Here is a 144179-nt window from a genome sequence, read left to right as displayed (position 1 = left end):
GCTAAAATGCCTATACTATTCAAAGCAATCTACACATTGAATGCAATCCCTATAATAAACGATCCTAAAATTTGTGTGGAACCACTAAAGACCCCAAATAACCAAAGCAACCTTGAAAAAGAAAAGCAATGCTGGAGCCATCGCAATTCCAGACTTCAAGTTATATTACAAAGCTGTAGTGATCCAAACATTATGCTGCTGGCACAAAAACAGATACATTGTTCAATAGAACAGAACAGAAAACCGAGAAATAAACCCACGACTATACAGTCAATTAATCTTTGACAAAGCAGGAAATAATATCTAAAGGGAACAGGACAATCTCTTCAACAAATGGTGTTGGGAAAACTGGACAGCAACATGCAGAAGAATTAAACTGGACCACTTCCTTACACCATACCCCAAAATAACTCAAAATATATTAAGACCTAAATGTGAGACCTGAAGCCATAAAAATTTTAGAGAACATAGGTAATGACCTCTTTGACATCAGCCATAGCAACTTCTTGCTAGATATATCTCCTGAGGCAAGGGAAACAAAAGCAAAAATAAACTATTGGGACTTCACCAAAATAAAAACTTCTGCACAGCAAAGGAAATAACCAAAAAACTAAAAGGCAATCTACAGAATTGCAGAAGATATTTGCAAATGACATATCCAGTAAGGGACTAGTATCTAATATATATAAAGAACTCATAAAACTCAACACCCCAAAAAAAACCAAATAATACAATTTAAAAATCGGCAAAATACATGAAAAGACATTTTTCCAAAGACATATAGATGGCCAACAGACACACGAAAAGATGCTGAAAATCACTGATCAGGGAAATACAAATCAAAACTACAATGAGGTATCCCCTCACACCTGTCAGACTTGCTCAACACCAACAGCACAAGAAACTACAGGTGTTGGCGATGATGTAGAGAAAGGAAACCCTCTTTCAGTGTTGGTGGGAATGCAAACTGGTGCCCCCACTGTAGAAAACAGTATGGAGATTCCTCAGAAAATTAAAAATAGAACTTTCCTAATATCCAGCAATTGTACTAGTAGGTATTTATTCAAAGAATAAAAAAATACTAATTCAAAGGGATACATGTACCCTGCATGTTCTATGGTAAGTGAAATAAGTTAGAGGAAGACAAATACCATATGATTTCACTCACATGTGGGATTTAAGAAACAAAATGAGCAAAGGGAAAAAAACAGAGAGAGGCAAACCAAGAGATAGACTCTTAATTATAGTGAACAAACTTATGGTTACCAGAAGGGAGGTGGGTGAGGTATGTGTTAAATAGGTGATGGGGATTAGGGAGTACACTTGTGATGAACACTGGGTACTGGATGAAGTTTTCAATCGCTATATTGGACACATGAATGTATTACACTCTACACTAACTGGAATTTTTAATGTTTATTTATTTATTTATTTATTTATTTATTTATTTAGAGAGCACAGGCAGGGGAGGGGCAGGGAGAAAGAGAGACAGAATTCCAAGCAGGCTCTGCACCATTAGTGCAGAGACTGATGCAGGGCTGGTACTCACAAACCGTGAGATCATGACCTAAGCCGATCAAGAGTTGTATGCTTAACCAACTGCGCCACTAAGGAGCCCCAACTAACTGGAATTTAAGTAAAAACTTAAAAAAAAATTCTTCTCTGGTATCCATTATGAAGTACCTTTGAAGAAATTTCACTGTTATCATTTTCCTCAATGTCATATAAAATCACAAATGTGATTCTGACATTTCACTTAGGTACTCATGAGCCTGAATATTACACTGGGTGACCTTGTGCAAGTCACTTTCAACTCTTGCACCGGTCATCTGCACCATTAAAGTATGATGATTCTATGGCACAGGGCAGAATCCACTTCTGACTCAGCGAGCCCAGTGCCCGCTGACTCCTCAGCAGACCCACAGTCACCTCACACCTTGCCTGTCTGCTCTTCATGCCAAACTGCATTGCAGTCCTCCGCCCATCCACAGGCTTCCAGCTACCACAATCCCCATGCAGTTGTGGCTTCGCTTTCACAGGCATGAACTGCTGGCACTACACATGCATTTCTGGGCTGCCTCAGCCCACACATGGTGACAGAGATTCTAGAGCCCTCATTCCCAGTCCATGAAGTCTCGTGGTTCTGCAAATTTTGAGTACAGCATAAAGATCATGGATATTGATGTCAGGCCTAGGTTCTAGTCCACGTTTTACCTTTTAGTTAATTGACCTGGACAAGTCATTTAACCTCCCTGAGTCTCATTTTACTCATCTGTAATACTGGGGTAAGGATAAGCGCCCATTGTACTAGGTAGTTGTGACAGTTAAATGAGATCATTTTGTTAATTAAGATGCTTTATAACAGTGCCTGGCACCCAATAAATTTAGTTTCTTTTTAAAAATTTTTAAAAAATGTTTATTTATTTTTGAGAGAGAGAGAGTGGGGAAGGGGCAGAGAGAGAGGGAAACACAGAATCTGAAGCAGGTCCCAGGCTCTGAGCTGTCAGCACAGAGCCTGACACAGGGCCCGAACCCATGAACCGTGCGATCATGACCTGAGCCAAGTTGGATGCTTAACCGACTGAGCCACCCAGGTGTCCCTTAATTTAGTTTCTATTGCCATTTTTGTGTCATCCCAAGCAGCGGAAGGGAAACAGAAGTAAAACATAGTTCTTGTCTTCAAGGAGCTTGTCAAAACTTAAGAAGGATAAAGTGGATACACAAATAGCTACTCTAAGAGCTATAATATGATAAATGCCATAGGGGTACAGTTACCAAAATGCTCTGAGTTTAAAGACTTGAAATGTGGTAGCTGATGTCAGAATTTTGTATCTAATTGTTACATGTGTGATTTTGTTACGCTGATGTCTGGAAATACAGCGTTAAACCAAAGAGGGCAAGTATGCTACCACCCCCTTTCCCATATCCATTGGCAGACACTACTACTTTAAGATAGAGCCTTAAAATTTTTGACATACTGATTCAGACATCATTACTAATCAATTGAAGTTGTCCTTGAAATAAAGTATGGTACCTAAAGTATGATGCTCCTGGGAGGACAGCAAGAAGCGGACATAGGCTAATTGTACCAAATAGTAGAGATAAAAGAGATAGAAAAGTATCAATTTTGAAGAAAATGATCACTGGTGAATGAGACAAATTATATTAAATTGTAATATATGATTCATATTAAAAGTCATAGAGTTGGAGCTTAAAGTGGATAGAATTTTAGCTGTTGCAATTGTAGGCATCAGGGAGGTTTGAAGCTAAATATGAAGGGACAATCTAAAGAAATCTTGAAGTCACCCATGGTGATGGTAAAAATTGCATGGAAACCAATTTGACAGTAAATTTCATATATTAAAAAATAAAAAAAATAAAATAAAAAAAAATTGCATGGAAAACAAGAACTGACTGCATGCCAAAGAGCAATGACAGAATACAATAGATTATAACAAGGAAGATTTGTTAACATGTTCACTCCCTCTACGTGATGTATCTAAAAGCCAAGGAATTATATATATTTTTTTTAAATCTCAGATCTAAATACAGAGTACAAAACATTGAATGAGTGGATGAATGAATGAGGGAATGTTTGGTGATCATCAAGCAAGTAGATGTAGACAATTTATTTAAGAACAAGTTGAAAATACTACCCTAAAAGAGATTAGATTGGGACTAAAGAGAAGTAATGAAAACTGAGTCCACTGAGCAAATCATATCCTCTTTTTCCCGAGTTTTCAACAGGTAAGTTACCCTAGTGAGTATTCATTCTTATCTCAATGTATCCAGAGGTTCTTATTTTTGTCTGCAAGTTACCTTAAACTTGTAAAGTTGTAAAGTTGAACTTACAACCCTGAGATAGAGTGGCACACTCTACTAACTGAGCCAGCCAGGTACCCCTCGTCTTCTGTATTTTTTAAAAATCTCCCCAGGTAATTTGTGCTACTGAGATTGAGAACTACTCAGTTGAGATTAGCTAAAACAAGATGCAGGTGTATTCAATTATCTAATTACACAAAAATTCAACATTAAAGGCAGAATTAATTTCTAGTAATTTTCTGTAAGAAATGGAGTATCTCAGTTGTCAACTTCTACTTACAATGTTTATCCTACAATTACGTAGTGCCTGGAAGCCTACAGATGGTTTGTGTTTGGCCCTCATAATGCTGAAAATTTTTGAATTGACTTCCAAAATTTTAGAAAAACATATTTCACAAAAAAATGAGAACTTGCAACTTCTCTTGATAATCAGAAGCACTGGTAACATGATGTTTGCATTGCCTAGTGGAACAAGTCAAAACTCAGTAGTTGCTGCCCCATTTAGATAGAATGTTCTTTTTTTTTCACTCTGATTAGAGATTTGTCAATTTTACTGATCTCATTGAACCAGGTTTTGGGTTCATTTATTTACTCTGTTGTTTTAATTTTTTTCTCTTTTATCAGTTCCCACTTTGATCTTTATTATTCCCTTTCTTCTGCTTACTTTGGGATTAATTTTTCTCTTCTTTTTCTAGTTTCCTAAAAAGGATATTGATTTGAAACCTTTCTTATTGTATAATATAGACAGATATTCATGAATTTAGGATAAATTTCATCCTAAGTACTTCTTTTTTTAGATATAATTGAAATATATAACATTATATTATTTTCAGGTGTACAACATAATGATTTGGTATTTAAGTACTTTAGGAGGATCCCACAAATTTTCACATATTTTGTTTTCATTTTCATTCAATTAAAATATTTTTAATTTCCTTTTTGATTCATCCTATAATCCATGAGTTATTTATAAGTTTGTTATTTAGTTTCCAAATATTTACATATTTTCTGGAGTCTTTCCATTATTGATTTCTAAATTAATACCATTGTCATCTGAGACTATGCTTTGTATGGCTTGATTCCTTTAAAATTTATTGGGACTTGTTTTTATTCCACAGAATATGATCCATGTTGGTAAATGTTCCATGTGTACTTGAGAAGAACATATATTCTACTTTTGTTGAATAAAGTGTCCTACAAATGTCAAGCAAGTCTTCTGGTTGATTGTGTTGTTCAAGTCTGCTTCATATCCTTGATGATTTTCTGCTTACATTTTCTATCAGATATGAGAGGAGAGTATTGAAATCCCTGACTATACTTGTAGATTTGAATATTTCACTTTGCAGTTGTGAGATATTAGAAAATATATATACTGGTTTCAGCCCCCAGTTTCTGGCACAGAGCTCCTGAAACCATTGTGAACTCCCAAGTGATAAAAGAACTAGGAGCATCTTTTGTTCCAATGAGGCGACTTTAGGTGGGATCCTGGATGGGGATTTGTCACCAGAAAGTCCAAGCCAATATTAGAAGCTTAGAGTTTTCAGCACTATCCACCTCCCCCTCCCCCCACTCTCCAGAAAAGGGATAGGGCTGGAAATGGAATTAATAATTGACCATACCTATGTGAGAAAATCTCCATAAAATCCCAATAATCTGGCATTCAAAGAGCTTCCAGGTTGTACACATCCATGTACAAAGAGGGTGATTCACCCCAACTCCATGGAGATAGAAGTTCTCATGCTCAGGACCATCCCAGACTTCCTCCTATGTATCTCTTCACCTGACTGTTCCTCTGTATCTTCAATCATATCCTTAATAAACTGGTAAACATAAGTGTTTCCCTGAGTTCTGTGAGATACTGTAGCAAATTAATCAAATCCAAAGAGGAGGTTGTGGGACCCTCAGATTTATAAACCATCAGTCAAAGCACAGGGTGCCTGGGTGGCTCAGTTGATTGAGTATCCAATTATTGATTTTGGCTCAGGTCATGATCCCAGGGTCGTGGGATTGAGTCCCACGTTGGGATATGTGCTGATACTTGAGCCTGTTTAAGATTCTCACCCTCTTCTTCTGCACCTCTCCTCCACCCACTCTTAAATAATGATAAAAATAAGAAGCCCAGGTGACAACCTGGACTTGTGATTGACATCTGAAGTATGATGGGGAAGTCTTGTGGGCCCTGTGGACATGATGCTATCTCTAGGTAGATAGTGTCAGAACTGAATTGAACTGAGTTAAATTGTAGGATACACAGTTGATGTAGCAGAATTGCTTGGTGTGGGAACATCCCCACACATCTGATGTCAGAAGGGTTGTGAGTGTGGTAGTACCATGAGAATAAAGGAGGAACACAGGACGAGAATTGGGTTTTGTCCTAACACAGAAGTTCTATCAAGTTTTCCTCCATATATTTTGATGCTCTGTTATTGGGTACATTGACATAATTGTTATGTCCTCTTATCCAATTGAAAAATTTATCACTTATTAAATATCCTTATTTTAATGTGGTAATATTCTTTGCCCTAAAATCTACCTTGTCTCTTCTTTACACTAGAGTTAACATGGTATCTCTTTATCAAACCTTTTATTTTTATTCCATTTGTTTGTATCTTTAAAAGTAAAGTGTACTTCTTATAGTCTATAGACAGTTTCACTTTTATCCAGTCTGCCAATCTATGACATTAAACCAGAATGTTCAAACTGGTTATATTTTGTCATTATTGATATAGTTTGGTTTGAGTCTGGTATTTTTCAATCTTTTATTTGTCCTACTTATTCTCTTTTCTTTTTTCTGTCTTCTTTTTCATTAGCCAAGTATTTTTCTGAATTCATTTTGTCCCTGGTGCCAACTTATTACCTATAATTTTGGGGGGAATTTTAAGTGGTCAGTCTTGGATTTATGCCATACATGTTTAACTTACTGTCGTCTACCTTCACGTGATATTTTACCAGTTTGGATACCATTTAAGATCTTTAAAATAGCCTGCCCATTTTGCCTCCTGACCTTTATTCTATTGTATATACATTTTACTTTTACATATGTTATAAAACTTACAATACATATTATTATTATTTTTGTTTAACGTCAATTTTATTTTAAAAGGTTTTAAATAAGAAAAGCATTTTCTTATACTTATCCATTTTGTTATGATTTTTAGAGGAAAAACACACTTTTGTGTGTCTCCTCCACTCTCAATACTCTACTACAATACTACCTCACTTCTGACACCAGATGTGTGTATGTGTGTGGGGGGGTGCTGTGTGTGTGTGTGTGTGTGTGTGTGTGTATAGGCGTGCATTCTGCCATACCAAACAATTTTGCATCAGCTGGGTCTCCTACAATTTAATTTCAGAGGTTAAAGGCTCAGTCCCACAAAACCACCCACAACTTCAGATGCCAATAGAAAGTCCAAGTGGTTACCTGTGCTTCTGACCTACTGACTATAAATCAGAGGTTCACATGATCCCCTCCTCAGGTTTGATTAATTTGCTAAAGCAACTCACATAACTTAGGAAAATATTTAATTACTAGATTACTGGTTTATTATAAAAGAATAACTCCGAGATTGGTTCCGGAAGATGGCGGCGTAGGAGGACGCGCGTCCTGCCGATCACTTAGATTCCACCTACACCTGCCTAAAGAACCCAGAAAACCGCCAGAGGATTAGCAGAAGGGAGTCTCTGGAGTCAAGCGCAGACTAGAGGCCCACGGAAGAGGGTAGGAAGGGCGGCGAGGCGGTGCGCGCTCCACGGACTGGCGGGAGGGAGCCGGGGCGGAGGGGCGGCTCGCCAGCCAAGCAGAGCCCCCGAGTCTGGCTGGCAAAAGCGGAGGGGCCGGACAGACTGTGTTCCGACAGCAAGCGCGACTTAGCGTCTGGGAGGTCATAAGTTAACAGCTCTGCTCGGAAAGCGGGAAGGCTGGAGGACAAAGGGAGGGAGAGCTGCTGAGCCCTCGGACGGCAGAGCTCAGCTTGGCGGGGAACAAAGGCGCCAGCGCCATGTCCCCCGCCCATCCCCCAGCCAAAATCCCAAAGGGAACCAGTTCCTGCCAGAGAACTTGCTCGCTCCGCGCAAACACCCAACTCTGTGCTTCTGCGGAGCCAAACCTCCAGCAGCGGATCTGACTCCCTCCCGCTGCCACAGGGCTCCTCCTGAAGTGGATCACCTAAGGAGAAGCGAGCTAAGCCTGCCCCTCCAGCCCCCGTGCACCTTGCCTACCCACCCCAGCTAATACGCCAGATCCCCAGCAACACAAGCCTGGCAGTGTGCAAGTAGCCCAGACGGGACACGCCACCCCACAGTGAATCCCGCCCCTAGGAGAGGGGAAGAGAAGGCACACATCAGTCTGACTGTGGCCCCAGCAGTGGGCTGGGGGCAGACATCGGGTCGGACTGCGGCCCCGCCCACTAACTCCAGTTATACACCACAGCACAGGGGAAGTGCACTGCAGGTCCTCACCACGCCAGGGACTCTCCAAAATGACCAAACGGAAGAATTCCCCTCAGAAGAATCTCCAGGAAATAACAACAGCTAATGAACTGATCAAAAAGGATTTAAATAATATAACAGAAAGTGAATTTAGAATAATAGTCATAAAATTAATCGCTGGGCTTGAAAACAGTATACAGGACAGCAGAGAATCTCTTGCCACAAAGATCGAGGGACTAAGGAACAGTCACCAGGAGTTGAAAAACGCTTTAAACGAATTGCAAAACAAAATGGAATCCACGATGGCTCGGCTTGAAGAGGCAGAGGAGAGAATAGGTGAACTAGAAGATAAAGTTATGGAGAAAGAGGAAGTTGAGAGAAACAGAAATAAAAAAATCCAGGAGTATGAGGGGAAAATTAGAGAACTAAGTGATACACTAAAAAAAATAATATACGCATAATTGGTATCCCAGAGGAGGAAGAGAGAGGGAAGGGTGCTGAAGGGGTACTTGAACAAATTATAGCTGAGAACTTCCCTGAACTGGGGAAGGAAAAAGGCATTGAAATCCAAGAGGCACAGAGAACTCCCTTCAGACGTAACTTGAATCGATCTTCTGCACGACATATCATAGTGAAACTGGCAAAATACAAGGATAAAGAGAAAATTCTGAAAGCAGCAAGGGATAAACGTGCCCTCACATATAAAGGGAGACCTATAAGACTCGTGACTGATCTCTCCTTTGAAACTTGGCAGGCCAGAAAGGCTTGGCACGATATCTACAGTGTGCTAAACAGAAAAAATATGCAGCCGAGAATCCTTTATCCAGCAAGTCTGTCATTTAGAATAGAAGGAGAGATAAAGGTCTTCCCAAACAAACAAAAACTGAAGGAATTTGTCACCACGAAACCAGCCCTACAAGAGATCCTAAGGGGGATCCTGTGAGACAAAGTACCAGAGACATCACTACAAGCATAAAACATACAGACATCACAATGACTCTAAACCCATATCTTTCTATAATAACACTGAATGTAAATGGATTAAATGCGCCAACTAAAAGACATAGGGTATCAGAATGGATAAAAAAACAAGACCCATCTATTTGCTGTCTACAACAGACTCATTTTAGATCTGAGGACACCTTTAGATTGAGAGTGAGGGGATGGAGAACTATTTATCATGCTCCTGGAAGCCAAAAGAAAGCTGGAGTAGCCATACTTCTATCAGACAAACTAGACTTTAAATTAAAGGCTGTAACAAGAGATGAAGAAGGGCATTATATAATAATCACAGGGTCTATCCACCAGGAAGAGCTAACTATTATAAATGTCTATGTGCCAAATACCCGAGCCCCCAGATATATAAAACAATTACTCATAAACATAAGCAACCTTATTGATAAGAATGTGGTCATTGCAGGGGACTTTAACACCCCACTTACAGAAATGGATAGATCATCTAGACACACAGTCAATAAAGAAACAAGGGCCCTGAATGATACATTGGATCAGATGGACTTGACAGATCTATTTAGAACTCTGCATCCCAAAGCAACAGAATATACTTTCTTCTCGAGTGCACATGGAACATTCTCCAAGATAGATCATATACTGGGTCACAAAACAGCCCTTCATAAGTTTACAAGAATTGAAATTATACCATGCATACTTTCAGACCACAATGCTATGAAGCTTGAAATCAACCACAGGAAAAAGTCTGGAAAACCTCCAAAAGCATGGAGGTTAAAGAACACCCTACTAACGAATGAGTGGGTCAACCAGGCAATTAGAGAAGAAATTAAAACATATATGGAAACAAACGAAAATGAAAATACAACAATCCAAACGCTTTGGGATGCAGCGAAGGCAGTCCTGAGAGGAAAATACATTGCAATCCAGGCCTATCTCAAGAAACAAGAAAAATCCCAAATACAAAATCTAACAGCACACCTAAAGGAGATAGAAGCAGAACAGCAAAGGCAGCCTAAACCCAGCAGAAGAAGAGAAATAATAAAGATCAGAGCAGAAATAAACAATATAGAATCTAAAAAAACTGTAGAGCAGATCAACGAAACCAAGAGTTGGTTTTTTGAAAAAATAAACAAAATTGACAAACCTCTAGCCAGGCTTCTCAAAAAGAAAAGGGAGATGACCCAAATAGATAAAATCATGAATGAAAATGGAATGATGACAACCAATCCCTCAGAGATACAAACAATTATCAGGGAATACTATGAAAAATTATATGCCAGCAAATTGGACAACCTGGAAGAAATGGACAAATTTCTAAACACCCACACTCTTCCAAAACTCAATCAGGAGGAAATAGAAAGCTTGAACAGACCCATAACCAGCGAAGAAATTGAATCGGTTATCAAAAATCTCCCAACAAATAAGAGTCCAGGGCCAGATGGCTTCCCAGGGGAGTTCTACCAGACATTTAAAGCAGAGATAATACCTATCCTTCTCAAGCTATTCCAAGAAATAGAAAGGGAAGGAAAACTTCCAGACTCATTCTATGAAGCCAGTATTACTTTGATTCCTAAACCAGACAGAGACCCAGTAAAAAAAGAGAACTACAGGCCAATATCCCTGATGAATATGGATGCAAAAATTCTTAATAAGATACTAGCAAATCGAATTCAACAGCATATAAAAAGAATTATTCACCATGATCAAGTGGGATTCATTCCTGGGATGCAGGGCTGGTTCAACATTCGCAAATCGATCAACGTGATACATCACATTAACAAAAAAAAAGAGAAGAACCATATGATCCTGTCAATCGATGCAGAAAAGGCCTTTGACAAAATCCAGCACCCTTTCTTAATAAAAACCCTTGAGAAAGTCGGGATAGAAGGAACATACTTAAAGATCATAAAGGCCATTTATGAAAAGCCCACAGCTAACATCATCCTCAACGGGGAAAAACTGAGAGCTTTTTCCCTGAGATCAGGAACACGACAGGGATGCCCACTGTCACCGCTGCTGTTTAATATAGTGCTGGAAGTTCTAGCATCAGCAATCAGACAACAAAAGGAAATCAAAGGCATCCAAATTGGCAAAGATGAAGTCAAGCTTTCGCTTTTTGCAGATGACATGATATTATACATGGAAAATCCGATAGACTCCACCAAAAGTCTGCTAGAACTGATACATGAATTCAGCAAAGTTGCAGGATACAAAATCAATGTGCAGAAATCAGTTGCATTCTTATACACTAACAATGAAGCAACAGAAAGACAAATGAAGAAACTGATCCCATTCACAATTGCACCAAGAAGCATAAAATACCTAGGAATAAATCTAACCAAAGATGTAAAAGACCTGTATGCTGAAAACTATAGAAAGCTTAGGCAGGTAATTGAAGAAGATATAAAGAAATGGAAAGACATTCCGTGCTCATGGATTGGAAGAATAAATATTGTCAAAATGTCAATACTACCCAAAGCTATCTACACATTCAATGCAATCCCAATCAAAATTGCACCAGCATTCTTCTCGAAACTAGAACAAGCAATCCTAAAATTCATATGGAACCACAAAAGGCCCCGAATAGCCAAAGTAATTTTGAAGAAGAAGACCAAAGCAGGAGGCATCACAATCCCAGACTTTAGCCTCTACTACAAAGCTGTCATCATCAAGACAGCATGGTATTGGCATAAAAACAGACACATAGACCAATGGAATAGAATAGAAACCCCAGAACTAGACCCACAAACGTATGGCCAACTCATCTTTGACAAAGCAGGAAAGAACATCCAATGGAAAAAAGACAGTCTCTTTAACAAATGGTGCTGGGAGAACTGGACAGCAACAAGCAGAAGGTTGAAACTAGACCACTTTCTCACACCATTCACAAAAATAAACTCAAAATGGATAAAGGACCTGAATGTGAGACAGGAAACCATCAAAACCTTAGAGGAGAAAGCAGGAAAAGACCTCTCTGACCTCAGCCGTAGCAATCTCTTACTCGGCACATCCCCAAAGGCAAGGGAATTAAAAGCAAAAGTGAATTCCTGGGACCTTATGAAGATAAAAAGCTTCTGCACAGCAAAGGAAACAACCAACAAAACTAAAAGGCAACCAACGGAATGGGAAAAGATATTTGCAAATGACACATCGGACAAAGGGCTAGTATCCAAAATCTATAAAGAGCTCATCAAACTCCACACCCGAAAAACAAATAACCCAGTGAAGAAATGGGCAGAAAACATGAATAGACACTTCTCTAAAGAAGACATCCGGATGGCCAACAGGCACATGAAAAGATGGCCAAAATGAAGAGATCAGGAGACTATAGATGCTGGAGAGGATGTGGAGAAACAGGAACCCTCTTGCACTGTTGGTGGGAATGCAAATTGGTGCAGCCGCTCTGGAAAGCAGTGTGGAGGTTCCTCAGAAAATTAAAAATAGACCTACCCTATGACCCAGCAATAGCACTGCTAGGAATTTATCCAAGGGATACAGGAGTACTGATGCATAGGGGCACCTGTACCCCAATGTTTATAGCAGCACTCTCAACAATAGCCAAATTATGGAAAGAGCCTAAATGTCCATCAACTGATGAATGGATAAAGAAATTGTGGTTTATATACACAATGGAATACTACGTGGCAATGAGAAAAAATGAAATATGGCCTTTTGTAGCAACATGGATGGAACTGGAGAGTGTGATGCTAAGTGAAAGAAGCCATACAGAGAAAGACAGATACCATATGGTTTCACTCTTATGTGGATCCTGAGAAACATAACAGAAACCCATGGGGGAGGGGAAGGAAAAAAAAAAAAAAAGAGGTTAGAGTGGGAGAGAGCCAAAGCATTAGAGACTGTTAAAAACTGAGAACAAACTGAGGGTTGATGGGGGGTGGGAGGGAGGGCAGGGTGGGAGGGAGGGCAGGGTGGGTGATGGGTATTGAGGAGGGCACCTTTTGGGATGAGCACTGGGTGTTGTATGGAAACCAATTTGACAGTAAATTTCATATATTAAAAAATAAAAAAAAAAGAAAAAAGAAAAATAAAAAAAAAATAAAATAAATAAAAGAATAACTCCAGAATAGCCAGATGAAAGAGAAACAGAGGGCACAGAGTTTCCATGCTCTCTCTGGGGACACAATTATCCTCACATCTCCAAATGTACACCAGTCTGGAAGCTCTCTGAACCCATCCATTTGGGTTTTCCTGGAGGCTTTATTACATAGGCATGATGGATTAAATCTTTGGTTATTAGTAATTGAACACAATCTCCAGCCCCTCTCCCTATCTTGCAGGTTGGGAAGGATAAATAGAAATGAAAGTTCCAAACCTGTTATCAGGTTTGGTTCTTCTGGCAACCAGCCCCCATCCTTAAAGGCTTTCCAAAAGTCACTTCATTAACATAACCTCAAGTGTGGTTGAAAGGGGTTTGTTTTGAGTAACAAAAAATACCTATTTCACCTTTGTGCTCTGAATCTATTTCAGGAACTGAGGATAAAAGATCAAATATTATAACAAAAGATGCCTCTATAGCTGTTACACAAGAAATTACAAGGATTTTAGGAAATACTTCCCAGGAATAGTGGACAAAGACCAAATATGTTTTTATTATAAATAACATTTTTATAAATAATATCACACCACTTCAGGCCCTCTCCATTCCTTTATATAGGTAAATATTTTTATCTATCATTTTCCTTCCACATGAAGCACTTTCCTTAACATTTCTTATATTACAGGTCTGCCAGTAATAAATTATTTCAGCTTTTGTAAGTCTGAAAAATGTCTTTATTTTACCTTCACTTTTGAAAGATATTCTTGTCAGATATAGAATTTTACCTTGACTTTTTCTTCTTTCAATATGTTTAAAATGTTTCTTCATTGTCTTGCTTGCATTGTTTCCAAGGAGAAATCAGATGTCATCATTATTTTTGTCCCTTCAGACATAATATGCCTTTTACCTCTGTTTTTTTTTTAAAGATTTTCTCTTTTTTCACTGGTTTTAAGCAATTTGATTATAATATGCATAGGTGTGGTTTTCTTCATTTTTCTTGTGCTTGGAATTTATCTTCCTGATTCTGTATGTTTATAGTTTTCATCAAATTTAGAAATTTTCAGCTATTATTTCTTCAATTTTTTTTTCTCTTTCCTTCCCTCTCCTCTTTCAGACACTCCAGTTATCCACCTTTTAGTCACTTGGAAAGTTGTCCCACAGCTCACTGATACTTTTGATCTTTTACAATTCATTTTTTTCTTTGTTTATTTTGGATAGTTTATGCCATCAACTACATTAATCTTTTTTTTTTTCTGCAGTGTCTAATCTGCCCTTAATTCTATTCATCATGATTTACATCAAATAAATTTTAGTTTTCCTCTCCAGAATGTCTATTTGGGGTCTTTTTAGATATATTCCATGTCTCTACTTAACTTTCTGGACAGATGGAATATAGTTATAATGTCTATTTAAATGTCTATGTCTCCTAATTCTAACATCTCTATCAGGCTTGGGTCAGTTCCAATTGTTTTAATTTTCTCCTCAATATAGTTTATATTTTTATGCATTCTTTTCATTCTTTGTAACATTTAATTGGATATTAGGCAGACATTGTAGATTGTACCTTGTTCAGTGTTGATTATGTCTTTACTCTTTTAAATATTAATGACATATTTCTGGGACATGTTAAGGTACCTGGAAATATTTTGATCCTTTTGAATCATGCTTTTAAGTTTTTTACAAGACTGGAATAGTGTTCAGTCTAGGCTTGATTATTCCCCATCCAAAGCCACCCTTCTATGTACTGTGTGCAATGCTCCATGAATTTTGAGGTTCTCTACTGCGGTTGGTGGGAATAGGCATTATTTCTAGCCCTGCATTCACCCCAGACACTGTTAGCTCTAATCTTTTTGGGTGATTCTCTACCTGGACTTGAGGATACGTTCCTCAAATGCGTGTTCTGATTAGTCCTTAGGTGAATGTTGAAGGGTAATCTTTGTAGATATCTGGGGATTTACCTCTGTGCACTTTCTCCTCTTTAGTACTCTCCCGAAAATTCTAACCATCTAGCTCTCTCTGGACACTCAGCTCCATCTTCTGAATGCAGGGAGTCCATCAGTCTTTTCTTCAATTTTCCCTCCCTGCATCATAGCCCAGAAAATCTCTCAAAGCAATAAACTGGGGAAATCTTTGAGCTCACCTCATTTGTTTCCATATTTGAATCTTTGGATCTCCAGTGTCTTGAAACTGATGTTTCATATGGTTTGAAACATTTTTTGGCTGTCACAACTATGAGGGTAAATCTGATTTTTTTATTCCATATTGTCCACCAGCAAAATTATCTGTTCTTTTTTCTTAATGTCTTTTAAACTGAGGTATTGTACAAGCAATAATACACACTAACATGTGTGTACAGCTCAATTATTTATATATCTGTGCAATCACTCTCAAGATCAAGATACTAAAATTTTCAAGCACTTCTACAAGGCTCACTCATCCCCCTTCATTGTTCTGTTTTATTGAGCGCTATCTACCTTGTCTCTTCATTTTGACCTTGAGGAAACTTTTGCTACATGTAAGCCATGTAATTTTATTGCTGCCACACTTCAACTATCAATCTCTGTCTTTTAGAAGTAGTCTCATTTAAGATATTCTCTATTTTTTTTAAATAAATGATCATTACAGAATAGAGTGGCTTTTTTGCTTTGTTTTTATTGAGGTATAATTAACATATAGCATTATATTAGTTTCAGGTGTACAACATAGTGATTCAGTATACATATAAATGGTGAAATGATCAAAAGTTTATTTAATATCCATCATTATACAGAGTTACAATTTTTTTTTCTTGTGATGAGGACTTTTAAGATTTACTCTTAGCAACTTTCAAATATGAAATGCAGTATTATTAACTATAATCATCATGCTTACATTATATCCTCATAAATTATTTATTTTATAACTGGTAGTTTGTACCTTTTGGCCCCCTTCACCCATTTTGCCCACCCCTTACCCCCTGCCTCTGGCAACCAGTTTGTTCTCTGTGTCTGTGAGCTTGGTTTTGTTTTGTTTTGTTTTAAATTCCACTGTAAGTGGGATAATATGGTATTTGTCTTTCTCTGTCTGACTTATTTCACTTAGCACAATGCCCTCAAGGTCCATCCATGTTGTTGCAAATGGCAAGGTTTCCTTCTCTTTTATGGCTGAATAATATTCCTGTGTGTGTGTGTGTGTGTGTGTGTGTGTGTGTGTGTGTACCACATCTTCTTTATCCATTCTTCCATTGATAGACACTTAAATTGCTTGTATATCTTGGCTATTATAAATTGTGCTGCAATGAACACAGGGATGCATAGATCTTTTCAAATTAGTGATTGTCTTTTCTTTGTATAAATACCCAGCAGTGGGATTGCTGCATCTTATGGTAGTTCTATTTCTAATATTCAAGGAACCTTCATACTATTTTCCATAGTTGTGGCACCAATTTACATTACCACCAACAGCATAAGAGGGTTCTCTTCTCTCCGCGTTCTCGCCAACACTTAGTTTCCCCAAATACTGGGCCTAAGTATTCAGATTTTCCCAGTTTGATAATGAAATTCACACCAATCTCACTGTTACCAGGTGTTATCAGTCACATAGTAGAATATCAATAGATGGTAACAAAAGTGAGTGGTGCTAATGGAATTATAATTATGAATTTGATCAGGAAAAGCAACATGATGCTGTGGAAAAAATAATTACTTACTTCCTCTTCTTCATCTTTTTTTGTCTACATGGTAAGTCAAAAACTTTATTTTTAAATAAGTGATATTCTTTTCTGATTTTATTATTTTTGTCTGCCATTACCAATATTTCATGTTTCCCATACCTCAACAATTGAGAAATAAAATAATAATTAAAAATGAATATTTCTTTAATTCTGCTCTCATTTAGCCTTCATAAACTTGAGCCCTTGACAAATTCTACCTAAATGGCTTTGAATGAACCTAGGGAGGATTCTTATGCCCCCAAGTTTTCTTGTCTTGCCCATTATAAAGATTATCTCAGAACTATCTGAGATCCTGTCCTCAGAGAACTGATGTGGTTCCTTTTGTTTTGCATTCTGTTTTATTACGATAACCTCTCCCTAAAACTCAATCTTTGGGTCCCTGGGGCATGGCTGGTGGACAGTCTGAATGACTGGCTGGGTCTTATTTATAATTCCTCTCTTCATGTCTTTGATACACATTTTCCTGATGGCTAATGATGTTGAGCATCTTTTCATGTACTTACTGGCGATTTGAGGAATGTCCATTTAGATCCATTGCCCATTTTTTGAGTTGTTTGTCTTTTCATTTTTCCATTGTACAAGTTCTTTATCTATTACATATACAAGTCCTTTATCAGATATCTGATTTGCAAACATTTTCTCCCATTTTGAGTATTTTATTTTCACTTTCTTGATGTATCCATTGAAGCATGAAAGGTTTTAATTTTGGTGACTCCAATTTTACCTATTAGTTTTTTATTTTGTTGTTTGGACATTTGTATCATATCTAAGAGGGCTTTGCCTAACTTATAGTCACAAAGATTTACTCTTATGCTTTCTTCTAACATTTGTACAGCTTCAGCACTTATATTTAGGCCTATGATCCACTTTTTGCTAATTTTTGTGTATAATATGAGGTAGGGTTCAGGAGGTTTCATTCTATTCTTAGTTTGAATTTTTTTATTATGAAAAGGTTTTGGATTTTGTCAAATGCTTTTTCTGTGTCTTTCCAGATGATTATGTGGTTTTTGTCTTTTATTTTATTGATATGGTGTCTTACTTTAATAGATTTTCAGGTGTTATTACCAATTTTGCATTTCTAACATACATTCCACTTAGTCATGGAGTATAATTCATATATATCAGTGGATTTGGTTTCATAGTATTTTATTGAGGATTTGGCATAAAGGTTTGTGGTTTTCTTTTCTTGTCATGCTTTTGTATGCTTTTATTAGTAGGAAAATACCAGACCTATAGAATTTGAAAAGTATTTCACTTCTATTTTCTATAACAATATGTAAAGAAATGGTATTGGTTGCAATAAGTTACTTAAAAGTTTGGTAGAATTTATCAGTGAATTTGGACATGGATTTTTTCTTGTGGTAAATTTTTTTAAATTACAAATTCAATCTCTATAGATGTAATAGGTCAACTTCAATTTTCAACTTCTTGAATTTGTTTCAGTAGTTTGTTTCTTTCTAGTAATATGTTCATTTCACCTAAGTTATCTGATTTATTGGCAAACAGTTGTTCATAGTATTCTCTTATATTCTTTGTTTCTTTAATGTCAGTAGTAATGCCCACTCTCTCATTACTCATTTTAGTAATTTGAATATTCTTCTTTTTTTTTTTTTGGTCAGTTTAGTTAAAGACTTATGAATTTTGTTGGTCTTTTCAGACAAGCAGTTTTTTTTTGTTTTGTTGATTTTCAATTTATTGGGGCTTATTTTAAGGCATAACATATTGTTTATTCTGGAGAATGTTCTATGTGCACTTGAGAAGAATATGTATTCTGCCTTGTTGGAGGGGAGTATACTATAGATGCTATTATGCCTAGTTTCTTTATATTGTTGTTCAAATCTTCTATTTCCTTGTTAATCTACTTTCATGTTCTATACATTCCTAAAAGTGGAGTATTAAAGTTTCCAACTATTGCTGAATTCCTTATAACTCTTCTCAATCCTGTGACTCTGTTTCTTTAATTTGGGGCTCAGTTTTTTAAGTGCATATGCACCTATGTGTATAATTTTACTTTCTTACAGATGGATAGACTCTTTATCATTATAAAATGTTTTTCTTTATTTGTAATAAACTTTCATGTTTTAAAGTTTATTTTTTCCATTATTACAGCCACTCCAGATCTACTTAATAGTGAAAAACTGAATTCTTTCCTTTTATTTTCTGGAACAAAGCAAAGATACTCTACTCACCATTCCTATTCAGCATTGTAGTAGAAGTCCTAAATAGTGCAATTACTCATGAAATACAAACAGCATTAATACTAAATGGAAGGGGGAAAAATCTTTCCCTACTTGCAGACAACATAATTGTCTACAAAAAAATTCCCAAGAAATCTAAAAAACAAAAACCTTTAGGAATATCAAGTGAGTTTAACAAAAATTTGGAATATAAGTCAACACATAACATCTATCATATATCTATAAACCACTAATGAATTTAAAAAAATCTACAATAGTTCCAAAATTAAAATTGAAGAAAACAATATAATTTATGATAACTCAAAATAGGAAAACAATTATGTGTGAATTTAACAAAAAATAAACAAGATCTGTATGTTGAAAACTATAAAGCACTGATTCAAGAAATCTAAGGAGATCTAAAGAAAGGAAAGACATCTAGCATTCGTGGATTTGTAGAATCTACATAGTAACATGACAAATATCCCGAAATTAATCTAGATTTAACACAATTTCCACCAAAACCGAATTTTTTTTCTAGTTTTTGGAAAACTGATTCCATAACTTATAGGAAAAATCAAAGGAATTAGAAAAACCAAACAGATTTTGAAAAAGAGTAATATACTTGCAGGAATCATACTACTTGAGATTAAGATTCAATTTATTTTAAAAAATCTTTTTATTTTATTGATTTATTTTGAGAGGGGGTAAGGGAGAGGTGGAGAGAAATGACGACAGAAAATTCCAAACAGGCTCTGCAGTGTCAGCACAAAGCGCAATGCGAAGCTCAATCCCACGAACTGTGATCATGACCTGAGCCGAAATCAAGAGTCAGAGATTAACTGACTAAGCCACCCTGGCTCCCAAGATTAAGAAGCACTTTAAAACGACAGTGTCATTGACAGAGACAAGATGGTGGTGTAGGAGGACGCTAGGCTCAACGCGTCCTGCTGATCACTTTGATTCCACCCACACCTGACTAACCCAGAAAACAGCCAGAAGACTAGCAGAACAGACTCTCTGGAGCCAAGCATAGACAAGAAGCCCAAAGAAGAGGGTAGGAAGGGTGGAGGGATGGTGCGCTCTACTCGGACTGGCGGGAGGGAGCTGAGGCTGTGAAGGGCAGCCCGCCCTGCAGGGAAGAGCCTCCGAAGTCTAGCTTGCAAAAGTGGAGGGGCCGGACTGCATGAGTTCTGACAGCCAGTGGGACTTAACATCTGGAATGTCATAAGTCAACAGCTCTGCTCAGAGAGCAGGAGGGCAAGAGGACAACGGGAGGGAGAGTTGTTGAGCTCCGGAAGACGGAGTTCAGCTCGGCGGGGAACAAAGGTGCTGGCCAGCGCCATCTATCTCGCCCATCCCCCAGCAAAAATCCCAAAGGGAACCAGTTTCTGTCACCGAACTTCCTAGCACTGTGCAAACACCAGTGCTGTGCTTCTGTGGATCCATCCCTCTGACAGGTAGGCCTGCCTCCCTCCCAGTGCTGCAGGACCCTCCCCCAGCAGACTTCTAATGGCAAAGAGAGCTAAGCCTGCCCCTCCCACCCCTGTGCACCTTGCGGATCCACCCTGGCTAATATGCCAGATCCCATCGAAGCAGCACCACAAGCCTGACAGTGTGCAAGTAGCCCAGACAGGGGCCACACCACTCCACAGTGAGTCCTGCCCCTGGGAGAGGGGAAGATAAGCTACACACCAGTCTGAATGTGGCCCCAGCGGTGGGCTGGGGACAGACATCATGTCTGACTGTGGCTCCGCACACCAGCATCGGTTACACCAGACAGCACAGGGGAAGTGCCCTGCAGTTCCCCAATACTCCAGGGACTATCCAAAATGATGAAAAGGAAGAATTGTCCCCCAAAGAAACTCCAGGAAGTAGCGACAGCTAACGAACTGATCAAAAACGATTTAAGCAATGTAACAGAAAATTAATTTAAAATAATACTCATAAAATTAATTGCTGGGCTTGAAAAAAGCATAGAGGACAGAAGAGAATCTATTACTACAGAGATCAAGGGACTAAGAAACAGTCAGGAAGACTTAAAAAAATGCTACAAATGAGGTGCAAAATAAAATGGAGGCGACCACCGCTCAGATTGAAGAGGCAGAGGACAGAATAGGTGAATTAGAAGATAAAATTATGGAAAAAGAGGAAGCTCAGAAAAAGATTACAAAATCCAGGAGTATGAGGGGAGAATTAGAGAACTAAGTGATGCAATGAAACGTAATAATATCTGTATAACAGGAATTCCATAAGAGGAAGAGAGAGAGAAAGGGGCTGAAGGTGTACTTGAACAAATCATAGCTGAGAACTTCCCTGATCTGGGGAAGGAAAAAGGCATTGAAATCCAAGAGGCACAGAGAACTCCCTTCAGATGTCACTTGAATCGATCTTCTGCAAGACATATCATAGTGAAACTGGCAAAAAACAGGGATAAAGAGGAAATCCTGAAAGCAGCTAGGGATAAACATGCTCTAACATATAAAGGGAGACTGATTAGACTAGTCATGGATCTATCTACTGAAACTTGACAGGCCAGAAAGGAATGGCAGGCAATCTTCAATGTGATGAACAGAAAAAATGTGTAGCCGAGAATCCTCTATCCAGCAAATCTGTCATTTATAATAGAAGGAGAGATAAAGGTCTGTCCAAACAAACAAAAACTGAAGGAATTCATCACCACTAAACCAGCCCTACAAGAGATCCTAAGGGGGATTCTGTGAGTGAAATGTTACAAGGACCACAAAGTACCAGAGACATCACTACCAGCATGAAACCTACAGACATCACAATGACTCTAAACCCATATCTTTCTATACTAACAATGAATGTAAATGGACTAAATGCGCCAACCAAAAGACATAGGGTATCAGAATGGATAAAAAACAAGACCCATCTATTTTCTGTCTACAAGAGACTCATTTTAGACCTGAGGACACCTTCAGATTGAAAGTGAGGGGATGGAGAACTATCTATCATGCTAATAGAATTCAAAAGAAAGCTGGAATAGCCATACTTCTATCAGACAAACTAGACTTTAAATTGAAGCCTGTAACAAGAGATGAAGAAGGGCATTATATAATAATTACAGGGTCTATCCATCAGAAAGAACTAACAATTATAAATGTCTATGCACCGAATATGGGAGCCCCCAAATATTTAAAACAATTAACCACAAACATAAGCAACCTTATTGATAAGAATGTGGTAATTGCAAGGGACTTTAATACCCCACTTACAACAATGCATACATCGTCTAGACACAGGATCAATAAAGAAACAAGGGCCCTGAATGGTACATTGGATCATATGGACTTGACAGATATATTCAGAACTCTGCATCCCAAAGCAACAGAATATACTTTCTTCTAGAGTGCACATGGAACATTCTCCAAGATAGATCACACTCTGGGTCAAAAAGCAGCCCTTAATAAGTATAAAAGAATTAAGATCATACCATGCACACTTTCAGACCGCAATGCTATGAAACTTGAAATCAACCACAGGAAAACGTCTGGGAAACCTCCAAAAGCATGGAGGTTAAAGAACACCCTACTAAAGAATGAGTGGGTCAACCAGGCAATTAGAGAAGAAATTAAAAAATATATGGAAACAAATGAAGATGAGAAGACAGCAATGCAAAAACTTTGGGATGCAGAGAAGGCAGTCCTGAGAGGAAAATACATTGCAATCCAGGCCTATCTCAAGAAACAATAAAAATCCCACATACAAAATCTAAGATCACTCCTAAAGGAAACAGAAGCAGAACAGCAAAGACAGCCCAAACCCAGCAGAAGAAGAGAAATAATAAAGATCAGAGCAGAAATAAACAATATAGAATCTAAAAACCTGTAGAGCAGATCAATGAAACCAAGAGTTGGTTTTTTGAAAAAAAATCAACAAAATTGATAAACCTCTAGCCAGGCTTCTCAAGAAGAAAAGGGAGATTACCCAAATAGATAAAATCATGAATGAAAATGGAATTATTACAACCAATCCCTCAGAAATACAAGCAATTATCAGGGAATACTATGAAAAATTACATGGCAACAAACTGGACAACCTGGAAGAAATGGACAAATTCCTAAACACCCACACACTTCCAAAACTCAATCAGGAGGAAATAGAAAGCTTGAACAGATCCATAACCAGTGAAGAAATTTAATCAGTTATCAAAAAACTCCCAACAAGTAAGAGTCCAGGACCAGATGGCTTCCCAGGAGTACTCTACCAGACATTTAAAGCAGAGATAAAACCTATCCTTCTCAGGCTATTCCAAAAAATAGAAAGGGAAGGAAAACTTCCAGAATCATTCCATGAAGCCAGCATTACTTCGATTCCTAAACCAAAGAGACCCAGCAAAAAAAAGAGAACTACCAGCCAAATCCCAGATGAATATGGATGCAAAGTTCTCAGTAAGATGCTAGCAAATCAAATTCAACATCATATAAAAAGAATTATTCACCGCGACCAAGTTGGATTCATTCCTGGGCCGCAGGGCTGGTACAACATTTACAAATCAATCAATGTGATACATCACATAAATAAAAAAAAAAAAAACCTGATAAGAACCATATGATCCTGTCAATCGATTCAGAAAAAGCATTTGACAAAATTCAGCATCCTTTCTTAATAAAAATCCTCGAGAAAGTTGGGATAGAAGGAACATAGTTAAACAGCATAAAAGCCATTTATGAAAAGCCCACAGCTAATATCATCCTCAATGGGGAAAAACTGAGAGCTTTCCGCCTGAGATCAGGAACACGACAGGGATGTCCACTCTCACCGCTGTTGTTTCACATAGTGTTGGAAGTGCTAACACCAGCAATCAGACAACAAAAGGAAATCCAAGGCATCAAAATTGGCAAAGATGAAGTCAAGCTTTCACTTTTTGTAGATGACATGATATTATACATGGAAAATCCGATAGACTCCACCAAAAGTCTTCTAGAACTGATACATGAATTCAGCAAAGTCACAGCATACAAAAACAATATACAGAAATCAGCTGCATTCTTATACACTAATAATGAAGCAACAGAAAGACAAATAAAGAAACTGATCCCATTCACAATTGCACCAAGAAGCATAAAACACCTAGGAATAAACCTAACCAATGATGTAAAAGATCTGTGTGCTGAAAACTATAGAAAGCTTATGAAGGAAATTGAAGAAGATACAAAGAAATGGAAAAATATCCCGTGCTCATGGATTGGAAGAATAAATATTGTCAAAATGTCAATACTACCCAAAGCTATCTACACATTCAATGCAATCCCAATCAGAATTGAACCAGCATTCTTCTCAAAGCTAGAACAAGCAATACTAAAATTCATATGGAATCACAAAAGACCCCGAATGGCCAAAGTAACTTTGAAGAAGAGGACCAAAGCAGGAGGCATCACAATCCCAGACTTTAGCCTCTCCTACAAAGCTGTAATCTTCAAAACAGCATGGTATTGGCACAAAAACAGACACATAGACCAATGGAATAGAATAGAAACCCCAGAATTAGACCCAAAAAGTATGGCCAAGTAATCTTTGACAAAGCAGGAAAGAATATCCAATGGAAAAAAAGACAGTCTCTTTAACAAATGGTGCTGGGAGAACTGGACAGCAACATGCAGATGGATGAAACTAGACCACTTCTTACAACATTCACAAAAATTATCAAATAGATACAGGACCTAAATGTGAGACAGGAAACCATCAAAACCCTAGAGGAGAAAGCAGGAAAAAACCTGTCTGACCTCAGCCACAGCAATTTCTTATTTGACACATCCCCAACGGCAAGGGAATTAAAAGCAAAACTGAACTATTGGGACATCATCAAGATAAAAAGCTTCTGCACTGTAAAGGAAACAATCAACAAAACTAAAAGGCAACCAACGGAATGGGAAAAGATATTTGCAAATGACATATCGGACAAAGGGTTAGTATCCAAAATCTATAAAGAGCTCACCAAACTTCACACCCAAAAAGGAAATAATCCAGAGAAGAAATGGGCAGAAAACATGAATAGACACTTATCTAAAGAAGACATCCAGATGGCCAGCAAGCACATGAGAAGATGCTCACATCGCTCCTCATTAGGGAAATACAAAACAAAACCACACTCAGATACCACCTCACGCCAGTCAGAGTGGCCAAAATGAACAAATCAGGAGACTATAGATGCTGGCAATTATGTGGAGAAACGGGAACTCTCTTGCACTTTTGGTGGGAATGCAAATTGGTGCAGCCACTCTGGAAAACAGTGTGGAGGTTCCTCAAAAAATTAAAAATAGACCTACCCTATGACCCAGCAATAGCACTGCTAGGAATTTACCCGAGGGATACAGGAGCGCTGATGCATAGGGGCACTTGTACCCCAATGTTTATAGCAGCACTGTCAACAATAGCCAAATTATGGAAAAAGCCTAAATGTCCATCAACTGACGAATTGATAAAGAAACTGTGGTTTATATACACAATGCAATACTACGTGGCAATGAGAAAGAATGAAATATGGCCTTTTGGAGCAACGTGGGTGGAACTGGAGAGTGTTATGCTAAGTGAAATAAGTCATACAGAGAAAGACAGATACCATATATTTTCACTCTTATGTGGATCCTGAGAAACTTAACAGAAGACCATGCAGGAGAGGAGGGAAAAAAAAAAAGAGGTTAGAGAGGGAGAGAACCAAAACATAAGAGACTCTGAAAAACTGAGAACAAACTGAGGGTTGATGGGGGGTGGGAGGGTGGGGAGGGTGGGTGATGGGTATTGAGGAGGGCACCTTTTGGGATGAGCACTGGGTGTTGTATAGAAACCAATTTGACAATAAATTCCATGTTTAAGGAAAATAAAATAAACAGAAATAAATTACTTATAAAACTTAAAAAAAAACTACAGCGTCATATTGGTGAAAGGATGACATATAGATCAGTGGAAAAGAGTAGTGTTTAGAAATAGATCAGTACAAATATGATGAAGTGATTTTTTTTTACAAAGGTGCAGTTTCAATGGAGAAATAATGGTCCTTTTAACAAATAGTGTGCACACTACAGCCACAGATTCTGCTACATACCTATTCGAATAACTAGCATTAAGAAAAGTGTGAAGGGGCACCTGGCTGGCTCAGCTGGAAGAGCATGTGACTCTTAATCTTGAGATTGTGAGTTCAATCCCCAAATTGGATGTAGAGATTACTTAAATAAATAAAAATTTAAAAAAAGTATGAAGAATGCCAAGTGCTGGCAAGAATGTGGAGCAATTATAAATCACATATTTCTGATGGGAATGCAAAATGGTTCATCCACTTTGGAAAACATTTTGGTAGTTTCTTATAAACACCCATATGCGATAACCATTTATGAGCAATCCTACTCCTAGGCATTTCTTTTGAGATATTAAAACTTATGTTCACACAAAAACCTGTACGTTAATGTTATAGCCTCTTAATTCATCCTCTATGAAAGTGGAAACTACCCAAATGTTTCAATTGGTGAATTGATAAACAGTCTGTGATACATCTATACAATTAAATACTATTCGGAAATAAAAATTAATGAACAATTGAAACATGTAGCAACTTGGATGAATCTGAAAAGTGTTGTCCTAAGTAAAAGAAGCCTGTCTCAAAAGGTTACTTATTCTATGCTCCCATTTATATGACATTTTAGAAAGCAGAAACTAGATTGAAAGAGAAGAGTCTTTGTCAGAGTTTGTGAGTGAGGAAGATTTTGTGATGAAAACAGGATATCATAAAGACTTTTGGGAGTTATGGGATTGTTTTGTATCCTGACTGTGCTGTGGTTACATGAATCTATGCATGTGTTAATACTAAAAGTACTTGTTTATACCAAAAAATTAATTTAATATATTTAATTTTAAGAAATAACAAATATCCTTATGTAATAAGGTGAAACACATGCCTACATATATAGTTAAGTAAAAAAAAATCCTGGTGCAAAATAGTTTGTGTTATATGTTGCTGTCTGGTAAAAATGTAAAATATATATATATATATATGTGTGTGTGTGTGTGTGTGTGTGTGTGTGTGTGTGTTTGATTGCATATGTATAAAATATCTTTGAAAGAAAAAGTAAGATGGCTCTTTCTAGCCCCTAGGTGGCTGGGGGCCAGGTACAAAATGAAAAGTTTTTATATACACAAACTTTTATTTACACAACATATAAATTTTTGTAAGTTTTGGGTAACTGTTTAAAATTACTTTTTATTTCTTTATTATAATATATGATATATCCAAAATAATGCATGTGGTTCTAATGGGCACCTAGAATGGAGAACTACTGCTTTATAAGTTCCATATTTATTGTTATTTGTTTATTGCTTGTCTTCCTCTCTAAAATGTGAGTTTCAAAAATGTGAGGATTTTTTCTACTCCTTTGTTTATGCATGTATTTCTACTGTCTTGAACAGTACCAACCGCACAGTAGTTGACCAACAAATGTTTGTTGGGTGAATAAAATAAAGTGATAAGAACAGGGTACACGGTAGAAGCCGAGAAGAGGAGCAGCTGTCTGATTTTGGTTAAGGAGAGGAAGGAAGGGTCAGCAAGGTTTAATGAAAGAGATAAAATAAGAGCTGATCTATGCAAGGTGAATATTAGATAGTAGGGTTTGAAAGTACATGGATTTGAGATCTCAGTGTACTTTCCAAATTGTAAGCACTTTTGTGATACTTGAACTTAGGGTGGGAAAAGCAGAGTGGTGAGAGATGGGACTAGAGAGAGAGAGACCAAGTTAGACTACCGAGGTTTTTGTATACCATGGTAAGGAGTTGGGATTTGGTTAGAAACATGGAGGGTCTGAACTAAGTGATCCTGGTGATTGAGAGGAGTAGATGAAGTCTATAAATATTCATACATCACCTTTTCAGTGAGCTTTTCCATAATGGCATTCTTCTCCCCCTCCCCCATGTACATTGCTATCCTACTTACTTGCTTTATTTCTTCATAGTACTTGTCATTTTCTGGCACGCATTTTCTTAAATATTTTATTATCTGACACAAGAATTTAGTTCCTTTGAAGGCAGAAATTTTTGTCCATTTTGTTCATAGTTCTATCCTCAGAGCCTTATGTGTATTAACAGCTCAATAAATATTTGTTGTGTGAATTTGTCAAAATTTTGAATGTGGATGAAGTCAAGGAAAAATTATCAGGTTTCAATGCCTCTGGATTTATGATAATATACTGGCTATTTTTTCCAGTTCAATTCCTAATTCATTATTATTATTCCAGTTCATTATTCCTAATGATCCAGTCCTAATTCATTATTATATTTTCCAGTTCAATTCCAATTCATTATTAATAGCATAAGCCTCTAATTTTCTGTATTTATTCATCGGTTAATACAATACACTCTAAATCAACCTCTCTGCCTCCAGATTGCAACAATACAACCTATTCTATATATTCTGGTTTTAAACATTAATATATACTTTATTCCTTAAAATTCTTCGACTTTCTGTTTTCCATGACATGGCTTGCAAGTTCCTTCCTTCTTTGGTCTCTTATGTTCAGCTTCATCTCTGATTAGTGTTGTTTTCACAGTATACTTCAATACTATTACCATTCTTCCCTTTCATTCATCCATTCAATAATGTATTCAATATCAAACAAGTCTTTATTGAGCACCCTCTAGGAGATAAGGTATATTTCAGGTTTTTAGTATCCACCAATCAATGGGATAGCCATAGTTCCTACACTGTCTCTTCTACATATTATTTTGTAACAGTATAGTGCTAGTAGTTGTTTGTGTTTATTTCCCCAACAGTTTCGAAGGCCTTGAAATCCAGGATTGTGTCTTATTCTTCCTAAGATGGGCACTATCAGGAACAGAAGCTTACACTCAATGGTTGTTCAGAATCTGCTGGTTGAATGAGAAATTTGAGTTAAAATGTTGAAATGAACTATAAAAAATACCAACAAAAGTAAGGACCTGTTTGCCCCTGATCACATTTTGGTTATTTATTCATTCAACAAACATTGATAATCACCTATTTTATGGTAGGTTCTTTCTTATGCTTAAAATGTCACCTTTAGCCCTTACACTGTGGGTTCCTACTGTAATGTCAGTGGGTGTAGCATAGTATTTGGGACATGGTGGATGCTCACTATATAATTGTGGATTGACTGAAAATAACCACAAAAGAGGAGAACTGGGGTACAGGTTTGGGGCCCAGAAGAGATTTCTGGAGGTAGTGGCAATAGGTGATTCAACATTGAACTTAAAAAAAAATTATGTTTATTTTTGAGAGACAGAGAGAGCATGAGCAGGGGAGGAGCAGAGGGGGGGTGGTGTACGCAGAATCTGAAGCAGGCTCCAGGCTCTGAGCTGTCAGCACAGAGCCCGACTTGGGGCTTGAACTCAGGAACTGTGAGATCATGACCTGAGCCGAAGTCAGATGCTCAACTGACTGAGCCACCCAGGCGCTCTGAGAACTTTTAACCAGAGTGAGGATTATTTTATTACTGAAACTTTTTGTCAGTTGTCATTTTCTTCGTTTTCTTGGGGTGGTGGTATATAAGCATACAAGAATTCTTTCTAAATGAGTTTACCTTTATTTGTTTTGAAATTTGAGTACAGCATGTAACTCTTTGGATACAATTCCGAGACAAAAATGATTCATATTTAAGATTTTTTTTAATCTTGAAATCAAAGTATGCCACTAATAAAAATAAACTTTGTTTTCAACATGGTATGCCAGAAAACAGTAAACCAGTATAGCAAATATGTAACTGTTGACATCCAAGAGTTAAGGGACTAAGGGTTAGGAATGCGAGATGACAAATTGGATAAGTGGGGTTTGACTGAAATACTGCAGTTCCTGGGATGACTAGAACTAGGATTTGTAAAAAGTTACCGAGTCCCCCTCCCAGCCGGTTTACAATACTACCCAGTTTCTGATCTGACAAGAGAGCCATAGCGATAAAGTATTCCAAGAGCTTGCTAGAGAGGCACGGGAAGTTGCTTGAGTAAAGGGGGCGTGGTGGCGGAAGTTAAATCTTCAGCTCAAAGAAAGAAAATAACACTTCCGGTCACGCTGTCGTTGCGTCGCGGTTTTCTTCACCAAGGTGAGTGTAAAGGAAGACTGATAATTTTCGCAAGTGAATCCCTAAACACCTCGGGGAAGCTTTCCTCCTTCCTATAACGTGGGATGGAACGAAGAATTCATCCCGAGTACATTCTGTGAAAGATGTTTCTGACGAGTATGGCTCTGCTCGCCAATCTTTTCTCCCTTACTCCGAAGATGGCCGGCTGTCATCCCCTCCCCTTTCTGACTCTTGTAGTCCTTTTTTCCCTGGTCATTCTTCACCTCTCTTCATTATTCCAGATCGTCTTCCTGATTTTTCTGAGCCTGAGCCATTCCCTCTACCACAGATTCTTTTCCTACCTCTTACTCCCACCTTCTTCCCCGCCCCCCTTTAGCCTCAAAACTTTTGCAATCCAGTTCTGCCACTCTTAATCTACATTCTTCCTTTTCCTTCATCCCTGGTACTCTACCCACCTCCTTGCTGCACAAAGTTTCTGATCCATTCTGTCTCCCTCCTGCAGAGGCCATTAAACTATATACTTTCCAAAACCAGGTGTGGCTTCAGTTTCAAGGTCAACGCTGTTTTTGTTCTTAAAAATAAACAGTGGCAGAAATTTTAGAGTCTTAAGAGACATAGGGTCTTGTTCAAATTATTATTATTGTGTTTATTTTTACTCTAAACAAAATTACACATCAGATACTGCACTGATTTTTAACCGTCTATTCGTGACATTAAAAAAAAATTTGGGGGGCGCCTGGGTGGCTCAGTCGGTTAAGTGGCGGACTTCAGCTCAGGTCATGATCTCGCGGTCCGTGAGTTTGAGCCCCGCGTCGGGCTCTGTGCTGACTGCTCAGAGCCTGGAGCCTGTTTCTGATTCTGTGTCTCCCTCTCTCTCTGACCCTCCCCCGTTCATGATCTGTCTCTCTCTGTCTCAAAAATAAATAAACGTTAAAAAAAAATTGGCATAGAACTGAATCCCCACATTTTTATGGGGGCAAACTTAGTGGATTTTCCTGTAATCTGGTGTCATCTCTTGAGGGTGGAAGCTTTTCCATCTCCTTTAGAACTTGTCATAGATCAGAAATCATTGAAATATATGACATCCAATCACAAATTTATTTTTTCATTTGAGTTATGCTTATTATGCAAATCCTTTTCTGGTCTCTGGTAGCAACATTGAACAGCGAACTGGCAGATTTTTCAGTTTTCCTGGGAACTTTGCAAGTATTATCTATTTGGTGCAAGGTCAAATGTATTTTTCTGTTACATTTATCGTGTTTGTCTTGGGAGAACATTAGTTAATCACAATCTATTATTTCCATTTTTTTTTTTTATTTTTTTTTTTAAATTTTTTTTTTCAACGTTTTTTATTTATTTTGGGGACAGAGAGAGACAGAGCATGAACGGGGGAGGGGCAGAGAGAGAGGGAGACACAGAATCGGAAACAGGCTCCAGGCTCCGAGCCATCAGCCCAGAGCCTGACGCGGGGCTCGAACTCACAGACCGCAAGATCGTGACCTGGCTGAAGTCGGACGCTTAACCGACTGCGCCACCCAGGCGCCCCTATTATTTCCATTTTTTTACCCAAGAGAGGGGGAATGATCATTAAACTTATAATGAGGGTCAAGATTTTTCAGGCTCTAAAGAGGAATTTAACCAAAGATCTCCTTGAACAAGTAATTTATTCCTCCCTTCTCCTGTAGCTACTGTGTTACACTTGCCAAAATAAGTGTAAGAATAAGTAATTCTTTTTTCTAGGCCAGGAATAGTTTTCAGTTCTTTTATAAAAAGATGAGGCAGAGATGTTGTGATACCAAAACACTTAGGAACTTTTGGGAAGGGTATTGCTGATGTCTCTGTATTCTCTATTCAAATCATAATTACACACCATTTAAATGTCACATGGCTTCAACCCACTGTGCAACCATTATTTATTCATGCAAGAATTTTTTATTGAATAACTTTTATGTGTCAGACAGTGTTAAACACTGAGAATACAATTGGAAAATAAAAAGTTTTAAAAACTATAATTGAGAGACAATAAATGATTAAAATAAATATGAATAAGTTGTGATAGGGAGGGGATGTACTATTTTAAATTGGATGGTTAGGAAGACCTCCGTGGTAAGGCAGCATTTTGACTACAAACCTAAAGGAGGTGCGAGCACAAACTATATAGATGTTAGTGGGAAAAACAGGATGTATCTATGTCAGTGTCTGCATTTGTTGTTCATTTGGCTCCCCCCACACACACTTTGTCTGTGGTCACTTTTCTGCACAGCTTTAATGCAGCAATCTGCATACTCAAATGACCTAATCCAATCACATAAATTTCTCATTCCTTTTCTCCTGGCTAGCTTCTTGCTATCCAGTTAGGTATATTGTCAGTTACCAGCCCCTCTAGGAAGATATCTCTATATCTATCCTCACATCTTCCTCAGTCTGTTTGTTTGTGGTGCACTGTGTGCTATCCTACAGCATATTTGCTTGCCTTTCTCAGTGCTCTTACTGCTGTGTGTTCATGATATTTTACCCACAAATGTTTGATATGTTAAATTGGAATGAATTTAATACTTGTCTGTCTGTACAGGCAACCTTTTAAATATAGTTGGCCCCCAAATTTCAGAACCACCCTATAAGGTCAGTACTATCATTGTCATTTTACTGTTGATAAAACCAAGACTCAGAGGTGGATAGTAACCTGATATTGGTGGTGGAATTCATGGAGGTAAGGTCTGTGAGACACTCAGTCCTGGCCTGGTTTTCTTTGTCTTTTGTCTGTGTCTCTTTAGCTGTTTATTAATGAGAAGTACAAAATATATGGACTATTTTATTATTTTATAAGACATAATCTGGGTATAGAAATTTCATTTTTAAAAATTTCCTTTAATAAATCAGATTATATCAGGAGCTTGAATTACTTCCTAACTATAAATATTAAGAGCTGAGAGGTGTAGTGACTCTTTTTACTTGAACATTTTTTAATTAATTTAAACAAGCATAAATTGAAAGAAGAGTACAATGAATACTTTTATACTCTAAACCTAGATTCAGTAGTTGTTAACTTTTGCCATATTAGCTCACTTGTTCACTCACTTGCTCACTCTTAACCATCCATTCATCCATTTATTTAAAAAAAAAATTTTTTTGCGTTTATTTATTTTTGAGAGACAGAGACAGCATGAGCAGGGGAGGAGCAGAGAGAGAGGGAGACACAGAATCAGAAGCAGGCTCCAGGCTCTAAGCTGTCAGCACAGAGCCCGACGTGTGGCTCCAACCCACGAACCGTGAGATCATGACCTGAGCTGAAGTTGGCTACTTAACCGACTGAGCCACCCAGGCGCCCCTCCATCCATTCATTTTTAAAATTAAGGCATAATTGTTTATCTATTTTCTGATCTATATATTTTGGTTGAACCATTTGAGATTTGCAGTCTTTATTATTTTTTTTTATTTATTATTTTTTAATTTTACATCCAAGTTAGTTAGCATATAGTGCAACAATGATTTCAGGAGTAGATTTCTTAATGCCCCTTACCCATTTAGCCCATCCCCCCTCCCACAACCCCTCCAGCAACCCTCTGTTCTCTGTATTTAAGACTCTTATGTTTTGTCTCCCTCCCTGTTTTTATATTATTTTTGCTTCCCTTCCCTTATGTTCATCTGTTTTGTATCTTAAATTCTTCATAGGAGTGCAGACTTTATTTTTAAATAAACTTAAATATACACAAAAAGGTACACGTATCAAAAGTGTATGGCTCAAGGCATTTTTAATGTAAATACACATGTGTAACCAGCATCCAAATTAAGAAATAGAACATGATTAGCATCTGAAGGCCCTTGAATGTATTCCCTTCCAGTCACATATAAACTCCCAATTAGCCACAATCCTTGCTTCTATCACTGTATAATAATTTTGCCTGTTTTTGAACTTTATAAAAATATGGTAGTAAATCATTATTTTTTTTGGTGCCTGACCTCTTTGGCTTAAGATTTTGTTTTTGAGATTCATCCATATTATTGGGTGCAGTAGTATGTTTTTGAGATGCATTCATATTATTGGGAATGGTGGTAATTCCTCCATTCTCATTGGTATGTATTCCATTGTTTGAACATATCATAATAGATGGACATTTTGTTTGTTTATATTTTTGGCTTGTAAACATTTGTGAACATTATAGTATATGACTTTTGGTGATATATGTACATATTTCTGTTGAGCATATACCTAAGAGAAGAATTGCTGAATTAAGTTATGTATATGATTAGCTTTAGTAGAGACTGTCAACTAGTTTTCCACAATGGTTGTACAGGCATACCTTGTTTTATTGCATTTTGCTTTATTGCACTTTGCAGATACTGTTTTTTACAAATTGAAAGTTTGTGGCAATCCTGAGTCAAACAAGTCTTTCGGCATCATTTTTCTAACAACATTTGCTCACTTCATGTCTCTGTGTTACATTTTGGTAATTCTTGAAATATTTCAAACTTTTTCAAAGTGATTATGACTTTCTGAAAGTCAGATGATGGTTAGCATTTTTTAGCAATAAAGTATTTTTTCATTACAGTATATACGTTTTTAGACATAATGTTATTACATACTTAATAGACTAAAGTGTAGTGTAATCATAACTTTTATATGCACTGGCAAACCAAAAAATTCATTTTACTTGCTTTATTGTGATACTCACTTTATTGTGGTGGTCTAGAACCGAATCTACAAGTTCTCTGAGGTATGCCTGTACTATAAAACTCTCAGTACAAATCTTGAAGAGTTCTACTTTCTCTAGAATATTGTCAACACTTGTCATTGTCTTTACTTTTTAAGGAAAAAAAGTAGCCATTCTAGTGGTTATGAATGGTATCTTATTATTTTAATTTGCAGATCTGATGATAAATTTACATCTGTCCATGTTTGTTGGCCTGGATATCTTTTTATGAGATACCTTTTCAATCTTTGACCACTTTTTCTCCTGGACTATCTTACTGATTTGTTGAGATCTTTTTAATTAAGGATGTTAATATTTTGTTATATTTATTGCAGATCTCAGTTGCTTGCATTTTCAGTTTCTTAATGGTGTCTTTTGATGAACTATCCCAATTTTAGTATTGTTGTTCAATTTCATAATGTTCCCCTTTATGGCTAGTGCTTGTTTTGTTAAAAAATCTTTGCCTTTTTCAAGGCCATGAAGACATTTTTCTGTGTTGTGTTATTGTTTAATCTCTCATTTGTATTCACAATTTATTTGTAATTGATTTTTGTGTATGTTTTCAGTATGAGTTATGGGTATGAGTAAAGGTCCCCTCCCTTTTTTGTATGTCAAAATGGACATCCAATCAACCCAGTATCACTTACTGAAAAGATCATTCTTTCCCTTCTATAGCATCATATTTTTGATAAATCAAACGGTTAGGTTATATATGTGGGTTTGTTTCTGAATTCTGTTCAGTTTGGGTTACTTCTCTATCCTTGTATAAGTACCACTGTCATAATTAATGTCATTTTATAATATACCTTACATACAGTCATTTAGTTCTACAGTTTTGTTCTTTTTCTTCAATAATGCCAAATTGGTTTTTTGAATTTCCATTTGCATTTTAGAATCAGCTTGTCAGTTTCCACAAAAATTCTTCTTGGCATTTTGATTGAGATAGCACTTAATATCATGGCATTTTACACCTAAATATCTCAGCGTTCATCTCCTAATATAAGGGACACAATAATTTCCTAATATCCCCTAACACTTAATCCATTTTCAAATTTCTTTTTTTCCTCAATGACCCTTTTATAGCTGGTATTTCTTTAAAAAAAATACACAAGCAGCGTTTACTGAGGTTCTGTTTTTTATCAGGCAATATATATATATATATATATATATATATAATTTAATTTAATCAAAACAAAAAAAAGAGTAATGATGTACATATTCTTCCATTTTACAGGAAAGGAAAGGAATCATACTTGGTTAAGAAACTTGTTCAATCATAAAGCTTCAAAGACCATTCACATTCAAATGCATAGTTCTATAATATGAAATCCCTTGCTCTTATCACTGTATCATATCAAATACAAAAGAATGAAAGTAAAACTCAAATCATAAAGAGATAGGGAGAGGAAGAAATTCTGCTGAGGGATCTATTAATTATAAAATGCAGAATATCGTTCTTATGGCTGGTATTCAAAAGCATCACCCAACCTAGATTAATGTATATTTATAGTTTTTGAGATTTTTTGTTGTCATTTTCCCTGTTTTGTTGAACTTGTGGATATTTATATATTTGGTACTTTTCAATCCATTGCAGTCATTATTTCTTCTGTTGCTCAAACTGTCCAGTTTAGAATGAACCAGTTGGAGCCTCTGATATTGGCTTCTTTTTTTCTTTTATTACTGAAATTTTCAAATATATTTAAAGTAGGATATAGCATGTATCCATTCTCAGCTTCAACAATTAATACCATTTTGCTGATTTTGTTTGATTTTTTCTCCTCACCCACTTTTTCACTGGGGTGTTTAAAAATTTTTTTAAGTTTATTTTGAGAGAGAGACAGCATGAGTGGGGGAGGGGGAGAGAAATAGGGAGAGAGGAAGAGAGAGAGAGAATCCCAAGCAGCCTCCACACTGTCAGGGAGCCCGACGCGGGACTCGAACTCACAAAACTGTGGGATCATGACCTTAGCTGAAACCAAGCGTGGGACACTTAACTGACTGAGCCACCCACGTGCCCCTTCACTGGAGTATTTTAAAGCAATCTCAGACATTATGTCATTACACAGGTAAATAACTCACTATACATCTCTAACTCTTAAGTGCATTATATTAAGTAACCAATAAGCCATTACACTTAATAAGATTAACAGTAATTCTCATACTATGTAATACCCAGTTCATATTCAAATTTCTGTGATTTTCTTAAAGATGTCTTTGTATAGTTTCTTTGTTAAATCTATATCTAAACAAGGGCCACAAGATATTTTTGTCTTCAGTCTGTTTTCCTGTTAAAACCTTGTATAGCCAACCCCTCCTCCACATTTTAAAGACCATTGGTTTGTTAGAGAAACTAAGTCATTTATTGTGTCGACAAATGGATTTAGATGATTGCTTCCTTCAGGTGGTATTCATTTTGTTTTCCCATCTACATGTTTCTGTTCACTGGCATTTAGAACTAGAAGATTTATTAGGTTCACTTTCAATTATTATTATTATATTTTGTATTTTGTTTTGCTTTTTAAAATTTTTTTTTAGTTTTTTATTCTCATGTTAGTTAACATACAGTGTAGTCTTGGCTTCAGGAATAGAACCCAGTGATTCATCTCTTACATATGACACCCAGTGCTCATCCTGAAAAGTACCCTCCTTAATGCCTATCACCCATTTAACCCATCCCCCCACCCCTATCAACCCTCAGTTTGTTCTGTGTGTTTAAGAGTCTCTTATGGTTTGCCTCCCTCTCTGTTTTTATCTTATTTTTCCTTCTCTTACCCTATGTTTATCTGTTGTTTCTCAAATTCCACATAAGAGTGAAATCATATGATATCCATCTTTCTCTGACTGACTTATTTTTTAAGGGAAAAAATCATTTCAAGTAGTGATATGCACTTTCTATTGCATTTCATCATATCTGGTTTAAATTTTTAACTGATTCTGGGGTTCATTTGTGTTTTCAGGTGTTGTCAGCCTGATCTCCATTTTTTTTTTAATTTTTAAAAATGTTTATTTATTTTTGAGAGAGAGCGCACGTGTGCACACGCACGCACTCATGAGCCAGGCAAGGGCAGAGAGAGAGAGAGAGAGGTACATAATTCGAAGCAGGCTCCAGGCTCCAAGCTGTCAGCATGGAGCCCAAAGCAGGGCTCAAACTCACAAACTGAGGTCATGACCTGAGCCAAAGTCAGATGCTTAATCTGATGCAGCCACCCAGGCATCCCAACTCCATTGTAGCATCTCCTACCAACCTTTCTCCTGTTTAGCAGCCATTGAAGATAATTGTCTAAATTCATTATTCTACTAATAGTTTAAAAAGAGTGGTCTAATTTTATCAATCCTTCTGCATTTATTAGCTGGAATTATTTCAGAAAAAAGACCTCTTTATCAGCTTTTTTTGGGGGGGGGGTCCCCAAATGTATTCTATAAAAAGAAAGTCAGGATAAATGCATTTTTTTTTCATTTATCGGAGTAATGGGTTCGTTCCCTAGAGAATTTCATTGTTTTCTTTAATATTATTAGGAATTCATGGATTTTTATGTATTTTATGTACCCATTGTGGTTTATTTTTGATGCCCAAACTGTGTCATTTTAGAAATTAGGAGACTTTTCCTATATCCTTTACATGATCTCATTAGATCTTGGCTTCCTTGCTTTCTGACATAAGATATTTTAGGCTTATTCCCTGCCCCAGTCCTGACATCAGCCATTTTGCAAGGAGCCATGTATTCCTTCAATAAGGATTGGTACTTAGAAACCAAGATATGAGTGCTCAGGGGATTATTACTATTTTTTTAGTAATGCTATGTGGCCTTTTGTTGTGACCCTTTTCCTTACTATTTTGAATATAAGTGAATGATTCCACCAGCATTACATTGATAATTAGCTAAGCATGGCTTTCGTTTGTTTATGTAGGCATTCATTCAGTAAAAATTTATAGACCACACTACCATGTATTTGATCTTATGCTGGGTACAGGGGATGTAAAGGTAAACCTGACATGTTTCCTGTCCTTGATGAAGATTCATTATAGTGAGGGTACGAGTAAATGAACAGACAGTGTCTAAAGAGTATGATAAGTACTGTAGTGGGCATAGTACACAGTGGGGGCAAGTGGTAAGCTGTGGGGTAGCACAGAAGGGGCGTCTGAAAATGCTTTGGAAAGGAAAATAATGCTTGATACTGGGTGAATAGAGGAAGTATGAAGGTAGAAGAGCTATGAAGGGTGTTCCAGTCAAAGGAAACTGGAAAGAGGTGGGGGAGATCTTGATATATTCAGAGAAAAACATATGTGTGGTTGGTTATAACTGGAATGTAAGTTTTATGTAGAAGAGGAGAAATGAAACTAGAGACATAGATAAGGGCCAGGATGTTGAGCACCCCAAAAGTCAAGTCAGAGAACAAGGATTTCACTCTGAAGCCTATGAGGAAGAAGCAATGGAATTGTCTTAAGCAGATGAGATACACAGTTCTCTTTGTAATGTACTGATGATGCACTGGGTGAATGGGTGAGAATGAGACAGTAGGAGACTGATTGGGGGGGGGGGAGAGGTATAGTGGTCCAGGAGAGAGATAATGTCATGTTACACTGCATTCTGCACCCTATGTGTGTGTGTAGTGTATGGGAAAGTTATGTGTGTATGTATTACATATACTATAATCTATTATAATCCATAATATACATATACACACATTTGTAGGGTGCAGTGTAACATGAAATTTTTTGTATATGATAATATAATATAGACGACATATATGTATATAAAATAGATCTCTGCATACACATGTACATAGCTATATGTGCATATATATCCAGGGGCTGTCCCATTACAGCAGGTCTAAACCAGACTATATTTCAGTGAAGAAGTATTGCCCAAGGACAACTGAAAAGTGGAAAAGGGCTAATAAGCACTCCCTCCTTGACCAAATGTGAGTCATGCCCCTCGGAGCCCTCTTTTCAACTAGATCTCATCCTTGGGCATTGTCTTTGGCCTGTCTGGTCTAGTTTTAGAAAGTATCCTGCTGAATAAATTTAATGAGACCCCCCCCCCCACATTTGATATATGATCATCCTGGTTTGCCTTCAGCAAGAATTCTAAGTCTGTTTAGCAAGAATTCCCCTATCCTTATGTCTCCTCTTAATTTTCTGTCTACTGACCTCCTACCCCCTCCAAATCTACTCCTTGGCTATAGATTTCCAGCTGTTCTTACTTAATTCAAAGTAGAGTCTATTTTCTCTTCCCTTTTACAATAGTCTTGACACTTCTCAAAATAGTTCTTATAATCTTACCATTTTAACAAGTGTCAGGATAATTTTTTTTTCTTTTAACAGGCCACGTGAGAATTTCGTTTATTGTAGTCTTCCTCTTCAAAGCTCCACTAGTTGGCACTGCGTCCCAGTTGTGTATCCTTGAGTAATCTGAGAATTCTTCTTCTTCCTCTTCTTCCTGGGATTTAAGGGTATGAGGAGGAGATGATTACTCAGCTTCTCCCAGAGGTTGGAAGGTAGCCCTAACAGTTATCTCTGGTGGAGTGGAATGGTAATGAAGATACACATCTCCTTTTATGTGTTTCTGAGTGCCAAGCACTGTTGTATACTAATGAACATGTATTGCGTTTGTCTTTTAAGACTACTATCTTAAACCTTTTTTAATATAAAACATGAAATTTCTTTACATGGTTATATAAGGTGTAGATTCAGAGTTTTCTGTTAGATTAGGGATTTAGGGGAAATGAGGGCAGTGAGTATGTATGGATTAGAGTTAGTGAAGGCTAATGTGCAGAGGACTAATAATGTAAATGGTGAAAGTGTTGATCAAATGAGTGTAGACTTTGGTGTCAAAGATCCTGTCTATGAAAAATAGAATAAATAAGAGGTGGTACATGTATATTTTTAGGATGAGAGATTTGAACAGGTTTATATGTTCTACAGGGGAGGAGCTGATAAAACCAGAGGTTAGAAATAATATGAGAGGGGATAACTGGAGAAGCAAAATGTGGAAAAGATGTGTTGAGAACATGTGAAGTACCAGCCATGAACATGAGAAGGGACATCACTTCTGACTTTGGAGTTACAGAGAATCAGAAGGGGATGTTTTTGAAGTTTTGGAAAGGCAAGAAACAGGAGGAGTTTCTTTCTTGGTGCCCCTATATTCTCTGTGAATAAGGTAGCGAGGGCATTCTGGAGTGTGAGAGGGGATGGCCAGGGCCAGAGGAAAGAGGAGAAGGTTACAACCTTCTTTACTGAATGAAAAAAGATTGATGGGCAATAATGAGTACCTATCTAGGTTGGAAATTAAGTGTGTTTAGTTTTGTCTTTTTTTTTCCAGATATATTCAGCTGCCAAGAAGTAGGAGCAAGGAAGGCAAACATTGGGCTTGATTTTAGACTTGTAAATGTGCTGGTGATGACTGAGGGGCTAAATAAGTAAGTTGTTGAGGTTACTGATGAGATTTGTTCAGGTTATAGACCATGGGATCTAATCTAATCAGGGAAGAGTATATTCTCAGGAAGATTCATTCTGTGGATCCAGAGAAAGAGAAGCTGTGTGAATATATGGTTGGGTGTGGGAGAAGTTGTATAGAAATTTCAAAGCTCAAAGAGTAGAAGTTAACAAGGTGATATGGCAGACAAGAAATCGTGGTCAAAGTAGGTTATTGGAGCTTAAGATTTCAGAGGAAAGGTAGTTCTGGATGATGACAAGGTTTAGTGGGTGGGTGAGTTGGAATAGAAGAGGTCAAAGAACTGTGAAGCTGGGGTGATGGACAGGTTAGCCATAAGATCATCAAAGATACTGGGGAAGAAAAAGAGTTTAAGGGTTGAGAGGAAGACAAGGAAGATGCTATATTTTGTGGATGGGGTGAGTATAGATGAGAGACAGATGTCATGGTAATCAAAGGAACAGAGATTTTCACAGCAGGGAGGAAGATTTAGGGAATGGGAGCAGCAATGGCTAGCATGAGTTGTTGCCCTTAACCAGTTTAGCAGTAGATCCCTTGGATGGCCCTGGCTTTATTTGTTACATTTTTGTCTTTGTCTCTGCCTTTTTGTGGGGGGGGCAATTACCAGGGTTAGGTGCCAGGAAAGGACTGGTAGTAAAATCTTGAATGTAAGGGGAGCTAAGATATCCCTCCATATTGATTTCTATTCTTGGAGGGACTTGAACAACTGCCCTTAGCAACTTTAAGGGAAATAATACTGCTGGTAGGACCCTGGCTTGCCCAGATGTGTGTTTCCAAAAATCCCATTGCAAATGAATATGGATAGCCAATCCCATAGCTTTTACAGAAAGAGGTGGATGCTTTTTATATAATATTCCTCATGTCAGAAAGGTTGAGAACATATGCTTTAAGGGAGTTCCATAGGAAGGCCCTGGAGTCTTCCTTTTAAAAAAATATTTCTTGGGGTACCTGGGTGGCTCAGTTGGTTGAGCGTCTGACTTCAGCTCAGGTCGTGATCTCACAGTCTGTGAGTTCGAGCTCTGTGTCGGGCTCTGTGCTGACAGCTCAGAGCCTGGAGCCTGCTTCAGATTCTCTCTCTCTCTCTCTCTCTCTCTCTCTCTTTCTCTCTCTCTTTTTCTCTCTCTCTCTCTGCCCCTCCCCCACTCGTGTTCTATCTCTGTCTCTCAAAAATAAATAAACGTTAAAAAATATTTCTTAAATTGTGCAGTATAACAAAAATACTGAAAGTTGCATAAAATGTAAATGTACACTAAAGTGAATAATTATAGGGGCACCTGGGTGACTCAGTCAGTTGAGCATCCAACTCCAGCATAGTTCATGGTCTCACGGTTTGTGGGTTTGAGCCCCACACTGGGCTCGCTGCTGTCAGCCTGTCAATGCAGACCCCACTTTGGTTCTTCTGTCCCTCTCTCTCTGCCCCTCTCTTACTTGTGCTCTCTCAAAAATAAATAAACATTTAAAAAATAACAAAGTGAATAAATATAAACACCTATAAAAGAACCTTCCAAAACCAAAATAGAACATTGCAGGTTATCCAGAAGCCTCCATTCTTAATTCTGTCTCTCTCCCAAAGGTAACCATTTATCCTGACTTGACTTTTATGGTAATCACTTCTTTGCTTGCTTTGCCTGTGTGTATAGACATGTGTGCACATAAATACCTATTTATACATTTTACTGTTTATGAACATTTGGATTGCCTTCTTTTTTTGGTTGTTGTGAATAGTGTTGCTAAGAACATTTTTGTACACATCTGTTGCACATGTACATGTGTTTCTCTAAGATATATATCTGGGAGACAGATTACTTGGTAATAGTTTGTGCATCCCTTCAACTTCATTAGATAATGGAAAACTGATTTCCAAAAGGATTGCACCAGTTTTGACTTTGAGATATATGTCAATTTATACTTTGGTATTTTCTCCCCCCACAGTTTTGAGGCCAGAAAACTGTGGCTTGGAGTTGATCGGGGTAGCCAGGACCTATGATTTACTGTGGATATGGGGGACTTGGTTACTGTTTCACATTTCTCCTGGAACAGTTACACTTAGCTGCATCAGAGGGCTTCCATAGGAAAACCTTGGTTTGGTCATATCTTTCCCAGGATCTTAAGGTCCAAGAATTGGGCCCCAGAATTGAGTGTGTTTGCCCAGCCTCTGAGGCCATTTGAGAATGAAGGAGGCTTGATTATTATCCTGCAATGCTCCTCCTTCTTGGGAGGTCCAAACAATTGATCTTAGCAATTAGCCAAGGGTTGTGTAGGGGGACTCTGAGTCAGTTGCCTCTTCTTCAGACTCTGGAGTCAAGAATCAAAACCAGGAAGTTATTATCAGAGATAACCAGCATCTGTGGATGGCAGAATATAAAGACTGGTTTAGTGGCTTAGATGACCCTGTGTCTTTGGAGGGTCCTTGAACAACTATCTTTAGCCATTTAACCAACTCCCTCCTTGTTCTTTTTGTCTCAGAGTCTATCTGTTAAGGAGCCTTTCCTTAGGGAGGGCCCTGGCTTGTTTATTTCCTTCTCAGAGTTTCACGGTTTGGTAGAAGTGCTTGTAGTGATTAAAAATTATGAGTTTATCAACTTTCAGAAAACTGACAAAATGTTCTATGTGAAGATGTGAAATATTATACGTATGTATTATTGATTTTTTTATTTTGAAATAAATAATGGAATAACAAATAATTCTAAACTTTAATTACAATTAGTATTTAATGTACTTCTTGGGCCTGACTGTATTTTTTAGTTATTTCACAAAAAATAACGTATTAGCATATTTACCATTATGAGATGCTTATTTTATATTTTATTTCACTGTTTCTTTACTTTTAACTACTGTTACTATTTTTGCTTTCTTTCTTCATGTTGAGAATTTGAATTTTCAAGATAATGTCATTGAAAACAGTGGCATGTTTGTTGTAGCTCTTCACTTGATATCCTTTCATCCTTTGGCTGCTATTTGTGTCAGGTGGTTTAATGCCTTGACTACAGTCCCTCACATATTCGCAAAGGAAAGATATTCTAGAAAACATGTCATCTTTTTTTATTATTATCATCAGTTGGGCACTATACGAGCCTTGTTACCTTTTACATGTTGTGCTCTGCTCTGTATCACATGGCAGCCTACCTGAGGATGTCCATCTCACAGATACTGCTTGAATAGTGTGTTACTAACAAGTTTGGAATACTAGTGTGCTGTGGTTTGCCAGTTGGGAATGTTGACACCAGGGGTGTGGGAGAATCAGCAGGCTTATGAGAGCACTATTTTATCTATGGCTAGGTGAAGGGGGTGTTCTAAAAATCACTGAAGGATATAGGTAAGCTTCTTTTTCAAGGAGAGAGATTCTACAGGTCACAAAGGAAAGATTCCAGGTGGGAAGGAGAACAGGAAGCAATCACTTCCAGGGGAAATGAGCATAGCTCACTACTTTTCATGCCTTCTGTTTGCCTTCTTGGCTATCAGGAAAATATTTTTCCAGGGCCTTGGTAGATAAGAAGTGTGCATGAATAAAGGGGGATGTCATAGAAAGTAAGAGGGGAAAGGTACACAGTCTGAGAGTGTCAGAAGTGCTAGGACACTAGTGGGAAATATAGAGTAGCCCTAAAAAAATTAGATACACCATTAATTAATTAATCAATTAAGTAAGCAAAAATGTAGTGATCTAGACTCTGCTGGATACTGAGGACATAGTTAAATTAGATGTATTTTCTACTGAATCTAGTGGATGAGATAGGCACAGACATTGCAACAGGAAGTGCTATGATGGAGGGGAGACCCGGATGTGGTACTTTCAGTAGAAACATGAAGGAAGAGGTTCCTCCAATGCATTCTAGAGGCTGGGAGAAGGTCTCCTGGAAGGCACCAGGTTAAGAAATTAATTTTGCATGGAAGTAGCCATTAATCTGGCAGTGGATGAGAATCGTCTGAGTGTGGGGACCAGAGAGCAAGTGGTCATTAGACTGTGTATAGTAGCTGCCTGGGTATGCCATCTAGCCTTGAGCTTGGGAAGTACCTGAAGAAATGGGCTGTTGAGAGGCCACTCTGATATAATAGAGCTAAGGAAAAGAGTTCAAGTAGGAATGAATATTTTCACAAATGGTTAAATTTAGATGTAATATTGATAACCTTAACCCTCATGAAAGAGCAGTCTCTTCCACTTTCCTCAGTATGCCATGAAATTATCATTTTCTACATATGCCATGTTTTCACCTTGTTTAAGGAATTCTTTCTTACCTTGATTTCCTAAAGGTATTCTACTATATTCCCCTGTAAAACTTTTATAATTTGGTTTTCACAATTTTATGATCCACTTGGAATTTTATTTTTGTATATTGTATAATAAGGAGAACATACTTAATTTTTTTTTCTGAATGATTTATCAGTGGTTTCAGGATTATTTACTTAAATCTATTCTTTCTCCACAGATTTACAATGTTGTATCTGACATATACCAAATTGTAATAGATGTATAGGTCTGCTTTTAGCCTTTCCATTCTGTTTCATTGGTCTATTTGTCTATATTTATACTAGTTCTACACTGTTAATTACTATAGCTTTGCAATGCATGTTAATATGTGGTAGGGAAAGACCCTTTTCCTTATTCCTCTTCCTCAAAACTATACTTTTTGCTCTTTACTTTTCCATATGACTTTTAAGGTAAGCTTAACATGGTCTTTAAGAAACATGGAAATTTTTATAAGAACTTCTTTCTATATATCGATATGTAGATTTGGTTGCATCTTTACAACAATGAAGGTGGTTCATCTTTTATCTAGGTATTTTTAATGTCTTTGAAAGAAAGTTTTATAGTTTTCTCCATAAGAGTCTCATGCATATTTTGTTTAGACATATTTCTGTGTCCCTGATAAGCTTTTGTTCCTCTCACTGATATTTTTAAATTACATTTTGTAATTGATTGTGACTGGTGTATGGGAGTGCTTGATTCTGGTGTATCGTTCTTAGATCCATTGTGCTTACCTCTTTCTCAGGTCCAATTGTTGTTTATAGGTTTTGTTGAGTTTTTATATAAATTTTATATAAAATATACTTAAAAGTATGTAAATCATAACTCTACAGCTCAATGAATTATTACAAAGTGGTTTTGGCTCGTTAATGTGATTTGTGAATAATTGTAATTTTTCCCCCTTTCAATCCTTGTACCTCCAAAGATTGATATCATTCTGTATAAAATAAAATAGAATTTCTTTTCTGAAACAGTTTTTACTGAAACATCTCTGAAGATTCATACTCTAAATAGTGGTGTTTTATGTATAAATACTGTTGAGTTATCAAAGAAAGGAAATTACCTTTATTTGGAAATTCCAACAGAACTTAATAGAAGAGCCTTTAGGGTGGTGATATTTCAGTTAATTAACTGCAGTCCAGGATTTGGTGAAATGCTGAAATGAAACTTGGTGATAGACAAATATATACAAATTAATGTGCTGAGACTAAAATAGATATAGAAAGAAAAATACACCCATTCTACACTAATACATACTTTCTAGTGACCAGAACACTCAGGTCCTCTCTCCAGGGCATGTCAGTTCCAATATTAGGATACTTGGGAAGTCAAACTAAGAAAACAGCTTGTTGCTTACTACGAACATTGAATTAAAGCAAAGAAGGTAGAGAATCTCACAAACATGGGGTCTTTGTGTCGCTGTGGATCATTTGAGGAATACATTTGAATGCGTTGCCCTCTCTATCACACTCCAAGGAGTTTGAGGGACGGCAAGATGTAGTGGAAAAGTATTGGATTTTGTTGACATTGAGAGGGACTTGAATTCTAGATCTTTGCACATTATTCTTAGGAAGCAAGATGGTTTCCACCCCTCCACACCTCCAAGAAAGAGAGTACAGAGCCTTCATCTCTCTTTGAGTTTCCTTTTGGTGATTGCAAAGATTTGTATTTGTAAAGTTAGGCTCTGGAATTCCATTAACTAATTTTAAGTCAAAAGCAGATCTGGAACCCAATTTTGCTTGTGAAAGTAGAGAAAGGGCTGAAAAAAATTTATTTGTTATCAATGAAATTGTATGCTTTGTGCCTTATAAAGTAATTAAGATTCAGTGTGATCACTTTCACAAGGCCCTGACACCTATTTAGTGAATGAGAGCAGTTTGAGTCTTTAATACTCTTTTCTGTACCTTTTTCTCATTTTGTACTGTAATAATTTTCACAAATTATTTTCTTAATCTGTTGATTAAAGCTATTCCTTGGGTTTTTCATTTGACGCACTGTGTTTTTCTTCAAAAAATTTGATTAGTTTTAATTGTGATATACCACTTGTTATAGTTTCCTGATGCTTGGAAATATTTTCAAGTTTGTTATTTACTTCTTTGTCTGTAGGAAAATAGGTATCTTATAGTTTGTGTTTGCTAACCCCAGTGTTTAAGTTTTTTCTATCATCAGCTCATCCTGCTATTTGGCTTCTTTATCGAATTCAAGGCTCAAGGATCCCCAGGGCAAGTCATGTAATTTAGTCTAAGCTTCAAAATGGCCTGCTTCCATTCATCCACCCCTTGGGAACGTAGGCCTTTTGAGGATCCCGCTTGTTGTAGGAAGAGTCTCCTGTTAGTTTTCTTCTCTGTGTAGTTCTGGACTTTAATCTGTCTCCTTTGAATTTGAAACAACTAAAATGAAAGTTAAAATTTTTTTGGAATGGAAAAATGCCTTAAGGACAGAAATTGCCTCCTTGCATATCTATTTCTCTAGATTCCCCTTTCCCCCTGCTGTTGTCCTGATGTTTCCATATTTTTATTGCCCTGTATTTTTATTGTTTTTAAGTAGATGTTGGTTTTTCATTAAGATTTTGTTTTGTTTGTTTTCAGCTTGAGGGTTTGTCCAAACTACCTCATGGGCAATTACCAGAATTAGGAAAATTTCCTACAACTTTTTCCTACATTTTCTTTGAGATTAGGTTTAGGCTCAGAACTTCTCGTTAGCTTGTGAGTTTTCTTTTCTTTATTTTATAGAGGAAACATCCAGTACTCAGAAAAGTAAAGATACTTGCCTAAGGTCACATAGCAAGTAAGTAGTAATATTGGAATATGAGCCCAGCTCTGTTCAACCCTGGAGCCTGTGTGCTTGACCCATTCAATGTACTGCATCCTTTGGATTCCATTGTTTTGTTCCTGGAATATGGGACATTTTTCTTCTAGGAGGAGAGTAAATGTCTCAGTGTGTTTTTCTTACTCGTTTTTTAATCCCTCAAGGTCAGCACTCTCTCTCTTGCTCCTGGGGAACACTGCATTTCTATGTCTTTTTCAGAGATCCATGCCTATTTCTGAGACATCCTAATATATAAGAGACCCTCTTCTACCACCTACCCTGTGCCTTTCAGAACTGAATTTAGGGACATTCAGTACCCCAGCTTTAACCACAAAGTTTTATTTCCTTTTCGACTGTGGGATTTTCCACAGTTGATCAACATGCATTCCCAGCTGAATTTGGAAAGAGCTAAGGACAAAGGGATCCAGGAAGAAATTCTCTTGGGTGAGCAAAGAAGGGAGAATGAGACAGGTACGAGCTTGAGAACTTATAGTTTTGTTAGATAGTGTTAGGGTAGTTTTGGAATTTTGGTTGGTTGAATGCCCACAAGACACCTTGACATGGCAGAAAACACAGGAGCTTTGGAGTCAGACACACTTGAATTGACACTCAGTTCCCCTACTTAGTAACTCTAAAATATTGGGTAAGTCAGTTCTCCTCTTTGACATCAGTTTCTTCATGTATACAATTTGAATAATAATACTTACCTCTGTCTCAAGGTTTCCATGTGAAATATAGGTAATATATTTTGGTGAAGTGTATGTAGTTGGTATGTACTTGGTAGATAGTTACAGTAATTATTATCATTATTGTTGTAACTGTAGGGGCAGAAAAGTGTCCCTTTTTTTCTAGGTGGGCTATTTCATGTATTTATTATCTTTTTGCATTTTTTTGTGAATGGTTTACTCATGTTCTTTGCTTATTTCTGTATATGAGCCTATCATTTAGTTGATGAGATTTTGATGAAGAATAGTATCTAGTTCAAAGAGGGAAATTTCAGAAAAAGTTGAAATTCTTGGATGGAACTGGAAGATATTATGCTGAGTGAAATGTCAGGGGACAGATATTACATGTTTTCACTCATATGTGGATCTTGAGAAACTTAACAGAAGACCACGGGGGAAGGGAAGGGGAAAAAACAGTTACAGAGAGGGAGGGAGGCAAACCACAAGAGACTCTTAAATACAGAGAACAAACTGAGGGGGGATGGTGGGTGGGGGAGGGGGAAAATGGGTAATGGGCATTGAGGAGGGTACTTGTTGGGATGAAGACTGGGTGTTGTATGTAAGCCAATTTGACAATAAATTATATTCATAAAAATTTTAAATCAAACAGCAAAAGAAAGAAAGAAAGAAAGAAAGAAAGAAAGAAAGAAAGAAAGAAAGAAAAGAAAGAAATTCTAAAGAATGTTATAGATCCAGAATCCAAGGCCAGTTCGTCAGTCTCTTCTGTGGAGATTTGGCATGTGATGACATAGGCTACAAGAAAGTTTGTCAGGCAAGAACCGAACATATTCATTTTTTTTCTGGGGAAATATGTTGCGGGTACAGTACTGCCACTTATAAAAAGTAATCCTACCAAAGAGAAAGACTTTGAGTGCATTGACTGAGGAAAGACTGAGCTAGGTGTTTCTATATGAGGAAAACCCCTGGGAGAAAGATCATAGAGGTGTGGTTTATAGGACCACAACTGCAAAGGTTTTAGAATTTGTGAGACACTGGAAAATCTCCAATGGGGAGAAGCCCTATGTGTATGATTAATGTCTAAAACCCTTTTTGTCAGTGTTCAAGGTCAATGCCTCAGAGTGCCCATAGTAGAGAGAAACCCTGTGAAGGTAATGAGTATAGAAATTTTTTATCATGATGTCAGGCTTATTTGACATCTGAGGATTCACACCTGAGAACTTATTCCTATGGCTATGAAAACATGGGGAGACGACCTTCAGGCATGATTTAATTCTCTTTCAACACCAGAGATTTCGTAGGGTAGGAAGACTTTCCCAATGTGAGAGAAATGGCAGTGGGTAATAAGGTGTTTTCAGTCATATGAAAGTGCATAGTGGAGAGAAACCCTGTGAATGTAATGACTATAGGAAAGACTTCAGGACAAGCTCAGACTTTTTTAAACCTAGGAGAGTTCATAGGGGAGAAGAACTTTATGCTTGCAATGCCTGTGGGAAGGCTTGGAGATCAAGGTCAGACCTTACAAAGCATAAAAGAATGGACAGTGCAAAGAAACCTTATGGTATGTAATGAATGTAGGAAAGGGATTTTGGTGATATCAGTGCTTATTGAACATCAGAAAATTTGTAATGGAGGTGGAAGGAGATCTTTGTTTATCACTGTAAATTCATAGTGAAGAGAAACTATATCGTAATGAATAAGTCTTCAATTAGAGGGTAAGTCTTAGCTATTGTCAAATGATTGATAAAGGCAAGATCTTCTGTGTACATTAAAAATGTGAGTATGCTTTCAGTATGATTTAATCTTATTTGACATCAGTGGGTCCATAGTGAATAAGAATCTTTCAGGTGCAGTGAATGTAGAAAGGCCTTCAATTTGAAGTGTAATCTTACTCAGCGTTAGACAGTACAGGCTTCTTAGTAATGTAATGATGTGGGAAGGTCTTTGTGAGAAAATCAGATCATGCTAAAAATAAAGAAAAGATTCATAATAAAAGTTGACTAAAAAAATACTTTACGTTTATTCCATATAATTATACACCTACCATGTGCCAAGCAGTGTAAGAACTTTATGTAGTTTGGTTCATCATTTAACTCTTGAAACTGTCATGTCACGTAGGGACTCTCATCCTTGTTTTACATGTGAAGAAACTGAAGAAATGAGATGGAAGAATTTTCCCAAGGTCACATAGCTATCACTGGAAGAACCAATTTGAATCCTAGATAATTTAATTGTTCTAGGTTTCTAATGATAATGGCAATGTGTAAATCTTCAGAGATGTGTTAGCCTTTATTCATCATTAAGGAATTCATTCCAGAAATTGGAATTAACTCTTCAGTGCAATGAGTTTTGGAAGCCTCTAGTCAGTTTTGGAATCTGATAGATACTCCCAGAAACTCCACATTGGGCTCCATAAAATGGAGTAAAGATTATAAAGAGTTTATTCTGTAACTCCCTTTGAATAGGGATTACCGCTAATCTTGGAAGATTTTATTAATAACAAAATTATGCTCTCAGATGCACATCCTAACCATTTCTTATGGCTTAGGCAATTTGGTGTAGTATAGAGAACACAGAGTCTGGGGTTGGCTAGGACAGTTCATCATCAGGAAATAAGGAAGAGCGGTCTAATTCTAAAAATGACTGAGTAGGAATGGAAGACAGACAGATGTGCTGAGAGCCTTAGAAACAGAGCCAGATCATTTTAGTTATTGTAACTAGACAAGCCAAAATAAACAGACTCTAGTCCATAAGAAGTAGAGACTAGGGTATATGCTATGATTTCTCCTTGGATGGGTATAGATACAGGTTGCTTGTCTATCACCCAGTATTCAGAAGAACTGCTACTTGAAATTGCCACAGGAATATTCATTGTCCTAGCATTCAAAGATTGGTGTGACTTCCAGAAACTCAAGGTATAAAAAATGATAGCAAATTGATTTTTATATCCTCTCACTCTGAGGAGGCAGCATGGTACAGCAGAAAGTATCCAGGTTCTAGATCCACATATACCTAGGTTTAATTCCCAACTTAACCACTTTCAGCTGTGTGGCCCAGGTTACATTAATAATCTCTCTGAGTCTCAGGTTGTTTGTTTTTTAGGTCAGGATATTAATACCACATGAAGTTGTAAAGATTCAAAGGATTATAAGGGATATAAAGTGTCTAGTACATTGTATGCCACATAGCACACACTTAGTGAATGTTTGCTATTATTTTTGTTAGTTCTGCCAGGGCTTCAATCCTCTACAATACAGACCTCCCTCACCCCAGTGCTTTACAGCTGTGTTGAAATATTAATCACTTTGGACCATGGGGCTTCTGCTAACTCATGTGGTACCTTTGTGTAAATTGGAAGATGGTACCACTTTTTAAAAACACTTTATTACCACCTGTTAGAAAAAAACGTCATAATCAATACAAGTATTTATTGATGTGTGTAATGTGAATGATATTCTGCAGAATCATATGTAATGCACCATTAGCACAATCTGCATTTGGTATGCTAAATAATGGACCTCCAGAAATGTCTGCCTCTTAATCCCCAGAGCCTGAATATGAACCTGATGTATCTGATGTGTACCTGAAATAGTAAAAGGGACTTTGCAGATAGATTAAGTGAAGGATTTTGTGATGCAGAGATTATTCTGGATTGTTAGGGTGGCCCAATGCAATCACAAGGATCCTTATAAGAAAGAGGCAAGAGGGTCAGTGTTCTAGAGAGAAGATGTGATGAGGACAGAAGCAGAGGTCAGAGAGGAAGGAAGATGTTAAGTTGCTGGCTTTGATGATGAAGAAAGGGGCCATGAACCAAGAAATGTAGACACTTGCTAGAAATTAGGAAAAGCAAGGAAATGGATTCTTCTTTAGAGCTACCAGAAGGAATCTAGCTTTGTGAACCCATTTTAGACTTCTGACTTCAAGAACTGTAATAAAATAAGTTCATACTGCTTTAACCCACTAAGTTTGTGGTAATTTGTTGTGGGAATAAGAAACAAATTCACTGCGCAGGCAGCCCAGTTTACCTGGAACTTCCAGGCAAGTTATTTCTGGTCATGAACAGTCTTATGCAGTATACCCCATGTGCTCTATACAAATAATCATTGTATTTATATATTATGGATTTTGGTATTTGGAAAAGTGCCCCTGATAGATTGTTTTTCATTTGAGAAAGAGGTTTTTAGTTTCTTCTGTACTTTCCTGGAGGGTCTGGATGCAGAAGGAATGAAGATGATAAGTTGATCCATTGTTTCTCCCAAGTGTGATAGGCCTGTTACCTGGTTTCGCAGATGTAGCACTTTGCTTACTGGGTTTCTGATCCATAGAGATGAATATTTTCTGAATGAGTTGATAAAACTGAAGTATTAATCAGAATACCAATATATGGGGTTTTTGTCTCCTCTTATGACACAATGTCTCTTCAGTGGACATTGCTGGATGCACATGGACAGAATTTACCTCCCAATACCAATTTTTGCTACAACATTCCTTTGTTATTTGTGCCATTGCTATAGTTATACTGTTGCGAAGATTGTTTAGAAGATACTGTACCTAATCCCATGTTAATGCTCTTAGATCAAGTCTGATTATTATTGAGGCATGCCATTGTGGCAGCTTACATTCCAGGAAGAGAAATAAATTTTATATCTGTGCCAATTCCAGCAGATTGAAGTAGGTTTTCATAGTATGCTGTCTTGAGAATGATTCTGAGGTGCAGGGGGACGATACTGTGGTTAATTACTAATGTCTGCCATAGATGTGAGAATGACGTCAGACTAGCCTCATACATTACATCCTCATGATGACTCTTAGTTATCAGAAACATTTATTTGTTAAGCATCTTCTCTATAGGAGGCACTGTAATAGATATTTTGAATAGAGATATGAATAAGACATGCTTCTGGTCCCAAAGGAGCTGATATTAGTAGAAGAGACATGTAAACAAATATACACAGCAGGATATTACACGTTTGATAAAAAAAATCCATATAGAATGTATTAGAGACACAAAGGAGGAAATAGTTAATTCCAGTGAGGGAGAATGCTCCAGAAAGAAATTAATGCTTAAGTTAAATATTGAAAGGTGTGTTCATGTTGTCCATTTTACCTGCTGGGGTTGAGGAATAGAAGAGAGTCAGTCATTCCAAGCAATGATGGTAGGTGCAAAGATACATTATATGAAATAACTCTGTTGTTTACAGTATGTTTATGGTATGTTTAAGAAGCTAAGTATAGTTGGAACATAGAAAGTGAGAGAGGATGTAATGAAAAGGAGCTCATGGTTAGATCAGGGAGATCCTTGAATGCTATACTAAGAACAGTGGGGAGATATTTGGAGATTTTAATCAAGGGATTAACAGGATCAGATTTGCATTTTAGAAATATCCAGTGGAGGGGCGCCTGGGTGGCTCAGTTGGTTAAGCTTCCGACTTCGGCTTAGGTCATGATTTCATGGTCCATGAGTTCGGGCCCCACGTTGGCCCTGTGTTGACAGCTCAGAGCCTAGAGCCTGCATTGGAACCTGTGACTTCTTTCTCTCCCCTCTCCTGTTCACACTCTGTCTTTCTCTGTCTCTCAAAAAATAAATAGATGTTAAAAAAAATTTAAACAAACAAAAAAGAAATATCCAGTGGATGAGAATGTAATGGATAGACTGGAAAAGACAGAACTGGGTACAGGGAAACTAAATCAGAGGCTATTACAGAAGAGAAGAGGTGTTGAAGCCTGAATTAAGGCAATGTGTATACATATGAGAAATTAAGAATTCAGGATATAGAGGGGCCAGTGGAGAAGAAGGAATCTAGGATGATCCTAAATTTTCTTTCTACCTTAGGTAGTTGAGAAGATGTAAGAGCCATTCCATGAGCTGGAGAACTTAGAATGAGGAGCAGATTTGGGGGGCAGGAGGTGGGATGATGAGCTTAATTTTGAACACACAAAGTCTCGAGCACCTTCAATGTGTCCATGAGGAATTATCCAATAGGCAGTCAGAAATTTATTCTGCTACTGTGTGGCAAGTGAGATTACAGATAGACTTGGAGGTCATCAAGCATGGAGGTGATAGTTTTAAGGTATGAATGAGATTGCTACGGGGAAGTTTGTGGAGTGAGGGGACAAAAAGGAGAAGGAGGGTGGGGGAGCAGTGCAGAATCCCAGAAACAGGCATTTTAAGGGAGTGTAAACCTAGCTGAAAAAGATGTGGGAAAGGTAGGAGGGGAACCAGAGAAACTATTGCATTCTAGTGTGCCCTCTTGTGGTGGTCTGAGTTTTTTTCCCCCAGAATAAATACCCCCTTTGCTCTCTTCAGTTTCCAGTCTTCCCTGTCCCTGACTAATTTGGATTCCTAATTCCCAGCCCTACTCTACCTGTAAAACTGGGGCTACCAGGTTCTCTGGCAGTCACTTCCAAAGTGTAAAATACCCCTTTAATTGCTACAGTGTAAGAGCGATTTGGAACACCCCCCTGCAAAAGAGTTGCAAAAGAATAAAAAGCAAACATTGGAGGGTTCCTCAGTTTGTACATTTATATGTTCCCCACCTCTTTTGTCTGTTCTACTGGCCATATTAATTTCAGTAAATCCAAGTTCTCGTTACATCCCCTTCCTTTACAATTAAATAGATCCCTTTATAACTAAAATGTATTTATTTTATATTTTTAGTATAGAAGGTATATATTCTATATTCTAGTAAGACCTATATATGGTTTAAAAACCAAATAGTAACAAAAAATGATAGTGTTCAGCTTCACCTTTTCCCACCCACCAGGCTCAAATACCTGAAGTCGCCAGTTTTGAAATATATTAGCTATTTATTTTGCTTTTTTTTTTAATCTCAATAATGCTAAACAATATGGCTATACCGGCATAGCTTGGAGATACTGAGGGTTCAGTTCCAGACAACTGCGACACAGTGAATATTGCAATAAAGTGAGTCAAATGAATTTTTTTGTTTTCCCAATGCATGTAAAAGTTATATTTACACTATACTGTAGTCCATTAAGTGTACAATAACATGTCTACAAAAACAATGTACAGACCTTAATTGAAAAATACTTTATTGTTAAAAATGCTGACCATCATCTGAGCTTCGAGTGAGTTGTAATCACAGATCACCACAATAAATATAATAATAATAAAGTTTGAAATACTGTGAGAATTACCAAAATGTAACACAGAGACACACAGCAAATGCTGTTGGAAAAATGGTGCCAACAGAATTGCTCGATGCAGAGTTGCCACAATTCTTCAGCTTGTAAAAAATGCAACTCTCTGTGAAACTCAATAAAGCAAAGTGCAGTAAAACAAAATATGCTATATAGTGTTTCTTGAGTTATTTCAGACATTAGCTGTTGATTTCCCATTATGATAGATGAAGATTAAACTCTCACTCTTTCTCTTCCACTTCTCTTCTTCATCCTTTTAATATAGTTATAGCATGTATTTTGGTTAATGATAATGTTTATATTGTGATTGTGCAAACACTGTACACTAAAGAGACAAGTAGTTAATTGTGATTACATTTCTCTTGTACACTTTTTCGTCATTTCTAGAGATAATAACTGCTTTTCACTTCCATATTTTATTTTATTTTTTTTTAAATTTATTTTTATTTTTTTTACATTTATTTATTTTTGAGACAGAGAGAGACAGAGCATGAATGGGGGAGGGTCAGAGAGAGAGGGAGACACAGAATCTGAAACAGGCTCCAGGCTCTGAGTTGTCAGCACAGAGCCTGACGCGGGGCTCGAACTCACGGACTGCGAGATCATGACCTGAGCCGAAGTCGGACACCCAACCGACTGAGCCACCCAGGTGCCCCTCTCTTCCATATTTTAATATATTCCTATCTTTTCCATCATATCTATCATGTCTGGGTTTTTTGTTTTTTTTTTTCAACATGCTCAAGTAAGTTAGCTTATCTAAAAAATGCTTTTCTGGAAATCCCCTTTTTAGAGCCTTATGTTCTGCTCCGATCTTCTGGACTATTTCCATTCCTGATTCCTAGAAGGTTTTAGGCTTTCCACTTTATCATCGATATTCTGAAATTTCATAGTGATGTGCGGACTTTGTATCCTATTGTGCTGGACACACGGTAGACTCTCAGGCTCTAGAAATTTTTATTATTTCTTTTTATAATTTCTGAGCTCCATAAGGACAGTGGTTTTTATCTATTTTATTTATTTCTGTGTCCCCACCACCTGAATAATAACAATGCCTGATTCATGATAGGCACATATTATTTTTTGAATGAATTAATTGCTATTTACATTTAAAATAATATAAAGTAATGCCAATAAATCCCCTAGCCAGGGCAAGTAATAGAATATTAGTGGTACCTTAGTGCCCCCCTCCCCAGCATATGCCTTTCTCCAGTCATACACCTATCTGCCTCCACCTAGAGGTAGCAACTACTCTGGCTGTTGTATTAATAACCCTCTTGGTTTTCTTGTAGTTTTATCACCTATATGTGTTATAGATGATATTATAAATGACATATTGTTCAGTTTTTAGAAATTGAAAAGCAAGCACAAATCTAGTTGCATGAGGAAAAGATAATATTGCCCCTGTTAAAGTCTTCCAGGAAAACAGGTTTTGGGTCAAAAACTGACTTCAGCTTCTCTGAGAATTTAATAAAGCCATTTCTGGGAAAATGAGTGAATTATATCATGAAGTTTGGTGTTACTGATGAAAATCCTATGGTCCATTTAATTTACTTTTTCTATTGTAAGTAATTTTTTCTTTCTATCTGTAAGTTTGTAAAATGCTTTCTTTATTCTTTATTTAGTTCAGGAATTTGATCAGGGTATGCCTAAGTGTTTCTTAGAATATAAGCTCCACGAAGGTAGGGATTTTTGTCTGTTTTGTTCACTGATATATCTAAAATGTCTAGAACAACTGTTGGTGGGAATACAAATTGGTGCAGTCACTCTGGAAAACAGTGTGGAGGTTCCTCAGAAAATTAAAAATAGACCTACCTTATGACCCAGCAATAGCACTGCTAGGAATTTACCCGAGGGATACAGGAGTGCTGATGCATAGGGGTACTTGTACCCCAATGTTTATAGCAGCACTCTCAACAATAGCCAAATTATGGAAAGAGCCTAAATGTCCATCAACTGATGAATGGATAAAGAAATTGTGGTTTATATACACAATGGAGTACTACAGGGCAATGAGAAAGAACGAAATATGGCCCTTTGTAGCAACGTGGATGGAACTGGAGAGTGTGATGCTAAGTGAAATAAGCCATACAGAGAAAGACAGATACCATATGGTTTCACTCTTATGTGGATCCTGAGAAACTTAACAGAAACCCATGGGGGAGGGGAAGGAAAAAAAAAAAGAGGTTAGAGTGGGAGAGAGCCAAAGCATAAGAGACTCTTAAAAACTGAGAACAAACTGAGGGTTGATGGGGGGGTGGGAGGGAGGGGAGGTTGGGTGATGGGTATTGAGGAGGGCACCTTTTGGGATGAGCACTGGGTGTTGTATGGAAACCAATTTGACAATAAATTTCATATATTGAAAAAAAAGTAAAAAAAAAATTAAAAAAAAATAAAAAATAAAATGCCTAGAACACTGCCAGACATAAATAATAGATCCTTGTTAAATGTATTGATTAAATTAATATGTGGAAGCATAAATTAATAAATGTATGGGTGAACGGATAAATAAATCAATCTCGTCTTGCAATTCAGAGGGCCCTTTCTTTAGCTTAGGGAAATTTTCTTCTCTCATTTTCTTAATATGACCTCTCTTCCCAAGTCTTTTTTCTACTGTAACTCCACAATCCACCCACCCATATTCACATGATAGGTCCCTAAATATCTTGTCCCTCGTTGACTCTGTTCCTTTATTATTATTATTATTATTATTATTATTATTATTATTTAAGTGCTTTGGTATAAATCTTGCATTTAATTTTCTAGTCCAGTAATTCAGAGCTCATTAGTGACCCATCATTTTTCATTTTATTATTTATTTAAAACGTTTTAAAACTTTGAGCTTTCAGAAAGTTTTTGATATGTGTGTGCCGTACTTGACTTTCTTTAGGTGGTTTTTATTACCCTTTAGTCAGGTCTTCACATATCTTGTCTAATAGTTTTATTTCCCTTTGCTTAGATATAATTTTGTTTATATGTTTGTTTTTATGAATGATAACTTTGTAAGCCCTGATGTAGATTGAAAAAGGCAAGTATTTAGGTCAGTACTGCTAGAACACCAACTGTATGTAAGTATGAAAAGTGTTCTTATACAAAAGACATCACATGTGAATTCTAATCCTCACACTATTGTATTTCCAGAGAACAGTTGGCATTTCTTTACAACACTGATTGTCCCAGTGTAGAACTGAAAATTCCAATATTTGGGCCTAGTCACCTTGGACACAAATTGTACTCTGAAATGCTGTTCTTTCACTGAGAGCAGACAAGCACAATATTTAAGTTTGTATGCAAGGGCTCAAAAGCTAGTGCAAAGCTAATGAGCAAAAAAGAAAGAATTGAAATGACTGTTAGATCTAAATTTTCGGAGAACCTGTTAACATGAGTATCCTATCAAACTAAATTCCAGTTTTTTATTAAAAGATTTGTAACCCCGGGGCACCTGGGTGGCTCAGTTGGTTGAGCATCTGACTCTTGATGTAGGCTGAGGTCATGATCTTATAGTTCATGGGTTTGAGCCCTGTGTTGGGCTTTGTGCTGTCAGCACAGAGCCTGCTTGGTATTCTCTGTCTCCCTCTCTTTCTGCCCCTGTCTTGCTAGCTCCCCCTCTCTCAAAAATAAATAAACATTTAAAAAAATAAAAGGTTTTTTACCCCTTAAGAAATGGTTCACATTGATCTTTCTTTAATAAGGCTTCCATACATCTGGATGAATATCTAAATCCCTGTCTGATATTCCATATAAAGATTTGCTGTCCCATCCCATGACAGAGCTCTTGGCTTCACCCTCCTAGGACTTAACAGTATGGCCAAGGAAGATAAGTCCAGTTGGTGCCTGTTCCCCACCATCCTGATTAATTAGGTAGCACCTACTGTACAATGGCAACTACTTCACATTCTGGACTCCCTAATCCAGAGGAATTGGGAGCCTCCAGGTGGTGGACATACAGTTTCCTTGCTTAGACCTAATCTTAATTGCTGCCAAGTGTTTGTCTAGGTGCTAATCAAAAACAAACTTCACGTGGAAACTCCTCTGTGTTAAAACCTGGATAAAGCCAGTAAAGAGAATTTCCATGATTTCAATGGTCCACATTGTGTGGGAATTATAAAGGACCAATAAAAAACACTTGTCTTCTCTGCCTAGGTTCAGAACCAATTGAAATATAAATTTAAGAATCAGGTAGATGGAGACCAAAATATCATCTTCATTACTAATAAAGATGGTTGGAGAAGATGGTTTTAGTGTGGACTCTCTAATGCTGGACTCCAGAATTAGGCAGACTTACCTAGGCAATTACAAGCAATGCTGAAAAACAGAGACTCCAGGCCAAAAGTAGGCCCCTTATTGCATGGCAAGGAGCTGATCAGAATGCATGTTCTCTATAGGCATTCAGACTCCTGGGAGAAAAGCAGAGAGCAAGGGCCTGAGCCAAGTACACTCAGATATTTCTCTCAAACATACTAATCTTACAACTCATTCTTCCTCACTTGGGCAAAAAAGGAGTGCTAGTCTACTTGAAGTTCTTCCACATGGAAACATGAGAAGTAAAGATTAAGTGTTCCCTCTAACACAGCTCAGTGATAAATTCAGTATTGCCATTTGCTTGAAGCTGTCTGTCTCTTCAGGACCAAAAATATCACAATTTTGCTATAACAAAAAAAGCTATTAGGATATTTTAGGAAGACTTAAGTACAGTGCAGATAGCTTAATTGCATAGATCGTAATTAAAGATACATCAGCGAAGTATTTAAAAAACCTCATCCAAATGCTGTAACAAAATATGAATAAATTCTGCTTAAAGGCAAATGTACCAAAAAGAATCCATTCACAACTATTTGCCAAGTAAGAACACTAAATATTGTACCTTTTGAGCATGATATGTGCCTCTACTTACTAGAGTTCTGAAATGAGGCTTCAGGTTAGAAATTTCTCTATATTATCTGAGTTCATGTAATATCCACATGTTGGGGACAATGGAAGGGAGAAAAGAGAAAATGAGGAGTGTTTTCAGGGATGGGCACAATGTGTAAAATTGTAGATGATCTGGGCCATGTGTTTTATGCAGAGATAGGGAGAGTATTGAATGACAGTGGGATAGTGGGAGTGATGTGAGCAAGGTATGTGTGATAATCATGGCATTGGGGACGGTGTGAATAATGGGGGAGAATAGTATGAAGTCATTTTGAAAATGAAAGGGGAGCAATGTGAATAATAGTGACAGGACAAGATCAGAATGTATGTGATAATGGTAGTTATGGTCACAGTGTTGTGTGTCATACTGTGGAAGATGAGAATTGTGTGTGCATGTGTATGTGTGAGAATGTGAGGAGGGAGAGAGAATAGTGGGAAAGGACACAATGAGAGAGTGGGATTATTGTGTTTAAAAATGTTGATGGGGATTTATAAAGATAGTGGGTGGAATGGGAAAAGTTTATGGGCTGGTAGAAAACAGATACATAGTGGAAGTGATAGGGTTAGTGTTTGTGTGTGTGATGCTGGGGAAAATGAGAAGCGTATCTACTTTTGGGAGCAGATAGGTGCAGTGAGTATGAGTGATAAGGGGGAATGGAAAAGCGTTATGATAATTTGGAATGTGGACATCATGAGTGGGGTTGTTGAATAAAGTATATGATGGGAAAATGCAGAGTTTCGTATGTCAGTGAGGAACAGGAAGAGTATGTGTGTGACAGTAGAGGTGACATGGGTATTGGTTGTGAGTGTGTATGATAGGGAGATGGCATGAGCATGTGGGAAAAATTTGGTAGATGATGAAGGTTTTATAGTGGGGATAAGGACTATGTTTGATAGTGGGTGTGGTTAGAAACTGTTAGTGTAGGGATTGAGTGATTGTAGGTGTGATTGTGAATGATGTCGATGGTATGTGTGACAGTGGGGGGATGATTAGAACTAGTTGTATTTGACAGTGAGAGTCATGGTACTGTATGGACATTGTGTATGTGATAGTACAGGATAGGACTGTACATACAAAAATGAGAGTAATAGAGATACTGTGCATGCTCGTGGGATAGTTTGGGGAATTGGGACAGTGTGGAGAGATCATAAGTCAGAAATCATAGTCATTATAAGTCATAGAGGGAATCATGTGTGAATAAAATAGTCTGTTAAAGACCGTGTGTGTGAGAGAGAATGAGAAAGACAGAAATTTTTCATGTTTTGTGATGGGCATTTGGAATTGCATTTGGGTATATAAGTAACAAATCTGAAAATGAATTGTTTAAAATGATTAGGGGATATTTTATCTTATCTAAAAACCAGTGAATTGAAGTCCAGGGCCTCCATGATTTCATCAATGTCTCAGGCCTCTCACATATATATATTTTTTGGTTTCATGATCTTTAGCATGTGGCTCCCATCTTTCAGGTGCCTCATGGTTGTAGGATGCCTTCTACAACTCCATCCGTCATTTCTATGTTCCAGATAGGATAAGGAAGAGGAGAGGACAAAATACCTTGTCAGTAGAATTAGTTTCCTTTATATGGAGCTTTCCAAAAAATCTTACCCAACAATTTCCACTTATATCCATTGGACAGAAATGTCACATATGGCCACCACTGTCTGCAAGGTGTCTGGGAAATGTAAGTTTACGGCTGGGAATGTTGTCACCTATAATAAAAATCAAGGTTTATTTCGTAAGAAAGAAAGAATGTTGGGTAGGATACAGCCAGTAGAAAAGGAGAGTGTTTGCAAATATGGGAGAGAATGTATAATTAAAAGATCAGAATCCCAGGGGTAACAGATAAAGGCAGGATTCAGGGTATAGGGGCACTATAAGACTGGCACAGTTTCCGATGCTGGTGATACCATGGTAAACAAAAATAACCATGTTTTCTCTGCCCTCATGGAGCTTACTGTCTTGTGATTAAAGACCCAAACATTTGTGAGGCTGACATTGTCATAAGTGTTGTGAAGTACATGGTGCTGTGAATAGATTTAAAGAGGGTTTGACGTACCCTGGAAGGCCAGTGATGGAGGAAGTGACAATTGAACTGAGACCAGAGGGCAGATTCAGAATTAACTGGTGGAAGGATTGATGGATGGTTGGGATGGGGGAAGAATATTCCCAGAAGAGGAAATGGCATAAACAAAAGCACTCATATGCTCTATTTGTTTTTAAAATGTATTTTATTTTTATTTCATTTAGAATATTTGCTGTTGTTATGTCTTCTTCAAGTTCACTAATCTTTACTAGTTAATTCCATCCAGAGAATTTTTTATTTCCAATATTATGGTTTTTATTATTAGACATGATTTGCACCTTACTAAATATGTATCATTTCTCTACCTAACATGACCATTCTTCTAGTTTTTTGCATATAAGGAACGCAGTTGTAGTAACTTTTTAAATGAGTTTGTCTGCTAAATATAACCTCTATGTAAGTTGTGGATCCATTTGGATTTATTTATTTATTTATTATTTATTTATTTATTTTCCTCACGACGGGTCACATTTTTCTGTTTCCTCACATGCCTGGTTATTTATTTACTTATTTATTTTTGAATGCCAGCCATTATGAACTTTACCTTTTGAATTTTATATTTTGGTGAAATTTTGGTAAATTTTTTACCTTTTGGTGCTAGATATTTTTGTATTATACATCGTCTTGAGGTTTATTATGTGATGTAATTATTTGGTAGCAGTTAAATCTTTTTTGAGTCTTGCTTTTAAGATTTGTTAGGCAGGGCCACAGCAGTGTTTTGCATAAAGCTAATTATTCCAGACTACTGAGGCAAGGCCCTTTTCAATACCCCATACCTCATGAATTATGAGTTTTTCTGTGCTGGATGGTGGGAACAGGTGGGAACAGGCATGATCCCCGGACCTGTTTGATCTTCTGACACTTGTTTCCTCTAATCTTTTCAGGTGGTTCTTTCCCCAGTATTGGATAATTTCCTTATATGTATTAAGTGATCAGTTTTCTGCTGAATACTTGATAGCAATCTTTCAAAATTCTCCAGAATTCTCCTTAAGTGCATCTCTCAGCTTTTTGGTATTCTGTTCTCTGAACTCTAGACACCTTGGTCTTTCTGATCTCATCTCTGTCACTTCAACAAAGGAAACCCTCTGGGTTCTGATTGCATTCTCCTTCATTGCACCACAAACTGGAAACTCTCCCAAGTTGTAAAGGCTCACCTCATCTCCTGCCCCCTTCATCTCTCAGGGATCACTATTTTTCACTGACTGATGTCCTATGTCTTAAAAACAATGATTTCATATCTTTGTCCCTTTGTCCCTTTGTCCCTTTTTTAGTGTTTTTGTCATGTTGGAGGGTAAATCCAGTCCCTAGCTTGCCTCTTAGGAAGATATGTGGTGGAAACTTGTTAGATAATCCTTTCCTTTTCTTTTTCTCTTCCTTTTATCTCCTCCTCCTGTCTTTTCCCTTGAGCTTGCAGATATAAGTGACAGTTTTACTTCTAAAAATTTCATTATCAAGATGAGGAGGAAGAGTCTGAACAAGACAAGAAACATTCAAAATCAGGGATTTGGAGAAGATTTTGGATCACAGGGAGTATGAACACATATTCCAAGGGTAACTCTTCATGACTTCATACTTAAGAAACTTCTGAATATAAAAATAAAGTTAAAGAGGAGATTAACCTCCTTTCAAAGGAAGGATATTTAAGGCTTGCAATAGATACAGGACTTGGCTCCAAGCCAGGGAGCTTCCAAGACTATAGTAAGTGTTAGAGTAATGGTGCTCTAATCTCTGACAGTGTCCTACATGAGAATGAACCCATACATAGGACAGGCAGCCCACGGTGTGGATCACAGGATTATAGCTTTACCCAGTTTCAGAGATTATAAATCACTAAGAAGGTTATGATGGTGAGAAAACATGTATAAAGAACAAAAAGAGCTTTAGCCAGGCTTCATATTTTGTTAACATCAGAAAATTCATCAGTAGAGATAAACCCTGCGAATGTAGTGATCATGGGTCTTTGAACCAGAGTTCAAATGTTAATTCAATATAGTTGAATAAATGGTGAAGGGAACCTATAGGAATGCAGTCAATGTAGAAAAGCCTTTAGGAGCAAGTGAGACTTGAGTTTAAAAGTCACATTCAATATCCTGCTAAATTTGTATTGTTTCTGCATGCTGCAATGACAGAAATAGACTTCTGCCATTGTTTAAACATCAGAACAATTTAGATTTGCATAATTCCCCACTAAGAACAAAATCTTCATAGGTAAGTTACTGAGGAAGCATAGATTATTTTAGGCACTAAGTATGCATTTCTGAATTACTGTCCATAAAAATGAATATTTATTTGGCTTTTGAATAGGTAAGGACACCCCTAGCATTTTTTAAAGAATGGAGTAAATGACAGTGGAAAAGAAAGTAATAGTTTGCATGTTTTCCTTGATCAAGAATTCATGAACAAAATTAAGAGGCAAGCCACAACCTAAAATAATGTATTTGCAACAAATATGATAGACGTAAGGTTAATATCTTTTTTTTTTTTTTTTATAATTTTTTTTTCAACGTTTTTTTATTTATTTTTGGGACAGAGAGACAGAGCATGAACGGGGCAGGGGCAGAGAGAGAGGGAGACACAGAATCGGAAACAGGCTTCAGGCTCCGAGCCATCAGCCCAGAGCCTGACGCGGGGCTCGAACTCACGGACCGCGAGATCGTGACCTGGCTGAAGTCGGACGCTTAACCGACTGCGCCACCCAGGCGCCCCGATATCTTTAATATTTAAAGAACTCTCACAGAAGTAGAAATGACTAAAGAACATTGTGTGTTCCCCTTCATTAATCATAAAATACAGTTTAAATCAATTAAATATTTTGCCTATCAAATCAGAAAATTTTTTTTTATTTATTTAAAACATTTTTTAACATTTATTTATTTTTGAGAGACGGAGAGAGACAGAGCATGAGCGGGTGAGGGGCAGAGACAGAGGGACACACAGAATCTGAAGCAGGCTCCAGGCTCTGAGCTGTCAGCACAGAGCCTGACGTGGGGCTCAAACCCATGAACTGTGAGATCATGACATGGGCTGAAGTCAGGCGCTTAACCAACTGAGCCACCCAGGCGCCCCAGAGAAGATATTTTTAAAATACTTAATATGATCAAGGGTACATGAGAACTCATATGCATTACTAGTGTTGATAAAACTTTTTGGAAAGCATTTTGGTATTGAATAACAGCCTTAAAATAGTTTATACCCCTTTGACCTAGTAATTCCATTTCTAATAATATGCCATAAGGAAATAATTGGAGATATGCACAGAGCTTTGTGTGGAAAAAAATCACCACAGTGATAATCTAATGAACAAAAATAAATGGAAGCAACACCCTGTTAATCAGCTGAGTAGGTAAATTTATATAATGGGATATTATATAATTATAAAGAAGTTTGCAAAGGCTTTTTAATGTCTTGGGAAATCTTATGTCTGAATAATTGTTATGTAACATTATCTGCTAAAAACAATCTCAGGTGCAGCATATTAATTATCATTGTCCATGTGGAAGGGTGTGTGTGCAATGTTGGAATTGGTATGGACCATTTTCCCAGTGTTTTTCAGTTGATCCTTGTTTCATAAAATGAAATCAGAAAATGCCATAAGCTGAAGTGTGTGATGACTTAAGTCCAGCTCCCTACCTGTTACAGTTGTTGGTAATGTTTCATGATTCTCAATTTAGGTGGTTTATAAATTTTATATTGATGGTGAGCATTGAGGATACATATGGAGCTAAGTCATAACCTAGGTATCTAAGAACATTCAGATATACCTGTGGATTTTCCAGTGCACATGACAGAGGGCCTCTAAGTCACAAGATAACAAAGGCTCATATGGTAAGATTTGAAATATCAAACACCTTCAAACTGCATGGAGGTTCTACTTGCAGGCTTCCTCCTCTTGTCTCTTCTGATAATCTGCTTTTTAATGGAATGCTAATTGCTATAGGTTATGGGAGTGAGGAATTAACTGGAAGGGAACAGGGAATTGTTCATTGTGATGGAAGATGTAACCTATTTAAGTTTATGCCAAGATCATTTGATGTAATCTTGAGATGTTACTTTCCCTGCTCTCATGTTGCAAATTGGCATCGAAAACTCAATAAAGTATGGTAAACTTGTGCAAGTCTAACTGGACTCAGTTTTGTTTCCATTTGACTGAGATGCATTAGTCCTTGAAAATAAGTAATGCACGTGTTTTTGTTCATCATTGTTTCCCCAGAATTTATCACAATGCATAGCCACTTAGTAGGCATACTTTAAAATTTCTTTTAAAATTCTTACACATATACAAATAAAGGAGATAAAGTCAAGTTAGCTCCCACCCAGAAAACGTGAAAGAAGGATTTAAGAATTCTGTAGTGCTCATTTTGAACCACCATAATGTTTTTGTAATTTAATTTTTTTTAATTTTAATTCCAGTATAGTTAACGTACAGTGTAATATTAGTTTCAGGTGTACAATATAGTGATTCAATAATTCTATACATTACTCTGTGCTCATCATAAGTATTTTCTTTAATCCTTATCACCTATTTCACCCATTCCCCCACCTACCTCCTCTCTGGTAACCATCAGTTTGTTCTGTATAGCATATAATCAGTTTGTTCTGTATAGCATATATATCTTTATGGATAAAGAAGATGCAGTATATATATATACATATATATATATATATGTATATATATATACTGCATCTTCTTTATCCATTCATGTATTGATGGAGATGTGGGCTGTTGCTTCCATAATTTGGATATCTGCAATAAGCATAGGGGTGCATATATCCCTTTGAATTAGTGTTTTTGTATTTTTTTGATAGATACCCAGTAGGAAGCACCATAATGTTTTATGTTTGGGTCTCAATGTATATAGTACCTATGCAGAAGTTTCAAGAAGGACCCATTATTTCATAGGATTATTCTATCATTGACTTAGAAAAGGGTGTTGTAGTCTCATGTTATGATTTTGGTTTTATTATGGTTTTGGTATTATGGTTTTGTAGTCTCATGTTATGATTTTGGTTATGATTTTGGTTTATTCTTGCATATCTGTTAAATTATGATTTGTATATTATTTATATTATCCAGTGAACTTTTCATCTAAAGTAATGTTTTGGCTTAAAGTATTATGTCTGTTCTTAATACATCATCTTTTGTTTATTGTATGCCATAACTTATTCCATCCTTTTGTTTTTATCCTTGATACATGTTTATGCTTGAGATACTTCTCTTTTGTATTGCATGCAATGGAAAAATGTATTGCATAAATTTCCTTTGATTAAAGCACCACAGAATATCGGTAATTGCAGTTTTGATTTCCTCTTCGAAGGAAAGCTTCATTTATTCCCTTTCCAATGTGCTTCCTGTCTATGTAGTTCCAAGTTTCTGCCCTATACCATTTTCATTCTGCCCCAAGAAAATCTTTTAACATTTCTAGTAGGGTAGATATACTGGTGGTGAATTCCTTCAGTTTTTGTTTGTCTGAGAAAATATTTCTCCTTCACTTTTAAAGGATACTTCGCTAGATATAGAAATGTAGGGGCACATGGGTGCTTCAGTCATTTAAGCATCCGACTCTTGATTTCAGCTCAGGTCATAATCCCATGTGGTTTGTGATCAAGTCCCACATCAGGCTCCGTGTGCTGACAGTGTGGAGCCTACTTGAGATTCTCTTTCTCCCTCTCTCTCTCTCTGCCTCTTCCTCACTCATGAGGCTCTTCTCTTTCTCTCTCTCTTTCAAGATAAATAAATAAACTTAAAAAAAGAAATGTGCATCAGCGTGTTTTTTCTTTAATGTTTTAAAATATCTCCTTCCACTCTCTTCTTGCTTACATGATTTCTAATGAAAAGCCTTCAGTAATTCTTATCCATGTTTCATTATAAGTAAGATACTTTTTTCTTCTAGTTTCTGTCAAGATTTTCTCTTTGTCATTGGTCTTCTACAGTTTGAATATGATGTGCCTCAGTGTAAATCTTTTAGTATTTACCTGTTTGGTGTTATTTGAGTTTCCTGGATCTATGATTTGTTGCCTTCATTAATTTTGGAAAATTCTTAGCTATTATTATTTGCAGTATTTCTTCTGCCCCATTTTTTCCCTCTGCATTCCATATATTCACATGTTGCATCTCTTGAAATTGTCCCATAGTTCTTAAATGTTCTATTTTTTTAAAGTTATTTTTCCTTTTTAACTTTCAGTTTGAGAATTATCTCTTAATCTACCTTTAAAAAGCTTTCCTCAGTTGTGTCATCTACTAATGAGTCCACCAAAGGCATTCTGCACTTGTTATGATTTTTTTTTCTAGAATTTCCTTTTGATTCTTAGAATTTCCATCACTCTGCTTACTTTACCCATATCCTTGCATGTTTGCTTTTTTTTATTAGATCCTTTAACATATTAATTACAGTGTGTTAAATTCCCTGTCTGATAATTCAAACAGCTCTGTCATATTTGAATCTAATGCTTCGTCTTTTCAGAATTTTTCTTCTTGCTTTTTGGCATGCCTTCTAATTTTTTGTTGAAAGCTGGACGTGATGTATTAGGTAATAGGAACTGAGATAGATTGGTCTCTAGTGTCAATCTTGCTAGCAGCTGGGCTTTGTTTAAAGTTTCTTTTAGTATTAGGTGCCAGAGTTTCCATATTCTTCTTGTATCCTTCATTTTGTTTCCTTTCCTGAGTTTGGGCTTCCTTAGAGAGTCTTTGTCTTGCAGCTCATTCAGCTATAACCCAGTTAATACACTCAAGCCCTGTTGGTGTGGTGGTATGGTATGGGATAAAAGGGAGTGTTTTATAATATTCTAATTAAGTCTCAGAGTTCTAGTGGGCCTGTCACCTTTACAGGTATTTTTCTTGTGTAGTCCCCCTCTCTGTGCCCCTACTTTAGGTGAGATAGGAAAGCTAGAGGGGGCTGGAGTGAGAAGGATGTCCTTCCTACATGACTCTGGAACAAGGCTCTGGTGGTCCTTTGTCCTGGGAAGTAGGCCTTTGTTATGGAGAAGGCTTTGGGCATACTTCATAAGGATATTCAAAAGGACTCTTTCCCTCTTCCTGCCAGGGCCACAAGGGTGTCTTTTTGGATCTGCACTGTGAGAACCTGGTGAGATTCCTGGAAATAAAGCCCGTGAAAGTGTGTCTGCCCCTAAGACTACCACTCCCGAGTTTCTCTTTCACTCTAGTCCACATTTGGCCTCCAGCAGCTTGTCAAAATTATCAGTTAGGTGTCCCTACAAGTTTATAGCTCTAGTGGCTTCTGTTTCAGGTAAGCATATCTCATTTGTGACTCTGGATTTGCCTATCCCTCATGATTTCAGGATGGTGGTTTGTTCTGAAACCTCATTTCCCTGTTGGGTCCAAGAAAAGTCATTGATTTTTAGTTTGTTTAGCTTTTTGTTGTTTTAGTACTTCTTTTCAAGGCTGTTCTTCACATTGATTGTGTTGAGAAGAAAAGCAGAGACGAAACAAGGAGTCAGTAGATATTGTGGATTCCTGAAAACCAAAGAAACCTAGGCCCTGTATTTCAGGGATGGGAAGAAACCCCAGGTAGGTTTGCCAAGATCTTCTAGCAATGTGGCCTTGTGCTTCACTTCCTGGGTAAGGCCAGGGGGGGTCAAGACTACAAAATAAAAATAGTTGTGTGGTGTCTATAGGGATTTTGAGCTTTAGGCCTCCTCACATAGTCTCTCTCAGCTCAGGGTATCATAGGAGTATAAGAATATGTTAGACAAAGACAGCATCACAGAGATAAACAGGCCCCAGCATATGATAGGAGCTGCAGAATATTTCCCATGTATACGAATGGTATATGACACCCTCAGAGAGTAAGACCCCAAGAGGGTTTTGTAGTAACGAATGACGCTTAACTCAACAACTACCTGATTGGAGAGACATTGGTAAACCAGAGATGACATGAATGCCAGAATGGATATAGTATACTCAACAGTTATCACCCATTCTGATGTTTTGACACTAAGGTCCCATAACTTAAGACACAACCCCAAAGAAAAGGTCGTAAGGAGAACTCCATACTGCTGAAGGTTGAGTTTTAACCACTCAATGGATTGGGAAGTTGAAATAGAATTTATAAATTGAGTTACAGAGAAAAACAAAACATATTTCCTGTATACCTGAATTCATCAGATAATATCCATACCTGATGAACGACCAGCAGCAGAGAGTACGTGATAAATGCTGAGTATTCCAAACAAATATATCTATTCAAAACATGGGACACATGGCTCTTACTAATTGAAAACCACAGTGGTCTTACCTCAAGGCAAGAGTGACATCATGTGAGAAATGACTTCTGGCACTTTGATGGGTATCAGATATAAAGAGAACTGGGTATTTGAGGAGAAAAAAGAGGAACTCCTTACATTCAACATTCTTCTCTCTGCAGAATGAAATCTGCCACTAATGAGGTGTCATTCCACATCATTTCTTTTTCTTATCTCTGTCCCTCTTATTCAAACACTTCTCTTTTCTCCCTTATTGTTTATTTCCGATACTCCCTTCTTCCTCATTTTCTTCCTTCTCCTTTCTTATGTTCCTTTCTTCATCTACTTATTAACCTCTCTATTTCCTTCCACCTCCCTCTCATACTCTTCCATCCTATGTCTCTTCTTCCTTCTACATTCTACTTCCTTATTCTCTTTCCTCCTACTTTTTCTATTTCAACTTAATATCTATTCTTTCTCTACTCTCTTATTTCTCCATATCTTAATTATTCCATTTACTTGCAACTGCTATTTTCATTCATCTTTTCTCTTATCCCTGTTTTCTTCTTTCCTTCTTCCATCTATTCCTCTTCCTCCCCTCTTTTCAACTTTTCTTTCTCCATTTCTCCCTCTTTTCATGCTCCCTTCTAACAATATGATTGTAGAATAGAGTGGAATTAAAGTATACTTAAAATGGTAGAGACAGCAGGAGTAGGTGATAGATTAGATTTGTGAATGAGGCAGAGGAAACATTATGAATAACTAAGTAAAATACAAAGAGAAACTACTAAATAAGATTTTTTGAACTACTTGTAAAAAAGCAGTAAACATTCTTAATGGTGAAATGGTAATCATTTCAGGAAAAAGGAAAGGTTGTTCCTTATTGAGATTATTACCCAAAATTGTTCCTGGTGTTTTAGCAAATCATATAAGACAATAAGTGCTGTATATATTGTAAAATAAGAGATCAAGTTATCTTTCCTACAGTGTGATTGTACATTAGAAATTCCAATAGTTGTACTTTTTTAAAAACACCAGAATTGAGGACTTCTACTTCCAGCAGTAAGGGGTAAATGGCATAGATGTACTTTCCCCTGGGCATTATATATAAACCAAACACAAGAAGACCTTGAAAGTTATAGATAAGATGGCATACTCTCTAGGGAACTTGCATCCCAAGGAATAACATGGTGGTGAGTTCCCTGGATTTTCTTTTGGCCTCATATAGCCCAGATCACCTCCTGAAGAAGCTTGCAAACTGGAAACACCAAAGGACATAGGAAAAAAAAAAAAAAAAAAAAAACCTCAACATACCTCTGTTCTTTCCATATCTAAAAGACAAAGACAGCACAACAAGACAAAAAAAATTAGACAATAACTGCTCTACTCTAGCTATATATTAGAGGGAGAACTGTGGCCCTATCCCTGCCAGCAAAATCCAATTTAGAGACCCTATACTTCCACCCTTGCCAGCCTGTAATGGGGTCTCTAATCTTCTGACAGAGTGTCAGAGAAGGGCAAATGGGGAATGGGAATAACCCAGTCACCACAATGCCAGAAACCATGTGGGGAGCTTCGATCTCCATCTCTAAAGATGATAATGAGATGCTTCTGCCCCTAGCCAATGAAGTCATGTCAAAAAAAAAAAAAAAAAGGCCTAGTGGAAAATCACCACCCAGCACTAAAAATGATAGACATTTACCATGTAATTAGGTACCCAGGTCTCTTGCAGTCAGGCTGATACTAGTAAAACTTTAATATGGAGCTGGAACTTAGCCCTCAATAACAAAGAGCCCCTTGCTCTCAGGTGCCAATGGAGGCTGAGTGGGAATGTGGACTTCCAACCACATGTGATAAAAGAGAAGATTTAAACAAAATTCAGATCCTCATAGCATACTATGCAAAATATCTAGGTTCAATTGAAAATGACTCGTTATATTAAGAACTATGATAATCACAACTTGAATGAGAAAAGACAGTCAATACACACCAACACCAAGAGGACACAGAAATTAGGATCATCTAAAAAGGATTTTAAATAGCCATCCTAAAAGTGTTTCAATGTGCAGTTTGAGCATTCTTAGAACTAAAGGAAAAATAGAAACTCTTTAACAAAGAAACAAAATCTTCCAGGGTGCCTGGGTGGCTCAGTCGGTTAAGCATCTGACTTCGGCTCAGGTCATGATCTCATGGTTCGTGAATTTCAGCCCCGTGTCGGGCTCTGTGCTGACAGCTCAGAGCCTGGAGCCTGCTTCAGATTCTGTGTCACCCTCTCTCTCTGCCCCTCCCCTACTCACGCTCTGTCTCTCTCTCTCTCTCAAAAATAAATAAAAATGTTTAATAATTTTAAAACAAAGGAAACAAAATCTTCCAAAGAAATAGAAGATATAATGAAGAATCAAAAAGAAATTTAAGAACTGAAAAATCCTGGACGCTTGGGTGACTCAGTTAAATGTCTGACTTTGGCTCAGGTCATGATCTCACTGCTCATGGGTTTGAGCGCCATATCAGTCTCTGTGCTGACAGCTCAGAGTCTGGAGCCTGCTTCAAATTCTGTGTCTCCCTCTGTCTCTATTCCTCCCCCACTCATGCTCGCTTTCTCTCTCAAAAATAAATAAACATAAAAAAGAACTGAAAAATCCAATAAATGAACTTTTAAAAAACCTCAGTAGATTACTTCAACAGCAGAACAATATGATGTAAGAATGAATCAATGAACTCTAAGATAGAACACATTAATGGCTGCTAAGGGTTAAGGATAGTGGAGGGAAGGATGATGAGTGTGAGTGTAAAGGGGTAGTACAGGGAAATCTGTGGGGGTGGAATAGTTCTGTATCTTAATTGCTACTATAGAAACCTCCACATGTGATAGAATTAGACATATATATCATACCAATGCCAATTTCTTGAATTTGATATTGTATTATAGTTATAACTGTGCCCATTGGGGAAAGTGGCTGAAGGGGTACTCTTTACTATCTTTGCAATTTCTTGTGAATCTATCATTATTTCAAAAAGTTACAAAAAAATAGAGCAGAATTGATAAAATAATTTGTTAAGAGCATCTGGCCCAGCTGTATTTCAAAAATCATGCCATGAGTATTAGCTGGTGGCTCCCATTACTGCTACCACTGACACTGGATACTAGATGCTGCCCTTGACCCTGCTACCAATGCCACTCCTAGAAACTGGATTTTCTTGTGGCTACAGATATGGCATTGAATTCCATCATTGCATCTTTGAATCACTCCTTTCAGACTAAGTGTTAGGTTGGAGATGTGACTATTTATGCAGTAAAAGAATTGACTCCACAGGTGTGTGGGGTATACAAACCCTGGCATTCCAAAGCAAAATTGTCTGTACATTCCAAAGAAAGGTCTGGCTCTTGACAAGCTCCTGGGGGATAAACCTCTAAGTTTGTAGTATCCTGCCTGATTAGACTGTCTTTTTGTTCACCTGGGGCTTGGGCCACACCAGATAGTTTACGTTAACAATGTAATTTATAGTGGGTCTTGGCCCTTGTGGTGTTATATATTGGCTTGTGACCTTGTGGTACCTCTGCACAGGCTGGAGACTAACTAAAGTCAGCCACACAAGTGTCCCATGCCTACCTGATCCCCACCCCCTTAAAATCCCAGCTCAGGCAAACTTCCCTGGTTGCCACATACCTCACTGGGAGATTTGAGCATGGGCCATACAACTCCACTGAGAAAAGACAACTGGAATCTTATGCCTGGTTTCTCATGGAGTCTTTCCTGTACACTTTTTAGTTTTCTTGATTTAAAATCAGTATCCTTTCACTGTAATAAACAATAGCTATGAATATAACACCTTTTCTGAGTTCTATGAGTCCTAGTGAATCACTGAACCTGAGAGTAATTTTCAAGACCCTACCACAGTGGTAAATCCTACACCACGTTCTCTTGGCTGTTGAGAGAATGTGAAAAAGTGAATATCTGGCCTTTATGTCGAACTGTTATGTAATATAAATTATATACATAGTATTTCCTTACTAAAATGTGAAAAAATAATTGAAATATATCTAGTCCTAAGGGTTTTCAGTAAGCATCTGTAAGGCTGTATAAAGAAGTCCAAAAAATAAGACAGACAACACAAAATAAATATGTAAAAGACTTGCACAGTTACTTTACAAAAGAAATCTAATAAGTCCACTAATATATGAATATGTGTTTCACTGCTTACATGAGAAATGTAAACTAAAACCACAGGAGATACCAATAAAATACACATCACATTGGCAAAAAGTTGGAATAGTCTTTATATTACCAAGCACTGTAGAGTATGCCAGTCTTTCTCCCAGGCATCTGGTCACAGGAATGAAAAACATTAAACATAAAATACAAGGATATATGTAACAAATATCTAATTGCAATGCTTGTATGTATGTGCCCCTGAAACCTGAAACTAGAATGACCATCAGTGGGGAAATGGTTGACTACATTGCAGTACATCCCTGTCATGGAATATTATGCAGCAATGTAAAAGAATGAATTTGGTAGATTAGCATTAACTAATAAAATAACTCTGATGCATTTAAAGTGTATATGATCTTAATTTTGTAAAACAGTAAAGAATGACTTTTTGACCATGGAAAAATATAAAAATGGCTGTTAAAATGTATGTTTGGCAGATGAAGGTAGAGGTGAAAGGAATGGGAGGCAATAAGCAAAAGAATGCAATTTAAAACATTTATGGCATACATATAATCCCATTTATGTAAATATATACGCATGGAGTGTTACATGAAAAGGTAGCATCAAAATCTTAATAGCAGTTATCTCAGGGTGGTGCCATTGGGAGTGATGTTTACTTAATTTCTAAAATATTTAAGTTATGTTTAAATTTTTAATGACAAATATGCATTATTTGTATAATGAGGAAAAGTAAGTGAATTCATCACAGGAAAGAAAAAAAAAATGCCTCTCAGGTTTCTTGCTTGAGCAACAGGGTGGATGGTGGGATTTATTCATTCATTAACAAACATTTTTTAGCATACAGAATCTACCAGGTATCATTGTAGATACAGGGGATACAGCAACGAATAAAACAAACAAAAATTCATCTCCCTAAAAGGCTTTTATTCTAATTGGGGGAGTGGCATGACTAAAGGAGAAACACACTGTTTGAGGAAGAGGATATATACAAAGGAGTCAGTTTGAGACCTGTTCAATTTGAAAATATTAAGGGTTATCCAATTGCAGAAGTGAGGCAGACAGTTGGATTATGGATCTAGAATTCATAGGCCAAGTCAAGACTGGAGATACAGATACAGAAGCAGATAGCATTCAAAATGGTGTTTCAGACCTTCTTTCCTGAGTCTGATCACGTACCACTGCAGACACTTTACAGAGGAAATGCTGAGAAAAAACAGGCAGCTGACAGGGGAGGTTGCTATGCAACAGATGAGGAAAGTCATCCAGCCAGGCAGAATTGATGTTGGCCTTTGGGGACCAAATGCTGCCATCCTTTCTAGCATTAGCTTTCTTTCATATGCAGACTCCTGGCTGGAGCTGATGCCAGAACAAATGTGAAATGTACAAAGATCTGCCTTGGATTTTTGGAAAGTTATCAGTTCAATTTGAGTCATTTCACATCTGTATATGATTTTCTGACTCTCCAGTCCTCTGGAAGCATAGCAGCATGTGTGTCCTTGGGTCGGACTCCAGTCAGTGCTATTTGTGCTTCCCATTTTGCATGTTGAGAAGCTGGCTCAGAGAGGTGGAATGACCTGAGCAGGCTCACACAGCTATGGATAGAATGACACAGCAGTCCATCCCAGGAATTGAGGACCCAAGCCTGGAAGGAACCAGGGTAAACATTTACTCTGAATCCAGGCTTGCCATGGGTCAGGCACACAAATGCCTGATTGTCCTGGCCGCTCCAGTGGGCACCAGCAAGGCCTCATGGGCAGTGTGTTTGTGCCACTCACAGGGAGAGGCCTGACAGAGTAGGGAGTGAACCCTGAAGAACAATCCCCACACCTGGATGGAACCACATAGAGGGGGTGGGGACTAAGGGCCTCTACCTGTGTTCAGTGTGCAGAGCATGAGCTTAAGTCTTGGAGAACACAAACCTTGCTTCTTTGGGGCAGGTGTTGACAGGGCAGGGAGTGTGTGTGTGTGTGTGTGTGTGTGTGTGTGTGTGAAAGAGAGAGAGAGAAATCTGTCACTCAACCTGAAGAGGGGAGGGTGCCTCAGTTCCCAGGCCAAAACTAGTGGAACGTGGGTTTTGGAGTCAAGAAGGCCCTGGCCTGCGTTTTACATTTTCTGTTTATTGGCTCTATAGCCTTGTCTAGTTTATACAGTGTATCTGTGCTTTAGCTTCCTGACCTATAAAATAGGGATGCTGACACCCACCTCCCAGGGCTGCTGTGAGAAGACAAGCCCCAGCACAGACTGTGCTGTGATGTTTCAGCTGTGCCCTTCCCTCCCCATCTCACTAGCACACAAGATAAGCGCATGGTTGGAGCTGCACAAAGTGCAGGAAAGAATCTAATGTTTAGGAGTCTGGGATCTGTTGAGGGGGATCATATAGATTTGTGTGTCAGGTGCAGACTTGTTCTATCTCCAACAGTGTATTCTCTCTGTCTGTTCCTTTTCCTGGGTCCCAAAGTAGGTAAGCTTAGCAGGAGCCTAGCACTTGTTGCAGTTAGAGACCCCACACAGACACCTCCTTAACAGTGACCTAAGTGGTGCTAGGCAAGGGGGTGGCGATGCATGCCGACCCGACGGGAGGGGCCATAAGAGGGGAGGGATAGAATGGAGACGCATTGCGGAAAAGGTTGGGGGCCGGTGTGGGGCAAGGGGTGGGACCTAAAGGCGCCGCGCATCTGTTTGGGGGAGGGGATATTGAGGAAAGAGGTGGGACCCTGGTATACTGTCGACCTGGTTGGTGGTGGGGTGGTGTGTTGGCAAAGGGGCGGGATTGCTTGCCACTGCACATGCGCACCGTGATGTTCAGGACGAAGCTTTTGTTGGGGAAGCGGGCGGGACTTATATTTGGTCGGTCAGTTCTTGCGCATGCGCACAACTATCTGAGGCGGTGGGTGGTATATTAGGCGGAGAGGCGGGGTCTTCTTAGCTGCCGCGCTGGCATTTTCTCCTGGACAAGGAGAGGGTGCGGCTGCCGAGAGCCGATCACTGCAATCCCGATCCTCTGAGTCGTGAAGAAGGGAGGCAACGAGGGGGTTGGGGTTGGGGCCTGAGGCAAGGTGAGAATTAGCCCCCAGACAGGGCATCTGCCCCCTGGTGCGGGCCCCCTATTTTTCATTTTGATCCCTTTACCCCGGATTCTGATTCCCCTTCCACTCCCCGAACCCCGATTCACACCCCTTACCCGACCCTCCTTTACTCAGAACCTCTGTTCGCTCTCCGAACCCCTCCCATCGTTAAAAATCTCCACAGATTTCTCGACCTCAATCTACTGTCATACGATTCCTCCTGATTCGAAACCTCCATTCAATTTACCATATGCGAGTCCTAACCCATTCCCCTTGGATTCAGAACTGTTACTGGTTTTCCGAACCCTGATTTGAAGCTTCTTTCAGGCAGTAGCTTCTCAGGATTCAGAACCACCATCCTGACACCCATTCACTTTTCCCACCCCGATCCAGCCCGTTCCCCTCACATTCAGCGCCTCATTCACCCCCACAGTCAACCCCCAGACACCCCCCCCCCCAGTTCGGTCCTTCGTATTTGCCCTCTGTAGTATAACGCCCAGCTCCCCCCCCCCCCCCCCCCCCCCCGCCCAGGCTCTGCTCTTGCCAGAGGGACAGGAGCCATGGCTCAGAAAATGGACTGTGGTGCGGGCCTCCTCGGCTTCCAGGTGAGATCTCCACTCCCCACCCCACCATTTCCCTAGCCGACAGTTCCCTGGGGCCCCTTTGGCTGGATCTGATTTTTACCTCTTCGTGCCTAGACTCCGTCGTCTTTCAAATTCCCATGGTTTATTGAGGGGGGGAGGGGCATCCCTTTTCAGCCGTCAGTCCCTGCTTAGAGAAAGGGGAGACCCTGTTAGTAGTCAGGGCAATCTGCCCAGAGAATGCGGGTTGGGTAAGGAACCATTTTTTTTCCACAGTCCTGACGTTTGTAGAGCAGTCTGCCACCCCCTCCCCCCAACCTCCTGACGCCACCCTCCGTCTGTCTTGCATTACCCATCCCTGCGACCGACCCCTCTTATTCTCCTCAACTCCTGGAGGCGGCACCCTTGCTCTGCCTCACCTCTTGTCCTGAGCTGCTCCTGAGCAGCCGCACACCGCATTGCTCTGCTGTAACCTCCTCCATCACCACCCCCCCCCCCGCCCCCTTCATTCCACTTCGACCCCACTCCTCATTCTGCCCCACCCCTCATTTAGTCCGTGCCCCACTCCATCCCTGCCACACGTTTTGTTACCACTCCGCCTCCCATCGCCCCTTGCTGGTGGTCTGGATCTGTGCCTCAGACTTTTTGTACCATCCTCCTGCCTGCACCTCCCCTGCATTGCTCCCCCTACCCTCCCGCTTCAAATTTAATTTTTCCCCCTGTATTTGCAGGCTGAGGCCTCCGTAGAAGACAGCACCTTGCTTATGCAGACCCTGATGGAGGCCATCCAGATTTCAGAGGCTCCACCTACCAACCAGGCCACAACAGCTGGGCCGAATGCTAGTCCCCAGAGTTCACAGCCCCCAACAGCCAGTGAGATGGCTGACATTCAGGTTTTAGCGGCTGCCGCTAGGCCCAAAACAGCCTTTAAGGCTCAGAATGCCACCACAAAAGGCCCAAATGGTGCCTATGATTTCTCTCAGGCTCTTAATGCCAAGGACATGCCCAATGCACCGACTAAGGCAGCCTTTAAGTCCCAGAATGCTGCTCCTAAGGGCCCAAATGCTGCCTATGATTTTTCCCAGGCAGCAACCACCAGTGAGTTAACTGCTAACAAGTCTGAGATGGCCTTTAAGGCCCAGAGTGCCACTACTAAGGTGGGCCCAAATACCACCTACAGTTTCTCTCAGTCTCTCAGTGCCAGTGAGGTGGCCAACACTCAGCCTAAGACAGCCTTTAAGGCTTGGAATGACACCACTAAGGCCCCAACGGTTGATACCCAGATCCAGAATATTAACCAAGCCAAGATGGCCACTTCCCAGACTGAGGTAGAGACCAACCCAGGTATCCCTGAATCTGATGGTGCAGCTGCACAGACATCAGCAGATGGTTCCCAGGCTCAGAATCTGGAGTCCAGGACTATAATTCGGGGCAAGAGGACCCGCAAGGTGAGATCCCTCCTAGCTCCACTTTGCTTTGGGCTCTCTCCTTTCTTCTCTGAGGTTGTTCATTTGTTCTAAACAAAACAAAACATATGTATATAATGGCCTGTATTCAGCTAGGTTGTAGGGGATAACAAGATAAATGTGATCATTTCTGCTCTCTGAATATCCACAGACTGATAGGGAGATGAGACATGGACACATAATATATGCACCCCGCATGTAATTCAGCTTAACACTTTTCATAGTAGCCACCATGTGTTAGGGTTGAGCTGGGCACATTCACACCGGTTATCTCATTAAATCTTCAAGATAATACCAGGTAGGGATCATAGTCTCAGTTTTACAGAGAAGGAAACTAAGTCCCAGAGAGGTGAAGTGACTTGAGTGATTTGTCCAGGGTGGTACAAGCAGAGCCAGTGGTGGACATAGGAAGAGGAGAAGCCTCAGGCCCCACCCTTGGGTTGCTCCTGGCCTGGTTCAGAGATGAAACTCCTGCCTGGAAGACAGTGAAAGACAAGCCCAGGACTCAGGGTGACCATTGGCTAGTGGGTCAGGCTGTCACTACAGGTGAGGGTTTTAGGGGGCTTTCCTGGAATAGATAGGGTGAGGCCACAGAAACAGCTGGTGACCCTGGACTTTCCTTCTCTCTGATGATGCAGATTAATAACTTGAATGTGGATGAGAACAGCAGTGGGGATCAGAGACGGGCCCCACTGACTGCAGGGACATGGAGGTCTGCACCGGTTCCAGTTACCACTCAGAACCCACCTGGCGCACCCCCCAATGTGCTCTGGCAGACCCCATTGGCCTGGCAGAACCCTTCAGGCTGGCAAAACCAGCCAGCCCGGCAGACCCCACCAGCACGTCAGAGCCCCCCAGCTAGGCAGACCCCACCAGCCTGGCAAAACCCAGTTGCTTGGCAGAACCCAGTGATCTGGCCGAACCCAGTGATCTGGCAGAACCCAGTGATCTGGCCAAACCCCATTGTCTGGCCTGGTCCGGTTGTCTGGCCGAACCCACTAGCCTGGCAGAATCCACCTGGATGGCAGACCCCACCTGGATGGCAGACCCCACCAGGTTGGCAGGGTCCTCCAGATTGGCAAGGCCCTCCTGACTGGCCTCTACCACCCGACTGGCCTCTACCACCTGATTGGCCACTTCCCACTGACTGGCCACTCCCACCTGACTGGATCCCCACTGATTGGCCAGTCCCACCTGACTGGCAGAACCTACGACCTTCACCAAACCTGCGACCCTCTCCCAACTCGCGTGCCTCACAGAACCTGGGTGCCTCACAGCCCCGAGATGTGGCCCTTCTTCAGGAAAGAGTAAGAACTATTATCCCTAATCACTTTTCCCTCTCTTCCTCTTGTCTTTGTCATCCTTCCATCTGTAATGTAATCAAGTTTTCTATAAATATCTTAGTAACTTTAATGATTTCCTTTTCCCCTCCCAGGCAAATAAGTTGGTCAAGTACCTGATGCTTAAAGATTATACCAAGGTGCCCATCAAGCGCTCAGGTAGGCACCCAGTGCCCTCCCCCTGCACCCTGCCCTTCCCCTCACCGCATGCTCTGTGGACATCCCTTTGCTTATAGTCCCCTTCTTTTGAATCCCCTCTTTCCATGGCTGATTCTTCTTGTTTCATCCTTGAGGGCCCTGATTATTTTCCCTTTGGTAGGGCTGGCAAAGGGGTTGTAGCTCTGTGGCGCCTGCTCAGCTCAGGTACTCTCTTCTCCTACAGAAATGTTGAGGGATATCATCCGTGAATACACTGATGTTTATCCAGAAATCATTGAACGTGCATGCTTTGTCCTGGAGAAGGTGAGAAGGCAGCCCTGAGGAATAGGAATAATGAGGGAAGGTCTTGATTTCAAAGATTCATGGGATTCCTACTGGGCATTTAGGGCTGAAGTATCACAGGGAGGTGAGCAAGTGAGTATGGGTAGCTTACGCTAGATTTTGTAATTTCATAGTCTGTTTTCTTGTCCCTGTAGAAATTTGGGATTCAGCTGAAGGAGATTGACAAAGAAGAACACCTGTATATTCTCATCAGTACCCCGGAGTCCTTGGCTGGCATACTGGGAACGTAAGATGGGAAGAGAGATGGAACATTGCCTTTATCAGTGCTTTTTTTCTGGGAGTGTCAAGCAGGTCAGGGTCCAAGATTCAGGGTCACATACCAGGTCATGGTCAGAACTGGGGTAGAATTATCCCCTTGCTGAGGAATGCTGGGTAAGCTATATCGATAAGCTACCTGAGGTGTCTCATACAGATGGCTGCTGAAAATATAACTTTCTGTACTCTGTTAGGACCAAAGACACACCCAAGCTGGGTCTCCTCTTGGTGATATTGGGCGTCATCTTCATGAATGGCAACCGTGCCAGTGAAGGTGAGTGGCTGGACCTGCAGCTGGGGGTTGGCTACAGCCTGATTTTCATGCTTATTTTCCGTCCCTTGTCTCCCCTTGCCTCCCATTGCAGCTGTCCTCTGGGAGGCACTACGCAAGATGGGACTGCGTCCTGGGTATGATTGGGCTCTCTCATCTCTTGCCTGTTTATATCATCCTTTGGCAACAGAGGATGGTCCCAGGATTGCATCAGCCTAGTGGTCTAGGGGGATTGGTTTGGGGAGGTACAGAGCCCAGGGATGTGACCTGGGTGGATGGGGAAATCGTCCTGAACTCTATGCTTCTTCTCTCATCTCTGACCTCTGTGCTTGAAAGCTCTTTTCTTTTCTTTGGGCAATCTCATAGTCTCTGATTATGGGTTTCTTTTTTATATTATCAGGGTGAGACATCCTCTCCTTGGAGATCTGAGGAAACTTCTTACTTACGAGTTTGTAAAGCAAAAGTAAGTGATGTCTAAGGGCCTTTGTTTGGTCCTCATGAGTTCTATGTGCTGGTCAGCCTCAGACAGTCCTTCCTGTGCTCATTTCTTACACTATACCTATACATATACATAGAAAAACACACATGTACTTGGAAGTGTTGATTGAGTGGACTTGCTCATGGTTGGATTTTTCTGCAGTATAATTATCTTGCATGTGAAGCCTGTCCAGTATACCCACAGTAGACATTTCCAAGGCTGAGGTTTACACCCCACTGTAATCATTGCAATGGGCCAACTATGGCTTAATAACAATATTACAAAAATGTGGAGCTAGAGCTGTGATGGAAGAGGTGAGATTAAGCATTGTCCTTTCTATGACCCTATATAAGCCACCCTGAAGTTCTAGGTGATTACTTAATGTAGAAGCGCTGGTACAGGAATTTGAAGGCCTATTAGAATATAATTATGCTAGGTTTAGGAATGATTCTGAGGGGACTTGCTACCTGAAATTGGGGGTGTCAAAATATAGTATCATTCATTGTTGGACTACCATTCTTTCCCGGGTGGAAACAAAGACCTTTCTGCTCTAAGGTACCTGGATTACAGACGAGTGCCCAACAGCAACCCTCCTGAGTATGAGTTCCTCTGGGGCCTCCGTTCCTACCATGAAACTAGCAAGATGAAAGTGCTGAGATTCATTGCAGAGGTAATAGAGGAATTGCTCTAGAGCTGATAGGTCAAGGGATGAGGTATGACTGGCTGGGAAGGGTCCAGAGCAGGAATGAGACCTTAGATATCACACATGGTAGTGCTGCATTACTGGTGGCATTTATTGTCGTTGTTATGTAAACAGCAGCACAAAGTAGGGCACTGAATAAATAGTAGGTACTTCATAAATATTAACTCATACAATTAGGGATTTTTTTTTTTATTTTCTGTTCCTCATCTCAGGTTCAAAAGAGAGATCCTCGTGACTGGACTGCACAGTTTATGGAGGCTGCAGATGAGGCATTGGATGCTCTAGACGCTGCTGCAGCTGAGGCTGAGGCCCGGGCTGAGGCGAGAACCCGCATGGGGATTGGAGATGAGGCCGTATCTGGGCCCTGGAGCTGGGATGACATTGAGTTTGAGCTGCTGACCTGGGATGAGGAAGGAGATTTTGGCGATCCCTGGTCTAGAATCCCATTTACCTTCTGGGCCAGATACCACCAGAATGCCCGCTCCAGATTTCCTCAGACCTTCGCTGGCCCCATTATTGGCCCTAGTGGTACAGCCAGTGCCAACTTCGCTGCCAACTTTGGTGCCATTGGTTTCTTCTGGGTTGAGTGAGATGTTGGGTAGGTATATCACTTTGGATTGGGCAGTTAGGGTCATTGGTAGATACAGGATCCATAGGAATGTATTTATGTATACCATCTGGGAGTCTTAGGAAACCCATGGTGGGAAGATGAAGAAAGTATAGGGAAACACTATTTGGTGTTTATATTACTATTTGATATATATCATTGATTTTATTTTTTTTCTTTCTTATGTCCACAGATATTGCTAATCAGTTGCAATAGTCTTTCCCCTGAGTGAGGCTGAAGCCTCAGATTCCTTCTAAACACAGCTATCTAGAGAGCCACATCCTGTTGACTGAAAGTGGCATGCAAAATAAATTTATTTGCTGTTCCTTGTCTGTTGCTTTTGCCCCCCCTTGTGTGCTGTCAAGTTTTGGTATCAGAAATAAACATTGAAACTGCAAAATGAATGAGATGTGCTCTCTGTTTTTCCCATGTTTGAGGAGCGATCAACTTGTTTATATGGGAGAGATAGGGCCTCAGTGCTAGCCTCAGGGGCAGATTAGCTTTCAACTGATAAAAATATGGGTAGACCCTGCTATGGATTAGGAAACAAAGGAGGGAGTAATGAACACAGTGTTAATCAAGAACTACTATGGTCTACTTTATAAGTAATACTTAAGTGAATTATATGTGATAGACATGCTGCTAGGTGTCCTGGGGTGACATTAAAAGAGATGAAATAATGGGAGAGGGTGTAGGTGGTCAGACAGTTGCAATTAAGAAGACAAAGGAGGTAGAACTCCAGGTAATGACAAGGTCCAGAGAGGGTGGTTGAAGGGGAGGGAAGATAACTGTTCCTGGAGATGATGTTCCTGGGATTCCAGGTTGTTGGTTGTATTAACCATGTGGAAAGTGAAATAGCTCCAGGATGGGGGCAGGAGTAGGAGCAGAGAACACTGTGATCCAGGTACCTGAGTTCTCCTATGTGAGTAGGAAGATATCATACCCTTAGCCACGTTGCCTATGAAGAGGTGGATTCATAAGGCACCCCCTCCTCATCTCTGAATATGCTTCCCAGGAACCTGTCCCTCTAGAAAGCCCTCCTAGTCTCCCATCTCCACAGGATCAGGGCCTCATCACAGAGACAAGTTCTTATGGATAATAATGGAGGCCTCACATTGGCCTCTTCTCCCCTCCTGCTGGTCGAAAGAGGAAACTTTGTTGCTTAGAGAATAAGAATTGAGAAAGACAAGGCCTTGTGAGAGCTAGCCTTCCTTTTGGCGTGACTGTAAACAAGAACCCGGCTTGAGCTGCTGAGGTCTTTGCTGGAAGCAGAGCTCTCAGGGTGAAATTAGGCCTCGGCCATAACTTCCTCAGAGGCCTGGTGGTACCTACGCATGTGGGCAAGGGCAGAAACAGGAGCTATCAGGGTAGAAAACAAGAGCAAAGGCAATTTAGCCTCCTGGGAAGGGCTCAGTAGTGGGTAGGGACAGTGTCCAGGGCTTCCTCAGGTTCTCGGGAGATGTCCACATTCTGGGGAGAGCCCAGGATTAATAGGAAGGAGCCAACACTATGGAGACCCAGCCCCTCCCCTGCCTCTTGTCCTTACTGCCAGGCTCCACTCAGCCAGGCCTGGATCCTGACCCTTTTCTCAGGCAATACTCTGGGGAATTTCAGCATGAGGTCTTTTAGGTAAGGGTTGCTCTAGCCCTGTATCTCTATGTCACCTCAGGCCTGGGCCACGGTTCCTACATTTTTGGGTGCTGGTTATTCTACCTGTTGATATGAAACACCCAAACTCTGTGGGATTGAGGAGGCATTTCTGCGCAGGTGGATGATTTCACCACGTGCCAGCATATGCCATGGAATCCCTCACCTACCTCAGGTTTTTCCCATTGTGTGTTTACAGTTTCCATATTCAGGTAGATGGAATCCACTTTGCAGCCTCAGAAAAGAACCAATCCATCCATAAGCCCCCAAGGTAGGCACAGGTGTCATCCTGAGGTGTCATTCACTTCCATACCCATCACCACCCATACCCCCAGCTCCACGCTGTGTGCAGATTGTGACTGGGCTGTAGGGAGGGGAATGTATACCAGCTGTGTAATGTGTGGGGAAGACATCAGGTCTAAGAAGAGCCAATTGGTGTCCTCCCACCTGTCCCTAGTAGTTTCAAAGTTCTCTGAGCCTCAGTTGCTCAACTGGGAATGGGAAGAACATGAGAACAGGTGATCTCTGGGGCCTCCCCCAACTCTTGTGATTTGTGAGGCAGCAATCTAATCTATACAATAATGATGGAGCCCTGTGGATCTTCTAAGCTGTGTTAAGTGCTGAGTGGTGGAAGAGTCTTGGGACAATCAGTCCCAGGTAAAGTTTAGAGAACAATGTGGTTATGGCAACCATAACCATAACTAGAGGTGTGGAAGGTCACAAGGAAATTCTGGAAGCCTGAAGAGAGGAAGGGTTGGATCATTGGAGCCTGGGGATAGCAGAAGAGGCCCAACATCTGTGGAAACCCCCTTAGCTCCATCCCTGTGGATTACACACCCTACTCGGGGCTTCAGTGCACTGTCTGCCCTGTTCACACCCCAGAAGAGATTTAATTCTGTCCCTCCCCTGCTCATGAAATTTTGGTACAATTTGGACAGTTGACAAAATCTATTGAATAATGTCTCCAAATTAAATAAGAGTATTATATCAATGTTAGTGGTCTGATTTTGATTATTGTACTGTTTTCTGAAAGAGAATACCTTTGTAACTTACACTCAAAATATTTTAAAAACTGTGTGTGTGTGTGTGTGTGTGTGTGGAGACAGAGAGAGAGAGAGAGAGGATGAGACATACAAAAAAATGTCAACATTTTATTGAATCTAGGTTAAGTGTATACAGGAACTATTCCCCATTATATCATGGAGAAGTTAGTTGGCTTTATGATTTCTCTGGAATAAACGAGTATTTTAGATATGGAATTGACTTTTCTGCCTACAAGTACTTCTGTCTGCACCATAACATGTGATCTTACAAAGAATTCTTCACAGTTTTGAATTTTATGCAAAATTGCTTCTGATCAAGGGACTCACTTTAAAACTCAAACTGTGGTGATTGGCTTATTCCCATGGAATTCACTGGTTTTATCATGCACTGCACCACTTAGAAAAAAGTTGTCCTTATACAATGGAATAATGACTCTATTGAAGAAAGATAGTTATGCCACCAGTTGAGAGACAACACTCAATGTGTTAGAGGTGCTGTCCTACAATATATAGTATATAGTATACATTGTGTGTGTGTATAATAAAAATATATAATAATAATATATAGTATATATTCTAAACTAGTCACCAATATATTTAACGCCATCTAGTCAACCAGAATTCCTAGATTTAAGAACTAAATGATGGAACTTAAAGTTGTCCTTGTAACTTTGGGCTCTACCAGTTTCAAGATTTTAGTACCCAAGCAAGGCATGTTTCTACCAGGTTACTCAACAATGGTTCCATTGATTTGGAAGTTGAGATCTCCACTTGGCAGTTTGGTAATAGTCATGCCAATGGACAAATAAGTAAAAAATTGAAGGTTTTGTACTGGCTAAGATGATTGATTTCAATTTTCAGGAGGAAATAGCGCTGCTACATAATGGGGCAGAATGGGGGGTGTCTGGGGACTAGGAGATCTTCTAGGGTGACTTTATCACATCCCAAAGTGGTTAAAATTCTTAGGCTACTACCGCAATCCTATGTGGGCAAGGCTAACAATTCCTCAGACTACACATAGACAAATATTTGAATCATTTCTCTAGGTAAAGAACCGATCTGACTGAGATGGTGACACTCTGATGATAGGAAAATGACATGGGGAGTAAAGAAAATGTTTATATCAACTTTGACCTGGTAACCTGTTTTAAAAATGAAGACTAGGAGGATTTTCTGAGGGGAGAAAAGATGAAATATATATATATATATATATATATATATATATATATATATATATGAAAAGCAACAAAAGATTAGAAAGGACCAGAGAACATCGCCAGAAACTCCAACTCTACAAGCATCATAATTGCAATAAATTCATATCTTTCATTACTCACTCTAAATGTCAATGGACTCAATGCTCCAATCAAAAGACATAGGGTAACAGAATGGATAAGAAAACAAGATGCATCTATATGCTGTTTACAAGAGACCCACTTTAGACCTAAAGACACCTTCATATTGAAAATAAAGGGATGGAGAACCATCTATCATGCTAATGGTCAACAAAAGAAAGCCAGAGTAGTCACACTTATATCAGACAATCTAGACTTTAAAATAAAGACTGTATCAAGGGATGCAGAAGGGCATTATATCATAATCAAGAAGTCTATAGACCAAGAAGACCTAACAATTGTAAACATTTATGCGCCAAATATGGAAACACCCAAATGTAGAAATCAATTAATCACAAACATAAAGAAAGTCATCAATAGTAATACCTTAATAGTAGGAGACTTCAACACCCCACTCACAGCAATGGACAGATCATCTAATCAAAAAATCAACAAGGAAACAATGTTTTTGAATGACACACTGGACCAGATGGACTTAACAGGTATAGTCAGAACATTTCATCCTAAAGCAGCAGAATACACATTCTTCTCCAGTGCACATGGAATATTCTCCAGAATAGACCACATGGTGGGACACAAATCAGCCCTAAGTAAGTACAAGAAGATCAAGACCATACCATGCATATTTTCAGGCCACAATGATATGAAACTTGAAATCAAACACAAGAAAAAATTTGGAAAAGTAACAAATACTTGGAGACTGAAGACATCCTACTAAAGAATGAATGGGCTAACCAAGCAGTTAAAGCGGAAATTAAAAAGTATATGGAAGCCAATGAAAATGATAACACCACAACCCAAACCTCTGGGATACAGCAAAGGCGGTCACAAGAGGAAAGTATCTAGTAATCCAGGCCTTCCTAAAGAAGGAAGAAAGATCTCAGATACACAACCTAACCTTACACCTTAAGGAGCTGGAAAAAGAACAGCAAATAAAACCCCAAAACAGCAGAAGACAGGAAATAATAAAAATTAGAGCAGAAATTAATGCTATCGAAACAAAAACAAACAAACAAACAAACAAAAAACAAAAACAAAAACAAAAAAAAACAGTAGAACAGATCAATGAAACCAAAAGCTGGTTCTTTGAAAGAATTTACAAAACTGATAAACCACTAGCCAGTTTGATCAAGAAGAAAAAGGAAAGGACCCAAATAAATAAAATCAAGAATGAAAGAGGAGAGATCACAACCAACACAGCAGAAATAAAAACAATAATAAGAGAATATTATGAGCAATTATACGTCAATAAAATGGGCAATCTGGAAGAAATGGACAAATTCCTAGAAACATATCCACTACCAAAACTGAAACAGGAAGAAATAGAAAATTGGAACAGACCCGTAACCAGTAAGGAAATCGAATTAGTAATCAAAAATCTGCCAAAAAACAAGAGTCCAGGACCAGATGGCTTTCCAGGGGAATTCTACCAAACATTTAAGGAAGAGTTAACACCTATTCTCTTGAAGGTGTTCCAGAAGATAGAAATGGAAGGAAAACTTCCAAACTTTTTCTATGAAGCCAGCATTACCTTGATTCCAAAACCAGACAGAGACCCCAGTAAAAAGGAGAACTATAGACCAATTTCCCTGATGAACATGGATGCAAAAATCCTCAGCAAGATATTAGCCAACCGGATCCAACAATACATTAGAAAAACTATTCACCATGACCAAGTGGGATTTATACCTGGGATGCAGGGCTGGTTCAGTATCTGCAAAACAATTAACGTGATTCATCACATGAATAAAAGAAAGGACAAGAACCATATGATCTTCTCAATAGATGCAGAGAAAGCATTTGACAAAATACAGCATCCTTTCTTGATAAAAACCCTCAAGAAAGTAGGGATAGAAAGAGCATACCTCGAGATGATAAAAGCCATATATGAACGACCCAACGCTAATATCATCCTCAATGGGGAAAAACTGAGAGCTTTCCCCCTAAGGTCAGGAACAAGACAGCGATGTCCACTCTTGCCACTGTTATTCAACATAGTATTGGAAGTCTTAGCCTCTGCAATCAGACAACACAAAGAAATAAAAGGCATCCAAATCGGCCAGGAGGAGGTCAAACTTTCACTCTTCACAGATGACATGATACTGTATATGGAAAACCCAGAGATTCCACCAAAAAACTCGAACTGATTCATGAATTCAGCAAAGTTGCAGGACATAAAATGAATGCACAGAAATTGGTTGCATTCCTATACACCAACAATGAAGCGACAGAAAGAGAAATCAAGGAATCAATCCCATTTACAGTTGCACAAAAAGCCATAAAATACCTAGGAATAAATCTAACCAAAGAGGCGAAAAATCTATACACTGAAAACTCTAGAAAGCTTATGAAAGAAATTGAAAAAGACACAAAAAAAAATGGAAAAAGATTCCATGCTCCTGGATAGGAAGAACAAATATTGTTAAAATGTCGATACTACCCAAAGCAATCTACATATTCAATGCAATCCCTATCAAAAGAACACCAGCAGTCTTCACAGAGCTAGAACAAATAATCCTAAAATTTGTTTGGAACCAGAAAAGACCCCGAATAGCCAAAGCAATCTTGAAAAAGAAAACCAAAGTGGGAGGCATCACAATCCCAGACTTCAAGCTATACTACAAAGCTGTAATCATCAAGACAGTATGGAACTGGCACAAGAACAGACACTCAGATCAATGGAATAGGATAGAGAACCCAGAAATGGACACACAAACGTATGGCCAACTAATCTTTGACAAAGCAGGAAAGAATACCCAATGGAATAAAGACAGTCTCTTCAGCAAGTGGTACTGGGAAAACTGGACAGCGACATACAGAAGAATGAACCTGGACTACTTTCTTATGCCATACACAAAAATAAACTCGAAATGGATGAAAGACCTCAATGTAAGACAGGAAGCCATCAAACTCCTCAAGGAGAAAGCAGGGAAAATCCTCTTTGATCTTGCCTGCAGCAACTTCTTACTCAACACGTCTCCAGAGGCAAGAGAAACAAAGGCAAAAATGAACTATTGGGACCTCATCAAAATAAAAATCTTCTGCACAGCGAAGGAAACAATCATCAAAACTAAAAGGCAACTGACAGAATGGGAGAAGATATTTGCAAATGACATATCAGATAAAGGGTTAGTATCCAAAATCTATAAAGAACTTATCAATCTCAACACCCAAAAAACAAATAATCCAGTGAAGAAATGGGCAAAAGACATGAATAGACACTTGTCCAAGGAAGATATCCAGATGGGCAAGCGACACATGAACAAATGCTCAACATCACTCATCATCCGGGAATTACTAATGGAAACCACAATGTGATACCAGCTTACACCTGTCAGAATGGCTAACATTAACAACTCAGGCAACAACAGATGTTGGCGAGGGTGGGGAGAAAGAGGATCTCTTTTGCATTGTTGGTGGGAATGCAAGCTGGTGCAGCCCCTCTTGAATACATTATGAAGATTCCTCAAAACTCTAAAAATAGAACTACCCTATGACCCAGCAATTGCACTACTAGGCATTTATCCAAGGTATACAGGTGTGCTGTTTTGAAGGGACACATGCACCCCTATGTTTATAGCAGCACTATCAACAATAGCCGAAGTATGGAAAGAGCCCAAATGTCCATCTATGGATGAATGAAGAAAATGTGGTATATATATATATATATATATATACACACACATATATATATATACATATATATATACATATATATGTGTGTGTGTATATATATATATATATATATACACACACATATATATATACATATATATATACATATATATGTGTGTGTGTATATATATATATATATATATATATATATATATACACACACACACACAATGGAGTATTACCTGGCAATCAAAAAGATTGAAATCTTGCCATTTGCAACTACATGATGGAACTGGAGGGTATTATACTAAGTGAAATTAGTCAGAAAAAGACAAAAATCATATGACTTCACTCCTATGAGGACTTTAAGAGACAAAACAGATGAACAGGGAAACAGAAATAGTATAAAAACAGGGAAGGGGACAAAACAGAAGAAACTCCTAAATACGGAGAAGAAACTGAGGGTTTCTGGAGGGGTTGTGGGAAGGGGGATGGGCTAAATGGGTAGGGGTATTAAGGAATCTCCTCCTGAAATCATTGTTTCACTATATGCTAACTAATTTGGATGTAATATTTTTTTAAAAATTTCATTCACACTGCTAAGGCAAATGCAAATTAAGATAACAAGGTATCATTTTCACCCATCACATTTGCAAAATTAAAGTTACATAACAGTAATGGCTGATATTATCCACTGTTGAATAGTGTGAAAAGAACGCCATGTATGTTCTTCAGGGGAGTATAAAGTAGTACAGAAATGTGGGGAGAAAAAAAGTGTGTCAATATCTGTCTCAGAAAGTTAAGTTTCAAGCCTCTGTCCCTTACAAATAATAAGTGTCTATGGAACTATGAACAAAATTCAAAATTCAACATTGTTTATTGCAGCATTATTTGTAATAGTAATAAAATAATTCAGGATCTAAAAAAATAAATAAAATAAACTGCATCAAGAGAATAGACCTAGAGAGTTCATTTAATCCATTTTAAATGGCTTCTGGTAGAGCAATGATTCTTAACGCTGACTACATATGAAAGATATGGGGGGCTTCTAAAAGGTACCAATTTCCAGATCTCATTCCCACAGATTTTTTTTTCCAAAAAAAAAAATCTTTCCTTGTGATGAGAAGTTTTAATATCTCTTGGCAACTTCCAAGTATACAATACGGTATTATTAAGTATAGTCACCATGCAGTATATTACGTCTCCAGGACTGATTTATTTTATAACTGGAGGTTTGTACCTGATTCAATGGTATGTAGTGGGGCCCCTGATATCAGTAATGTTTTGAAGTTTCTCCAGTTTCTAGAACTATAAAACGCAGCCCAGATTTGAGAAATAGTCTTCACGAGGATCATCTGAGGCACTTTTTATTATTTATTTATGTATGTATGTATTTATTTATTTATTTATTCATTAACTTTCTTTATTTTTTTAAATTTACATCCAAATTAGTTAGCATATAGTGCAGCAATGATTTCAGGAGTAGATTCCTTAATACCCCTACCCATTTAGCCCATACCCCTCACACAACCCCTCCAGCAACCCTCAGTTTGTTCTCCATATTAATGAGTCTCTTCTGTTTTGTCCCCCTCCCTGTTTTTATATTATTTCTGTTTCCCTTCTCTTATGTTCATCTGTTTTGTCTCTTAAAGTCCTCATATGAGTGAAGTCATATGATTTTTGTCTTTTTCTGATTAATTTCACTTAGCATAATACCCTCCAGTTCCATCCACGTCATTGCAAATGGCAAGACTTCATTCTTTTTGATTGCTGAGGCACTTTTTAAAATGCCAATACCTAGAGGCGCCTGGGTGGCTCAGTTGGCTAAGTGTCTGACTCTTGATTTTGGCCCAGGTCATGATCTCATGGTTTGTAAGATGGAGCCCCACGTCGGGCTCTGCACTGGCAGCACAAAGCTGACTCAGGATTCTCTCTGCCCCTACCCACTGTGCTCTGTTTCAAAAAGCAAACAAAAAATATCAATACCTGCATCCAACTCCCAAAAGATTCTCATTTAACTGTTTTGGGGTGGATCCCAGGCCTTTGTAGATTCAAAAGCTCTCCAAATGATTTTTATATAAAACCAGCTTGAGAATTAATGAGCTGATCAGAGGCTCTCAAACATCAGAATCCTTTGGAGAGGTTGTTAACACAGAGATTGCTGGATCCCATACCCAGAGACTGACTCAGTAGGTGTGAGTGGGTCAGAGACTGTACCTGTCTAATAAGGTTCTAGGTTAGGTTGCTACTCCTCTTGTCTGTAGACCATACTTCGAGAACGACTGAGGTAAAAATCATTCCTGTGAAAAATATCTCCAAGCAGTTAACAAGGGGTAGGTTGGGGGAGGTGGTGCTCAATAGGTGATGGGGATTAAGGAATGCACTTGTGATGAACACTGAGTGTTGTATGGAATTGTTGAATCACTATATTGTATACCTGAAATTAATATTATGCTATATATTAACTAACTGGAATTTAAATGAAAACCTAAAAATATATTAAAAAATGAAGACTATACTACAGTAGTTACTCATATTTTATTTTTTATAATAAGTATATGTTTATATATTTTAATATTCCCATTTTATTTCTCTTTTACCTACTATTTTATATGTGATGAACTGGTGACAGTTGTGTCTTTTATTTACCTACTTTATTACAGTATATTGATATAGCATTCATTTGAACTAAAGGAAGAATGGATGACATCTGAAGACCCTAAATTTGAACCTGGAAGCTATGGTTGATACGACTTTAGGTTTATCTCCATTTGGGGATGCATGAATGCATTTTTGCTTGTACGAAGAGTGTTTGCATGTTGTCATTTTTCCAAAGTATAGGATGGAAAAAAGTATATGTAGATGTTGTACAAATGTACTATAGTGAATATCTCTTTTGTTGGTATCCATTAGTCTTTCCTGATGGCATTCACTTTCCTTTTAGGTAATACAGTTCCCCTTTTTTGTGGTAGATGAAACTGTGGTAGACAGAATTTAAGGATGCCCCACAAGATCCCCATCCCCTTGTGTACATAAACCTTTTAACCGTTATTCAATAAAACACTAGATGCTGCAGTGAAGGGATTTTCCACATGTAATTAAGGTCCAAATCAGTTGAATGTAAAATATGGAAATCATCTTAGCTGGGCCTGACCTAATCAGGTGAGACCTTAAAGGGAACTGCACTCTTCCTGGCAAGAAATATTTGAAGGGTGAGAGGTATTTGATACATGGAAATTCTCCATTCTTGGATTTGAAGATAGAGGCTATTTGGCAAAAGAATATGGTGGCCTCTATGAACTGAGGTCTGTAGTGGATAGCCAGCAAAGAAACAAGGACGTCAGGCCTACAGCTGCAAAGACCGGAGTTATGTCAATGATCTGAATAGTTTGGAAGTGGATTCTTACCCAGAGGCTCCAGAAAAGAATGTAGCCCTGCCAACCTCTTGATTTCAGGCTTTCCTGAACAGAGAAACCAGCCAAACCATGCCCAGACTTCTGACCTACAAATTATTATGAGATAATAAATGGATTTGTTTTAGCCATTCAAGTTGTGGTCATTTGTTTTGCATTAATAGAAAACTAATATGTAGTCTTTGTGAAATGACATGTCCAGATGCTTGCCTCCCCCTACTGAAATCGAGTAAGCCAGATTCTTCCTCTTCTTGTCCTGATATTGCCAAGGGGCAGGATTACAATCTACTCTTAATCACATGCCCTTTTTTGGACTTTGAAACTTAGATGATTGCCACAGGAATGAAATAGAATGGCTTATGTGGTTTTATACCCAGAGCAGCACCCTGATCAGATTATTCCTGTCTTTGTGCTTTCTATCCAGTTCTCGTTACTTTCTTCAGTCATCCTTCAGTTCTGTGAGTCTCTGACATCTTTCTAGTAACATCCACTTATTTACATTGGCAAGAAAATCTTCTTGTTGCTTTTGACCAAAGATGTGTTGAGGCCAGCTTGCACCTGTGTGCACTTTGACCCACATTTATATTCAGTGAAATTGGTAACTTGAAATTGGTCATGGTGGGATTATTTACTCCATGAAAAATGGCAACAACTACCAATCATGGGGTTTTGTTTTGTTTTGTTTTGAGAAACAATTGTTAACCATTTACTAGCACACCATTGCTTACAGTCAAAATATAAATGATGGAACATGTAAGTTCATGGAAAAGGTCAGGATAGTATGAACTCTAGGAGGCCAAGGGCAGGAGGGTGTTGTAGAAAGAACTTGGATTTTGCCATCAGAGAGCTTTGGCTTCTAATTCTGAATCCCCCAGTGTGTGATTTGGGGCAAGCATTTTCTTCTTTGTGCCTTAGTTTACTCATCTATGAAAATATATGAGGAAAATAAAGTACTTGGGGGGGGGGACACCACTAAATGTTTATTAAATTTCTATGCACTCTCCTACATTTTTCAGCCACCTTGCTGTTTTGTTGGGGTCTTATGACTATTTCTAGTCAATGAATAGGAGTGATATATGAACTTCCAGAGCAACAACTAAGAGCTCATATATCTTCAAAATGATGTGTGTGTGGCAGAGTCCAATGGGGGTGGTTCCCTGGGTGGGTAGCTGGATGTCTTGGTGGAGGTGAGGCTGGTGGTAGTAGAATGAGAACAAGGAAACACGGAATGGCCTTTAAATCTGGGTCTGGCTCCAATTTTCTCTGTCTCTGCAGTGTATCCAGGTACAAAAGTGCTCACGTGCAGAAGGAGTTTAATATTTCTTTTAGAATGGAAGGAGCAAGTGAAAGAGACAGACTACATTGGAAGACCTAATCCAAAGGTGACCAGAGGAACAAGTGTAGAATGGGGCCATGTTGAAGAAAAGTTTCAAAGATCAGACTTATCAATTTATCTTCTGAGGCATTAGCCATGCACATGATGTCATTTTTTTTCACCCACTGGGTTTAGTATCCATTGATGATTCTTGCCTCATTCAATTATTACCGTGCTTATTGTCCAGAGATGACTCTTTCTACTTTCTAAAAGTTGGATTTCTGCTGTTGATATTTTGCTGTAAAGAAAATTATTTACCTTTCCATGTAGGAATGTATATAAGCATGTATGTGTATCAGTGTTGACTCATTGATATTACTCTATTCAGTGTGTTATAATCCTTTACTAAGATTAATTATTTGGATATAACAGTTACAGATTCAGTCAATGAGAGACCCTTCAGGTTGACTCCTGAGTCCATTTAACACATCCCCATCATTTCTTGAGCATTTCTTAAATTTGGCACAGCAAGCTATTACAGATTCATCTTCAGTATTTCCTGCCCCAGGCATCATATATTTCACCATGGAGCCCTGGCTTTTTTCAGTGGGTAATAGTGCTTATAAACCAAGAACTGGGTGTTAGATGTGCTCACTGCTATAGTGGTATCATTGCCATTAAGCCCTCTCAGAGGACACATCTGGGAGTATATATGTGTATGTATGTATATGTGTGTGTGTCCACATTTTAATCTATTTTACATCCATATTAAAAACCATGAGTTCATACTGCTACCCAAATTATAGTCCAACAGGGGATTCATTTCAAATTTCTCCCTTTCAATAATTGTAATCCCCTTCTCTGACAGTAAGAAACATAGCTCATATTATCCATGTATATAATTTATTTATTTATTTATTCAATGCTAAGTCTATACAGAAATTAGTTTCAGAATTTCTATCCCATGATTCTTGAGGAAAAATCAAACATCAAAAAGAACTATAAAACTATTAGAGTGCAGTACATTTTTATTTTTTATTGTTTATTTATTTTTGAGAGAGACAGAGCATGAGTGGGGGAGGGCCGAGAGAGAGGGAGACACAGAATCCAAAACAGGCTCCAGGCTCTGAGCTTTCAGCACAGAGCCCAGTGTGGGGCTCAAACTCAAACCGTGAGATCATGACCTGAGCTGAAGTCAGACACTTAACCGACTGAGCCACCCAGTCACCCCTGTATATTAAGTTTTTATTTTAATTCTAGTATAGTTAACATACAGTGTTATATTAGCTTCAGGTGTATAATACAGTGATTCAACAATGACATACATACCTGCTGTTCATCACAACAAGTGCACTCCTTAATCACAATTGCATATTTCACCCATCCTCCCCAGCCAGCTCCCCTCTGGTAACCATTAGTGTGTTTTCTATAGTTAAGAGCCTGTATCTTGATTTGTTTCTCTCTGTCTCTTTTTTTTTTCTTTCCTCATTTGTTTTGTTTCTCAAATTCCACGTATGAGTGAAATCATATGGTATTTGTCTTTCTCTGACTGACTTATTTCACTTAGCATAATACTCTGTAGATACATAATACTCTGTAGGTACATGTCATCATAAATGGTGAGATTTCATTCTTTTTTATGGCTGAATAAAATTTCATTACATATATATACCACACCTTCTTTATCAATTCACCTGTTGTTGGACATTTCAGCTGCTTCCAAAATTTGGCTATTGTAAATAATGCTGCTATAAATATAGGGGTACATGTATTCCTTTGAATTGTTTTTGTATTTTTGAGGTAAATACCCAGTAGTATGATTATTAGATCATACAGTAGTTCTATTTTTAACTTTTTGAGGAACCCTAATACTGTTTTCCACAGTGGCTGCACCAGTTTGCATTCCCACAAACAGTGCAAGAGGGTTACTTTTTCTCCACATCATTGCTTGTTGTTTCTTGTGTTTTTGATTGCAGCCATTTTGACAGGTGTGAGGTGATACCTCATTGTAGTTTTGATTGATGTTTCCCTGATACTCTGTGATGTTGATCATCCTTTCATGTGTCTGTTGACCATCTGTATATCTTCTTTGGAGAAATGCGTGTTCATGTCTTCTACCCATTTTTAATTGCTTATTTGTTTTTTGGGTGTTGAGTTGTATAAGGTCTTTATATATTTTGGATACTAACCTTTTATTCGATATGTCATTGCAAATATCTTCTCCCATTCAGTAGGTTGCAGTTTAGTTTTACTGATTGTTTCCTTCTCTGTGCATAGCTTTTTATTTTGATGTAGCCCCAATAGTTTATTTTTTTCTTTTATTTCTCTTGCTTCAGGAGACATATCTACAAACATGTCATTATGGCCAATGTCAGAGAAATTACTGCCTGTGCACTCTTCTAGGATATTTATGGTTTCAGGTCTCACATTTAGGTCTTCAATCCATTTTGAATTTATTTCTGTGTATGGTATAAGAAAGTGGTCCAGTTTCGTTATTTTACATGTAGCTGTACAGGTTTCCCAACACCATTTGTTAAAGAAGCTATTCTTTCCTACATTGTCGAAGATTAACTGACCATATAATTGTGGGTTTATTTCTGGGATTTCTATTCTGTTCTACTGATCTATGTGCCTTCTTTTGGTGCCAGTACCAAAAAAAAAAATATTTAGAGTGCAGTATATTAGAGTGCAGTATATTTTTATTTGATTACTGAAGTTTTGTAGTATGACTTAAAGCCTATAATTGTGATACCTCCAGTTTTTTGTTTGTTTGTTTGTTTGTTTGTTTGTTTGTTTGTTTTTTTAGGATTACTTTGTCTCCTTGCAGTCTTTTGTGCTTCCACACAAATTTTAGGATTGTTTGTTCCAGTTCTGTGAAAAATGCTGTTAGTATTTTGGTAGGGATTGCATTAAATGTGCAGATTTCTTTGGGTAGTATATACATTTTAACAATATTCTTTCTTTCCATGGGTATGGAATGTCTTTCTATTTCTTTGTGTCCTTTTCAATTTCTTTCATCAGTGTTTTATAGTTTTCAGAGTACAGGTCTTCCATCTCTTTGGTTAGGTTTATTCCTAGGTACTTTATTATTTTGGGTGGGATTGTAAATTATATTGTTTTCTTAATTTCTCTTTCTGCTATTTCATTATTAGTGCATCGAAATGCAGCAGGTTTCTGCACATTGATTTTGTATCCTGCAACTTTACAAATTCATTATTAGTTCCATAGTGGAGTCTTTAAGATTTTCTATATAGAGTGTCATGTCATCTGCAAATTGTGAAAGTTTTACTTTTTCCTTTCCAATTTGGATGCCTTTTATTTCTTTTTTTTTTTTTTTCTGATTGCTGGGTTTAGGGCTTCCAGTACTATGCTGAATAAAAAGTAGTGATATTGGACATCCTTGTCTTCTTTCTGACCTTAGGGGAAAAGTTCTTAGTTTTTCCCCATTGAGTATGATGTTGGCTGTGGGTTTTTCATCACAACATACCTTTATTATGTTGAGGTATGTTCCCTCTAAAACTGCTTTGTTAAGGGTATTTGTTTTTTATCATGAATGGATGTCATACTCTGTCGAATGCCTTTTCTGAATCTATTGAAATGATCATATGGTTCTTATTTTTCTCTTATTGATATATCACATTGATTGATTTTCAAATATCTACCCTTGCAACTCAGGAATAAATCCCACTTGATCATGGTGAATGATTTTTTTTTTTATGTATTGATGGATTTGATGTGCTAGTATTTTGTTGAGCATTTTTGCATCTATGTTCATTAGTTATATTGGCCTGTAGTTTTCTTTTTTAGTGATTTCTTTATCTGGTTTTGGTATCAGTATAATGTTGGTGTCATAGAATGAATTTGGAAGCTTTCCTTTCTCTTCTATTTTTTGAAATAGTTTGAGGAGATAGGAATTAACTCTTCTTTAAATGTTTTGTAGAATTCTCCTGAAAAACCATCTGGTCCTGGATTTTTGTTGGGAGTTTTTTTTATTACTGATTCAAGTTCAATGACAGTAATTGGTCTGTTCAAATTTTCTATTTCTTTCTGTTTCAGTTTTGGTAGTTCATATGTTTCTAGCAAGTTATCCATTCCTTCTACGTTGTCCAATTTGTTGGCATATAATTTTCATAATATTCTCCTATAATTCTGTGTAGTTCTATGGGGATGATTGTTATTTCTTCTCTCTCATTTGTGATTTTGTTTATTTGAATCCTTTCTTTTTTTTATGATGAGTCTGGCTAAAAGTTCATCACTTTTCTTAATTGTTTCAAAGAACCAGCTCCTGGTGTCATTTATCTGTTCTATTGTTTTTAGTTTCTATATCATTTATTTCTGCTCCAATCTTTATTATTTTCTTCCATTTACTGGTTTTGTATTTTGTTTGTTCTTCTTTTTCTAGCTTCTGTAGGTATAAGTTCAGGTTGTTTACTTGAGACTTTTCTTGTTTCTGGCGGTAAACTTGAATTGCTATAAACTTCTCTCTTAGAACAGCTTTTGCTGTATCTCAAGGATTTTGGATCATTATATTTTCATTTTCATTTGTTTCCACGTAATTTTTGCTATTTTCTTTGATTTCATGGTTGACACACTCATTATTTAGTAGCATGTTATTTAATTTCCATGTATTTGTGCTCTTTCCAGATTATTTTCTTGTGTGTTATCTCTAGTTTCATAGCATTGTGGTCAGAAAAGATGCATGGTATGACTTCAATCTCTTCGAATTTGTTGAGACTTGTTTTGTGGCCTAATATGTGATCTATTCTAGAGAATGTTCCATGTGAATTTGAAAAGAATGTGTATTCTGCTGTTTTAGGGTGGAATGTTCTGAATGTATCTGTTAAATCCATCTGGTCCAGTGTGTCATTCAAAGCCACTCTTTCCTTGTTGATTTTGTTTGGATGGTCTATCTATTAATGTAAGTGGGGTGTTAAATTCCCCTATATTATTATTATTATTATTATTATTATTATTATATTACTATTGATTAGTGCTTTATGTTTGCTATTAACTGTTTTATGTATTAGGGTGCTTTATGTTGGGTGCATAAATATTTACAATTATTCTAGCCTTTTGTTGGATTGTCCCCTTTATTATTACATTGTGCCCTTCTTTGTCTCTTGTTACAGTCTTTGTTTTATTTTTATTTATTTTTTACATGCACTTTATTTTTTATTTTTTTATTATTTTTTACATATGAAATTTATTATCAAATTGGTTTGTTTTAAAGGCTGTCTTGTCATATACAAGTCTTGCTACTTTGTCTTTCTTTTGACAGCCACTTGTATGATAAGTGCTTCTCCATTCCCTCACTTTCAATCTACAGGTGTCTTTAGGTCTGAAATGAGTCTCTTGTAGGCAGCGTATAAATGAGTCTTATATTTTTACCCACTCTGTCACACTATGTTTTTGATTGGAGCATTTAGTCCATTTACATTCAAAGTTATTATTGATATGTATGTACTTATTGCCCTTTTGTTACTTGTTTTGTGGTTTCTATAGTTTTTATTTGATCCTTTATTCTCTTGCTTTCTTCCATTGTTTGTTGGCTTTGTTCAGTGATATGCTTGGACTCCTGCCTCTTTAGTCTTTGCATATCTATTAATGGTTTTTCATTTGTGGTTACCATTATGTTTGTATATAACAACTTCTGCATATAGCAGTCTGTATTAAGTTGATGGTCACTTACATTTGAACCCATTCTTTACTCTTCTCCTCCTTACCCATATTTTAGGTATATGGCATCATAGTTTACACCATTTTATTTTGTAAATCGCTTGACTGATTTTTACAGATATACTTATTTTTCATACTCTCATTTATCATCTTTCCTTTCCACTCAAAGAGAGTCCCCTTTAATATTTCTTGTAAGGGTGGTTTAATCGTCGTGAACTTCTTTTGTTTTTATTTGTCTGAGAAACTCTTTATCTCTCTTTATATTCTGAATGATAGTTTTGCTGGATATAGTATTATTGGCTGCAGATTTTCCCCTTTCAGCAACTTGAGTATATCATGCCACTCCCTTCTGGCTTGCATAGATCATACTAAAAGCCTGCTTATAGCCTTAGGGGTTTCCCCTTGTATGTTACTATCTTCTTGTGTCTTGCTGCTTAAAAATATTTTTTTTAGGGGCACCTAAGGAACACGTTCCTCTGTATCTTCAGTTTGTCTGTGTAAGTTTCTGTGTTAGGAAAGACAACTACATCTCCTGCATTGGAACTAGTGAGTGGCCTTATGAAGAAGACATCCAATGCCTTGCATGTAGTGACCCTGTTCCCCAGAACCTGGCATGCAGGACTGTCTCCTATGTGTGATACATGTACCCTGTTGTTGTGGTTGAGCCACTTTTTCCTTCAGTTCAGTCATCGGCAATGGCTCTCTGTCTTTGTGGGTAGGGTTTGTTCCCTCTATTGTTAGTGAACCAGTATGGTAATGCTTTGGGGTCGAATTGAGTCACACCAGGCATTTGCCAGACATGCATATCACTAAACTGTAGGGCGCTTTCCCCGTGTTGTCTCCTGAGAAGGTTTCACTGGTTGGTAGGACCTGTAGTCAGACCAGTTGTCTGCCACCAGCCTACTGCTGGGGCTTCTGTCATGCTGTTGTGTGTGGTTAACTTTCGCTTTCTCTGGGGCAGCATTCAGTTTGGAGTGGTGCTGACCACTATAGGGGTTGTTTGCACACTGTTAGGCCTGTGGCACTGCCCTGTGTGGGTTCTGGCCAAGAACATATTGGAGAGGATGGATTTCCCCACATGAAGTGCAGTGGTGGTGTGGCAGCGCTGGCAAGATTTGTGTTCCCCAGCTCCTCTGTGGAGGGGCCCTACCATGCCTGACTGAGGTGGGATGTCAGGAGGGGTGGATTGGCAGAAATACAGCATGTGGGGGTAAAGTGGAAGTGCTAACAATTTAGGTAGCCATTCACTTAGGTCCCCATGTATTTATGCTGGGGTGGGGGGCAGGGGAAGGAAATGGCACCTGCCAGTTCCTATGTTCTCCAGCGATTTCTGTCTCTCCAGGACAGGCACTGAAATAAGTTAATAACTTTCCCTCCTATCTTCCCCAGGCATCTTTCAAACTGCTGCTTATATGCTTATCTCCATGGGCTGTTTTTTGTGCTGTCTCTTTAAGGTCAGAGATTCAGTTCCCTCTCACCCTTCTGACTCTCTCAAAGCTGAGTCTGCTGATTTTTTTAAATGCCAGGTTTAAGTCCTGCTGCTTGTAAGAACTCATGAAATTCAGCCCCTTTGGTTTTCAAAGCCAAATGTTACAGGTATTCATCTTCCCCTTACAGGCGTCACAGTGTGGAAGTCTTTTTCTCTTCCCTTTCCATGTCCAAGGCATCCCTCCCCACTCCATGGACAGTACTGTGAGTCTTTTTGGCTCCAAATTTCATCTCTGCCCTCCCTACTCTTTTCATTGTAGCATCTTCTACACATTTAATTGTAGAGTTTATTCTGCCAGGTTTCAGGCCATTTTCTGAGTTACTTACACTGCTGTAAGTGTTCTCTAGTTGTATCTGTGGGATGAAGTGAGCCTAGGGTCTTTCTACTCTGCCATCTTCCCAAAAAAAATCTTCCTGGAATTCAATATTTAAGTTTTGTTGTTGTTGTTGTTGTTGTTGTTGTTGTTATTGTTGTTGTTAGTCCTAAAGAATGCAATGGAAATACTTTCCAAAAGTCACTTGGGGGAATCTTGCTTCCAGAATTATGGAGTATACATATTTTTAATTCCAAAGGAATAAAAATTTTAGACTTTATTTGCCAAACATCATGGAAAAACCTGCTCTGCACCCCAATCCTTACCTCCAGTGAAGTTTGAGTGGAGAGCTTAAATTTCTACCCTAACCTGAGTATAAAGAAGCACTCCAAATTCTGACCCTGCCAGGGTGGTGTCAGACAAAAGTGAGTGGGGAGCCAAGACTTTTATCCTTTCTGGGTAGTAGTTTCATCCATCACCTCAGGTGTCATGAAGACCATGTGGAGAGACTGGACCTCCATTCCCATCCAGCAGTAATGAGGAGTCCTTCCCATTCCTGACTGTGGTGATGTAAGAGAATACCTAGTGGACAGTTGGAAATTTCATCACCTCTAGTGAAGAGTCCACCCTTGTCCCTAGTAGCATTAGTGGAGACCATGTGACCATCCTGGACATCTAAACCCACCCAGGATTAAAGAGATGGTGTCAGAGAAGATCTGTAGAGAGCCCAAACTATCACAACCCCTTATCAGTGACAAGGCCACCATCCCAATGTGTCAGTAGAGACCACAAGGGGTGTGGTACCAAGGCACTTCTGCCTTACCAGCCAGGGTGGTATCAGGAGAAGCCTAATAGGAGCCTGAACTCCTGACTATGAATAGCAGTAATAGGAGCCTGAACTCCTGACTATGCATAGCAGTAATAAGGAGTCTCTCTTGCACTGTGGGTATCAGCAGAGTCCACATGGAGAAACAGCACTTCCACTCCACTGTAATAAGAATGAGGCAACGCCATTCAACCACTGGAGTAATGTCAGAGGATGCCATAAGACTTGAACATAAGATAGCAAATTTCATCACGAAACACCCCAAGTTTCTGTATTTAGTATGAAATCACTCATCATAGTAGAAACTCAATGTTTTAAAATATTTTATTTGTAATTATTTATTTATTTTAATTATATTTGATTGTGACAAAATACAACATAAAACTTACTATCTTAATCAATCATTTCTTCTTTTTTTTTTTGGTTTTTTTTTTTAATTTTATTTTTTATTTATTTTTAATGTTCCTATTTATTTTTTTTTCCTTTTTTTTTTATTTTTTAATATATGAAATTTACTGTCAAATTGGTTTCCATACAACACCCAGTGCTCATCCCAAAAGGTGCCCTCCTCAATACCCATCACCCACCCTGCCCTCCCTCCCACCCCCCATCAACCCTCAGTTTGTTCTCAGTTTTTAACAGTCTCTTATGCTTTGGCTCTCTCCCACTCTAACCTCTTTTTTTTTTTTTTTCCTTCCCCTCCCCCATGGGTTTCTGTTATGTTTCTCAGGATCCACATAAGAGTGAAACCATATGGTATCTGTCTTTCTCTGTATGGCTTCTTTCACTTAGCATCACACTCTCCAGTTCCATCCATGTTGCTACAAAAGGCCATATTTCATTTTTTCTCATTGCCACATAGTATTCCATTGTGTATATAAACCACAATTTCTTTATCCATTCATCAGTTGATGGACATTTAGGCTCTTTCCATAATTTGGCTATTGTTGAGAGTGCCGCTATAAACATTGGGGTACAGGTGCCCCTATGCATCAGTACTCCTGTATCCCTTGGATAAATTCCTAGCAGTGCTATTGCTGGATCATAGGGTAGGTCTATTTTGAATTTTCTGAGGAACCTCCACACTGCTTTCCAGAGAGGCTGCACCAATTTACATTCCCACCAACAGTGCAAGAGGGTTCCTGTTTCTCCACATCCTCTCCAGCATCTATAGTCTCCTGATTTCTTCATTTTGGCCACTCTGACTGGTGTGAGGTGGTATCTGAGTGTGGTTTTGATTTGTATTTCCCTGATAAGGAGCGACGTTGAACATCTTTTCATGTGCCTGTTGGCCATCCGGATGTCTTCTTTAGAGAAGTGTCTATTCATGTTTTCTGCCCATTTCTTCACTGGGTTATTTGTTTTTCGGGTGTGGAGTTTGATGAGCTCTTTATAGATTTTGGATACTAGCCCTTTGTCCGATGTGTCATTTGCAAATATCTTTTCCCATTCCGTTGGTTGCCTTTTAGTTTTGTTGGTTGTTTCCTTTGCTGTGCAGAAGCTTTTTATCTTCATAAGGTCCCAGTGATTCATTTTTGCTTTTAATTCCCTTGCCTTTGGGGATGTGCCGAGTAAGAGATTGCTACGGCTGAGGTCAGAGAGGTCTTTTCCTGCTTTCTCCTCTAAGGTTTTGATGGTTTCCTGTCTCACATTCAGGTCCTTTATCCATTTTGAGTTTATTTTTGTGAATGGTGTGAGAAAGTGGTCTAGTTTCAACCTTCTGCTTGTTGCTGTCCAGTTCTCCCAGCACCATTTGTTAAAGAGACTGTCTTTTTTCCATTGGATGTTCTCTCCTGCTTTGTCAAAGATGAGTTGGCCATACATTTGTGGGTCTAGTTCTGGGGTTTCTATTCTATTCCAATGGTCTATGTGTCTGTTTTTATGCCAATACCATGCTGTCTTGATGATGACAGCTTTGTAGTAGAGGCTAAAGTCTGGGATTGTGATGCCTCCTGCTTTGGTCTTCTTCTTCAAAATTACTTTGGCTATTCGGGGCCTTTTGTGGTTCCATATGAATTTTAGGATTGCTTGTTCTAGTTTCGAGAAGAATGCTGGTGCAATTTTGATTGGGATTGCATTGAATGTGTAGATAGCTTTGGGTAGTATTGACATTTTGACAATATTTATTCTTCCAATCCATGAGCACGGAATGTCTTTCCATTTCTTTATATCTTCTTCAATTACCTGCCTAAGCTTTCTATAGTTTTCAGCATACAGGTCTTTTACATCTTTGGTTAGATTTATTCCTAGGTATTTTATGCTTCTTGGTGCAATTGTGAATGGGATCAGTTTCTTCATTTGTCTTTCTGTTGCTTCATTGTTAGTGTATAAGAATGCAACTGATTTCTGCACATTGATTTTGTATCCTGCAACTTTGCTGAATTCATGTATCAGTTCTAGCAGACTTTTGGTGGAGTCTATCGGATTTTCCATGTATAATATCATGTCATCTGCAAAAAGCGAAAGCTTGACTTCATCTTTGCCGATTTGGATGCCTTTGATTTCCTTTTGTTGTCTGATTGCTGATGCTAGAACTTCCAGCACTATATTAAACAGCAGCGGTGACAGTGGGCATCCCTGTCGTGTTCCTGATCTCAGGGAAAAAGCTCTCAGTTTTTCCCCGTTGAGGATGATGTTAGCTGTGGGCTTTTCATAAATGGCCTTTATGATCTTTAAGTATGTTCCTTCTATCCCGACTTTCTCAAGGGTTTTTATTAAGAAAGGGTGCTGGATTTTGTCAAAGGCCTTTTCTGCATCGATTGACAGGATCATATGGTTCTTCTCTTTTTTTTTGTTAATGTGATGTATCACGTTGATCGATTTGCGAATGTTGAACCAGCCCTGCATCCCAGGAATGAATCCCACTTGATCATGGTGAATAATTCTTTTTATATGCTGTTGAATTCGATTTGCTAGTATCTTATTAAGAATTTTTGCATCCATATTCATCAGGGATATTGGCCTGTAGTTCTCTTTTTTTACTGGGTCTCTGTCTGGTTTAGGAATCAAAGTAATACTGGCTTCATAGAATGAGTCTGGAAGTTTTCCTTCCCTTTCTATTTCTTGGAATAGCTTGAGAAGGATAGGTATTATCTCTGCTTTAAATGTCTGGTAGAACTCCCCTGGGATGCCATCTGGTCCTGGACTCTTATTTGTTGGGAGATTTTTGATAACCGATTCAATTTCTTCGCTGGTTATGGGTCTGTTCAAGCTTTCTATTTCCTCCTGATTGAGTTTTGGAAGAGTGTGGGTGTTTAGAAATTTGTCCATTTCTTCCAGGTTGTCCAATTTGCTGGCATATAATTTTTCATAGTATTCCCTGATAATTGTTTGTATCTCTGAGGGATTGGTTGTAATCATTCCATTTTCATTCATGATTTTATCTATTTGGGTCATCTCCCTTTTCTTTTTGAGAAGCCTGGCTAGAAGTTTGTCAATTTTGTTTATTTTTTCAAAAAACCAACTCTTGGTTTCGTTGATCTGCTCTACCGTTTTTTTAGATTCTATATTGTTTATTTCTGCTCTGATCTTTATTATTTCTCTTCTTCTGCTGGGTTTAGGCTGCCTTTGCTGTTCTGCTTCTATTTCCTTTAGGTGTGCTGTTAGATTTTGTATTTGGGATTTTTCTTGTTTCTTGAGATAGGCCTGGATTGCAATGTATTTTCCTCTCAGGACTGCCTTCGCTGCATCCCAAAGCGTTTTGATTGTTGTATTTTCATTTTCGTTTGTTTCCATATATATTTTAATTTCTTCTCTAATTGCCTGGTTGACCCACTCATTCTTTAGTAGGGTGTTCTTTAACCTCCATGCTTTTGGAGGTTTTCCAGACTTTTTCCTGTGGTTGATTTCAAGCTTCATAGCATTGTGATCTGAAAGTATGCATGGTATAATTTCAATTCTTGTAAACTTATGAAGGGCTGTTTTGTGACCCAGTATATGATCTATCTTGGAGAATGTTCCATGTGCACTCGAGAAGAAAGTATATTCTGTTGCTTTGGGATGCAGAGTTCTAAATAGATCTGTCAAGTCCATCTGATCCAATGTATCATTCAGGGCCCTTGTTTCTTTATTGATCCTGTGTCTAGATGATCTATCCATTTCTGTAAGTGGGGTGTTAAAGTCCCCTGCAATGACCACATTCTTATCAATAAGGTTGCTTATGTTTATGAGTAATTGTTTTATATATCTGGGGGCTCGGGTATTTGGCGCATAGACATTTATAATAGTTAGCTCTTCCTGGTGGATAGACCCTGTGATTATTATATAATGCCCTTCTTCATCTCTTGTTACAGCCTTTAATTTAAAGTCTAGTTTGTCTGATATATGTATGGCTACTCCAGCTTTCTTTTGGCTTCCAGGAGCATGATAAATAATTCTCCATCCCCTCACTCTCAATCTAAAGGTGTCCTCAGATCTAAAATGAGTCTCTTGTAGACAGCAAATAGATGGGTCTTGTTTTTTTATCCATTCTGATACCCTATGTCTTTTAGTTGGCGCATTTAATCCATTTACATTCAGTGTTATTATAGAAAGATATGGGTTTAGAGTCATTGTGATGTCTGTATGTTTTATGCTTGTAGTGATGTCTCTGGTACTTTGTCTCACAGGATCCCCCTTAGGATCTCTTGTAGGGCTGGTTTCGTGGTGACAAATTCCTTCAGTTTTTGTTTGTTTGGGAAGACCTTTATCTCTCCTTCTATTCTAAATGACAGACTTGCTGGATAAAGGATTCTCGGCTGCATATTTTTTCTGTTTAGCACACTGTAGATATCGTGCCAAGCCTTTCTGGCCTGCCAAGTTTCAAAGGAGAGATCAGTCACGAGTCTTATAGGTCTCCCTTTATATGTGAGGGCACGTTTATCCCTTGCTGCTTTCAGAATTTTCTCTTTATCCTTGTATTTTGCCAGTTTCACTATGATATGTCGTGCAGAAGATCGATTCAAGTTACGTCTGAAGGGAGTTCTCTGTGCCTCTTGGATTTCAATGCCTTTTTCCTTCCCCAGTTCAGGGAAGTTCTCAGCTATAATTTGTTCAAGTACCCCTTCAGCACCCTTCCCTCTCTCTTCCTCCTCTGGGATACCAATTATGCGTATATTATTTTTTTTTAGTGTATCACTTAGTTCTCTAATTTTCCCCTCATACTCCTGGATTTTTTTATCTCTCTTTCTTTCAGCTTCCTCTTTCTCCATAACTTTATCTTCTAGTTCACCTATTCTCTCCTCTGCCTCTTCAGGCCGAGCCATCGTGGTTTCCATTTTGTTTTGCATTTCGTTTAAAGCGTTTTTCAACTCCTCGTGACTGTTCCTTAGTCCCTCGATCTTTGTGGCAAGAGATTCTCTGCTGTCCTGTATACTGTTTTCAAGCCCAGCGATTAATTTTATGACTATTATTCTAAATTCACTTTCTGTTATATTATTTAAATCCCTTTTGATCAGTTCATTAGCTGTTGTTATTTCCTGGAGATTCTTCTGAGGGGAATTCTTCCGTTTGGTCATTTTGGAGAGTCCCTGGCGTGGTGAGGACCTGCAGTGCACTTCCCCTGTGCTGTGGTGTATAACTGGAGTTGGTGGGCGGGGCCGCAGTCCGACCTGATGTCTGCCCCCAGCCCACCGCTAGGGCCACAGTCAGACTGGTGTGTGCCTTCTCTTCCCCTCTCCTAGGGGCGGGATTCACTGTGGGGTGGCGTGGCCCTCTGGGCTACTTGCACACTGCCAGGCTTGTGTTGCTGGGGATCTGGCGTATTAGCTGGGGTGGGTAGGCAAGGTGCACGGGGGCAGGAGGGGCAGGCTTAGCTCGCTTCTCCTTAGGTGATCCACTTCAGGAGGAGCCCTGTGGCAGCGGGAGGGAGTCAGATCCGCTGCCGGAGGTTTGGCTCCGCAGAAGCACAGAGTTGGGTGTTTGCGCGGAGTGAGCAAGTTCCCTGGCAGGAACTGGTTCCCTTTGGGATTTTGGCTGGGGGATGGGCGGGGGAGATGGCGCTGGCGCCTTTGTTCCCCGCCAAGCTGAGCTCTGCCGTCCGGGGGCTCAGCAGCTCTCCCTCCCTTTGTCCTCCAGCCTTCCCGCTTTCCGAGCAGAGCTGTTAACTTATGACCTCCCAGACGCTAAGTCGCGCTTGCTGTGGGAACACAGTCCGTCCGGCCCCTCCGCTTTTGCCAGCCAGACTCGGGGGCTCTGCTTGGCCGGCGAGCCGCCCCTCCGCCCCGGCTCCCTCCTGCCAGTCCGTGGAGCGCGCACCGCCTCGCCGCCCTTCCTACCCTCTTCCGTGGGCCTCTAGTCTGCGCTTGACTCCAGAGACTCCCTTCTGCTAATCCTCTGGCGGTTTTCTGGGTTCTTTAGGCAGGTGTAGGTGGAATCTAAGTGATCGGCAGGACGCGCTGTGAGCCCCGCGTCCTCCTAGGCCGCCATCTTCAGGAACCCCCCCAGGCTCCACAATTTATGAGCAGCTGGGAAATTTCCTTTGCACAGGAAAAGGAGGACTTCTTAGTTCACATTAAAGTGGAAATGACAAAAACTGTATATTGCACAGAGAAAAAAAGGTGTTTCCTCCCAGCTCGCTTCGCGCAGAGGGCTTTGTGCTTCCCTTCCTCCTTCTCCGCGGCCGCCGGGACTGCAGCGGCCGCTCGATCCGCCGCCGCCGCCTCTTAAGCGCCGCGAGGCTCCAGAGCTTAATCAATCATTTCTAAGTATACAGTTCAATGATACAACCATCACCACCATCCATCTCCAGAATTCTTTTCATCTCACAAAACTGAAACCCTGTACTCATTAAACAATAACTCCCCATGACACAGCCTCTGGTAACCACTATTCTACTCTCTGTTACTCTAAGTTTGGGTTATTTGTAGTTTTTTTATTATATTCTACATATAAGTGAGATCATGCGGTATTTGTCTTTTTGGGTCTGGCTCATTTAACTTAGCATGATGTCCTCCAGGTTCATCCACGTTGTCCCAAATAGCTGAATAACACTCCATTATATATTATATATTGTTAGTATATAATTATCATTAATATAATAGTATAATAATTATTAATGTATATCACATATATCACATTTTCTTTACTCATTCATCTGTTGATGGACACATAAGTTATTAACATGTCTTGGCTATTATTAATAATGTTGTAGTGAATATGAGGATGAAGATCTCTTTGAGACAGTGATGGCATTGCCTTCAGATATATACCTGGAAGTGAGATTGGCGAATCATGTTAGCTCTATTTTTAGTTTCTGAGAAACATTCATACTGTTTTCCATAGTGGCTGCACCAATTTACATTCCCACCAACAGTGCATAAGGGTTCCATTTTCTTCACTGTATCACCAACACTTGTTTTCTTTTGTCTTTATAATAGCCATTCCAACAATTGTGAGGTGATATCTCATTGTCATTTTGATTTGCATTTCCCTAATTATTAGTTAAATTGAGCATCTTTTCATATACCTACGGGCCATTTACATGTCACTGAGAAAATCTCTATTCAAGTTCTCTGCCCATTTCTTAATAGGACTGTTTATTTTGATGAGTCATATGAGTTCTTTATATATTTTGGATATTAATCTTTTATCAGATAGACAGTTTGCAAATATTTTCACCCATCCTGTAAGATCCTTTCATTTTATCAATTGTTTCTTTTGCTGTTCAGAAGCTTTTCTAGCTTTATGCAATCCCACTTGTTTATTTTTGCTTTTCTTGCTTACACTTTTGGTGTCATATCCAAAAAACAATTGGCAAGACCACTATCAAGGAGCTTTTTCCCTATGTTTTCTTCTGGTGGTTTTACAGTTTTGGGTCCTGCATTTAAGTCTTTCATCCATTTTGATTAAATGTTTGTGAGTGGTGTAAGATAGAGGTCCAATTTCATTCTTTTGCATCTGAATATAGTTTTCTGAATAACATTTAGTGAAGAGACTATCCTTTCCCCATTGAGTATTTTTGGCTCTCTTATCAAATAACAATTGATTACATATGAATGTTTATTCATTTCAGGTTTATTTCTGGGATGTTGATTCTTTTTTTAAATATTTATTTATATATTTTGAGAGGAGGAGAGGGGCAGAGGGGTAGAGAGAGAATCCTAAGTAGTATCTGGCTGTCAGTACAGAGCCTGACATGGGGCTCTATCTCATGAACCATGAGATCATGACCTGAGCCGAAATCAAGCCTCAGATGCTTAACCATCTGAACTGCCCAGGTGCCCTGTCAGGGTTCTTGATTCCATCTCATTGGTCTACGTGTCTGTTTTTATGCCAGCACCATATGGTTTTGATAACTATAGCTTTATAGTGTAGTTTGAAATCAAGAACTGTGATGCCTACAGCTTTGTTCTTTCTTCTCAGGATTTCTTTGACTACTCAGGGTCTTTTGTGGTTCCATACAAATTTTAGGATTGTTTTTCTTCTACTTCTGTAGAAAATACCCTTGGAACATTAATATGCATTTCACTAAATCTATAAATGTCTTTGGGTAATATGAACATTTAAAAAAATGATGAATGGATAAAGAAGATGTGGTTTATATATATACAATGGAATACTACTTGGCAATGAGAAAGAATGAAATCTGGCTACTTCCAGCAATGTGGATGGACTGGAGGGTATTATGCTAAGTGAAATAAGCCAGGAAGATAAAGACAGATACCTTATGTTTTCGCTCATTTGTGGATCCTGAGAAACTTAGCAGAAGACCATGGGGGGAGGGAAGGAAAAAAAATTTACAGAGAGGGAGGGAGGCAAACCATAAGACACTCTTAAATACTGAGAACAAACTGAGGGTTGATGGAGGTGGAGGGGAGTGGGGAAAGTGGGTGATGGGCTTTGAGGAGAGCACCTGTTGGGATGAGCACTGGGTGTTGTATGGAAACCAATTTGACAATAGATTATATTTAATAAAAATAAATAAATAAATAAATAAATAAATAAATAAATGTATTAAATTTGAATATACTTGACAAAATGTTACATTAGTTTCGGGTGTACTACTTAGTAATTTGACAAATTTATACATTATGTTATATTTACCACAAGTATAGCTACCATCTGTCCATTACATCACTATTACAATAACATTGATTATATTCCTTATGTTCTGCTTTTATTCCCATGACTTATTCATTCCATAACTGGAGGCCCATATCTCCCTCTCTTCTTAACTCATTTTGCCCAATTCCCCACTTCCCTCCCCTCTGGCAGCCATCAGTTTGTTCTCTGTATTTACACTTTTATTCTGCTTTTTCAAATTAATTTTCAAATTAATTCAAATTAATTTCAAATTAATTTTATTAGATTCTGTCTATAAGTGGAATCATATGGTATTTGTCTTTCTCAGTTTGACTTACTTCACTTAGCATAATGCCTTCTAGGCCCTCGATGTCGTCTCAAATGACATGATCACATCCTTTTTATGACTGTGTAATATTCCATTATATATGATTATATATTCATTATATATGTATATATCTAATATTTCATTATATATATAATTCTAAGTGATATAAATATACATATATGTATATTCATGTATACATACATGTACACACATATATATACATATGTATATGTATATATGTGTGTGTATATACATGCATGTATACGTATATATGTGTATATATATATATGTGTGTATATATATATATCACTTTCTTCATCCATTTTTCTATTGATGGAGACGTAGGTTGCTTCCATGTCTTGGCTACTATAAATAATGCTACAATAAACATAGGGTTGCATATAACTTTTTGAGTTAGTGTTTTCATTTTTCCTAAGTAAAATTTTTGAGAACCTTCCATCCTGTTTTCCACAGTGGCTGTACCAGTTTACATTCCAACTAACAGTGCACAAGCACTCCTTTTTCACCACATTTTTGCCAACACTTGTTGTTTCTTATGATTTTGATTTTACCCATTCTAACAGGTATGAGGAGATTGTGGTTTTCATTGGTATTTCCCTGATGGTCAGTGATGTTGAGCATCTTTTCATGTGTATGGTTTCCATACAACACCCAGTGCTCATCCCAAAAGGTGCCATCGTCAAAACCCATCACCAACCCTCCCCTCCCACCCACCCCCCATCAACCCTCAATTTGTTCTCAGTTTTTAAGAGTCTTTTATGTTTTGACTCCCTCCCTCTCTAACCTCTTTTTTTTCCCTTCCTCTCCCCCATGGTCTTCTGTTAAGTTTCTCAGGATCCACATATGAGTGAAAATATATGGTATCTGTCTTTCTCTGTATGACTTATTTCACATAGTATAACACTCTTCAGTTCCATCCATATTGCTACTAAGGGACATATTTCATTCTTTCTCATTGCCACGTAGTATTCCATTGTGTATATAAACCACAATTTCTTTATCCATTCATCAGTGGATGGACATTTAGGCTCTTTCCATAATTTGGCTATTGTTGAGAGTGCTGCTATAAACATTGGGGTACAAGTGCCCCTATGCATCAGTACTCCTGTATCCCTTGGGTAAATTACTAGCAGTGCTATGACTGGGTCATAGGGTAGGTCTTTAATTTTTTGAGGAACCTCCACACTGTTTTCCAGAGCGGCTGCACCAGTTTGCATTCCCACCAACAGTGCAAGAGGGTTCCCATTTCTCCACATCCTCGCCAGCATTTATAGTCTCCTGATTTGTTCATTTTAGCCACTCTGCCTGGCGTGAGGTGGTATCTGAGTGTGGTTTTGATTTGTATTTCCCTGATGAGGAGCGATATTGAGCATCTTCCCATGTGCTTGCTGGCCACCTGGATGTCTTCTTTAGATAAGTGTCTATTCATGTTTTCTACCCATTTCTTCACTGGCTTATTTGTTTTTTGGGTGTAGAGCTTAGTGAGCTCTTTATAGATTTTGAATACTAGCCCTTTGTCTGATATGCCATTTTCAAATATCTATTCCCATTTCGTTGCTTGCCTTTTAGTTTTGTTGATTGTTTCCTTTGCTGTGCAGAAGCTTTTTATCTTCATAAGGTCCCAGTAGTTCATTTTTGCTTTTAATTCCCTTGCCTTTGGGGATGTGTCAAATAAGAAATTGCTGTGGCTGAGGTCAGAGAGGTTTTTTCCTGCTTTCTCCTCTAGGGTTTTGATGGTTTCCTGTCTCACATTCAGGTCCTGTATCCATTTGAGTTTATTTTTGTGAATGGTGTAAGAAAGTGGTCTAGTTTCAATTTTCTGCATATTGCTGTCCAGTTCTCCCAGCACCATTTGTTAAAGAGACTGTCTTTTTTCCATTGGATATTCTTTCCTGGTTTGTCAAACATTAGTTGGCCATACTTTTGTGGGTCTAGTTCTGGGGTTTCTATTCTATTCCATTGGTCTATGTGTCTGTTTTTGTGCCAATACCATGCTGTTTTGATGATTACAGCTTTGTAGTAGAGGCTAAGTCTGGGATTGTGATGCCTCCTGCTTTGGTCTTCTTCTTCAAAGTTACTTTGGCCATTTGGGGTCTTTTGTGGTTACATATGAATTTTAGGATTGCTTGTTCTAGCTTTGAGAAGAATGCTGGTGCAATTTTGATTGGGATTGCATTGAATGTGTAGATTAATTTGGGTAGTATTGACATTTTAACAATATTCTTCCAATCTATGAGCATGGAATGTTTTTCCATTTCTTTGTATCTTCTTCAATTTCCTTCATAAGCTTTCTATGGTTTTCAGCGCACAGATCTTTTACATCTTTGATTAGGTTTATTCCTGGGTATTTTATGCTTCTTGGTGCAATTGTGAATGGGATCAGTTTCTTTAATTGTCTTTCTGTTGCTTCATTATTAGTTTATAAGAATGCAACTGATTTCTGTACATTGATTTTATATCCTGCGACTTTGCTGAATTCATGTATCAGTTCTAGCAGACTTTTGGTGGAGTCTATCAGGTTTTTCATGTATAATATCATGTCATCTGCAAAGTGAAAGCTTGACTTCATCTTTGCCAATTTTGATGTCTTGGATTTCCTTTTGTTGTCTGATTGCTGATGCTAGAACTTCCAACACTATGTGAAACAACAGCGGTGAGAGTGGACAATCCTGTCATGTTCTTGATGTCAGGGAGAAAGCTCTCAGTTTTTCCCCATTGAGGATGATATTAGCTGTGGGATTTTCATAAATGGCTTTCATGATGTTTAAGTATGTTCCTTGTATCACGACTTTCTCGAGGGTTTTTATTAAGAAAGGATGCTGAATTTTGTCAAATGCTTTTTCTGCTTCGATTGACAGGATCATATGGTTTTAATCAGTTTTTTTTATTAATGTGATGTATCACATTGATTGATTTGCGAATGTTGAACCAGCCCTGCAGCCCAGGAATGAATCCCACTTGGTCGCAGTGAATAATTCTTTTTATATGCTGTTGAATTCGATTTGCTAACATCTTATTGAGAATTTTTGCATCCATATTCATTAGCGATATTGGCCTGTAGTTCTCTTTTTTTGCTGGGTCTCTCTTTGGTTTAGGAATCGAAGTAATGCTGGCTTCATGGAATGAGTCTGGAAGTTTTCCTTCCCTTTCTATGTTTTGGAACTGCTTGAGAAGGATAGGTATTATCTCTGCTTTAAATGTCTGGTAGAATTCCCCTGGGAAGCCATGTGGCCCTGGACTCTTATTTGTTGGGAGATTTTTGATAACTGATTCAATTTCTTCGCTGGTTATGGGTCTGTTCAAGCTTTCTAATTTCTTCCTGTTTGAGCTTTGGAAGTGTGTGGGTGCTTAGGAATTTGCCCATTTCTTCCAGGTTGTCCAGTTTGTTGGCATATACTTTTTCATAGCATTCCCTGATAATTGCTTGTATTTCTGAGGGATTGGTTGTAATAATTCCATTTTCATTCATGGTTTTATCTATTTGGGTCATCTCCCTTTTCTTTTTGAGAAGCCTGGCTAGAGGTTTATCAATTTTGTTTATTTTTTCAAAAAAACGACTCTTGGTTTCATCGATCTGCTCTAAAGTTGTTTTTTTTAGATTCTGTATTGTTTATTTCTGCTCTGATCTTTATTATTTCTCTTCTTCTGCTGGGTTTGGGGTGTCTCTGCTGTTCTGCTTCTGTTTCCTTTAGGAGCGCTCTTAGATTTTGTATTCGGGATTTTTCTTGTTTCTTGAGATAGGCCTGGATTGCAACGTATTTTCCTCTCAGGACTGACTTCGCTGCATCCCAAAGCGTTTGCATGGTTGTCTTTTCATCTTCATTTGTTTCCATATTTTTTAAAATTTCTTCTCTAATTGCCTGGTTGACCCACTCATTCTTCAGTAGGGTGTTCTTTAACCTCCATGCTTTTGGAGGTTTCCCGGACAGTTTCCTGTGGTTGATTTCATGTTTCATAGCATTGCGGTCTGAAAGTGTGAATGGTATTATCTCAATTCTTTTATACTTATTAACGGCTGCTTTGTGACCCAATATGTAATCTATGTTGGAGAATGTTCCATGTGCACTCAAGAAGAAAGTATATTCTGTTGCTTTGGAATGCAGAGCTCTAAATATATCTGCCAAGTCCATCTGATCAAATGTATCATTCTTGTTTCTTTATTGATCCGGTGTCTAGATGATCTATCCATTGTTGTCAGTGGAGAATTTAAGTTCCTTGAAATTACCACATTCTTGTCAATAAGGTTGCTTATGTCTGTGATTACTTGTTTTATATATTTGGGAACTCCCATATTTGGCGCATAGACATTTATAATTGTTAGCTCTTCCTGATGGATAGACCCTGTAATTATTATATAATGTCCTTCTTCATCTCTTGTTACAGTCTTTAATTGAAAGTCTAGTTTGTCTGATATAAGTATGGCTACTCCAGCTTTCTTTGACTTCCAGTAGCATGATAGATAGTTCTCCATCCCCTCGCCTTCAATCTGAAGGTGTCCTCAGGTCTAAAATGAGTCTCTTGTAGACAGCAAATAGATGGGTCTTGGTTTTTTATCCATTCTGATACCCTATGTCTGTTGGTTGGCGCATTTAGTCCATTTACATCCAGTGTTATTATAGAAAGATATGGGTTTAGATTCATTGTGATGTCTGTAGGTTTAATTCTTGTAGTGATGTCTCTGATACTTTGTGGTCCTTGCAACATTTCACTCACAGAATTCCCCTTAGGCTCTCTTGTAGGGCTGGTTTAGTGGTGATGAATTCTTTAAGTTTTTGCTTGTTTGGGAAGACCTTTACCTCTTCTTCTATTGTAAATGACAGACTTGCTGGATAAAGGATTCTTGGCTGCATATTTTTTCTGTTCATCATATTGAAGATTTCCTGCAATTCCTTTCTGGCCTGCCAAGTTTCAGTAAATAGACCTGTCACTAGTCTTATCGGTCTCCCTTTATATGTTAGAGTGTGTTTGTCCCTAGCTGCTTTCAGAATTTTCTCTTTATCCTTGTATTTTGCCAGTTTCACTATGCTATGTCATGCAGAAGATCGATTCAAGTGAGGTGTGAAGGGAGTTCTCTGTGCCTCTTGGATTTCAATGCCTTTTTCCTTCCCCAGATCAGGGAAGTTCTCAGCTATGATTTGTTCAAGTACACCTTCAGCCCCTTGCTCTCTCTCTTCCTCTTCTGGAATTCCTATGATATAGATATTCCCTTTGATTGCATCACTGAGTTCTCTAATTTTCCCCTCAGTCCTAGATTTTATCTCTCTTTTTCTCAGCTTCCTCTTTTTCCATAATTTTATCTTCTAATTGGCCTATTCTGTCCTTTGCCTCTTCAATCCATGCTATGGCCACCTCCATTTTATTTTGCACCTCATTTATAGCATTTTTAAGCTCCTCATGACTATTTCTTATTCCCTTGATCTCTGTAGCAATAGATTCTCTGCTGTGCTCTATGCTTTTTTCAAGCCCAGTGATTAATTTTATGACTATTTTTCTAAATTCTTGTTCTGTTGTATTGCTTAAATAATTTTTGAGCAATTCGTTACCTGTCATTGTTTCCTGGAGTTTCTTTTGAAGAAAGTTCTTCCGTTTTGTCATTTTGGGTAGTCCCTGGGGTAGCTCACAACTACAGGGCACTTCCCCTGTGCTGTCTGGAGTAACTTGTGTTGGTGGGGAAGGCCGCAGTCAGACCCAATATCTGTCCCCAGCCCACTGCTGGGGCCACAGTCAGACTGGTGTGTAGCTTATCTTCCCCTCTCCCAGGGGCAGGACTCACTGCGGAGTGGTGTGGCCCCTGTCTGGGCTACTTGCACCCTGCCATGCTTGTGGTGCTGCTTCAATGGGATCTGTCATATTAGCCGGGGGTGGATCTGCAAGGTGCACAGGGGCGGGAGGGGCAGGCTTAGCTCGCTTTGCCATAGGTGGTCCCCTGGGGAAGGGGCCCTGCAGCACCAGGAGGGAGGCAGAGCTTTCGGAGGGATGGATCCACAGAAGCACAGCGTTCGGTGTTTCCATGGTGCAAGCAAGTTTGGTAAATTGGTTCCCTTTGGGGTTTTGGCTAGGGGATGGGAGAGGGAGATGGCGCTTGCCAGTGCCCTTGTTCCCCACTGAGCTGAGCTCTGTCTTCTGGGGCTCAACACCTCTCCCTCCTGGTGTCCTCTCGCCCTTCCTCTCTGTGAGCAGAGCTGTTGACTTTTAACATTCCAGATGTTAAGTCCTGCTGGCTGTCAGAACTCACGAAGTCTGGACCCCCTGCTTTTGCAAGCCAGACTTGGGGGCTCTGCCTTGCCGGGCGGGCTGCCCCTCCACCGCGTCGGCTCCCTCCCACCAGTCCTTGTAGCATGCACTGCCTCTCCACCCTTCCTACCCTCTTGCATGGGCCTCTTCTGTATGCTTGGCTCTGCAGAGTCCGTTCTGGAGCCTTCTGGCGGTTTTCTGGGTTATTTAGACAGATGTGCATGGAATCTAAGTGATCAGCAGGACAAGGTGAGCCCAGCATCCTCCTATGCTGCCATCTTTCCCTACCTATTTCATTTTTCTTATTGTACTCATTTATTGCTATAAACTTCCCTCTTAGGACTGCTTTTGCTGAATCCCATGAGTTTTGGAATGTTGGGTTTACAATTTTGTTTTTTCCAAGATATTTTAAAATTTTCTCTTTGATATGATTTTTAAAATTTTAATCTTAAATATTTAAAGATTTGCTTTGTGACCTAACATGATTTATCCTATAAGATGTTCTGAGTGCCTATCAGAAGAATGTGTATTCTGATGTTGGATCGAATTTTCTGTATATGTCTGTTAGTCCATTGGATCTATATTTGTTCAAGTCTGCTGTTTCCTTAGTGATTTTTTGTCTTGGTGTTCTATTATTAAAAGTGGGATATTAAAATACCCTACTATTATTGCACATTTTTCTTTATTTTCCCCTGAAATTCTGTTAATATTTGTTTTAAATATTTAGGTTCTCTAAATTTTCATCCATAAATATTTAAAATAGTTATACCCTCTTCATGAATTGACTACTTTTTCATAATATAGTTACTTTCTGTGTCTCTTGCTACAGTTTTTCACTTAGAGTCTATTTTGTTTGATATAAGTATAGCTAACCCACTTGAATTTGTTTTTTATTTGCATGGAATACCTTTTTCAATCCTTTCCATTTCTGTTTATGTGTGTTCTTAAAGTTAAGAGGTGAATCTCCTGTAGACAGCATATAGTTGGGTCCTAGGCTTTTAATTCATTAAGTCACTCTACATCTTTTGATTTGAGATTAGTTTATTTACATTTTAAGTAATTATTGATAGGGATGGAGTTAATATTGCCATTTTGTTCATTTTTACTTGTTGTATTATAGGGATTTTCCCCCCTCTCTTCTTATGTGATTTGATGATTTTCCACAGTGTTATTCTTTGATTCCTTTCTTTTTATCTTTTGCATATCTACTACAGGTTTTTGTTTTGTAGTTACCATGGGCTTACCCAAAATAGCTTCTTACAGTTTATTTTAAGCTGTTAACAACTTGACTTTTAGAGTATAATAAAGCTCTACATTTTTTTAATGTTTATTTATATTTGAGAGAGAGAGAGAGAGAGAGTGCACAATCAAGGGAGGGGCAGAGAGAGAGATGGGGAAAGAATATGAAGCAGGCTCCAGGCTCTGAGCTGTCAACACAGAGCCCAACACGTGGCTTGAACCCATGAGCCATGAGTTCATGCCTGAACCGAAGTCGGCTGCTCCACTGACTGAACGCTCTACATTTTACTCCCTACATTTTGTGTTTAATGCGGCCATCTATATCCTTTTATATACTGTATCCATTAACAAATTGTTGTAGCTATAGTTTTTTTAAATCCTTTTGCTTTATTACTTTTATACTATAGTTATAGGTGATTTACACACCACCATTACAATATAAGAATAATCTGAATTTAACCATATATTTTACTTTACTAGTGAGTTTATACTTTAATATATTTTATGAATCTACTGGTGGTAAACTCTTTAAGGCTTTGTTTGGAAATATCTTTATCTCTCCTTCAATTCTGGGGAACAACTTTGCTGGGTAGAGTATTCTTGGTTGGCCTTATTTTGTTTTAATCTTTCAGCACTTTTATATAGCCAAATTCCTGGTGAAAAATTCATTGATAACCTTAAATGGATTCCTTAGTGTGTTACAAATCACTTTTCATTGGGTGCTTATAAGATTTTCTATTTAACTTTGGATAATTTAATGAAAATGTATCTAAGCATGGGTCTCTTTGGATATATATATATATATATATATATATATATATATATATATATATAGTTATTCCTTGGGTTTCTTAGGTATTGATGTCTGTCTTTTCCCTGGACTTAAATAAGCTTTTTGCCTGTTTCTGTCTCTCTTTCTTCTGCTTCTGGTTCACCTATACTTCATACATTGATCCACACAATAGTGTACCATAACTCCCTTAAGCTATATTTACTCTTTTCATTATTTCTTCTTTTTGCTTCTCTGATTTGAAGATTTCCACTGCCCTATCTTTGAGTTCACTAATCCTTGCTTCACTTGATCTAATCCAATGTTTAATCCTTCAGTTGAATTTTTCAGTTCAGTTATGGTATTTCAGCCCTATAATTTCTGTTAGGCACTATTTAATAATTTTTGTCTCTTGTTGAAATTCTCATCTTGCTCGTGCATTGTTTTCCTGACCTGATGAGCATATTTACAACCATCATTTTGAAGTTTTTGTTGGGTATCTCTACTTCATTAAGGTTGGTTTCTGGATATATATCTTTTTCTTTTGTTTGGAACATATTCTCCTGCTTCTTCATTTCCCTTGACTCTCTGTTGGTTTGTGCACATTAGATAAAACGGCCCCCTCTCAGTCTTCACAGATTTGCTTTATGTAGGAGATGAATCTCATCAACTATCTCAGCCCAAGATCCTGGTTACCTTTCACACTTTTGTGTTTGTCCAAGCCACCATCTTTGTTCCTAGTGACCACAAGTAAATTAGGATATTCCAAAACCTACCACTGTCCCAAATGCTTGGGAATGCCCACATACCTGTTAAGGCTTCCAAAGGACTACTAATTGACTGCCTCTTCAGCTCCTTGATACAGGCTAAGTGGAAATTCAACCTTCAGGCTGCAGGTGGGAAAGTCAGAGCCTTAGATATACAGTCTGGCACTGATTAGGGAGAAACCATGAGCTGGGTGTTTGTGCCTACTCACTCAGTGCTGAACCATAGGATATAGACACTGGAGTTTTTATGCACTCACATAGAACCTCCTCTTTTTTTGTGTATTCTCCAGGGACTTGGGGAGTCCCATCAGAGTCCAGTGATAGATGATTTGCAAGCCCATTGCTCAGGTGGCAGCCATAACAGTTAGGGTGCTATTTGTGTAGGTAAATTCCTTCCAGGAAGAAGTCAGAGATTTTGTTTCAATGTTGGAGTGAACCAGTGGAAGAAAGTGAAGGACATGCCCATTAGCTCTTTCTGGCTTATGAGAGGATCCCAGTCACCTCCCATATGCAGGCTGATTAGAAGCTGAACTTTCAGGAAGTGCTCATGCACTCATTTAAAAACTGCTTCTTTCAGCTAGAATCAAAGGGATAGAAAATAACAAATGTTGGAAAGAATGTGTGGAGGGAGGAACCCTTGTGCACTGTTGGTTGGAATGTGGATTGGTGCAGCTGCTGTGGGGAACAATATGGAGGTTCTTCAGGAAATTGGGAATGGATGTATCATGCGATCCAACAATTCCACTACTGAGTTTTTTACCCAAATGGAAAAAAAATACTAATTTGAGGGGATATATGCACCTCTATGTTTATTGCAGCATTATTTACAATAGCCAACATATGGAGGCAGCCAGTGTGTCCAACAGTGGATGAATGGATAAAGAAGATGTGATATATATCAGAATGTTGTTCAGCCATTAAAAGGGATGAGATCTTGCCATTTGTGACATCATGATGGACCTAGAGGGTATTGTGCTAGGTGAAATAAGTCAGATAAAGAGGAACAAATACCATATGATTTCACTTGTATGTGGAATCTAAAAAACAAACAAAAAAAGAATCAAACCTATATATGCAGAGAACAAACTGATGGTTGCTAGAGGGGTGGGTGATGGGGGTATAAGCAAAATGGGTGAAAGGGTGTGGAGATGCAGGCTTCCAGTTACAGAATGAATAAGTTATGGGGTTAAAACGTACAGCTTAGGGAATATGGTTAATGGTATTGTAATAGTGTTTATGGTGACAGATGGTGGTTACTCTTATGGTGAATATAGTGTAACATATAGACTTGTCAAATCATCTTACAATTGGATGGAACTAATGGAACGTTTTGTGTCAACTATAGTCAAATAATAATAACAAGAAGAAGAATAAATCTGTTTCTTTGTTTAATATGGTCCTGTGGGACTCATGAATACCAAGGCCACTGGTTATAAAAGCTAGGTGATTTGAGGGCCCATCCCTTGGGTGACAGCTGTAAATTTTGTGGTGCTAGATGTACATACAAGCTCTTTGCAAGAATAACCTTGTGACTTAGCTTTATTGTTAGAGTGAACTGTAGGGTGAAGTTTGGGGATCTCCCCACTAGCTATTTTGTGCTCCTTGAAGAATCTCAGTCAGCTTTCAAGTGCAGGCTGATTAGAAGCTGGACCCTTAAGCTGCAGCTGGAAAGTATGCAGTCATACTCTTTCCAGGGAAAAACTGAAACACTGGAGGTTTTTTCCTGTTCCGTTTTCAGAGTCTGAGGGCGTATAGCTGTGGGATGTGTTCACATGCATATTTACCAACTACTTTTTTGTTTGCTATGATCCTATGGGACCTGTGAATGCTGAACCCCATTGGCTCTCAGAGGTAGGTGACTTGGGAGCCTGTCCCACGGGTGACACCTTAAAAGCCAGGCACTAGGTGTGTCTCTCCTAAGGGAGAAACTGGGAGTTAAAGATTCTCAATTGTAAGATGCTGTGCTAGGAGTTTATGGTGAGACTATGTTGAAGCCTTTCCCACCAATTTCACTGTGGGTATCTCCTCAGTTGCCCAATTATAAATGTCACTCAATTAGCTTCTGAATTTCTCTTGGATAAATCCATATATTGTTGTATATTTGGTATGCCCATGGGAGGAGGGAAAGCCAGGGGCCTCATATGTCAATATTCTGATGATATCCCACTCTTTTTAAAGATTTTTAATTGGTATTTTATTATAGTAAAATATGCATAACATAAGAATTTCCATTTTTTATATTTTTAAGTGTACAATTCAGTGACATTAAGTATTTTCACATCATTATGCAAGTATCATCACTACACACTTCCATAACTTTCTCATAATCCCAGCAGAAACTCTGTACACATTCAACAACTCCAGATTCTCCATTTACCCAGTACTTCATAACCTATTTTCTTTTCTGTTTCTATGAATTTTCCTACATTGGTATTAATAAAAGTGGAATAATACAATAATAACACAATTCTAGTGTCTGACTTATTTAACACAACATAATGTTTTCAAAATTTATCCATATTGTAGTATGTATCAATACTTCATTCCTTTTTATAACTAAATAATATTTTGTTGTATGTGTATACCACATTTCTTTATCTGTTTATCTATTGATGGAAATCTCGGGTGTCTCCACATTGACTATTGGTAATAATTTTGTTATGAATACTGATATCAAATGTCTTTTTGAGTCTCTGCTTTGAATTCTTTTGTGTATGTACCTAGAAGTGTAACTGCTGGATCGTATGGTAATTACATGTTTAACTTTTTGAGGAAATAACAAACTGTTTTCCAAAGGGGCTGAACAATTTTACTATTGGATATGACAACAAAAGCAGACAGCAAAAATAAAAATAGATGAATTGGAATTTATCAAAAATAAAAACTTTTGGGGGCACCTGGGTGGCTCAGTCAGTTGAGCATCTGACTTCGGCTTGGGTCATGATCTCACGGTTTGTGGGTTTGAGCCCTGCATCAGGCTCTGTGCTGACAGCTCAGAGCCTGGAGCCTGCTTCAGATTCTGTGTCTTCCTCTCCTTCTGCTCTTCCCTTGCTCACACTCTGTCTTTCTCCCTCTCTCAAAAATAAACATTTAAAAATTTCTTTAAAAAATTAAAAAAAAAAACCTTTTGACTACTAAAGATGAAAATACAACTCAGAGTAAATGAAAAAAATACCTGAAATTTTGCATTTGTCTAAAATTAGTGATGTTGAGCATCTTTGCATGTTTTTGTATGCATATTTCTCATTTGCATATCTTATTTGGAGAATTATTTATTCAAGTCATTTGCTCATCTTTGAATAGGGTTGTTTACTTTTGTTATTGAGTATTAGAGGTTCTCTATATATTCTGAATATATTAATCCCATATCAGATGTATGATCACTTTTATTTTTATTTTTTTCACTGTGGCACATTATTTTAATTACTGTAGCTTTATAGTAATTCTTTTTTTTCAAGTTTTCGTTCCAGTTAGTAAACATATATGGTAAAATTGTTTTCGTGTGTAGAATTTGGTGATTCATTCCTTACACATAACACTCAGTGCTCATCACAAGTGCCCTGCTAAATACCCATCACCCATTTAGTCAATGCCCTATCCACCTCTCTCAATCAAAATTCAGTTTGTTCTCTATACTTGAGTCTCTCATGGTTTGCTTTCCTCTCTCTTTTTCTTTTTTCCTTCCAATATGTTCATCTGTTTTGTTTCCTAAATTCCATCGTTCTCAGCCTTTTGGCTAAGATCAAGTGTGTTTCCTAAATTCCATACATCAGTGAAATCATATGGTATTTGTCTTTATCTGACTTATTTCACTTAACATAATACACTCTAGCTCTATCTACGTTGTTGCAAATGGGAAGATTTAATTCTTTTTATGGCTGTGTGTGTGTGTACACACACGCATACTCTTTCTCCATGCATCAGTCGATGGATATTTGGACTCTTTCCATAGTTTGGTTGTTGATGATGATGCTATAAACATCAAGGTGCACATGCCCACTTGAATCTGTTTTTTTGTATCCTTTGGGTAAATAGTGCAATTGCTGAGTCATAGAGTAGTTCTATTTTTAACTTTTTGATGAACCTCCATACTGTTTTCCAGAGTGGCCACACCAGTTTGCATTCCCACCAACAGTGTAAGAAGGCTCCCCCCTCTCCACATCCTCACCAACATCTGTTGTTTCCTGTGTTAATTTTAGCCATTCTGACATGTGTGAGGTGGTATCTCATTGTGGTTCTGATTTGTACTTCCCTGATGATGAGTGATGTTGAACATCTTTTCATGTGTCTGTTGGCCATCGGTACGTCTTCTTTGGAAAAGTGACTATTAATTCTTCTTTGACTTTTGGGGCCCCTGGGTGGCTCAGTCAGTTGGGCGGCCAACTTCGGCTCGGGTCATGATCTCGCAGTCTTTGAGTTTGAGCCCTGCATTGGGCTCTGTGTTGAGCGCTCAGAGCCTGGAGCCTATTTCTGATTCTGTGTATCCTTCTCTCCCCCTTTCCTGCTTGCTCTCTCTCAAAAGTAATAAACATTAATTTTTTAAAATTCTTCTTTGACTCTTCATTCATTCTTCTGCCCATTTCTTAACTGGATTATTTATTTTTTGGGTGTTGACTTTGATAAGTTCTTTATAGATTTTGGATACTACCCATTTTTTAATGTTTATTTTATTTTTGAGAGAGAGAGAGAGAGAGAGACATAACGTGAGCAGGGGAAGGGTAGAAAGAGAGGGAGACACAGAATCTGAGGCAGGCTCCAGGCTCTGAGCTGTCAGCACAGAGCCCAATGTGGGGCTCAAACTCACGAACCATGATATCATGACCTGAGCCAAAGTCGGACGCTGAACTGAGCCACCCAGGCACCCCATTACTACCCATTTTTTGGATATGTCATTTGCAAATATCTTCTCTCATTCTGTAGGCTGTCTTTTAGTTTTATTGATTGTTTCCTTTGCTGTGCAGAAGATTTTTGTCTTGATCAAGTCCCAATTGTTCATTTTTGCTTTTGTTTCCCTTGCCTCCAGTGATGTGTCTAGTAAGAATTTGCTATGGTTGAGGACTAAGAGGTTGCTGCTTGTGTTCTCCTCTAGGATTTTGATGATTTCCTGTCTCACATTTAGTTCTTTCATCTCTTTTGAATTTACTTTTGTATATGGTATAAGAAAGTGGTCCAGTTTCATTCTTCTGCATGTTGTTGTCCAGTTTTCCCAACACCATTTGTTGAAGAGACTTTCCCATTCCACATTCTTGCTTCCTTTGTTGTAGGTTAATTGAGCATATAAGCATGGATTTATTTCTGGGTTCTCTATTCTGATCCACTGATCTATGTGTCTATTTTTTGTGCCAGTACCATACTGTTTTGATCACTACCATTTTGTAGTATATCTTGAAATCTGGGATTGTGATACCTCCAGATCTGTTCTTTTTTCAAGATTGCTTTGTTTATTCTTGTTTATTAAACATTTTTAAAGTTTATTTATTTTGAGAGAGATCACACAAATGGAAGAAGGGCAGAGGGAGAGGGAGAGAGACAATCCCAAGTAGGCTCTGTGCTGTCAGCACAGAGCCCAATGTGGGGCTCAAACCCACAAACTGTGAGGTCATGACCTGAGCTGAAAGCAAGAGTTGCATACTTAACTGACTGTGCCACCCAGATGCCCCTCAGACCATGTACTTTTGATCTCTAGCAGTTCAGTTTGAGTCTTTTAAAAATAACTTTATGTCTCCTATTAACATGCTCACTCTTTCCTTTATCTTCAACACATATCAATTTTAGCATTATTTGTTTTAGTTCTGTGAAAAATGCTTAAATGGATCCAGATTTTAACATCAAAGTCAATTTTTATGCATAGTGTAATTTGTCTATGATCAGATCAGTTTCTGTCAAAGCAGTAATGATCTATGTCCCTGGGTTGGGGAGTGTTCTCCTACAACTCCTCCCTACCCCAGGGAAAGCCCCCTCTCCCACCATTTCTTCACTCCTCTCTTAGAGGGAAGACTGATGTGATAGTTCAGATTCCGGAGTACTGAGTGCAGTACCACTGCATGCTATGAGACAACACCCATGCATGTAGGGCATGTGCATGCTCTCTCTCTTACAATACTAAGCGGTAAACTGAGCCAGTGCTGACCTGTGTAGGCTGGGGTGCTGCCACATCACTCTCTCTTCCTTTCTTCTCACTGGAAATTTGGGGCTGAGTCATCATCCTTGCACATTAGGGGTCAGTGGTGGTAAGATGCAGAAGTAGTCAAAGAAATTCTGCTTCATTCTTGAGTCCAAGCCCGTGATTCAACCCAACTCGACCAGAAAACTGTACATTTTTTTTGCTTAATGAAAGGGCCATGCTCAGTTTCCTATCTGCACATGATGTTCCCTTCCCTTGGAGGTTACCCTTTCTTTCACTGCTTTTCTGGATTCTACACTCTATGATCCCTACCTTTTCTAATTAGCTCCAGCATTTATGTCTAGGAGATGCAATTAGCACATAATTATATTCATGCATTTCATCTTTGCTGTACTTTACCAGATTTTCTTAGTGTTTAATGTATTATATTGTATTTTGTATTGGTGGCTATTTTTTTTTAAATACCACACATTATCCTATAATGTATTAGAAAATGTGACTTAGTACAAAGATCATGTGGTTTGAGTTCTGAGTTAACAATCTTCTATTTGTGCTGAAGGCCTTACATTGAAGGGTACTGGGAGCTGGCCCAGTGAATGATATTACAGAATGTTCAGTGTATGTGTCCTTTAGGGAAAGCCCTGGGAGGAGGCAGAATGGCAATTTAGAGTAGGAATGAGGTATTCTTTTATCCCCTGGACAAATACTAGCCTCATATTTTCAGATTCTTACCAGGAACCTCACATTCTACTGTAGATGATAAGCATACCCACCCAAATGTCATAACCTACCTTGAAATGTCACATGTACCTATTCAAATAGATTTTCCCTCAGGTATTGCCATGCTCTCATCCAGAGGTCAACACTGGTGTTTGCAGGCATGGTTGGTGGACTACATGTATGAAAAGAGAAGGTAAGTTTCTGCAGTTCTTAGTTGTTTCAACCATTTGCAGGGTCATCATTCCCTCCTGTTCTCCTTTCTGCTCTTCCCCATTATTCCTTAGAAGATTCTATCCCGCTTAGTCTTTTTGTCACCTGGTCTCATTTTCTGGGTTCATATTAGTATATCTTCAGTGCCTTTGTGCCTTCTTAGGGCTTATGGTGGTTCAAAAACATGTCTGTTGGTAATTTGAATGAGAGGACTCATTGATCAGAGGACTGATCAAGGCCTCCCAAATTTCTTAATGTGTTCTCATAATAAGCGTATTGTCCTCATTTAGACATCATTTGTCTCTCAGAAGTTTGACCTTGATATTTAGATTGCCCAAATTGGCAAACATATCCCAGGCCAACTTAATGATTTTTGCTCTTTCTCAGTTGTCTCAATTATAATTGAATTAGGCACATCAGTTTATCTTTAATAACTAATTCTTCAGATGTAACTAATTACTGTCTTTCCTTATACACAACGTTATTTAATGTACCCTTATGTACAGTTTTCTTGAAATAAACAATACATATTGAGAAATTCCTTTTAGCGATCATTGTTTTATATTTTGAAGCAAAGCTATCACTTTCCAGTGTATAGTTTTCTTGCACAAAAACCTCATACTTACAGGCTCATATCAACTACTAATATAAGCATAGTTAAAATGAGATGAGATAAATTTCTCTTTGGTGATCAGTTGCCAAATATGCCTCCATATAAGCAGGTGGAGTCAGCTATATAGTTTCTATAATCCATCCTAAACTGTCTGTTATGCAACAGTTTCTCCACTGCTGGAAAATTGATTCTGTGTTCCCATAGGCTCTGGTAAAGTTGCATTCCTCTGCCATCCCAAAATAAATCCACTACTGAGATCACACCCCTTTCACATGGTGCCATCACTCAAATTGCGCCCTAGTTGAATGGTCATACACTAAGTATTCCCTAATACATGCTAGGAAAAGGCAATAAATGATGTCATGACAAAGTTAAGTTTGATTCAATAAAATGGTTTCAGAATGGGAAGCAATTTTCCATTTTAGTTCATCTGAATTTTGAATATCTTGGCTAAAAGACTACTTATCATTCAGTATTAACAATACTGGCCCATAGTGAATTGTAACATAACATATAACTTAAGAAATATATAACACCATCTTACAGCTTTGCACGAAGTTTACATTGGTGTTTAGTTGTCATAGTGAATAATATTTATATGTATCAGAGAACACACATTTTCATAGCTCATGAATGTAAGTTCCCTATTTAGTAGATTTATTTTTGTCTAATGAATTAAAAATAATAGTGTATTTTGCTAAAAGAAAAGATTTGATAATATCCCAGTGTCCCAGAGAGAAGCATGGATATTTTATACTGAAATATTCAAAATATTCTCTAGAGTATCATTTTAGCAATGACAAAGGCAGAAGTTAATGTCATTCACTATGTGAGGGGGAGGCATCCATCACTCTTGCCCATTCCCTGCAATTAATGCTGTCATGAGTTTTGTAAACCCTGTTTAACACCCCTGTTCGAATTATTTCGGTTATTTTTTCAACTATTCTTTCTTTACAGGATAAAGATAAAACTCCTTGGCATGTGACTTTAAAACAAAATCACAACAGACTTTTAAGATTTATATGGAAAAACTTGGCATGTGACTTTTATTTATTGTTTATTTTTATTTTTTATTAAAGTGTAATTAACATACATACAATGTTATATTAGTTTCAGGTGTACAATTCCATACATTATTGACTTAACAATTCCATACATTATTCAGTGCTCACCATGGTACGTGTAGTCACCATCTGTCACCATACAATGTTATTACAATATTATTGACTATATTTTCTGTGCTGTGCTTTTCATCTATCTCTATGACTTATTTATTTTATAACTGGAAGTCTGTACCTTTTGATCCCCTTTATTTCATCCATTCCCCCACCCATTTTCCCTCTAGCAACTACCAGTTTGTTCTCTGCATGTAACTTTTAAAGACTTCTTATGTTTTGAGCAAACTGCCCTAGAAGCCCCACCTTTCCTTATTCTCCTGAATCACCACCCCCTCTTACTTGGCACTCACAGACTCTCTGGTCTTTTTAAAGTAACTGATGCATTCTCCTCTAAGGGTTCTGGGCCATGCCTTGTTTTTGATGGCTCTGTCTTCCTTGCAGCTGCTACAGCTTGTTGCTTCTCTGTGCTAGATTGTTGATGCTCCTTTATTTTTTGCCCTAAAACCTGTGGAGAATGATGATGTATTTGGGTCAGGAAGAAAAGGCAGGCTTCTAAGTAGTGCTTCTCTGGGCAAGGATGGGGGTTAATCAATAGAACTTTCCCTTACTTTATTGTGTGGGCTTTCTCTTCAGAAACATTATATCTCTGGCCTTAAATATTCTTGCCTTGGGGAAACTTGCAACTCCCTAATCACGAAAGCCTTTATTAGGAACCTTCCAAGCTAAAACCTTCCCAGTCTGATCCTTCTGTTCTAATGTGAACTTATTCTGGCCTTGCTGTTTCTAATCTCTTGTGTTTCTGTGAGGCTCTTAAATATTCCATGAAAGGTGTTAGAGTGTAAAGGAGTAAATAAAAATAAGTTAAGGTACCAGGCAGCTGTCATCAGTTCCCTGCAGAACAATGTGTGTAATAGATGAAGGCTAAGTTCACTTCCTCATCCCTTTCCATTTTCAATGCCCCTTGGTTCCTGGATAATCTAAACTACTTTTTAATCTTATAATTAGATGACAGGAGAGGTGCCAGGGCTATCTCAGGGTTACTAGAGTCCCTTCTTTTTGGTGACCTATTATTCTGCATCTGGAAACCACTAATGCTTCAGTTTTTAATCCCAGCAAGACTATTTTCTTTTCCCTTAATTATAAAAAAGAAACTATTTAAGGCAAAAATTATTATGAGATGTATAATAAAGGCTGAAATAAAATATATGACCACAGCCACACAGTAGAGGGATAAATAGAATTATACTACTTTAAATCTATTATGTTTATGTGAAGCAATAAGTGTTAATTTTAATGGACTGTGGCAAGTTAAAGATGCATATTATAACCCTTAAGCAACTACTAAAAGTTATACAAAATTTATAGCTAAAAATTAAATACAGATTTTAAAATAAAATACAAAAATTTTTGATTATCTTCAATGAATTAAGGAATGTGGAATAGAGGAATAATAAACAAATAGGAGAAAGAGAAAACAAATAGCAAACAATAAACTCAATCACATACATAATTACAGTAAATAGAAATATACTAAATACTTTAATAAAAAGACAGAGATTATGAGATAGGTTAAGAAAGCAAGACCCAACTATTTGCTGACAGAAAGAGATGTACTTAAAAATACCCAAATAGGTTGAAAATAAAAGGATGAAAAGTGGTATATCATGCAAAATGTAAATCTAAGAACATTGTTGTACCTACATAAATATCAGATGAAGAGGACATTAAGAAAAATAATGTAACATGTAATGAAGTGAGATTTGATAAAGATAGTCGCTTAATACATAATAATGTTAACTATGTATGCACCTACAGACATAGCTTCAAATCTTCATGAGACAAATGCAGAGAGCTCTAAAGGTAGAAAGAGACACAACCACAATCAGTAATTGATAGGATAACTACACAAAAAAATCAGTAAAGATTTAGAGGAATTCAATAACAGTGTTATACAAGTTAATGTAGTTGACATTTTTATAAAACATTGTATATAATACCTGCAGAATTCACATTATTTTTAAGAGCACATATAATGCTCACCAAAGTTGACTATATTCTGGGCTATAACATATCCATATATATATTTCAGATACATACATATATTCATATTTGTCCATAAATGCCAAAAGTTTGAAATTTTAGAGCATGTTTTCTGGCAACAACAAAATTGTTAGAAATCAATAACCATGAAATAGCTAAAAGCTATCTAGAAATGTGTCCCAAATATTTATAAATAAAATGACACACTCCTAAATAAACTATTAATCAGAGATTTTATCACAAGGGAAATTGGAAGATATTGTGAATTAGATTTTATGAAATCACAACATATCACTGTGTGAGATACAGCACACAGTGCATAAAGGAAAATTTATAATTTTATGTTTTTTATTTTTATTTTTTGGATCTTCATAATGACTTTATAATAGGAAAAAAATAGAAACAATCTAAAATATCCATCAAAATTTGTGGTATATAAACAAATGTGGTATATCCATACATGGGAAATCTAAATGAACTAGTCATACCTGAAACAACACATTTGAATCTTAAAACAAAAGAAGTCTTACCCAAGGGTATTATACATACTGTATGATTACATTTTTATGAAACCTTAGAAAACATAAATCTGACCCACAGTGACAGAAAACAGATAAGGGGTTACCTAGGGGTGGGGAATACTGACCTAGATTTTGGGAATTTCGCAGGTAATGAAAATTTTCTTTATTTTTTTTTTCTTTTGGAAAATGTTCTATATCTTGTAGTGGTGGTTACACTGATATATTAAAATTCTTACAACTGGTTTTGTATAAACTATACCTCATTAAAATTTATTTTTTTAGAAAAGGAAGGGAAATAAGAGGCATTTGAGTATAATCAAGTTTGAATTTTCTTAGTTCAAATTGAATTCTATTTCTGCTTCTCGGAGGCCGTTCTGGTCATCTTGACTGAACTACGATAGCCAAACTTTGTATTTCCAGATAAAACATATGTAGATAGTTTGTCACTTAAAAAAAATTAACATTTATTTATTTTTGAGAGACAGGAGAGAGACAGTGCATGAATGGGGAGGGGCAGAGAGAGAGGAAAACACAGAGTCCAAAGCAGGCTCCAGGCTCTGAGCTGTCAGCACAGAGCCTGATGTGGGGCTCAAACCCACAAACCATGAGATCATGACCTGAGCTGAAGTCGGACGCTTAACCGACTGAGCCACCCAGATGCCCCAGTTTGTCACTTTAAAAAATTTTAAATTTATTTATTTAAATTTAAGTTAGCTAACATACAGTGCAGTATTGGTTTCAGGACTAGAACCCAGTGATTCATCACTTAAATGTAACACCCAACAAGTGCCCTCCTTAATGCCCATCACCCATTTAGCCCATCCCCCACCCATCTCCCCTCTAGCAACCCCCAGGTTGTTCTCTGTATTTAAGAGTCTCTTATGGCTTTCCTCCTTCTCTGTTTTTATCTTATTTTTCCTTCCATCACCTATGTTCATCTGTTGTGTTTCTTAAATTCCACATATGAGTGAAATCATATATTTGTCTTTCTCTGCCTGACTTGTTTTGCTTCGCATAATACACTATAGTTTCATCCATGTTGTTGCAAATGGCAAGATTTGATCGTCAAGTAGTATTCAATCATATATATATGTATATGTATATGCATATATATATACATATATATATATGTATATATATATACCACAACTATATATACCACAAATGATGTCAATGGACATTTGTGCTCTTTCCAAGGCTGTAGGGCTGGTTCCATATTCGCAAAAAAATCAATGTGACACCACATTAATAAAAGAAAGGATAAGAACCATATGATCCTTTCAATAAATGCAGAAAAAGCATTTGACAAAATACAACAACTTTACCTTACAAAATACAGAAAAAGCATTTGACAAAATACAACAATACTTTACCTTAAGTAAAGTAGGGATAGCAGGAACAGATCTCAACATCATAAAAGCCATATACTAAAGGCCCACAGCTAATATCATCCTCAATGAAGAAAAACAGAGGTTTTCTCCTAAGGTCAGGAACATGACAAGGATGTCTACTCTCACCATTATTGTTCAACATAATACTGGAAGACCTAGCCTCAGCAATCAGACAACAAAAGGAAATAAAAAGCACACAAATTGGCAAAGAAAAGTCAAACTTTCACTTTTCATAGATGACATGGAAAACCCGAAAGACCACCAAAATATTGCTAGAACTGATATGTGAATTCAGCAAAGTCACAGGATATAAAATCTATGTACAGAAACAGGTTGCATTTCTATACATCAATAATGAAGCAGCAGAAAGAGAAATGAAAGAATTGATCCCATTCACAATTCCACCAAAACTCATAAGATACCTAGGAATAAACCTAACCAAAGAGGTAAAAGATCTGTACACTGAAAACTATGGAAAGCTTATGAAAGAAATTGAAGACACAAAGTAATAGAAAAACATTCTATGCTCATGGTTTTGAAGAACAAATATTGTTAAAAAGTCTATACTACCAAAAGCAATCTACACATTCAATACAATTTCTATCAAAACACCACCAGCATTCTTCACAGAGCTAGAGCAAAGAATCCTAAAATTCGTATGGAACCAGAAAAGACCCCAAAAAGCCAAGGTAATGTTGAAAAAGAAAAGCAAAAGTGAAGGCATCACAATTCTGGACTTTAAACTGTATTACAAAGCTGTAATCATCAAGACAGTATGGTACTGGCACAAAAAAAGACACATAGGTCAATGGAACAGAATAGAGAACCCAGAAATGGACCCACAAATGTATGGGCAAAAAATCTTCGACAAAGCAGGAAAGAGTATCCAATGGAAAAAAGTCTCTTCAGCAAATGGTGTTGGGAAAAGTGAACAGTGACATGCAGAAGAATGAACCTGGACCACTTCCTTGCACCATACACAAAAACAAATTCAAAATGGATGAAAGACCTAAATGTGAGACAGGAAACCATTAAAATCCTACAGGAGAAAACAGGAAAATGTATAATTTTAAATGCTTATACTGGAGAAGCAAAGACTCTTAAAAATCATTCACCTAAATTTCCATCTTTAAATGCTGGCCAAAAAAGAGCAAATTAAATATGAAGTAGAAGGAAGTAAATAATGAGGAGAATAGAAACAATTAGAATACAAAACAGAGTCTTTTGTGGTTCCATACAAATTTTAGAATTGTTTGTTCTAGCTCTGTGAAAAATGCTGATGGTATTTTGATAGGGATTACATTGAATGTGTAGGTTGCTTTGGGTAGCATAGACATTTTAACATTTCTCTTCCAATCCATGAGCATGGAATATTGTTTTATTTCTTTGAGTCCTCTTCAATTTCTTTCATAAGTGTTCTATAGTTTTCAGCATACAGTTCTCCTACCTCTTTGGTTAGGTTTATTTCTAGGTATCTTATGATTTTTGGTACAATTGCACATGGGGTCAATTCCTTGATTTCTCTTTTTTCTGCTTCATTATTGCTGTATAGAAATGCAACACATTTCTGTACATTGATTTTATATACTGCGACTTTGCTGAATTTGTATATCAGTTCTAGCAATTTTTTGGTGGGGCCTTCCAGGTTTTCTACATAGAGTACCAAGTCATCTGCAAATAGTGAAAGTTTGATTTCTTTCTGTCTGATTGGGTGCCTTTTAGTTCTTTTTATTGTCTGATTGTTAAAGCTAGGATGTCCAATACTATGTTAAATAACAATGGTGAGAGTGCATATGGCTGAATTCTTCCTGACTGTGCAGGAGAAGCTCTCAGTTGAGGATACCTAACGATCTTGAGGTATGTTCCCTGTATCCCCACTTTGTTGAGGATATTTATCAAGAATGGATGCTGTAATTTATCAAATGCGTTTTCTAAAATTATTTTTAATTATTTTTTTAAATATGAAATTTATTGTCAAATTGGTTTCCATACAACATCCAGCGCTCATCCCAAAAGGTGCCCTCCTCAATACTCATCACCCACCCTCCCATCCCTCCCACCCTCCATCAACCCTCAGTTTATTCTCAGTTTTTAAGGGTCTCTTATGCTTTGGCTCCTTCCAACTTTTTTTTTCCCTTCCCCTCCCCCATGGTCTCCTGGTAAGTTCCTCAGGATCCACATAAGAGTGAAACCATATGGTATCTGTCTTTCTCTGTATGACTTATTTCACTTAGCATCACACTCTCCAGTTCCATCCACGTTGCTACAAAAGGCCATATTTCATTCTTTCTCATTGCCACATAGTATTCCATTCTGTATGTAAACCACAATTTCTTTATCCATTCAACAGTTGATGGACATTTAGGCTCTTTCCATAATTTGGCTATTGTTGAAAGTGCTGCTATAAACATTGGGATACAATTGCCCCTCTGCATCAGCACTCCTGTATCCCTTGGGCAAATTCCTAGCAGTGCTATTACTGGGTCATAGTGTACATCTATTTTTAATCTTTTGAGGAACCTCCACGCTGTTTTCCAGAGCGGCTGCACCAGTTTGCATTCCCACCAACAGTGCAAGAGGGTTCCTGTTTCTCTACATCCATGCCAGCATCTATAGTCTCCTGATTTGTTCATTTTAGCCACTCTGACTGGCGTGAGGTGGTATCTGAGTGTGGTTTTGATTTGTATTTCCCTGATGAGGAGCGACATTGAGCATCTTTTCATGTGCCTGTTGGCCATCCGGATGTCTTCTTTAGACAAGTGTCTATTCATGTTTTCTGCCCATTTCTTCACTGGGTTATTTGTTTTTCGGGTGTGGAGTTTGGTGAGCTCTTTATAGATTTTGGAGACTAGCCCTTTGTCTGATATGTCATTTGTAAATGTCTTTTCCCATTCAGTTGGTTGCCTTTTAGTTTTGTTGGTTGTTTCCTTTGCTGTGCAGCAGCTTTTTATCTTCATAAGGTCCCAGTAGTTCATTTTTGCTTTTAATTCCCTTGCTTTGGGGATGTGTCAGGTAAGAAATTGCTACGGCTAAGGTCAGAGAGGTCTTTTCCTGCTTTCTCCTCTAAGGTTTTGATGGTTTCCTGTCTCACATTCAGGTCCTTTATCCATTTTGAATTTATTTTTGTGAATGGTGTGAGAAAGTGGTCTAGTTTCAATCTTCTGCATGCTGCTGTCCAGTTCTCTCAGCACCATTTGTTAAAGAGACTGTCTTTTTTCCATTGGATATTCTTTCCTGCTTTGTCAAAGATTAGTTGGCCATACGTTTGTGGGTCTAGTTCTGGGGTTTCTATTCTATTCCATTGGTCTATGTGTCTGTTTTTGTGCCAATCCCATGCTGTCTTGAGGATTACAACTTTGTAGTCAAGGCTAAAGTCTGGGATTGTGATGCCTCCTGCTTTGGTCTTCTTCTTTAAAATTACTTTGGCTATTCGGGGCCTTTTGTGGTTCCATAAATTTTAGGATTGCTTGTTCTAGTTTTGAGAAGAATGCTGGTGCAATTTTGATTGGGATTGCATTGAATGTGTAGATAGCTTTGGGTAGCACTGACATTTTGACAATATTTATTCTTCCAATCCATGAGCACGGAATGTTTTTCCATTTCTTTTTGTCCACTTCAATTTCTTTCATACGTGTTTGTAGTTTTCAGAGCACAGATCTTTTACCTCTCTGGTTAGTTTTATTTCTAGGTATCTTATTGTTTTTGGTGCAATTGCAAATGGGATCTATTCCTTGATTTGTTTTTCTTCTGCTTCATTATTGGTGTAGAAAAATGCGACAGATTTACATATGTTGATCTTTTTTATCCTTTGACTTTGCTGAATCCATGTATTAATTTTATCAATTGTTTTGGTTGAGTCCTTCGGGTTTTCTACCTAGAGTATCATGTCATCTGTGAAAAGTGAATTTTGACTTCTTTCTTGCTGATACAGATGACTTTTATTTTGTTTTGTTGTCTGATTGCTGAAGCTAAGACTTGCAGTACTATGTTAAATAGTAATAATGATAGTGACATCTCTGTCTTGTCCTGACCATAGAGGAAATGCTTTCAGTTTTTTTTCCCCATTGAGGATGATATTAGCTTTACATCTTTTGTATATGGGCTTTATGATGTTGAGGTGTGTTCTATCTATACCTACTTTGTTGAGAGTTTTCATCAAGAATGGGTGCTATATTTTTTCAAGTGCTTTTTCTGCATCTATTGACAGTGTCATATGGTTCTTATCCTTTTTTAAATTAATATGGTGTACCACATTTGATTGATTTGTGAATATTGAACCAGCCCTGCAGCCCAGGAATAAATCCCACTTGATCATGGTGAATAATTTTTAAATGTACTATTCAATTTGATTTGCTATTATCTTGTTGAGAATTTTTACATCCTCTTCATCAAGGATATTGGCCTGTAATTTTTTTCTTATTAGTGGGGTCTTTGTCTGGTTTTGGAATGAAGGTAATGCTGGCCTTCTAGAATGAGTTTATAAGTTTTCTTCCATTTATATTGTTTGGAGCAGTTTGAGAAGAGTAGGTATTAAATGTTCTTTAAGTGTCTGGTAGAATTCTCCTAGGGAAACATTTGACCCTAGAATTTTGTTTGTTGGGAGATTTTTGATTACTGATCCCATTTCTTTGCTAGCTATGGGTCTGTTCAATTTATCTATTTCATTCTGCTTCAGTTTTGTTAGTTTATATGTGTCTAGGAATGTATACATTTCATCCAGATTCTCCAGTTTATTGGCATATAATTTTTATAACATTGATTTGTTGTATTGTTTTTTAAATCTTCATTTATTTTTGAGAGAGAGAGAGGGAGACAGAGCACAAGCAGGGGAGGAACACAGAGAGAAGGAGACACACAATTTGAAGCAGGTTCCAGACTCTGAGCTGTCAGCACAAAGCCTGACGCAGGGCTCAAACTCACAGACTGTGAGGTCACCAACTGAGCAACCTAGGCACCCCTGTTGTATTGTTTTTTAAAGATTCTATATCATTTATTTCTACTCTAATATTTATAATTTCCTTCCTTCCACTGACTCTGGGTTTTGGTTAGTGTTCTTTTTCTAGATTTTTTTAGGTGTAAAGTTAGGTTTTTTATTTGAGGTTTTTCTTGCTTCTCAAGGTAGGCCTGTTTGCTATAGGCTTCCCTCTTAGAATCACTTTTGCTTTATCCCGAAGATTTTGGAACATTGTGTTTTTTAAATTTTTATTTACATTCCAGTTATCTAACATACAGTGTAATATTAGTTTCAAGTATACAACTTAGTGATTCAACACTTAAATATAACACCCAGTGCTCATCACAAGTGCATTCCTTAATCTCCATCACCTATTTAAACCATCCTCTCACCTACCTTCCCTCTTGTAACCAACAGTTTGTTCACTATAGTTAAGAGTCTGTTTCTTGGTTTTCCTCTCTTTTTCTCCCCCTATGATCAATTGTTTTGTTTCTTAAATTCCACATATAAGTGCAGTCATATAGTATTTGGCTTTCTCTGACTGACTTATTTAACTCAACACCCAAAAACAAATAATCCAGTGAAGATATAGGCAGAAGGTGTGAACAGGCAATTCTATAAAGAAGACATACAGATGGCCAAAATACACAAAAAGATTCTCAGCACTCTTAAATACAGAGAACAAACTGAGGGTTGCTGGTGGGGTGTTGGGTGGGAGGATGGACTAATTGGGTGTGGGGCATTAAGGAGGACACTTGTTAGGATGAGCACTGGGTGTTATATGTGATGAATCACGAAATTCTATTCCTGAAATCATTATTACACTATATATTAACTAACTTCGATTTAAATAAAAAAATAGAAAAAAAACCACTGATATGGGCAAAGTGATAAAACTAAAAAAAAGAGAGAAGAAAAGATTCTCAGTATCACTCATCATCAGAGAACTGCAAATCAAAACTATAATGAGAAATCACCTCATATGAGTCAGAATAGTTAAAATTAACAACACAGGAAACAATAGGTATTGTTGAAAATGCAGAGAAAGGGGAACCTTCTTACACTATTGGTGGGAATTCAAATTCCAGAATGGTGTAGTTACTCTGGAAAACAGAATGGAGGTTTCTCAAAAAGTTACAAATAAAACTACCTTACAATCCAGCAATTGCAATGCTAGATGTTTGCCCAAAGAATACAAAACACTGTTTAGAATGAATACATACGTCCTGCTGTTTATGTTAGCATTATCAACAATAACCAAATTGTGGAAAAAGCCCAAATGTCCATTCACCGATGAATAGATAAAAGTGTGGTATGTATATGCAATGGAATATTACTCAGCCATAAAATAACATGAAATTTTGCCATTTATAACAACGTGGATGGAGCTAGAGAGTACTATGCTAAGCAAAATGGACCACTGTATTTTTATTTTCACTTGTCTCCATGTACTCATAGATTTCCTCTTTGATTTCTTGGTTAACCTATTAATTGTTTAGTAGCATGTCATTTAACCTCCACTTTTTTCTGCTCTTTCCAGGTTTGTTTCTTGTGGTTGATTTCCAGTTTCATAGCATTGTGGTCAGAAAAAAATTCCTGGTATGATTTGGATCGTTTTGAATTTGATGAGACTTTATTGTGGCCTAATATGTTATCTCTTCTGTATAGCAAACGAAAACAGTCAATAAACCTAAAAGAAAACCTAATGATTGGGAGAAGAGATTTGCAAATGTCATATCCAATAAAGGGTTGGTATCCAAAATATATAAAGAGCTGATTCAGCTCAACACCCAAAACAACCCAATTAAAAACGGGCAGACGTGATGAACAGACATTTGTCCAAAGAAGACATATAGATGGCCAACACACACATGAAAAGATGGTCAACATCACTCATCATCAGGGAAATGCAGATCAAAACCACAATGAAATATCACATCACACTTGTCAGAATGGCCAAACACAAGAAGCAACACGTGTTTTCCAAGATATGGGGAAAAAAAGAACCATTGTGAAATGTTGGTAGGAATATAAACTGGGCAACCACTATGGAAAATAGTATGGCATTTTCTCAAAAAAATTTAAGAGAACTCCCTATGACCCAGTAACTGCACTACTGGGTATTTATTCAAAGAATATGAAAACACTAACTTGAAAGAATATATGCACCCTTATGTTCATTGCAACTTTATTTATAATAACCAAAATTTTTTTCAAAATGTTGCAATTGTATTTATTTATTTTAACTTATTTATTTAAATTCAAGTTAGTTAACATACAATTTAGTATTGGTTTCAGGAGTAGAACCCAGTGATTCATCACTTACATATAACACCCAGTGCTCATCCCAACAAGTGCCCTCCTTAATGCCCATCATCCATTTGGCCCATCCTCCACCCCATCTCCCCTCCAGCAACGCTCAGTCTGTTCTCTGTATTTAAGTCTCTTATGGTTCCTCCCTAGCAGTATCAACAATAAGAGCCCAAATGTCCATCAACTGATGAATGGATAAAGAAAATGTAGTATACATACA

The 144179-nt window shown here is 38.2% G+C and overlaps 1 protein-coding gene and 1 pseudogene across 3 annotated transcripts; one reads left to right on the top strand and one right to left on the bottom strand.

Annotated features, from left to right (window-relative positions):
* LOC109261038 (pleckstrin homology domain-containing family A member 1-like) overlaps nt 1-2043 on the bottom strand; it is a 7613-nt pseudogene extending 5570 nt beyond the window's left edge.
* A 28140-nt stretch (nt 2044-30183) lies between these two features.
* Nucleotides 30184-85309, top strand: MAGED1 (MAGE family member D1). Of its 3 annotated transcripts, XM_019439568.2 has the most exons (13): nt 78524-78694; nt 79235-79308; nt 80016-80732; nt 81389-82057; nt 82186-82249; nt 82473-82552; nt 82726-82817; nt 83041-83120; nt 83212-83254; nt 83518-83580; nt 84151-84265; nt 84511-84896; nt 85099-85309. In XM_019439568.2, exons 2-12 carry the CDS (start codon nt 79264-79266, stop codon nt 84886-84888), a joined length of 2346 nt encoding a protein of 781 aa, XP_019295113.2. In that variant the 5' UTR covers nt 78524-78694; nt 79235-79263; the 3' UTR covers nt 84889-84896; nt 85099-85309. The 3 variants fall into 3 exon arrangements, with proteins under 3 accessions (XP_019295116.2, XP_019295113.2, XP_019295115.2); XM_019439571.2 differs by lacking the exons at nt 78524-78694; nt 79235-79308 and adding an exon at nt 30184-30249; XM_019439570.2 differs by lacking the exon at nt 79235-79308.
* Nucleotides 85310-144179: the final 58870 nt, after the last annotated feature.

This window comes from Panthera pardus, unplaced genomic scaffold (genome assembly GCF_024362965.1).
Source record: "Panthera pardus isolate Hobbes unplaced genomic scaffold, ASM2436296v1 HiC_scaffold_27, whole genome shotgun sequence".
NCBI lineage: Eukaryota > Metazoa > Chordata > Mammalia > Carnivora > Felidae > Panthera > Panthera pardus.
The sequence above is the reverse complement of the archived record's forward strand: the minus strand, read 5'-3'. Positions and strand labels throughout refer to the sequence as shown.

What these genes read in the sequence shown, in the direction of transcription:
- MAGED1 (XM_019439568.2), top strand. Translation starts at nt 79,264, where the DNA reads ATGGCTCAGAAAATGGACTGTGGTGCGGGCCTCCTCGGCTTCCAG. An exon ending in GGTGCCCATCAAGCGCTCAG is followed by an intron (nt 82,250 to 82,472) that starts GTAGGCACCCAG and finishes CTTCTCCTACAG; the next exon opens with AAATGTTGAGGGATATCATC. An exon ending in TTGGCTGGCATACTGGGAAC is followed by an intron (nt 82,818 to 83,040) that starts GTAAGATGGGAA and finishes GTACTCTGTTAG; the next exon opens with GACCAAAGACACACCCAAGC.